Source organism: Lotus japonicus, chromosome 2 (genome assembly GCF_012489685.1).
Source record: "Lotus japonicus ecotype B-129 chromosome 2, LjGifu_v1.2".
Lineage (NCBI taxonomy): Eukaryota > Viridiplantae > Streptophyta > Magnoliopsida > Fabales > Fabaceae > Lotus > Lotus japonicus.
In genome coordinates, this window is record NC_080042.1 from 71,784,692 (window position 1) to 71,928,317 (window position 143,626).

At 35.9% G+C, this 143,626-nt stretch overlaps 13 protein-coding genes across 19 annotated transcripts; 6 read left to right on the top strand and 7 right to left on the bottom strand.

Annotated features, from left to right (window-relative positions):
• The first annotated feature begins 1,483 nt into the window (after positions 1-1,483).
• Positions 1,484-6,406, top strand: LOC130739292 (uncharacterized). Its single transcript, XM_057591545.1, has 15 exons — positions 1,484-1,733; positions 1,830-1,927; positions 2,091-2,191; positions 2,299-2,377; positions 2,481-2,541; positions 2,620-2,666; positions 2,812-2,904; positions 3,004-3,094; positions 4,095-4,143; positions 4,465-4,581; positions 4,678-4,825; positions 5,312-5,404; positions 5,474-5,542; positions 5,839-5,881; positions 6,006-6,406. Exons 1-15 carry the CDS (start codon positions 1,679-1,681, stop codon positions 6,104-6,106), a joined length of 1,245 nt encoding a protein of 414 aa, XP_057447528.1. The 5' UTR covers positions 1,484-1,678; the 3' UTR covers positions 6,107-6,406.
• Positions 6,407-7,636: 1,230 nt separating this feature from the next.
• LOC130739293 (alpha-mannosidase 2) lies at positions 7,637-13,765 on the bottom strand. The gene is made up of 4 exons (XM_057591547.1): positions 13,013-13,765; positions 12,110-12,265; positions 11,736-11,768; positions 7,637-10,867 (listed from the first exon to the last, which is right to left on the bottom strand). The coding sequence occupies exons 1-4, from the start codon at positions 13,550-13,552 to the stop codon at positions 8,132-8,134; spliced, it is 3,465 nt and encodes a 1,154-aa protein (XP_057447530.1). The 5' UTR covers positions 13,553-13,765; the 3' UTR covers positions 7,637-8,131.
• A 2,153-nt stretch (positions 13,766-15,918) lies between these two features.
• On the top strand, positions 15,919-17,855 carry LOC130739294 (uncharacterized). Its single transcript, XM_057591548.1, has 3 exons — positions 15,919-16,266; positions 16,339-17,207; positions 17,302-17,855. Exons 1-3 carry the CDS (start codon positions 15,990-15,992, stop codon positions 17,494-17,496), a joined length of 1,341 nt encoding a protein of 446 aa, XP_057447531.1. The 5' UTR covers positions 15,919-15,989; the 3' UTR covers positions 17,497-17,855.
• A 1,101-nt stretch (positions 17,856-18,956) lies between these two features.
• Positions 18,957-20,865, bottom strand: LOC130736980 (protein MAINTENANCE OF MERISTEMS-like). Its single transcript, XM_057588753.1, has 3 exons — positions 20,173-20,865; positions 19,327-20,087; positions 18,957-19,238 (listed from the first exon to the last, which is right to left on the bottom strand). The coding sequence occupies exons 1-3, from the start codon at positions 20,834-20,836 to the stop codon at positions 18,957-18,959; spliced, it is 1,707 nt and encodes a 568-aa protein (XP_057444736.1). The 5' UTR covers positions 20,837-20,865.
• A 4,583-nt stretch (positions 20,866-25,448) lies between these two features.
• LOC130735757 (uncharacterized) lies at positions 25,449-26,711 on the top strand. Its single transcript, XM_057587655.1, has 3 exons — positions 25,449-25,536; positions 25,929-26,226; positions 26,326-26,711. The coding sequence occupies exons 2-3, from the start codon at positions 25,945-25,947 to the stop codon at positions 26,497-26,499; spliced, it is 456 nt and encodes a 151-aa protein (XP_057443638.1). The 5' UTR covers positions 25,449-25,536; positions 25,929-25,944; the 3' UTR covers positions 26,500-26,711.
• A 5,645-nt stretch (positions 26,712-32,356) lies between these two features.
• Positions 32,357-35,403, top strand: LOC130739296 (uncharacterized). Its single transcript, XM_057591550.1, has 5 exons — positions 32,357-32,950; positions 33,035-33,311; positions 34,531-34,629; positions 34,810-35,024; positions 35,146-35,403. Exons 1-5 carry the CDS (start codon positions 32,535-32,537, stop codon positions 35,219-35,221), a joined length of 1,083 nt encoding a protein of 360 aa, XP_057447533.1. The 5' UTR covers positions 32,357-32,534; the 3' UTR covers positions 35,222-35,403.
• A 1,656-nt stretch (positions 35,404-37,059) lies between these two features.
• On the bottom strand, positions 37,060-38,448 carry LOC130739295 (probable galacturonosyltransferase-like 10). The gene has a single exon (XM_057591549.1). The coding sequence runs from the start codon at positions 38,268-38,270 to the stop codon at positions 37,161-37,163; it is 1,110 nt and encodes a 369-aa protein (XP_057447532.1). The 5' UTR covers positions 38,271-38,448; the 3' UTR covers positions 37,060-37,160.
• Positions 38,449-39,525: 1,077 nt separating this feature from the next.
• LOC130739297 (uncharacterized) lies at positions 39,526-42,657 on the bottom strand. Of its 5 annotated transcripts, none has more exons than XM_057591554.1 (4): positions 42,459-42,657; positions 41,982-42,048; positions 40,239-41,128; positions 39,526-39,578 (listed from the first exon to the last, which is right to left on the bottom strand). In XM_057591554.1, exons 1-3 carry the CDS (start codon positions 42,504-42,506, stop codon positions 40,275-40,277), a joined length of 969 nt encoding a protein of 322 aa, XP_057447537.1. In that variant the 5' UTR covers positions 42,507-42,657; the 3' UTR covers positions 39,526-39,578; positions 40,239-40,274. The 5 variants fall into 5 exon arrangements, with proteins under 5 accessions (XP_057447537.1, XP_057447536.1, XP_057447534.1 ...); XM_057591553.1 differs by having other exon boundaries at positions 39,526-39,780; XM_057591551.1 differs by having other exon boundaries at positions 39,526-39,867.
• A 2,308-nt stretch (positions 42,658-44,965) lies between these two features.
• Positions 44,966-61,002, bottom strand: LOC130739299 (paired amphipathic helix protein Sin3-like 2). Of its 2 annotated transcripts, XM_057591556.1 has the most exons (23): positions 60,640-60,997; positions 60,379-60,460; positions 59,673-59,885; positions 59,389-59,569; positions 59,209-59,307; positions 58,896-59,069; positions 58,531-58,813; positions 57,663-57,799; positions 57,250-57,325; positions 57,124-57,153; positions 56,749-56,942; positions 56,485-56,639; positions 56,132-56,259; positions 55,788-56,042; positions 54,225-54,887; positions 53,998-54,080; positions 53,193-53,807; positions 53,012-53,109; positions 47,379-47,517; positions 47,139-47,291; positions 46,844-47,007; positions 46,432-46,543; positions 44,966-45,422 (listed from the first exon to the last, which is right to left on the bottom strand). In XM_057591556.1, exons 2-23 carry the CDS (start codon positions 60,456-60,458, stop codon positions 45,285-45,287), a joined length of 4,170 nt encoding a protein of 1,389 aa, XP_057447539.1. In that variant the 5' UTR covers positions 60,459-60,460; positions 60,640-60,997; the 3' UTR covers positions 44,966-45,284. The 2 variants fall into 2 exon arrangements, 1 of the variants encoding a protein (XP_057447539.1); XR_009019827.1 differs by lacking the exons at positions 44,966-45,422; positions 46,432-46,543; positions 47,379-47,517 and having other exon boundaries at positions 60,640-61,002.
• A 10,609-nt stretch (positions 61,003-71,611) lies between these two features.
• Positions 71,612-80,386, bottom strand: LOC130739300 (ABC transporter B family member 15-like). 2 transcript variants are annotated; one of them, XM_057591557.1, is made up of 9 exons: positions 79,984-80,386; positions 79,376-79,696; positions 78,864-78,918; positions 78,589-78,767; positions 77,694-78,151; positions 77,378-77,597; positions 76,661-76,981; positions 74,205-75,110; positions 71,612-73,458 (listed from the first exon to the last, which is right to left on the bottom strand). In XM_057591557.1, exons 2-9 carry the CDS (start codon positions 79,619-79,621, stop codon positions 72,046-72,048), a joined length of 3,798 nt encoding a protein of 1,265 aa, XP_057447540.1. In that variant the 5' UTR covers positions 79,622-79,696; positions 79,984-80,386; the 3' UTR covers positions 71,612-72,045. The 2 variants fall into 2 exon arrangements, with proteins under 2 accessions (XP_057447540.1, XP_057447541.1); XM_057591558.1 differs by lacking the exons at positions 77,378-77,597; positions 77,694-78,151 and having other exon boundaries at positions 79,984-80,383.
• A 5,179-nt stretch (positions 80,387-85,565) lies between these two features.
• LOC130736981 (uncharacterized) lies at positions 85,566-86,525 on the top strand. The gene has a single exon (XM_057588754.1). It carries the CDS (start codon positions 85,566-85,568, stop codon positions 86,523-86,525), a length of 960 nt encoding a protein of 319 aa, XP_057444737.1.
• Positions 86,526-98,532: 12,007 nt separating this feature from the next.
• Positions 98,533-100,839, top strand: LOC130735638 (uncharacterized). Its single transcript, XM_057587564.1, has 2 exons — positions 98,533-99,197; positions 99,960-100,839. Exon 2 carries the CDS (start codon positions 99,960-99,962, stop codon positions 100,518-100,520), a length of 561 nt encoding a protein of 186 aa, XP_057443547.1. The 5' UTR covers positions 98,533-99,197; the 3' UTR covers positions 100,521-100,839.
• A 15,539-nt stretch (positions 100,840-116,378) lies between these two features.
• LOC130739301 (ABC transporter B family member 15-like) lies at positions 116,379-125,712 on the bottom strand. The gene is made up of 8 exons (XM_057591559.1): positions 125,301-125,712; positions 124,788-124,842; positions 124,511-124,689; positions 123,624-124,081; positions 123,308-123,527; positions 122,617-122,937; positions 118,965-119,870; positions 116,379-118,114 (listed from the first exon to the last, which is right to left on the bottom strand). The coding sequence occupies exons 1-8, from the start codon at positions 125,544-125,546 to the stop codon at positions 116,699-116,701; spliced, it is 3,801 nt and encodes a 1,266-aa protein (XP_057447542.1). The 5' UTR covers positions 125,547-125,712; the 3' UTR covers positions 116,379-116,698.
• Between the last annotated feature and the right edge of the window lie 17,914 nt (positions 125,713-143,626).

The window sequence follows — 143,626 nt, forward strand, 5'->3', positions numbered from 1 at the left end:
AGCTAATATTTCAATAGTTTCATATCACATTAAACATTACATAATTTATTATTTTAATTCAATTTTATGAAGTGCCAGACAACCACTGAATGTTTGTCTTGTAATTACAGTAAAAGTGTATATACATTAAATCTATATAAAAATTATATATCTTAGGATATAAGTGGCTTTTTAAAACTCTACATTAACTTATAATCTTGTTGGCATATTAATATATTAATTTGTTTTAGTGTCTTTAGCTCACTAGTATATAAGTTCATGAACTTATTTACACATATATTTGATGATTTGCTCAAATGTTTTAGTATAGAACATCTCTTTAAATTATATTATCTGGTCAAATTAGACTTTCCAAAAGGTAAGACCAGACTCAAAAATAAAATAAAAAATCTATTATTATAGGTAACAAACCAGACTTAGATCTCTTACATTTTCTTTTATTTTGAACATCTAACCGAAAGCATGTGATGTTTGGGGTCTGTTTGGTAGTCAAAATAAGCACAATGTAATCATATCTTGTTGTAATTTATTGTATGTTATACCGGCGGGATAGGCAAACACAATCATATCATTTAGTTTATCATGTGTAAAAGTTAGGCTAAAAAACATTTTTGGCCCCTGATGTTTTAAGTTTGTGCAAATTCTGCCCCTATCTATTTTGTCGATGTTTCTACCCCTCATGTTTTTAAACAGTGCACCATCTACTCCTCACGGAGGAGGGGTAGACGGTGCACTGTTTGAAAACATGAGGGGTAGACGATGCACTGTTTGAAAACATGAGGGGTAGAAACATCGACAAAAATAGAGTAGGGGCAGAATTTGCACAAACTTGAAACATCAGGGGCCAAAAGTGCTTTTTAGCCTAAAAGTTATCATGAGGCAAGAGTTGAGTTAAAACCTATCGTGATACAATATGATTACAATTTTCTATTGTTTTTCAATATCCTAACCCAAGTTAAATTATTTATGCATTTATATTTTTTATAAACTATAATAATATTAATTAATAAATATAATATTTTAATATTAGTAATATACTAATTTTATCACTTGTTATTGCTAAGCTAAAATTATATAATCACTTATAAATTTAAATATTATATGTTTTTATTCAAATAGAAATGTGATTCACTTTTTATTATTTATATCATATTTATCATTATCCAGTCAAACCTCAAACACATGATAAGAGTATATCCTGCTCTTATCATATTTTATTATCATTTAACTTTTATCTTATTTTACTCTTATCTTATCCTGACCAATAAACAGATCTTGAACCTGAATAATAATTAATTGATAAATTCATGGGTTCAATTTTCATATTAACAGGCTAATACTGATAAGTTCATGGGTTTGGGCTGAGCCTAAATAAATCCATATCATAATGGGCCAAATTTAACAATATATCTTGCTCAAGTGAATAAAAAAAAAACTAAAACAGGGGAATTTAGCATAGCATATACTATAGGTATCTATCTGATCTGAATGTTTAAGTCCAAACGTGGGAAACTGTAAAAGTAACAGCCACGAAGGCACAAAACAACGTTTGTTTGTCTTCAAAGTTGAAACCAGTAGTCTCTCTCTCTCTCTCAATTGAGTTGAAGCTCAAATCCCACAATTCAATCAAGCATTGTAGCAAGTCTGCTTTCTGAGCTTGAAGATCTGTGATTTCGTCATGGAGATTTCGGAGAAGGTGGTTGCTGTCATTATGGTGGGTGGACCCACTAAAGGTATATGCAATCTTTGCTTGTTCTCTCATCAAAGTTGGAGTCTTTTTTGTGATTGGGATTTTGGGTTTCCTTATGTTTCTTCAATTGTTTCTGCAGGGACCAGATTTCGTCCTCTTTCCTTCAACACTCCCAAACCCCTTTTCCCTTTGGCTGGCCAACCAATGGTTCATCATCCTATTTATGCTTGTAAAAGGGTATGCTTGTTTCAATTTCAATGTTGACTTGGATACTTCTTACTTGGTATATATAACAAATGTGACTGATCGTGGTCCCCATTAGTCTAACATTCAAATTGAACCTCACCTTAGAAACTTGAAAGATTTGGAGTGTTTTACTTGCTTGCTTTGTCTTTCATAGATACCCAATTTGGCTCAAATATATCTCATTGGATTCCATGAGGAGCGGGAATTCGCTTTATATGTCTCTTCAATTTCGAATGAGCTGAAATTGCCAGTAAGGTAACTACTGCATTAATATGTATCTCTAATAATTACACAAAATTTATGTGATTAAGCCCTGTTAAATGCTCGACCTGATCAGAATGTGTTTCATAATATCAATCTAGATATTTGAAGGAGGATAAACCACATGGTTCAGCCGGTGGCCTTTACTACTTTAAAGATATTATCATGGAAGACAGTCCGGTTAGAAACACTGCTCTAATGACTGCTTTTACATGATATTGTAATGAATTTTAGGATGTTTAAATGTCTATGTTCTAACAGGTAGGCTACATTTTGATTGCAGTCACATATCTTTCTGCTAAACTGTGATGTTTGCTGCAGTTTTCCTCTACCATCCATGCTTGGTAAGTGTCTTAATATTAAGTTGTTGTAGTTCTTTAGGAGTATGATGATACTGAAATATTTCTTGTTTCCTTTTGCAGATGCCCATATAAAATATGGTGGGATGGGGACAATGTTGGTAATCAAGGTTGGTGCCTAAAAAAGTTGTGTATATTCCTCTGCATTTAGAAAATACATACAGATGGTATATGTCTCTGTACTGATGCATCCTTGTTTTTCAATGCAAAATCATCTTTTTATTCTCCTTCTGGGGTTGTGGATGTCTTGTGTAGGTTTCAGCCGAATCCGCTAACCAATTTGGTGAGTTGGTTGCTGATCCAACCACTCATGAATTGCTGCATTATACTGAGAAACCTGAGACGTTTGTGAGTAAAGCAATCTAATGCTGGAGTTTGATTGATTTAAGCTATACTTCTTTTGTTTATGACTATGACTGGAAAAGATTAACCATTTAATGTATGCAGGTTAGCGATTTGATAAATTGTGGTGTCTACATTTTCACTCCCGATATTTTTACTGCCATCGAAGATGTATCTAGGATCCGAGAAGGGAGAGGTTTGTCTCCTTCAATCACAATTTAAAGAGGGTCAATTATAAAAGTGTTATGTTTCATAAATTGGTTGGGTCAATTATAAAAGTGTTATGTTTCATAAATTGGTTCTATGATATATAAGACTTAACTTGGCTTCAACCTTTAGTATTTTATTTTTAAACAAATAAGTATTGCATGGTAAACATATGGTTTCTTCCGCTTTACTTCAGTTTCACATCTTCCAGGGCACAAACTCACAAATAAGCACACACTTGTCCACAAGATAATGCATGCTTTTCTCTGCTTATGCTCCTTATTCTGTTCTTTCTTTTACAAGATATCATTATTAAAACATAGGTCTTACAATATATACATTTATTCTGCTCTTCGTTATCTCTCTTCTAATTTTTTAATCTGTTCTGAAATAAATTTGGTGTCTCTTGTATTTTCTAAGTGGCCATGAACAATTTACCTTTGAAATTCCAATCATCCAAATCAATTATGTTTCTTGGCTCATTCAGGGACTATTAGACTATTAGATTGCAAAGTAGGGAATGGCCTTGTCTCTTTTGTTTGTGTGAAAAAAAAAAATTATTGTCCTGCCAACTAGTGCTTTTGCCTAGTAAACATGATGAGAACTGTCTTATCAACATAGCAATACTGGTTATGATTGAGGCTGAAACAAATTTTGCTTGGACAAATTGTGGACCTAGCCCTTCTCTGATTTCATAGTGATTTCTCAATTGTTAATCAGGGAAGAATATGCAAGATGTCTAGTATGTTAATATGACAATAAGCTTCTCCACATAGTAAAGTAGTCAATTTTTTTAAACACTGCTTCATTATATTTGATGTATCTAGAACATGATGTTTTTTCCATCAACCCATGACTTGCATGTCTCAGAGAAAATCTATGCGCTTGCTTTCAGGATTTTCACTATACCAGCTTACTTTATTTTGTTTGCTTTTCACCATAAACTTGCACCATTGGAAATTAACTTGATTTTATTAACTGCGCTGCAGGTAATCTACGACGTCTTTCCAGCTTTGAAGCTCTCCAATCTGCCACAAGGTTGATTAAATACCTCTGAATTTTTTTTAGCAAATTCAAAACAGTTTTTAATGGGATGTATGGGCCTTACATTTTGGTTCAAATGTGAAAGAGTCTCCACACTTGACTCCTTAAGTTTTCAGCCATAGGGATTAAAAGTAATGTTGTTCAGTATAAAATAAATATCTATTCCTATTGCTTCTCATTCCTCTAATTTCTGATGTCTCAATGATAGTCCAGATATGTCACGTTGATTCCAAAGTAGTCATCCTTTCCATTGCAATTTTTTCTCCTTTGAAAAACGGAATATCTTCAAGGCTCATAAAGATATCTTTCCTTCAGGACTCTTCCTGCTGATTTTGTGAGACTGGATCAAGATATACTATCACCTCTTGCTGGAAAGAAGCAACTGTATACGTATGAGACAAAGGATTTTTGGGAGCAAATCAAAACTCCAGGGTAGGGTTGCATGGCTTCTTAGGTCTTATATTGCCTTAATCTTTAATACTGGACCGTTATTGGGTTTTACTTACATTAGACAATTGACATGAACAGAATGTCTTTGAAATGCTCGGAGTTGTATCTTGCACAATTCAGGCATACTTCACCCCATCTTTTGGCCAGTGGAGATGGTAAAACGAATGCTAAAATTGTCGGTGATGTATATATTCATCCATCAGCAAAAGTTCATCCATCTGCAAAGGTAGTTCCATTTTTTCCGCCAACACAATATCATAAATCCTTTCCTCTTTTTGACAAATTAAAATAGTGGTAATTCATCGATACATTTTCTGCTGTTAACTACCAACTACTGAACAGAAATAACCTGCCAGAGCGCTGAAGCCTGAGGGCTAAGATTACACAGATTTGTGCTCAAAAGGAAAGGCCTTAACTAAAAACTAAAACTGTACCAAATAATCATTTTATGCATGCATTAATGCCATTTTACAAGTCCAGGAATCTACTTGTTAGAATGGACTGTTTCATGGACATGATGGATAAATGGTGACGCCATGCTTTTCATTAAGATGTTCAGACCAAAGTTTGGATGAACAACTGTGCATATTGCATTTATAACTGTTGGCTCTAAGTAAAACCAAACAGAACTGTGGAGAAAGCCAAAATTTCTGGTTATGTGTATCTGAATACTTGGCATGAATATAAAATAATCTTTTCTTTCTTGAAACAGATTGGTCCCAACGTTTCTATCTCAGCAAATGTTCGTGTAGGTTCTGGCGTCCGGTTAATCAGTTGTATGATCTTGGATGATGTTGAAATTAAGGTAAGGAACTTGATGCCTAAGATATGTGATGTTTTCAATGTATGAACAATATGGCTTTTCTCCTGACAGGAAAATGCTGTGGTTTTAAATTCAATTGTTGGATGGAAGTCATCACTCGGAAGATGGTCGCGTGTGCAGGCAAGTTCAGGGCACTCTTAAAACTAGTGCTAAATATGATAAAACAAAATATAGAGCAAATTTTATATATAAGAAAATTTGGGCAGTACATCTTAGAGATTTCCAATTTTAATTGGCCGTGGAAAACTTGTGGCCCTTTGGTTGATCTTCATATTCGGGTTAACCTCGAAAACTAGCTCAGGGGCAGGAATTGTTCTTCGCAATATAAATACTATTTAGTGATATTTCTAGTCAATCTGACACCTTTAATAGTTGAGCTCACTGTGACTGACGATTGGTGATTTGAGTGGTTTCAGGCTGATGGTGACTACAATGCAAAGCTTGGCATAACCATCTTAGGTAAACATCCCTGCCCGCACAATTGTCTTGTTATGTTTCATATCACTGGTCTCATAGTGGTTGTTCTGTTGCTATTGTAGCACTGACTTTAGTTCCTATTTTCCCCCTTCTAATAATTATTTAGGAGAAGCTGTGACAGTTGAAGATGAGATTGTGGTGACCAACAGCATTGTTCTTCCTCATAAGACTCTTAATGTCAGTGTGCAAGATGAAATCATCTTATAATGCTAAGGAGTGTTGTACTAGTTACGCATCAAAAGAAGAGGTTTCAAGCATATTGATAATGAGTTTTCCCTTTCTTTGTCGAATTTGTTTCATATAGGGGTGACAAATTAGTTTCATGTTCAGGAAAATTGGAATATTGACATTCCAATATTTTTTTTGTTATCCTGCTAATTTTGTTTAATGTCTGCGAATGGACCAATAAAACCAATTATGTGTGTATATCAAACTTTTGACTGGTACATACCACACAGTAAGAGCAGGCAACAACATAATATCTAGAATATAATCCCTATGTTGTTACTTCTCTATTGTTACTATTAAACCGGACCAAATGATTTGACCAATTGGATTATGAATCGAATGGTCCAAACTCCAACCAAGTCTAACCATGAGCCAAATACTAAACTGGTTTTGCTGTTGAAATGACACATTTATCATATCACTTATCATTTATTCCTTTATTTTCTTTAAGATTATATCATCCTTTTTTGGGCAATTTTATCTAAAAAATGATTTCATTTTATTTTATTCCATCCAAACCAAAACAGTCCAACCAACCGACAATGAAAGTAAAAATAATTAAATTTAACCTTGTTGAATATACATGATTGTTTTCAATCAGTTTAAAAGGATGATCAAATGGTCTTGAACTAGTAGCCTGACCAATTTAATAATGTTTAGACTTTGATGGCATTGTCCAACATTTTGACAAATAGTGAAAAAGTTGATTCAGAGAAATATGCTGCTTGTCAATTATTCTGTTACCAAATGATGGACAATAGAATTGCTAAGTGAAAGTTCAATTACAAAGTGCAAGAGTTCTTCTACGCCCAAAAATTAAAACAAAAGTGCTTAATCCAAGGTTTGAGCTAGTTACTTCCTTCTTTAACTGTTGGCTGGGGACCTTAATTTCATTTAAACCAGAATATGGTTAAAACAAAAATACTTACAACAGACTTTGTGCGTGTTTGGAACTTGTTAATTTTCACATTTAGAAGCAATTCTCATAGAAGTGTTACTGGAAGTAGTTTTTGTGTGAGAAGAAGGGATTCTGATCAGATTATAAGTGAATTCAAAGATACTACTCACTTGCAGCTGAGAAGCTCCACAAGTAGTTCATAAAGCCAGACTGATAAAATCCAGTTCAATTTGACTAGTTTGCCAAATTGCCTACATGAATTAACAAGTAAAGTGAATGATAATATCTAAGTGTCCTTTTACCAAAAGAAATCATTTCAGCAACTTCCCCTAGAAAGCCACAAGGCTAATCCAGATTGTAGGCCACTAATAAACTGTGGTAGCAAAAGACTCGAGTCCCCTCTAGCAACATAACCACAGAAGAAAGATCCCAAACCATTCACACCAAAAATTATTTTACTTAAGATGGCTGAGATCCTTCTCCAGTAGTAGTTATGTCATGTCACTGGAGAAGATTTAATCCTGTGATAGCTAAGTTCAAGCCACAACAAATACACAATCTAATGAACATTTAAACTTCAATGTCAATTTTGCAAATTTAAGCTTTCATAATTGTGAAGAATGGTAAACCTTATTTTTGCAAATTGTTGAGCTCAAATCCAAAGAAGAATACACTCCGTTACACAAATAGACGTATTAAATCTGTACATGGAATCTCTAGTCTCTAAGAGACATGTTTACACAACATAACATGTAAGTCAATCAAGCAAAACTTTTTTAACTATAGTCCAGGAAAACTGAAACAAATGCTACAGCATCATACTAAACAAACATGGAGCCGCAGATGCTACAATCTCATCCATGTTTCTTTTTAACAGCAATCTACAAAAGTCCCGTGTCACATTTCCTCAACCAAGGTAACACCTCTTTCGCATGGACATTTCCTCACATTCTCTTCTCTTACCTGCATCACCTTAAATTCAAGTGTTCATATGAGAAAGCAGTCCAAGAATAATCCATCCCTACCATTAATGGGGCAGTGAACAAAACTTGTTTCCCTGTAGTTCAGCTTAAATCAGCAGTGATGATTCGATGATGAGTACTTTATTATTGCGGCCGCAACTCCAACTTGTAGGCCTGTATTTCCATTGGAGATATGGCAACAGGCCCCTCTTGTGCAGCATCTCCAAACTGCTCTGTGAACCCCATTGCTTCTGGGTCTTCATGCAAAAGATTCAACGATGTTGCTTTAGCCTTCAAGACTGTAAGATCCTTGAACATGCCAAACAGATTCACCGGATTGTCCGCCAGATTACTGCACTGTGATCTTCCCTTCCGACAGTATGAAGAATCCCAATGTTTCCTGTGTAAAATCAGTCCAAATCTTGGGCCTTCGGGTGGTTGCAGCAAAAATTTCGAAGGCTTGGGAACCTTAAAGTTCACTATGTGCAAATCACAGGGTAAGGGAGCAGCAAGGGGAGAAAAGGATCTAGGTGGTGGCTTCACAGACAAATCCTGCAGCTTCTTGGAAAGGAATGCGTGTAATGGATAGTTCAAGTGAGAACCAACACGGTGAGATAAAAGAGAAGGGCTATGAGGGGAAGAGCTCGAAACCAAATTTGATGTCGCGGAAATATTGGATTCCACTGTTAAGTGGAAGACAACATTCATCACACGGTTATCCATCACTCCCTGGCCCAGACCCCGACCGTCATCTCTCACCAAACGCCGGTCAAGCATGATCTCCAGCCATCCATTTTTAAGGCTCGCCACACCCAATGATTGCCGGGAGTGGACAGAAAAGCGCCGGCCATCGGATCCTTGTAAGAATGCAAGTGAGGGCATTGGGTAGTAATTGCCTTGCAGAGGAATCTTATCATAAGTTTCCCTACGGCTCATCTGAAATCCATTTAAATCAGAATAAAAAACCTTTCTGTTATCAATATCAGTTTGATATCTAACTATCAACTCCTTATCATTGAAATCATGGTCAAGAAGCTCCACATGATATTCCTTTTCAACGACAAACCCTTGAACTGTGGTTTCACCGTTATATATACGGGTGCTATGAGAAATCGGGGATTTCTCCCAAGCTGTTCTTGGATAAGAATATACTTCCTGCATCAAAGGACCCTCCAAGATCAGCATCTGCCCACCTCCTTCAACTACAGGCTGGGCATCACCACTGGGCTTAAACAAGTATGCCCCACTACCTGAACTAGAATACATACCAATTTCCTCATTTAGAATAGTTGGAGAACTATCTTTTAAGGTTATCTTCTGCAGCAAACCATAACTTACATCGAAAGCTAGCTTCTGATGCTGATTCTCGATTTCAGCCACATCAGCTTCTATTTTTGCACAAGAATACGGTGTAGGACAGCCAACTGAACTAGATTTAGAGAAAATTTTCAACTTCGCAGGCTTGGCCTTTTCACAACCAACAAAACCATTGGTGATATAATATGGTTCCAACCCCATTGCAGGAATGGAAACTTTCCAGTAAAGCCGGTGCTTCCCAGTAAAGATCTTGCTACTATGATACTGCAACTCAGGAAAAATTTGGCTTTGAACACAACTCCAGTTAGAGTCAACAACAGTAATGTCAGGACTGTCGACAACAACCATCACAACTTCTTCTCTAGTTTGCTCCAAAGGATTAAAAAAGACCACTGATTGGTAAGTACCGTCACGAACACTGATCACTTTATGCAATGGCTGAGCATCATATTTAGATCTCACTATTGCTGGCTCGTACTGGGAAGGACTTTGATCTAACTTGTCATAGCGGATCCCAAGGAGTGCCTCAATAGCCTTTGACATAAAAATCTGCAAGTCCTGTAATGAAGTATGCATTCGGGTTCCATAGTCCATAACCACATGATCTTTTGCAGTACCAGTTACCCCATCGTGATGCTGAAAAAGCGCCAAGTTCCTTCGGGCAGCAGTCAACTTAAAGGAAAACGACATTGAAAGCTTCTCACAATGTGATCTCCGACAGCACCCAAGTATTAGAGCTACCATCATTTCTGTAGCACGAAGTGTCTGCTCAAGTACCCTGTCAACAGCCTTGAAGAAGGGCCGTGAAACATAATAACCACTCCAGTAATCTTGTTGCCGATCAGCATAAGTAAAAAAGTCACCAGAAAGGGAAGGAAAACCTTCAACTAGACCAGATCCTATTTGACCAGGAGACGTGTAATTAATTCTTTCTGCTTCCTCACGCAGGGTTTGAAAGTAGTCTTCCAAAGTACCAAACTTGGCCTCTGTATTCAAACTGGGGTTTGAATTGATATAATCAAACAATGTTTGGTAATTTCTAAACTGGGCTTCGGCTTCTTCAACATTAATGTAGCGAAAATCATCTCCAAGGGGAACAAGAAGAGTATTTGTTCGGTACAGAGTAGATTTTTTCCTGTATTGATCCAATAATTTAAGTGCCCTTTCCTGAACATTTTCCTGAGTAGTCTCCTCAGGATATTGTCCCCATGGGCATTGTTCATAAACAAAACCCTGCATGCGCGCAAAGTCAAACTGACAACAAATAGCAGGTTCTGGGCCACATGTATGAGGTATATCATACGAATAAAAGGGCATCATATGGACAAATATATCAGTAGTTTCCTCTGCATCCCAGCTTTGACGCCATATGTATTCTAAATTCTTATGCCACGCAAGTTCCTTCTTCAGCTCATAATGGGTCCTCTGGATTAGCATGTTGTCAAAACCCATGCGACGCAAAAGATATGCCATGGTAGATGAGTAACCAAATGGATCTATGGCCCAAGAATTTCTAGGAACGAACCCAATGGTGTCATTCAACCACATGTTTCCTTCCGCCATCTGAAACATAATTGACCTTAGATTAAGCACCATCAAAAAATAATATACAAATCTCTAGTACAACAAAATATTGTATCTTACATGAACTTGAAATCACATGACATGATAGGTTTAAACATGGAAACATGATTAGCTATTCTATTAAATTATCAATGAGTGAATTACAGCATACACACTTACATAGAGAATGTGTTCCGCTGAAACTAAGTTCAGTTATCTTGAAAAGAGTTATGCTCTCTAGAATTTTGCTTGTCCAATATACTGAGTACCTTCTTTATGTGGGGTTGAAACTTATTTGGTATTACTACTTGCAACAGAACAATTTTAGATGATAAATTGATACTAAAAAAAAAGAACAACATGTAGAAGCATCCAGGAAAACTTTTTATTCGGTTGAAAAGACATTACATCTCAAACTTTTATTTTGTGTGTCAATCTACTTATCAAAATATGAAACCTTCTTAAGTTATCTTTAAAAAAATATAAGAAAGAAAAAAATAACGAAAGAATAACATAATGATTTTAAATTTGAATTATCACCAATATTATCAGATACATCATAACATGCATCCAACTGACTAACTAAAAGTCACAACTTCAAAGTAATATAGTTACAAAACTCTCATATTATCTATAACTAACACTTCCTAGTATTTACCAACATATTAATACAATAACCGATCACCTTTAAGACAGAATAGATTACATTTTTAATATTATATAACAAGCCATCCCCTAGGTTACTTTACGGAAAAGCTAAGAAAAGCATGGAAGTAACGATAGAATAATGATCAGCTTATAGGAAAACAGACAAAAATAAATAAAAAAACGTATGTAATTGCAAGGATGGATGAAGCTTTCAATATACCTGTTCAATTATAGCATAATAATGGGAATTGGCCTGCATTAAAGACAAAACAATTTAAAAGTCAAATTTCCGTAAAATAAACTGTCTCTCAGCTTCATTATCAAGAAAACTTTGATGGGGTTCTAATTTAATTAGACATCATTACTCCAAAGACATATGTTTCAAGAGCATGCATTTCGTTAACAGGAGAGATAATCGAAAGCTCCTTAAATTTAAAACTTCAGTTGCAAAATTATTATTATAAAAAGTATCCCAGAAACTCCTGTTATAATTACTTCAACAAGAATGAAGCTACATATGGAGTTGTAGAATAAAAAGGCAGAAGCTAATGGTGTAAAAAAAAGATAAGAGCCATAAGATCAACATCACATTACCTCATCATTCATCACCCAGCCGCCTCCAACAATTTCTAACTGCCCATTTTTTACCAAATTGATAAACGATTCCTTCATGACATCTGTGGTACTGATATCCCTCCACCATCTCTCTAAGTATGACATCTCTTCCCATATGAACTTTCGGCGAGGGTCCTAATTATCCCAGACAGATAGTTAAAATCATATTTTGAGCTGATCTCAATCTTATAACTGAAAAATAAATTTTATCAAAAGGAGCTAACTAGGCCTACAATCAACATGTTCTCCATTTCAGAGAGGCTTCTTTCTCTCCTGTAATCTAACATTTAAATACTGTTAAATAAAGAAAACAGAATCTGCTCTTAAGGTGTAGTGGTACCACTTTAGTTATCACATGCAGTGCCACAGTATATAATTTACTGCTTTGAAGCGGCAAGTTAACTAGTTCAATCATGAAACATTGTACCATTAATTTTATCATTTTTCAATCACAAGTCAACCCAGCAACTTATATTTACTCAATGAATCCAAATTGTTTACTAAAACAGAGTAATGCTCGATATTCACACACTTCACATTACTTGACACAAACCAAGTATGAAACTTATTTAACCAACAGATTTACCTCCAATTATATGGTTTGTGGCAAGAATTTTTATCAAGTAACAATAGTCATTTAGTTAATGGTAGTTACATGACAAGTTAAATAAGCATAACATTTGGTCAATTAAAGTGATGTGAAGTGATATATATATATATATGTATATATATATATATATATATATATATATATATATATGTAGACATATAAACAAAATCATGTCATGAATCAAGTGAAGGAATAAGCAAGTAAGCAACAACCATAAAACAAAAAGGGAAACAAAAACTCCAAACCCCAGAAGAAGAAAGCTCATATTTCACCTTGTTTAGTGTTTCAACAATGGTATCAAGTATATGGCGAGATTGCCTATCATAGTATTCATCAACAGTGAGCTTCCAACCAGGATCATTATGTGAGTGTGGCACAACAAACACCTTCAACTTCTCAGTATCCCACTCATTCCCTCTATAAGTAACACTCCAACCCTGCTTCCAAGCACCACCATCCACATCCAAAAATTCAATCTTATCATACAACCCCTTAGTGGTGATATCAACAGTGGCACCCAAAAGGGTGCTGTTGCCACTATCACCAGAAACAAAGGGTTTCCTGGAAAGGGGTTTTCTGTATCGAGAAGAACGGGTCCTGAAGTGCGTGATTGGTTTCGGAACCCCGAATCGGAAGAGAATAAGGAGGAACAACAAGAGCGAGAGCAATAGGCCAATGGCGAAGAAATTGGCAGAGATGAAATCTTTGAGCACGGTTCGTCTCCTTGGCTTTCTGGGTGTCTTGGATTTGGGATTTGATGATGGGAGGATCGATTGGTTCCAGTTTGCTCCACGCCTCGATGAGAAGGCCATGAAGCTCTGTTAACTCAGAAAAATTGAGATCGATTGGGGATCTATGGTGAGGGAAGAAGAAGGGGAAGAAAACTGGAACCCATTTCAGGAAATGGTGAGGGGAGAGAGGTGAAGTCTTCAAAATCAAGTCTTGATGATGAAATGGATCATGGGGTGGTGGAAGGAGATTCAAAGACTTCAGTGTGTTTGTGTTGTGTTGTGTTGTGTTGTGTTGTGTTTGTGTAGCATCAACGGGAGTTGGGTTTGGGCCTCCCCTATAGGGCTGCGCGCCCCACCCTTTTTTTTTAAACCCAAAAGTGCCCTACGGAAAGGTACTTTCCGTATTCAATTTAACTGAATACGGAAAGGTACTTTCCGTATTATATTTTGATGACTACGGAAAGGTATTTTCCGTATTTAACTCTGACAGGATTCCCCCTTTTTCCACCATTACTCCTCCCTCACCAACCTTCACCAACCCCTCACCAGCCCCCCTGAACCTCCTCAATGCCTCCAGACCACCCTCTCTCTCACCCTCTCCTACCTCACTTTCATTCCCAAGCTCTCCACCACCATCCACTCCTTCATTTCCCAAGCTCTCCACCACTACAACAAGTGTTGTAGTAGAGGTAAGTCTATGTGTTTATTTGTTGTTATTTTGTAGGATTAAGTAGTGGAAGTAGTTAGATTAAGTAGTTTAAGTAGTTAGATTAAGTAGTTTAAGTAGTTAGAAGGATGGGTTTTTGAATTCTGAGTCGTGATATAATACGGATTGTTATCTTCCGTATTGAATATGGAAAGGTACTTTCCGTATTCAATATGGAAAGTAACAATCCGTATTCGGTATGGAAAGTAGATTTCCGTATTGAGTATGGAATGTAACTTTCCGTATTCTCTTCCAGGGATGACAGATTCATTTTTCTTTGGTGAGTCACAATTGATTGAAGCTGGATTTCACAATGGTCAACCTGAAGAGGCCACTACAGAGGTGCCACCACCAGCATTTGTGCCCCCGTGTATAAGTATAGATGTCTCGCATTTATTTGCAACTGATCAGGTATTCTTTGAACATATTTTTGCATTGTTTTGAGAGTGTAATATATCAATTCTTATTATGTCTTGATCACCCTTGTAATCAATTCTTATTATTATAACAGATTTTCCCTACCCGTGATGATCTTATCAATTGGGTTCATGGAATTGCGATTGAAAATGGATATGTTACGTTGATCACAAAGTCAGATTATGGTGGGAATGGAAGCAGAAAAGCTTATGTCATGTTGGGGTGCGAGAAGCATGGTAAATATGTTCCTTATAGAGACCCTGACCTTGTTGAAGGGACGAGATCACAAAAGACAGGTTGTCCTTTTAGACTAAAAGGACGACCTAGGAAAAATGGCATAGATAGAGATTGGCGGCTAAAGGTGATGGAAGGTATACACAACCATGAACCAGCTAGGTCACTACTTGGGCACAATTTTGTTGGTCGTCTAAAACCCGGAGAGAAGGAGCAAGTGGGAAAAATGACAAGGAGTTGGGTTCCACCGAGAAAGATGTTGTTGACTTTGAAGGAAAACAATCCTTCAAACTTGACTACCATATCTCAGATTTATGGTGTTTGCAAGAGGTTAAGAAAATCCCTCCGCGGGGGATTGACAGAAATGCAACACTTGTTGAAGAAGTTGGACGGTGACAAGTATGTCCACTTTGAAAGACATGAGCCTGGATCGGAAGTCATTAGGGATGTATTTTGGGCTCATCCAAATGCTATCAAACTGTTCAACACATTTCCATATGTAGTGATTATGGATTGCACATACAAGACAAACAAATATGCAATTCCCTTGCTTGAGATTGTTGGACTGACTTCCACAGATAAGACATACTCCATAGCCTTTTGCTACATTGTTAATGAGGGCACAGATGACTACGTTTGGGCACTGGAGTGTATGAAGTCTCTATTAGCTGATCAAGCCATGTTGCCTAAGGTGATTGTTACTGACAGGGATCTTGCCTTATTGAGTGCTGCTAAGCAAAGCCTTCCTAACACTACACATTTATTATGCTTGTGGCACATCAACAAGTGTGTTTTGGCAAAGTGCAAACTCTATGTTGGCACAGATGATTTTGCTGAATTGGTTATGATGAAGTGGGCAGAGGTGGTGGATGCTGCAACAGTTGAAGAATTTGAAGTGAAATGGATGCAATTGTTTAATATGTGCAAGGCAAAATACAGCAACTTTACCTCCTATTGTTCTACTACATGGTTGGTTCACAAGGAGAAATTCGCCAAGGCATGGACAAATCATGTGATGCACTTTGGAACAACAACAAGTAACAGGTAAAAAAATTACATGAGCTTAATTTATGCGTTGTTTGTTCATTTGATAGATTGTTGTTAATAAGATATCTATTTGTTGTTTGCAGGGCTGAGGGTGCACATGCCAGTTTGAAGAATATGTTACGGGATTGCAAGGGTGACCTGGCCACTTCATGGGATGCGTCGCATAGTTTGACATGTAATCGACATACTGAAATATTAGCATCGTTTGAGCGCAGTATTCACAGAATTGATCACATTTTCATGTTCCCATTTTACACAAATATTAGAGGATTTGTGTCAAACAAATTCCTGCAGCTCATCGACGATGAACATATAAGAATGAAGTCCTACGGCGGATGCGATTGCTTGTTGAGAGAGACTCATGGACTACCTTGCGGTTGTGAACTTGCAGGTCACCGGTCAACCACTCTCTTGTCAATTAATTCTATTTGTTATTGAAAGTGACACTTTTGTGAACTAGCAGGTTATGAAAGAATTCCATATGAGTCAATTCATCCATTCTGGAAGAGACTGAGTTGGGAGCATGTACCTGAACCTGTTGCAGATACTACCAGCAACCATATTTGCGGCATGAACCATGGAGATATGCAACCAGAAGTTGAGGCATTGACACATTATTTCAGTTCTTTGGATACTGGAGGGCAGAGTATGGTAAGGAGGAAGCTTCAAGCGATCTATTGTCTTGAAAGCAGTTCACTTTGTACTCCTGCGGTTAAGATAAGGTCCAAGCGCACTCTTAAGGCGAATGAGAAAATACCACCTAAGAATAAAGCAATAGGATCCTTGACTCGTGATCTTTCAGGTTTTGAACATGTTGATAGGGAGATCAGAGAGGCAAAGAAGGTTTCACAACCACCAAAGAAGAAGAAGCGTGTGAAGAAGTCTGATACAAGCTATTTCATGGGTCATTTTCCAGCCTTTTTCCACCCATATATACAAACAGTTCAGAATGTTGAGGATGATGGTAACTGTGGCTATAGAGCCGTTGCTACATTACTCGGACTACCATCAGGTGAGGAAAGTTGGTCATGGGTTAGGGCAGCGTTGATAGAAGAACTTGAACGACACAGAGGGTTGTATGATGAAATGTGGTCCAGACATGTGGTTAATGCCTTACATTCCCGACTCACTCTTCCTCCTGGTGATCCGGCTACCGAGGATAAATGGATGCAACTGCCAGAGATGGGATACCTTGTAGCAACCAGGTTCCAAGTGGTTTTCATATCCATCTCCTCTACGGGTTGTTGGTCATACCTTCCACTAAGAGGAGAAGGTCCACCGGATGTACATCATGTTATAGCTGTTGGTCATGTGATTAATCACTTTGTACAGGTATTTTTTGATTGAGTACACTAATATCCAATTGGTGAATTGATTTGTTGTATTTGCAAGTTATCTAATTTTATTGTTATTCTCTATAATGTAGCTCCATCTAACTCCTGGACATTCTATGCCGCCAATTGCTCTCCAGTGGGAACGGTATGTTGATCCTACATCAGTAAGCTGGTGCGCCCCATATGGTACACGTTTAGGAAGATTCACATCAGAATTCGAAGCTTGGCTTGTTACTTTTGGTGTTCCTCTTAGTCACCAAAGCTATGTAGACATCACCTCAGATTGACACCACACTTTTGTGTGATATTCATTTGTAAACGCTCTGTAATATTAATCTGATGGGCCTTGCCTTTATGATGTTCATTTGTTGCTTTTAATAATATTAATTTGATGGTCATTGTTATATTGATGGGCCTTATTATTTTGAATCAGCATCAGGGATAATTAACATAGACAACCACTCTGTCATCAGAGTCCTGTCATTTTCATCCACCCCATCATCAGAGTCCTGTCATTTCCAACCACCCCATCATCAGAGTCCTGTCATTTCCAACCACCCCATCATCAGAGTCTTGTCATTTTCATCCACTAAATGACGAACTTGAAACCTGACATTACTATCTACCACCAACCAACCCCAACCACACTTGTATTATCCACCAAACACCATAAATCTTTTGACCATTCTGCTATAAATCTCTCTAGGTTCTTTATTCTTCTTCATCCTTTTCTTCATGTCTTGCTTTCGAAGATAAAAAAAAACAATGGAACAAGACTGGGATGCATTCGTCCGCCGTTGCAAACGTCAAGGCAGCACTTCTAGCAGCTCTCGTCCTCTCATTCCTGGGCCAGCTGGCGCCGTCCAGGCTGCCATGTATGGGCGTAGATCCAACCCTAACACACTACTCATTCCGACCCAAGAATTTGTGAGGCGTGCGCTCGAAGACAGATCAACCGAAACCGATCCTGATTTCAATTCAAATGCTTGGCTTACAACCCTGCAATTGGTGGAATCTGCCACTCCGCTGGGCACAATCACAACGAATGTTGAGAGAGTAGAGAGTGTTGTTGCTGTTATTAAATCATGCACTCCCAATGGTTTCGGAGATGCCAAAGTTACCCTCAAGGTATTTGCTCGCTTTTGTCCAGCTTCTTTAACCGTCAATTTGTTGTCTCATTTTCTCTCACGATTGCATTGATTTAGGACCCTACGGGCACCGTTGACGCTAGCGTCCATCGCAAGGCCTTCACTGACAGGGAATTTAGGAATGTCATAACTGTTGGATCTGTTCTTGTTCTCCAAAAGGTCTATTACCTTAAACATTAATCTTGCTTCATTTGAACAAGTACGCATTAATCTTTTAAATTTGCAATTTACTTGCAGGTTGCTGTGTTTGCACCGAGTAAATCTGTTCGTTATCTGAATATAACGTTGCCCAACATAGTCAAAGTATTTCCACAGGATAGCGGACCCCACGACTTCATCGATATCACTGAGGATTAATTTTGTTTTCGTGTTGCTTCTGAATAATTTCGTGTACCCTTTAAACTGTTTGCCATGAATTATTTATGTTACTTATCCTGCCTTTGATTATTTACGGTGTAGTTATACAGGTTTTTTTCAATACAAGAGTCGGCATATAATGAGTGAAAATAGAAAGCATGATTAATATAAAGAGAGTCCTAATACAAAGAGTCACATGTCATAATATAAAAATACAAAAAAATATACAAATATACAGTCAATCACTCGCCCCGGCCCCTACCGGCCCCTCTACGACCTCTAGGTCCACGGGCTCTGCCTCCACGGCCTCTGCCTCCACGCGCTCTGTCTCCACGACCTCTGCCTCCTGCAGCTCTAGCTCCTCGGACAGCAGCAAAGGCTACCCCCTGGGTACCAATGAAGGCATTGGATCTAATAAGATCCAGCGCCCTCTCAGTGAGGGATCGGGAATGCGTGCCCTCTGCAGGAGCATCTGGCACCTCGAGTGACTGCTCCAACAAGTCCACGGCCCGACGCATAACAGTCTGCAAAAATAATGTAGATACATTAGATACAAATAAAATATCATGAACAAAAAATCACAATTGAATGGAAAATAAAATTCAAACTTACCACCGCACTGAACTCCTCCCTCCTATCATCAGGGATGATGAACCGATGGGACACAGCGCTGTACCACCTCATGTAATCCTCCACAGTCTCTCCCGGATATGTAGCGGGGATCCCCTGAGGGCGGAGGTGCGGCGCAAACTCAGCAAAGGCAGCATCTGCGGTCTCAGCAAGGGACCCAGACGTCTGGATCTCAGAGGGGTGTCGAGGGACATCCTGTATGAAGCCAAACTGGCGCAGAACCCTCTCTGGTAGATGCCATCGAACAACACGGCCAAATGGCGACCGGATGTAGCCAGAATACATGGCCCTCGGATCCCGTGGTCGATGAGCCCGATGGTCCTCAAATGGGGTCCATATAACGTCATCCACCGTCAGCTCATCGAGCATGACTCGCCTCTCATCAAGGCCTGCATGCCCGACCCGGGACATAGCCCACCGCCGCGCCCTAGGCTGGTCCTGCGAGTACTCCGGATCCGCCCTACGGATAATGACGCGGTCAGAAAGGTACTCGTAGACCCATCCTAGCAGGAGCGAGCTAAAACCTCCCATCTGGGCCGTCCCCCTCCTGGACGCTCGACTAAGCTGGTCGTATAGCGTAGCGAGCGCAATCGCGCCCCACGCGTACTCGCACACTCGACCAAGATCCTCCAACATCCCTATCCAGTAGACGGTCGTATGGTAGCCTCCGCTCTTGCTAGCAAAGAGCGTGGCGCCTAGCTGGTTCACCAGCCAAATCCGTGCAGCGTCCTCATATCGGTGCTCTACAATGAAGTGAATTAAGTTAATAGTTTATAACAATACAATAATAATAGATACAAAGACAATACAATAATAATTAAGACATACCCGCCAACGCAGCCTCATACCGGGTCTGCAAGACCCCAAAGCGAATAGTCTGGGACCTATTCGTATCAAAATCAGCCTCATAAATACCAACAGATCCTCCCATCAACTGAGCACAGAGCGCTGCACACTCGTCCCTCTCCCCCCTCCCAGGCATATAGAACCTCGACCCCATGGGGAGATGGAGAAGAGCCGACACGTCGTCCAAGGTGATAGTCATCTCCCCGAACGGCATGTGGAAGCTACTAGTCTCCTCATGCCATCGCTCCACAAGGACCAAAATAAGGCCTGCATCTGTCACCGGGTAGCTGCAATAGGGTAGCTGATGAAGACCCGTCTGCTCAATCAACTCTCGAACCCGCCTGTGACTGTCTGAATCACCATCACAAGCAAGGTTCCAAACCTTCCCCCCAGCTGTGGCCACCTTCAACTGTCGACGGTCCACATACCGCTCGTCTGTGCGTAGGAGTGCATGCCACGCCCAGGGAGCCTTGTGATCAGCATAATGGGTGAGGAGCGATAGCTCAACAGGCCCCCCCGGAAACGGCGGCAACCTCTGGATCAGGTCCTCCTCGCCACCCTGTGCCCCCTGCTCCCCCTGCTCTGGCGGCAGGACATCAGCATCAACAGTAGGCGGAGGAATACTATACTCGTCAGATCCTCCCATGCCGGATGAGGCCTCGCCTGATGACTCCTCGCCGGAAGACTCCTCGCCTGAGGACTCCTCGCCTGAGGACTCCTCGCCTGATGACTAAACCATGGGAGAGGGCGGAGAAACAACTGTAGGTATCTCAACCGTGGGAGACGGCGGATAATCAACCAGAGGAACCTCAATCATGGGAGACGGCGGAGAAACAACTGGAGTTGAAGCCTCCACCGCCTGAGAGGTTGCAGCATGATCGCCGCGCCGGCTAGAAGCATGTAACCGCCGGTGTCTATCCTCAGTAGCCCCGACATCCTCACTAGAAGCATGAGACCTCTTTCTGTTCTTCATTCTCACTATATATTCAGAGCAAACATTCACTATATATACCATTTCAGCCATAGACAGAAACATGATGCAAGCAAATGGAAAATTCCTAGAATTTTATAAGTACATAGATGATAATCGGATCTTCTGTGGATTATGCATGCTTGGATCAACTTTTATTTTCCTAATAATCAATTATGGCATCTAGAAACTACTCACAAATGCTTTGGAAACCTTCTATAATTGATTCTGAACCCAGAATCAATTATAAGTGTTGGGTTTGGTTCTGAGATGAATACGGAAAACGTTTTTCCGTATTCAATACGGAAAACCATGTTCCATACTGAATACGGAATACCATTTTCCATATTCAATACGGAAACCTGTGATCCGTATTTACCCAGAAACGCCATTAACGACAATGAGCTATCGGCCCTAAACCCAAACCACATTCAAGACATTTCAGCCAACAATACCTCTACACAAGCAACAATCGACTACCCTAGGGTTCAATGATTAACATAATTTCAAGTTAAATGGGGAAAATCCAAAAATCCTTACCTCTAGGTTTCAATTCTGAGAATGGGGTTGTGAAGAGCTTTGATGGAGATGATGGAACCTTTCAAGTACACGGTTCAAGCAAGGGGAGCGACAGAGATCGAAGGTTGAAGAGGGGAGAAGAGCTTGGCAAAATACGGAATGAAGTTTGAAATGGGTTTGAATAAACCCTTGCCGGTTTACATACTAATATAATACGGATATAAGACTTCCGTATTGAATACGGAAATGTTGCTTCCGTATTCTATTAAAGGGGGGCGTTCCAGTAATTTCCCCACTTTAAGTGGGGCGGGGAGCCCCATAGGGGGGGCCCCAAACCCAACTCCCAGCATCAACTGATGGAATTGGTGGGATATTTTTTGGGGCACTTTGGAATTGTCAATGCCTTAGGTCTTTGGATTGATCTATGTAATTTTCTTCTGGTTGCCTAAATTTTCCACAGTCGACAGTTATGAGACTAATTGTGAGATTTTAAAATCGCCTTAATAGTTATGAGACTAATTGTGAGATTTTAAAATCGCCTTAAGTATGTGTTTTATTAAGCTTTGGAAGTAAGTTAAAAGTGATTAGCGCACTAAACAATACACGTTTTTTCAACAAAAATGATTTTTACTTTTAATATAATCATAATACAAACACACACTAACACTGTGTTTGCTTGCGGGTGCTTTGGGTGGAGAGAGATAGGTGAGAGAGAAGTTGGGGAGAGATGGAGATTCAACCCTCGTTTGGTTGCATTTGACAGGAGGAAAGAGAGAAACAAATTGTGGGTCCAAGACACTTTTCAAGGTCTTCGCAAATTGAGCAGAAATTGACACAAGCATAGAAAATTTTCCACTTTATCCATTATACCCTCAACACTCACGAATTTTTCACAAACTAGCACACAGACACAATTATTTTCTCTTTTCTTTATTCCATTGTATACAAAAGTGTCTTTTACTACAAAACTTTATTTTTTCTCTCTCTTCCACCTCATTATTTCTCATCTCTCTCTTCTTTATCTCAACCATACCAAACAACCCAATAAATCTACTATATTTTTCACTTATTTCTCTCTACTTAACTTCTCTCTTCTCTACTCTCTCTTCTCTATTTCTCTCTTCTCTACCAAACGGAGCCTAAATGTGTGTCTTTATTTCCGTTGAGCTCAACGTGGATCCATGTTAAAGTCAACATGTCAAAATCTTATTTCTTCAATCCACGTTAAACTTCACTTGGCGAATTCGAACTATATTCTATTGATGCATTGAAATACGTCAAATCATGTTAACTCTAACGTCAAACCATACATGGACTAAGTGGATAGACTCTGTGTAATTTTATAGGGAACATCTTTTTCCAAGTGGAAAATTTTTCCAAGTAGGAAAATTTTCTCTCCTTTTTAGTTGTTGCTCCACCTTAATTGCTTAGTGTATAAGCTCTTGAAGGTTAAAGTAATTGTGGAGCTGAACAACATCACAAATGTCATGATTTAACCCTTTTAGAAACCTCATAGTGCATACTTTTTCGAATGGAGGTTGAGTCTAATTAAATACATTTCCATTTTTCATAGATATTCATATAATGTTTTGGTTGACACTTTAAGAGTCATATGACCCGACGGCACCGCGACCGGCTTCATGAGTAATGTTCTTAAGCAGACATCGTGTGACTGTCCGGAACGATCTAGTCTAGGAATCGTCCATCCCAGCATGACTGGCAAAGTGTCCAACCGGCCTGGTAAAGGGCTGAGACAAATACCTAAACACAACGGCATCAAGCCAATCGTGAGGTCGAAAGCCTCACTTAAAGGGCTCCCAATACACTTGTAGAGACACTAAACACGCACATCTAGCCTTTAAATATAGGTTTTATCGCTCATTTACATAGCATGTAATTCATAATTAAGCGTTGATGATTTTGGGGATCTAATATGATTTTTATAAACAAAAATGAAAGTTTGAGTTTCAATCTAGATCTAGGTAATTTTCACCGATTATAATAAAGAAGAATGATAGATATTGAAGTAAACACAAAGATTAAGTAAGAAAACTCATAAAAGAGTTCAAATTTTAGATATATATCCTCTTTGAGTGTTGCCTCCAAAATGAAGATGATTAAGAACATGACCAACTTCATTTCTTGATACTAAATGATGTGATGAGATCGAGATTGTGATGGCTCCCTTGATGTACCTCACATAATTATGGCAGCCAAAGTTCTAGTTATGCTTGAGCAACAAGTAATCCAAGAACACATGAAATCTAAAAATACAAAGGAAGAAAGTATGCAAAAGGAAAGAGTGAGGCAGTGATGCGCCACAAGTTCTTCATGAAGATTTTGATAAGTAAGATGGTGAAAAGGCACTAGTGCAGGATGCTAGATACTCTTCATGTTCTTAATTATAAGATATTTTAAAAGAAATTTAGTTTTATTTTTTTTCATATTTACCCATTACATTTATTAAAGAGAAGTGAGATACGATTAATGTAATAATGAAAGTATTTTAGCTCTAGCCGGATGGTTCTATTTTTGCCGGATTTTGGGTTTCTTGGGAGGATCTTGGCGAGCTGTGAAGGATGGGCTTTTTGTAAGCTTTTTTGGGCTTTGTTGTTTGCTTTGGTTTTTCTGTAGGTGGACTTCTATATGTTTTGTGAGTTGTTTGTTGAGTCTCTTTGGACTAGTTTGCATTTTCCTAATTGCGTCTGCTTCTTTCGGTTGTTTATGAATTTTTTAGGAAAGTGTAACTATTTCCTTATCTTTATATCAATACAGATTTTGCTTTAAAAAATTAAATATTTATATTTTAAACAAGGGTAGATATGTAATATTGTATATGCTTTCTTAAAACCAATACATTAATTAGTCTCATTATATGTTTTTTTAAATAGTGTAATTTTCTGAATTGTGTCTTATAATTGGGACTTGAGAGTAATTCGCAAAGAAAGTTATCTAATAGATTTGAAATTCTCAAAATGAATAAAAGTTTTTGAAAATGTACAAGAGCTCCTAAATGTCTTAGCGTCATCTAAGATACTCTCCTAAAATGAAAAATGAGTCAACATTCAACCCAGAAAGGTTACAACCTAAAAGGCTAAATGGGCCAAAATACAAGTCAAAAAAGAAATACAACCACTCAAAAGAAAATACAAAGAAAATGAAATTTTTAAATAAACTAAAATCATCATTTGTTAAACAAGGAAGATAATAATATCTCAAGAGTTTCCTTTAAATACTTTTAACATAGGTCCCCTCACGCTATATAGATCTTTCAAGTCATCATTGGCCAAGCACATATCATATAAGGTATGTTTTACTTGTAACATGTAATAAATATTAATAATCAACCTTATTGTAATTATAGATGTAAGATGCATATTTTATTTGATATACTATATAAAGAAATCAATTTTTTTTTTTCAATTTTTTTACCAATACAAGAAAATCTATGTTTAGGACAATTTTATAGGGTTAATATTATGATTATTTTATCAAATTACAACTTTTAAAAATTAATGAAATTTTTTTTTCTGAAAATCCCTAAACTTCTCTTATGCGCGAAAACACTTTTCGTTTCCCTCTTTTTTTTTTTTTTTCAAATTTCCCATTAATACCCTTCCTTTTTAATCCTTAAATCTCTTATATATACACGAATTCCTTAAATCTCTTATTCTATACCTATTTTGTAAATCACCAAACTCCTTCAACCCAACTGGGCCGGGGGCCCATACGGGTTATAACAACTAAGCAGTAGAGAATTGGTTTACTTGCTGGTGGCGAACAGTTCTGCTAGCTCATCAGTAACAGTGGTCGTCTTATCGGAAGCGAAGGAGTCATCTTCCACCAGCAACCGCAAGGTTTGTCTTTCACCCAAAATTTCTTGATTATTCGTCGTGTGTATTCAAGCATTTGGTTTGGTATGAAGCTAATCTTGTAATACTTTTTAATGTTTGTTATGGGTTGAAGGATCTCAGCGAATCGAACTCAAAAACTTTTAGTGTAGACGATTTTGGGGATCTGATATGATCTTCACTTATATTCGATTTCTATATGTAAGGGGATATAAATCTATTCAGCTTGTGTCTAGTAACTTTTTGGCACCCTTATTCCTCCCCTTTGAGTGACATATAATGAAATGCTGAACTAAATAACTTCAAATTATTGGTTGATTAAATTCATCCTTGTCTTCAATCTTGTGATCAATATTATAGGCTGATTTTAAATTTAATTTCTTTTGTGTATAATCTAGATCGGTTCATCCAACCATGAATTCCAACATTACTGGATTCAAACGACAAAGGAACTCTGAGGATGAGAGTTTGCCACTCGGAAAACGCCAATTAGATGGCATTCCTTGCATGAAGGTATTGCTAGTGGATGGAGAGACTGCATCCAGGGTCTGGATGCAAGGAATGCTAGCATCACTAGGCATTGAGACAGTCCCTGTGTATAGTGCTCAACATGCAATAATAGAATTGGAGACTCATGATCATCGTGGACACTTTGACTTCATGTTCATTGATTGGTCTATTAAGAATGCACTTGAGGTGATCTCAGAAAATTTCTTTCTTCTTTAAATGTATCTTTACTTTGTCACATTAATTAATATCTGTCAGCAATTGAATCATGCTTGCATTCTTATGTAGCTGGTGAAGTGGATGCATTCCAGGGCGGTACCGAGCAAGATCGTGGGTATGTACACTAATGATGACACAGAGAGAAAGCGCCAGTTTTATAATGCTGGAGCTACTCTTTGTGTTAAGAAATCTATGGACCCAGCATCTGTAAGCCACACCATTGCACATCTTCGCAACATGTGAAGATAATTAAAGCCCTTTTGATATTGTTTCTTATTATGAATAGTGATGCAGGTTGTTGTTTGGTTTAGTTTTGTGACTGTCAGTTAAGTTTTTCAGGAGAGGTCTAGACTCTTTTATTTTAGTTCAAGTAGTGACAAATAAAGTGCTATATGCATCGTGACTCTCTTATTTTAGTTCAAGTGACAAATAAACTTGCGACTTGCAATGAGAAATATATGTTTATGTTTTTTTACAAGGCTTAATTTTATCTTATGACGTTATTGCAGTGGTTAAAGATGGTTCTTTAAACACTTAAATTAAATCACACTTTAACAAATCTGGTTGTTAGGATCAGGATCCAGATCGTAAGACCCTACGATCTAATAAAGTTGTTTTGATTCGGAATGTGGCTAGAATCGCACGTCATAGAGGATCGTGGTGGGATCGAGAGATCCAACGGCTCGGATCATGAGATCCTGATCCAATCAAGCACTAGTTTGTGGGTAGAATTTTAAGGTGGGTTTCCACTTTGGGTTTGGCACAGTTTTTTTACCCATGACCCATAGCAAAACCTAGAACCCTAAATCTAAATGCAATTACTCACAAATCATCCCCAATTTGAAGGTTTTGAATGTTTTATAAACTTATTATGATATGTCTTTACTCATATGTTAAGGACAAGTGTTCTTAATTAATGTCAAAAAAGAACTTGTGTTCCTATGGTGAATCATGGGTAATATGTCTTATGTTATTAATTAACATATGGACATGTAATTATATCTTTACTTTTATGTTAAGAACTTGTGTATTTTTATAGTAAATCATAAATAACTTTTGTTATATATGTGATTTTTTGTGTATGTGTACTTCATTAAACACATATTTGCATTTTTTTTAGGATTTTATGATCCGATCTCGATCATTCGATCTATGATTTTTTATTCCCCTTTTGATTCTATGTAGGATTTCAATTTTGACCACCTTACTTACAAAGACTTTTAACATTCACTGCCCGTGGGCTGGAGTTGCCCCATAACAATTTACTCATTATTTAACACGCAAAAAACAATAAGTTGTCATTTTGTTCTCATAATTTAGACTATGAGTGGTTTAATAAATGAGTGCTCATACATGTCTAGAAAATCAATGACGAATTATATAAAATACCAACATCATACTCGCTAAAAGATGCATTCTAGTTTAAACTCAATAAAAAATAATTTAAGGTGAAAGGACAGTCTTCGAACCCTGAAGAAAAATAATTTATACTAATTTTTAACAACTAACGTGTACCTATCAATAAAAAAAACCTCACAAATACTCATCTTCTAACAAGAAATTTCACTGTTTGAATTAACTTAACCATTGTAGATATTCTGATGCTCTTGCCAGTAAAGTTCATTAATAAAAGTTTCAGAAAAAAGTTCATTAATAAAAATATTATATATTTTTAAAAATAAAATATTACAATATCCCATCTTTAAGCCCTAATCTCGTATCCAACAAATTTTAAGAAAATGAGAAATAATACTAGTACTGATAGGATTATGAGGAGGAACGTGTTGAGAAAATAAGAGTTCAAATTAAATCAGGTTATTTGTGGCGTTAAGCCTACCCTAAGCTACCATGAATATAGTCCACTTTCTAGTTTTATGGTGTTTCGTATTGCAACAGGGACCTATACCTTGGATGCATGCATATTTCTTGTTTCCTTTCATTGTCGACATTTTCGTTTCTTGTACTTGATCTTATGGCTCAGTCATTGCAGTCCTTGAAAATTTGAGATCCCCGGCCGTGGGCTGTCCTTGTCGGAAACATGCAATTTCATGTTCTTATATGTTTAGGTTGTGAGTTAGGAATATTAATGGTTTATGTTTCATGAGTTTTAAAAAAAATCTGGCTCTAAAAACAGTACTCAAGTTGGTAGAGATATTTTTACCAACCTTTTAAAAACATTTTTTTATACATCAAAAAGATAAATTGCACCAACAAGGAATCGATCAATAGACCTCTCATACCCAACTCAAATATCCCACAACTCCTACAACTTGAGCTATCATATAGGGACACCTTTTAAAAACATTGTTTTTTTTTTTATAGATGAATAATATGATATTTAATGTGACATGAGAAAATGAGATGGAAAGAAAGTGATGTAACGTATTGTTAACCCAATTTTATCAAAAGCAGGTTTATCGACATCAACCTTATCAAAATACGTTTTCGAAGATTGTCGAAATCTGGTTAAAAGTCCACAGGAAAACGATGCAAAATGCTAAATTAAAATGGCAAAACGATATCCGTATATTTCGACAAGATCAGTGCATGAAGCAGTTACAAAGTAGTGGGCATTTACCAACACGTGCTTTGGCCCACGACGCAAGGAGCGGTTGAAAAAGGGAGCGCCTTTGCCCACGATGTCATATCCCCACGTGGTAAGCAAGCGGTTATGGAACGTGTGCAAGAAGCTTCCAGAACAAGCAAGAGATCGTGGGTGTGGCGCCAAACATTCAAAACCCACTGACCCACTCATCAGAGGAAAAATTGCAGAGGACGTGTGCAACAATGGAGTGCTATAAATAGGAGGAGATTAGTCAGAAAAAAGAGTTCCCAACTCAACTCCAGAAACACTCACTAGAAAGCTCACATGTCCGCATCAAAGAGACTTCAAGAGTCTAACGTGATCATAAATGAGTATGTTGAAGAACCAACCATTTACAATTCCTGCATTTAATGCTCTCGAACTTGTTGTTTTCTTCGTTTGAATTCCTGTCGATTTTCTTCATTTGATGTAATTTTCAGTTTTTCGAATTCCTTTATGTACTTTGCCCTTTGTTTAATGAAATTCAGTTTCCAGTACTCTTGAATACTTGTTTTAAGTCACAAACTCAACCCTTGACACTTTGTCGAAAATCACGTTTCACACACAACACTTTGGCAAGACGTTTTCCCAAAAGAACCCCTTAATCTTAAACTTTTTCCAGTCGAATTTGGAGAATGTTTGTTTACCAAAGATCACCGTAAACACGTATCAAAACTCCTAAATAAAAGCAAGGAAATTAAAGAAACATCTATGTATTCCCTTTCTCAAAACTCAAAGCGAGCAGCACACAAGGAGAATCATTAATTAATTCATAGAAACGTTAGGGCCACATAACATATATGTTTTTTTATAAATGTTCTTACATGGACCAGAGATACTAGGATTTGTGCCGTGATTGTTAACTGAAGAGAGAACCAGATTTGTCATGAATGAAGTCTTGCCTTTTATAGAGGGGCAAAGACCCTAATCCCAAGTCTATTACAAAATGGGTCGTACAACAACTTAATAAGCCTTTAGTCAAGACTAGCCTAACTCGCTAGGATTCTGACTAAGTCATAAGAAGTGGACCCGCATGCGACACTGGTCTCAGGTCGAGCCGCCCAGGTTAGGGCAATACCAGTCCACATGCCTGCAAGACGTTGAGTCTGAAGCATGATGACGAAGTGCGTCTTAGTCTTGACTCATCAAACCCATCATGCCGCGACATCTTCAATAAAACGCAAGTCAACTAGAGAACCTAGCTACTCAATGGCCTGAAGATCCTCCAAGCAAAGAGCGCGACACCAGCTCTAAGACGTAACGTCCTAACCATACCAATAACTAATAAGTAAAATATTACTGAAGAGGATTTGCATAATATAATCTTTATTCCTTGCTTGGTCGACACCAAACAACTCGACCAATCAAAAAGCATTCACCAATACTGCTACACAAACAAAATATATACATGACGTGATGGATTGAAAGTTTGCCTAGACTTCTAAAAACCGTGAGTTTGATTCTATTTTCTCGTATTTTCTCACACAGTTTTTGTAGGTGAGTTATTTAAATCTTTTCTATATAAAATCCTGATTGTGATAGGACAAAATAACCCATTAAGTTATCGCTCCTACAAAAATGCATCCGATTTTTATTTTGAATATGAATTACTATCTCATAAGTATTTTTTTTTACGTTCGTTAAGTATTCTTAAATCTTAATACATATATCTTGTTCATGGATATATTTCGTCTGGAAAAATCATATTATGATAAACTTCCAGTAAAAAAGTTTATACACACACACAAAAAAAAGAATTTACACACAAAATATGAACTTGAGATATTACTTAAAAATAAATAAAACATGGATCAGAGAAGAAATCAATCAATATATATTATAAATAAACAAGGATTAGAAGAGAAAATTGGTGAGATTTGCCCTAATTATCAACAGTCCATAGACCTTCTTCTAAAAAGATTTGCCCTAATTATCTAAGATTTACCTAGATTACTCATTACTAAAATAAATCTTACTGCATATATTTACAAGAATCATTTTTTATTTTTTCTCATGATCTATAATATAAAAATAAAATATGTCATGCTGAGATTATAAAACATTAAAATTTTAAAAGATTTTCCCTAATTATCTAAGGTACTGCATCAGACATCTCTAAATTTATTTTCAAAATAACTCTTACTGCATTTTTGCAGGAATCCTTTGATTTCTCCTTTTATCCTTTCTCATGATCTACAATATAAAAATAAAATATGTCATGCTGAGATTATAAAACATTAAAATTTTAAAAGATTTTTCCTAATTATCTAAGATATTGCATCAATCATCTCCTCCACTATATATACCTGTCAAACTCTCATCCTAAATCATCTCTTCTCCTTTTGTCAAATTACACTTTTAGTTTTTTTGTTGTTCTATAACCTGAAACTTGCGATGGCCAATTCCCTTGCACTAAATTTCAAAACTGAAGATATATCTACAATCAACCCTTCCAAAGATACATGGGCAATTATTGCTATGCCCATCCGGTGTGGGTAGTCCCCCTAGCTTCTCTGGATTAAAATTGCCCTACTCCATGGAATTAGTGCCGATGGATGCCAAGGTGAAAATAAACCTGATTTCTGTTTATTATATTTTACCTTCATTGTACATTTAAATCCTAATATTTTGTTAAATAATAATAGGGTTGTAAGATCCATACTTTTGTAAGGAAGTCTCTAATTTATAAGTTCCAGCCTTTACTTAACAAGGGACACGTTTATCAGATTTCCTTCTTTGGAGCATGGGAAAGCGGAGGAGATTTCAGAACAACCTCCCATGCATACAAAATCAATTTTCAGTATATACATCTTTGCGGTTGGTTACATATGTGCCAATCAACATGTGCCACGTCTTTTTACTCGTTAATGACATCAAAGAGTAAGGGCTCATGTTGATTGGCACGTATGTAACCAACCGCACAGATGTATTATACTGAAAATTGATTTTTTTGTATGCATGAGAGGTTGTTCTGAAATCTCCTCCGCTTTCCCCCACTCCAAAGAAGGAAATCTGATAAACGCGTCTCTCGAAGTAAAGGCTGAAACTTGTAAATCAGAGACTTCCTTACAGAAGCGTGATCTTACAACCCTGTTATTAATTTAACAAAATATTAGGATTTGAATGCACAATATAATAAACAGAAATCAGGTTATTATTTTCACCTTGGCATCCATCAGCACTAATTCCATGGAGTAGGGCAATTTCAATCCAGAGAAGTTGGGGACTACCCACAACCGGATGAGCGTAGCAACAACTGCCCATATATCTTTGGAAGGGTTGATTGCTGATATAAAGGAATTTCAACTCCCCAACTACAATTATAGCCAAATCAACTAATACTTGCTCGCAATTCCGCAACACAACAACAACCAATCGCAACGACGGCCACAACCCCAATTTAAAACTACTCATATTCTCATTTCATATTTTTAGTACAAAAAGATACTAATAATGAGGTCAATGACTCAATGTAGTGTTTGGTTCATTGTTATGTTAAACCGGTTGAACCATTGGTCAATGTCGACTCTAGCAAGTGCAAGACAAGATTACTTACAACTTCTCCACAAACCACAACATTGTTGGTATTGGCAGCAACAATTAGCAAAGGCTAAGGTTGAGGTTACACACACGTTGTTGGAACAGGTGGCACTGTGTCGTTGCTCTTGTTCCTTCCTTCCTTCCTTCCAATTCCATGGCAGCACTCTCATGGCGACCCTTCATCCTCTCACGCCTCACCGACCTCTCACCCAATCCTCTCCACCCACCCAAGCCACCACCTCTCTTCCTCCGCCGCCGCCGCTGCTTCCTCACCTCCTGCTACGCCGATGGGTTCTCGTCGTCCTCTTCTTCCTCATCCTCTGACGATGTCGTCTCCACCCGGAAATCCACCTTCGACCGCGGCTTCACCGTCATCGCCAACATGCTCCGCCGCATCGAGCCCCTCGATAACTCCGTCATCTCAAAGGGTGTCTCCGACGCCGCCAGAGACTCCATGAAGCAGACCATCTCCACCATGCTCGGTTTGCTCCCCTCCGATCACTTCTCTGTCACTGTCACTGTTTCCAAGCACCCCCTCCATCGTCTTCTCGTCTCTTCCATCATCACCGGGTGGGTATTTCATCATTTTCACTGCTTGATTTTCAATTTTTGTGTATTTGGGATTTTTCTTCTGATGGGTTGTTTTTTTGATAGGTACACTCTGTGGAATGCGGAGTACAGGATGTCCCTGACGAGGAATCTGGATATAGCATCGCCCTGTGGTGCAAGAGATTCGGATTGTGAGAAACGTTCAGAGATCTTGGAGGTTAAGGGTGGAGGAGAGGATGGTGGGGAAATTGAGGTTGCTTCTGATTTGGGGCTCAAGGATTTGGAAAATTGCAGTAGTAGCCCGAGAGTGTTTGGAGATTTGCCTCCTCAGGCTCTCAATTACATTCAGCAGTTGCAGTCTGAGTTGACAAATGTGAAGGAGGTAACCTTTTTTTTTAAGTTTTCTTTTCTGGCTCCAATGGTTGTGGAATAGTTGCAGTTTTGAGAGAATCTGCAATGCTTGATTATGATGAAGAGGTGTCTTACTTGAATTGAGTTTGTCTATTGGGGATTGGGAAAAATAAGACCTCACCTTAATGGATGAATAATTCTTAGTGCTTGTGAAATGTTTACTTCTTATGTATGTGCCAAGTAAGTTGAAATTTGAATCAATGTATTGGAAGGGATTGTATAATCTTACTTTAGATTATTTGTATGGGCTTGTGTGGTGAAGACCTATATAAGCTCCATTAAGGAGAGTAGTTTAGATGAAGAGGAGTATGGTATTAGTGGAAGAGAGAAGACCAACAGTAATTCTTAGTGCTTTTAAAGTGTTTACTTCTTATGTATGAACCGAGTAAGTTAAATTTCTAGTTAGTGTATTGGAACTTGGACCAAGATATCACCTTATTAGGATTGTGGAAAAGATGGTCGAAGCTTAATGTAGGTTATATGGGCATGTGGTGGTGAAGACCTATATAAGCTCCAGTAAGGAGAGTAGCTTAGATGAGTAGTAGTGTAATAGTTAGATGTGGAGAGAAGACAAACAAAAACTCTATATGTCAAACTATTCTGAAGGATTTAGATTGAAATTATGTGTCATTAGACATGATTTACAATTGGACGTTATAGCATTGTTTGGTCTATTTAGCGCACCTTATCTGGTGGGAAAATACTTTCATGGTTGATTATTGGGATTTTACACGATAAATTGAAAATCTCATTGTAATTCTCTCACATTTAAAAATTTCTCATATGAGGGGAATATTTACTCATAGTGAAGGAAAAAAAAAGTTACCTCTGCATTCCCTTCCTCTTCAAATTCCTCCATCCAAACATATCCTTAACTAAAATATAAATAATGAAATTCTTGAAACTGATAAAGGGAAACAACACATAGGAGATTTCTTTCTGCAAGGGAGAAGGAATGCCTCCTTTGGCTTCTCAAGGCTTAATGTTGCTTTATTGAATATTGACATGCCTTGCGATAGCCCAATGGTAAGGAGGCACCACTCCTGTTTTGTAGTACAAACATTGACGTTATTTTCAACTCCTGTAGTGTGTACTCCAAATGAAGTGCTATTGTTATTGCTCATAGGAGATCATTTAAAAGGCAAGCTTAAAGAGTCAAATGTAATGTGAGAGTTTTGCTTTTCTTTCAGGAGCTGAATGCCCGAAAGCAAGAAATGATGCAATTAGAATATGACAGGGGAATCAGGAACAATTTGTTGGAATATCTCCGGTCTTTGGATCCTGAAATGGTAACTCCTCACTATATCTCTTTAATTAATATTTCTTGTAATTGAAAGTTTTGCTTTTCAAGTTAAATTGCAAAGAAGTTCTGCCTTCCTCTCCCTCTCCCTCTCGTCTATTTTCATTCATGCAGGTCCTGAGGCTTGTTTTACGTTGTTAATCTTTCCGTATGTAACTTGTCTTGACAGGTGACTGAACTGTCTCGACCTTCATCGGTAGAAGTGGAGGATATAATTCACCAACTTGTTCAGAACATATTAAGCAGATTCTTTGTGGATGATGCTAGTGGTAGCTTTATGGAACAATCAGTAGAAGGAAACATAGACAATCATCCGGACAACGGTGATGAGTTTAGTGATACAGTAGGCACTTCTCGTGATTACCTTGCAAAGTTGCTTTTCTGGTTAGTTACTGTCATTACCCTTCAAAAACTTGTGCTTCATATCTTCAAATTAATCATATACATGACCCTGTTAGCCAATTTTATCCTTAATTGGTGTGCTATCGTATTTTATGTTTCGCAGGTGTATGTTGTTAGGTCATCACTTAAGAGGATTAGAAAACAGATTGCAACTTAGCTGCGTCGTTGGACTGTTGTAGATAAGATGGTGGAAGGCTTGTATATTCTTTTCTTCCTCTTTTTCTTTTCATTCCTCCCCCCTCCCCGTAAATTCTTTTCTGTAAAAGTAGTAAAACTGAAAGTATGGAATAATCTGGCGAATGCCATGCTTATAGCGTTTTTTTGTCTTATTGATTACTCCAAGCCTTGAAAAAGCATACAACGTGAAAGTCAGGTACTGTGTCATCTGTCATGTTTATGAATGCATGAATAATGTGGTAAGTGGTAACGCAAATAGAGCACCCTCAATCTTCTCAGGATGTTAGGCAAGGTACTTTGAATCATTAAGAACTTTGTGTGTTTATGTAAGGACTGTGCGGTAGGAGGAATTAATCTTGATAGTTAATATTAGATTCAAGTAAAATCGATTATATCTATCCATGTAAAATGGAATGGTCAAGATGAGGTCTTACCCCGTGCTCTCACATGATTACGGTACCTGCAAACGCACAAGCAATATATTTGGATGTCCCGTTGGCAGTAGTGCAAGCTGATTTTGGCACACATTTCAAGATAAAAAGTGAACGAATCTCTTCCTATGAATTGAGATGAAAGTCCGTTCTTATTGCACTCAACTTGTTTTGAACACACTAGGAAATCTTCGTTCATACCGAGAGTCCGTGCTCTATTGCAATCCCACTCCCCTCGTTGTTTTGGTTTTGGTGAGTGGTTGTATGAATAATAGCAGGGGCTGCCATGGTAACAGTTTTGTTGGAGGCTTGGAGTTATTAGTGATGCAATGCTACAACTTGCTGAATAATCCATGAGAAATCACTTTGATTTGTCAGGTGACCACGTTAAAGGGGGAAGTGCTCTCACATTAACTTCTTCCACTTGGAACACAACCACAAACCTGATAATTTTTCAGCTTGTAAACAGTGACTCCAGTTCTAAACAATGGAAATAAACCGATAAGAGTGGGGGATGGTAAGTCTGTTACTACCTAATGCTATTTTAGGAAACAAGGGACAGAGTTTCTACATTTGGGTTTGGTTTAATTTATTTTATGTTTTAAAATTATTTTAATCAGTGTATGAAGAAAAGAAAAATCTTGACAAAAAATGGTTGCAAAAATCAATTATATTTGTTGTTCCCTCCAAATTCAGGCGTCTTAGCCAAGTGCTTGGGAGTGCTCAGCTCAAAGTTCAAGAATCCGTAATGAGTGAAGATGTCTTTTCTGCTAGGCCAAAGCTCCCTTATAATATATCACTTTGGCATTTGAGTTGCTGGAGTTTCACACTGTTTTGTGATGTATTAATGGTGTTCATAATTTTGGTAAATGAACATATCTGGAGGTTACATGTGCCCCCTTGTTAGGTTTTCCTTTATTGCTGGGTTAGGTTTGGGTTGGACTTCCCTCTTCTAAGCTGGATTTGGACCTAAAAAAACAAAGTGGAATTATTTGAAGCATCTTCAGAATATGGCTTTTCTGGTATGCAAGCTTAAACGTAGAGTGCTATTTACTCTGATGTAGAAAAAGTGCTATATTGTTAAAACTAACACATGAGCTTAAGCATGTCTCATGGCAAGGGTCTAGAATCTTCATCTCATATTCTTTACTCTTTTATTGGTTTGCGTGGAGCTCAACCAAGCTATCACATGGATCATTTGTGAAGCCATCACTCTGATCACTTGTGTAATATAAACTGAGTGAATCCTTTTATATTGAAATTCAATCTTATTGTATTAAAACTTTATGTCTATTTAACTCTATCAAACCAGACCCCATCTTCTTACAGATGATTCTGTGTTGTGCATCAGCTTATTTTTCCTCATGATGTCCTTTCTCACTACACTACTGAAGATGTATCAACAAACATTATAAAAAAATCCTTTGATTGTTCTGTCTATACACTCATTAAAAAAATCATGTTCATTACAAATGAATAAGAATTAACCAATAAAAAAATCTGCAGTTTCCTAAAATAATGAATCTGTATGATCATTTGATATGTGGAGATCATAAGGCTGCCACAGAAAATCAACTGAGCAAGGCTTTCTAGCATCAAGCCTTGTCCATGGCTTCCCTTTACCACTCCAATGAAGCAAACTCACTGGACCAGGATGCAAAGTCCTGCAACTATTCACAACATTGTCCCCTCCAAGTCCATGCTGGTTCCATCTATGTTCTATAGGCTCAACATCTCCACCAAAAACCATCAAAAACGGTGGAAGCGAACCGAGCTCGTAAATCCTCCTCTCCTTCTGAATCTCCATCCATTTCTCAATCTTCCTAGTGTAATCACCTTCCCTCCACCTCACCAAATCCATCACCATCACCCCAGTGTTGAAATAGCAGGGTCTTTTCCTTCCTCCAAAAACCTCAGAAAACTCAGAACTTGACCAGAACTCATAGGAAAAATATCTGGTGAAATTTGCATGACAATACTCAGGAGCACCAATCACTCTTGACCCCGACAACGAAACCTTCCATAGCGTTTGAACATCATCAACAACAATAACATCGGAATCCAAATATATAACTCGCTCAACGCACGGGTCTAACAAATCAGCAAGGTAGCTTCTCGCGTAGTTCAAGGGGCTCTCGAGCGCTTGCCGGATCGAAGGAGAAATGAGATTCTCAACTAGGCTTTCCCTGAAGACATGAACTTTGAATCTCAAAGAAGGAAATGAAGTCTCAACAATCCTGGTAAAATCCTCCTTGTTCTCCAATCTTGCATCTGATGCAATGAAATGGAAAAACAGATTCTGGGGGCAGGAAGAGTGTTTGAGAACAGAATGAACAGCAGCTACAGACCCTCTTAAATATTCCCAATCAATGTTCATTGCAATATGAACAAGTGATGGATCACACACCAAATTCTCATTGTTTGTATCAATTACAGTGCATCTCTGCTGGTTTCTGTATTCTGGGGCCTCTCTAAATAGCAAAAAGGAATCAACTTCAGCTTCAGTTTCAATATCTGAAATCCTGTTGGCAAGAGATCGAATAGCATTGGATGGAGATGAAAAGAGAAGGATAAAAACTGTGAAGACCATCACAAAAAGCATTGATCTAGAAAGAAACATCACTACCACCTTTCTGTTCCAATCAAAACAGGTTGTTAATTGATTGACAGAACAAAGAGAATGCAGAAAACAGAAGAAGATGAGAGAAAATGGATTCAACAAGACAAAGAGAAATGTCTATGTCTATGTCTAAGTTGTATATAAATGGAACAAAGAAACGTTAACGCGTTTGTTATGATGTCATGTCTAGAAGAAGCTTCAGCGGTGAGAATTGGACTCAAGCAAAGGAAAGGAAACTTCTTATGAGGTTCTACCTTGCCTCCTTTTATTGAAAAGGTGAAGAAAATAGGTTCATTTTAACCTTGGATGCTGAAAAGATGCGACTTTGGTTTCAGGTAACAGTACATTGAAGACACACGCACCGTTGTGACCACGTGCTTTGAATTTTGAATGTATAGTAATCAGCACAATTTGTAATTAACTAGTCTTTGGCTGGCTACACGCTTCAAACTCGTCTAAGTTAATGTTTTTCTTATATTACCGTTACTAAATTAATGGTTTTGAGTTTTGACCGAAACCACGTCGTGTCTTCGACGATGTTTCCATCTGTTCGGAAAATTGTAGCTATCTCTCTTCCAAAAAAGAAAGTCTTGCTTGAGATTTATGAACCTACGAGACTTGCTTGCTTATCATTATACCAACACCTTTGGTGACCGAACCACATCTAATTAAACAGTCTTTTAACTTTGCTTCTTGTTGCTTAATAAAAACAAATTTAGGTTCACGTTTAAATGAAAACACACAGGGTGAAAAGTGATAATTTATACCTTACAAACAGTCTGAGCTGTCTAAATATTGATACTATTTGAAATAAATTGACAGCAATGAAGTACTTGTTAATTCCTAGCACATGGAATGTTTTGTTTTATACAAATATCTTACTAGTATATGGTTAGATACATTAGGTTTGTCTGCATTTTTTTAATTACACTTGTTTGATGCATAAATGTAATATTCTATTCTATATTTCTATATCCTCCCTTGTCTCTCTCTCTTTCTCCGCGTCTTTTTCATTACAGTGAAACATTTATTCTATGAGAAAAATCTAGAACCCTTACCCAAGCATACTTGTATTCTTTGGCACAAAAAAGCGTCTCAAGTTAGTGTATTACAGTCAACTATGTACAAACCATCTTGATATTTTATATAAACACACATAGAATAGAATACAAATATTAGCATGAGAAACTTTATTTAAATGCAAGAGTAAAAATAAAAATAAAGAAATCTATGTTTCAAAACTCAGCACAAGTTATTGCAGAAATAATAAAAGAGTATATCATTTATCCAAGTCACATGATATTCAACCTGCATTGGCACAAAAACTCAATTACAAAAATGTAAGATACACACTGGACTAATCATAATGAGTATCAGTCATGGATACAAGCTGGACAGCTGGTACAACAGCTAATGTAAAGTGTGCTAGCTTCCATGATTGGAGGTTCAAAATCAGCCACAAATAACCAATAGCATGTTTGGATCGGCTTCTCTTTCCTCAATATCAATTCTGAAACCCAGAAGTTACTCATTGAAGCTTCTCCCCAAAATTGATTATAGCTTTAGAATCAATTGTAGAAGATTTTCTAAACACGCACTAGTACATTCAAAATCAACATATCAATAAATGCAGTTGGGCTCCATCTTACCCAATACATACTCAGAAATCTCATTATTAAATCAAGGAATAAGGTCTAGAAAGCATACGATATTTCATGAGTCAAAGATCATATAGCTTAAGGGAGTAGAGCATCCTCTACAACTAAATAAGATATTTTATTTTCAAATTTCAATCTTCAAATTATTTGATGTACTCCTCACAAAAACATTGTTCAGTTTCCTGCATTAACATTTGACAAAAAGCATGGTAATGCAAATCAAACTTATCAAAGATTGTTTTTGAATTTAAAAAGAGGAAAATGGAAGGGGACTATAGATTAAGTGATGAGAGAAAGAGAAAACATTTACATGATGTTTCCCAAAACACATTCAGCCGTCTAGGAGCTACCACCCCGTACCCGTTCGGCATGATTGCGTGATACGGAAAGCTTTGGCTCCTATATTGAGTCCAACGTTCCCATCTACATGATCATATAGTTTTCTGCAGCTCGGACATCGCGCATCTGCCTCGAGGATCTTTTTGTGACAAAAAAGGCACAAATGAAATCCACATGAGCAAGGAAGAAAGCTGGAGTCCGTCACGTCTAAATCCTCATAACAGATAGGACATTGAGAAGGTTGGGATATGATTGTTTGCCATGCCCAAGGTACAGTTTTGCGGCTACCGCGCCAGTTTGAGTTTAATGGAGAATTACGTTGCTTTGAGAGGTTGGGCAAACACCTAGGACGAAGAGTATCATCAGGCTTCCATGCTCGACGATTCGGTTTTGACTCAGGAACTTCTGACTTGAAATCTGCTTTTGAGAAATCCACTCTAGGATTCTTATCATCCTCCAGAACAGTATAGCGGCACTCCGCCTCGTGTTCTGCAGGAGACTCTGAAACCACAGAATGCGACTTATCATTTGCGTATAAAGCATCAGCGACCGCCTCCCAGTCATCAAGGCATCCATCATCATCTTCCTCCTCACTGTCATTCCCAGAGCAAGAAGTACTAATGCTGTTGCTGCTGCTCCCAGAGAAATCCTTCCCTGACGACTCATCATGACTGTAAGTACTTCGATCAGGGCTGTTTATCGTGGATCTCGAATCGCTGTCCTGGATGCAAGTACCTTCAATATCCTCTCCTTTCCTCGTCATTTCCTTGCACGATGATCGATTCTCCTCACTGGCAGTGTGCTTAGATGATGGACAATTATCCATCCTTCCATTTGAGTCAACATTGCATCCTTTTTTGACTGAAACACAAGTGGAATCAACCATGAACAAATAAGTAAAAAAATAATATTAACCAACTTTAAAAGGATTTTGGAAAAATTCAAAATAATGTCCATAATATGCTCGAGTTAAAAAAAGAAGAAAAGATGAATATTTATCACATTCCCATGATAAAAGGTAACTGGCCTTATCTTACCATTTAAAACGAAATATAGCTTTACTTCACTTTGAATGTTATTTAGTATTTATCTATAGTGAAACACACAAAATTGGAATCAGTGATAACACAATGATCAAATGATGCTTCAAAACATGATAAGATGAGAAGCCCTTCCCTACCAACACTAATTATGCCCATCATTGAAGATCATCTTAGTGCATATTTGGATACACGGTTGACAATCATGGTGAAGCCAAAATTACAGTGGACAGTCCCAAAAGCTAAGGGAAGTTGCTTCTTTCCACCGCGATTTTGGCTTAATGTGGTTTTCCACTGTATATCCAAATATGCACTTGGTTGAAGGTTGCATCATTACAATTTGTAAGTTCACAAAGGGAAGATGTAATGTGTATTGATTTCTATTTAAGGCATCATAATTTTGCAGGTGGACAGTGCAAGGAATCAAATCAAGTAATAGTCCAAAAAATAATGACAGCAATCACACCAAAGGAACAATGGATGACCATTAGAGAATTAACAAATAAAAGGAAACTCCAAATTAAATACTTAAATGGTATTAAGACACTCAACATTAATGATTTGGTCAAAAAAAAAGAAAAGAAAAACTTTATCATTGATTATTAAACAAAGAACAGAAAAACTCCATCAATGTGTGAGATAATTCCAGGTGAAGATGAAGATTATAAAACTACCTCGAGAGAGCCATTGTTCACGCCTAACATCAAGCTTGATTTGCTTCAGTTTCGCCGAGCCATTTGTCTGAAACATTCACAATGCCATCAGCCATAATCAAATAAAAACGAAAAAAATCACATAACCATAACAAAAAATGAAAATTTCAAAACAGTAAAAATTGAAGGAAAATTTGCTACCCTTTGATACAATTTATCTGAATATGCATGGCACCATAATTCAACAAAATTGGAAAATGAAAATCACAAAACCATGAAAAAAAAAATGAAAATTCCTAAAACTAGAGAAAAAGAAAAATCCAAAGAAGGAAACTGGTACCCTTTGATACCCAACAAATGAAAATGCAATGCAATTGCATATGGATTGAATAAAGATCGCATCTTTAGCTCAATGGGTATCAGAAAACAAAATGGTTTGAAAAGAAAAACGAAAACATGATTGAAGAAGCAAAAGAGAATAGAGAGATAGATGGTTACCCTCTTCTTCTTGGAGAGTGGAGGATCAGAGATGAAACCAGAAGCCATTGAAACGATTGAGAATGAATGTGAAAGAGGAAACAGAGAGAGGATAGGGAGGGAGTGGATGTTACAAAATGCAGGTTTGGTTTGATTTCTCTTGCTATTCTATTGTCTCTGTTTTCATCAAAACACACCCTCCTCACCCACCCTACGTGGCTCTGTTGTTACCATAATGTTGTACTCATTCCATAATCGATATATGATGTCCATTTTTTTATTTAATTAATGGTGAGATGAAGTAAGGAAAAATATCAAAGGCTATCTATATCTTTATTTCATTTGATCATTCATTTTAATTTTGTAAGATACATATGATATGATGGACTTTTTTTTAGAAAAAGATAATCATAATTTAGAGCGAGTGGATTGGTCATTGTTGGCGGCGGTGGATATCCTGGACTTATCCAATAATAATAATAATTTAATTACTTATCCAACGGGTATCGGTCGCAGTGGTAAAAAGTCACTATTTAAACCCCTACATTAAGAGTTTGAATCGTAAAGGTTGTATTCTTGGTAAAAAGATGAATATTTACCACTGTTAACATGATATACCATAGGATAATCTTGTGCAAAAAAACCAGTTCATTGGGCCAAACTTAAAACTGGACTAAACCACTATTCGAAAAGCCCAATTCATTTGAAGTTTCAAACCGGTCCATTAGAAAGATTGTTTGTATTTATTTGTGTACTCGAGTTCACATAGTGGTACCAAAAGTCTTCCTAAATTGACCTACTCACAAGCTGCGTCCACTACGCATGTCTCTCATAATCTCGCCCAATCACGTTTGCCCTCTCTTTGACAGATTGACCTCACTCCCTTTCCATGAGAATCAAAACCCTAATCCCCAAATCATGAAACTTCAAAAAGCATCCAATAGTCATAGTCTCGATCGCGGATCTCATCTCCTTTAATCTCAAATTTGAACCTTTGAGACTCGATCTCTCAAATTTGAACTTTAACGAGACTTGTTCATGTCCTTTGCCAATTACTGTCTTCATTTTGATTAAAAGATTATGTGTAAGAAAACGTTGTCTTCATAACATTTTGAATCGCGATTCTGAGTGCGCAACGATGTGACTTGTAACCCTTACTTTTGTGTTCATGCAGGTGTAGTACATTTTTCTGTTGGATCATCTTGATCAGTTTCTCATGTTGATCCATATTTGCAGGTTTGATTTGTTTAATTTTTAGATCTTATATTTTGATTTGTGTATTTCATTTTGCAAAATAGGAAAATATTCTCTTTTGTGGGCTATATTGTTGTTTCACATGCACCGTAAATCACTTGGTCCACTTATATCTATGACTTTAGCGTAATGGATATGTAGGCGCTATTCATTTGTCTTCACTAATTCGTTCTACAAATCTATTTATTTATTGAACTTGGTTTTATTTTTTAAGGCTGTTGAAATGCTTTTATAAATGTTTAATTATTTGTAGTGATTTTCATTAAGGTTCATAATTAGCCGATGTTTATGAGAAATTTATTTGTTTCACATGCACTGTAAATCACTTGGTCCACTATAGTTATGACTTTAGTGTGATGGATATGTAGGCACTACTGATTTGTCTTCACTAATTTCGTAATTCGTTCTACAAATCTATTTATTGAGGTTGGTTTTATATTTTAATGCTGTTGAAATGCTTTTATAAATGTTCAATTATTCAATGTGAATCAACATGAGCAATTGATCAGGCTGCTCCAATATAGCAATGTACTCTACCTGCATGATTACAGGTTGCAGCTTCGTGCACCCTGTATTGTGATTCACAATGCGATGAAGACAATAGTTCCTTATGCAGAGTCTTCTGACCAAGATGAAGAAGATGAACAAAATTTGAGTACTTGGCAAAGGAGAAGAACGAGTTGGTTAAGGTTTGTATTAAGAGAACAAGTTCAATTAGATTCATATTTGAGACATTCACTTCCCTTAAATAATGTACTTCATGTACCCAACCTCTCAAATAATTCTTCGCCTACCCACAAACTTAACAAATATTTAAACTTTGTTGTAACATTTTTTCATACTGATTGCGTATTCCAGGACCGTACCACGGAGAAGACGATTGGAGTTGTTTAGGAACAAGGAGAGCTATATTACCGGCAACATGAAGATAATAAGGGTATTACCAAGAAGAAGTTGTTTACTTTCAGTTGTCAACCTAGTTCAAGTTATTGGGAAACATCTCAGGTATGACTTCAACACAAGCGTCTTGTGCATCTTCCTTTTAATCTTTTTAAGTCTTTATTTCCTCATTTGTTTATAAAAGTATCTGTTGAGTCATTTCTCTGTGATATGTGTCAGTTTTGCAAACATCATCGAGCAACTTATACGTATTAATAAAAGTCTTGAACCTTTTGTTCTGCATTTTGGTGTCTATGAACTTTCTTCAACTTCTAATATTTCTGGGTAAAGTAGTATGCATGCTTGGAAGGTAGGAACTAGGAAGCGAAAGCAACTCATGAAAAACAAGATCAATTAATCAGGTAAACAACATTCTACAAATATATGTAGTGAAACAAAATATTTACAAAGGAGAGGCACCAACACATGTGAGATCATAAACATATTACAGACTCCCATCTACACTTTCCTCCTCCACTTTGATGTGAAAAATTCGAGTACATTATGAAAACAAAAAACAAAAAATAAAATTGTGAACCAAAGGGTTCCTAAGTTGCTACATCAAGACTCTTTATAAACATATGAGTATATGTATTGTGAGTCTTCACCTGTTTCAATGGATGTCAGAAAATTGTTGTTCATGAAGGTACAGTTTTATGATGAGGAAACCAACAATCTGCGGTATCTTTCTTCTCTGTCCTTGCGAGACCGGGAAGTTGTGGTTGCTGATGGAGTTCGTCTTTTCGTCCTCGGACGGAAGAAAAAATCTTGTGTGTCAAGAACATAAGAAATCTGCAATATGAAACCGGTTATAACTATAAAAGCTCGTATACCAGTATGGACTTAAAACACACGGCAAAGAAACTAGAACAATATAAATAGCTTGCTCTGCAAGGGGAGAGAAGTTAGAAAAATTAAACTAAATTTTCATAATTTACAAAGAATTAATGTCATTGAATAAGAAAACTATCAAATACTTATATTAAGTACATTAGACAAAACACCCATTTCTTACAACCCAGGACAGATAACAAATTACTCCCCTAAATAGATGAAGATGACGATTTCTTTAAAGTGCCAGTGCAAGAATCTTAGGCGATGGCAAACGTTATATTCACCTACTCCTCATTATTACTTCTGAATATACAAAAGCTTAGGATTAATAAGAATATCATACAAGTCTTATCCCACTAAGTGAAGTCGGCTGTATAAATCACACTACACTGTTGATCTCAATCAAAAATCAAAAAGTTGAGGGATACTAATACTATTGATAAGGGAAGTGCTTGAAACAGAGTGTTTCCCTTCTCTCCTACACGATACTATTGATCTCTCCCCATTGATATCAAGGTTAAATTAGTATTAGTTAAGTTTAAATTAGTACCACTCTAAATTAGTATCACACTACACCATTGATCTCGATCAAAAATCAAAAGTTGAGGGATACTATTATAAGAGAAGTCGGCAATATGAATCACACTGTTTCTGTATCGTGTAAGTAATGCTTCCCCTTCTCCATGTTTTGTTAAAGCATTTCTATCAGAGATAATTTTTCAATGTGGGGGGTAAAGGGTTTCATAGGTTTCCACAACTGCAATGCAGCTGCAATTGTGGCCATTTAACCTGAAATTCTTTGCAATTTATATTAATAGCAACAAGACTGCAACTGCCACCCCACTGTAATATCTATATCACTAGAGAAAGATGAACATAACGAAGGAAAGATTCTACATACGTCTAATAAATAAAGCAGTAAACTGCAAATATGGAAAACCTACGAGCATGAAACAGCAGACTATACCTTGGATGAGTTGCAAGCAATTTTACATTCCAATCCATTAATTACTTTAACACCTTCCATGGCAGCGCATATCGCAGAAAGATCATCTAATTTTCCATATTTGCCCTTGTTTCTGAGTAAATCCAATAAAAACCAGAAACTTATGTTTTATCTAATGAAATTTGAAAATGATTGGTAATCTAGTCAAGTAGCTAAAAGTATGCATTAAAATCCACAACCAAAATGTCAGGCTCAATTAGCAAAAAAATAATATTCAATTGTGGTAAAAGATATTTTTTTCTTTCAAAGAACACTATAGTGATATTTGAACCTAACATGCTTTCATCAATTGGTAACTGCCATCCCCATTGTCATCAACAGAAAGAGAAAAGTACCAAACTGAAACGATAAATCTTGCAGCATGTGTGTGTACCTTTGCAGTAAAATGCCGTGGGGTTCCTTTTTGCCAGGAAGGACAGACAGAAAATCATTGTGCAGATAAAATGAAAAATTCGGATCAATAGAAACGGCAGACAACTCAGGCTTTTCATTCATATAGTCCATGAGCTGGATGGATAGTCGTGGGGGGGTAGATGACTGCAATAAGATGACAATGGAAAACAACATTAACCACAGATAACAATAACAATTTGGAAATCAAGAACACATGCTCCTGTTTGCACATCTGATTTTTTCAAGACTTGGTGGGAGAATCACGAAGGACCTACACATTGAAAACGATATATATTCTCCTCATGAAGGATGACATGCGCATTTGCATGGTATACTGAATCATTTAATTTCCCAGGTTTCCGAGACTTTTCATACTCATATAATTGGAGAAGCTTACTGTCTTCGTCATCGGTTGCAACAGTTTGAAGCTGCAGAGGAGGTAAACAATTAGAACCATTATAGGAAAATGTATCATGAGCAAGTAGAACATTAGTCAGCTAAACAAATGAACATACCTGTCTGATTAATTTATATATCAATTTATCCAATGTGAATAAGACATAAGACTGGTTTCCAGTAATTGCTCGGCACTCATCTTCAAACTTTGAATTCTCAACAGATCCATCAAGCAAGTTGTACAATGCATTCATAAATCTAAAAAAAGAACATTGATCATCAATCCAGAAGTTCAATGTTGCAAACCCAAGAACCAGGCCCAGGTTTGGCAACGTCTACAATAGGAGGCCCAAGATGATGCCAGCAGAATCACCTAATGATCACTCTTCTAGAATGTAGTATTCCTAAATAACCTCCTGGTGAGGTGGCAGCAATCAAGAGGGGAAGGGGGGGACCATTGTACCAGCTGAGAGAATATAAGTTAGTTATGGAGAGAGTATTGTTTTAGGCTGGAATTGGCTAGGACTAGGAGAGAAGGAGCACTCTCGAATTTGCTCATCTTTGTCTTTTCATTTCCTCTGTTATTTGCAAATTCCCTAAACACTGCTTCTGGAATTTCTCCAGAGGATTCAGTGCTATCTAATACATTTGCATTCTCAGTTCAGTGTTATTTTCTGGTACCTAACATTGGTATCAGAGCTCCCGATCCAGAGGGAGCTTTGTATGGTGCTTACCCGCAGCGCCATGGAATCTCGAGTTGACAGTCTTGAACGCACCATCACTGAGATGAAGGAGGTGGCTCACGAGCAGTTTGAGGAACTCCGGCGACTCTTCATGAGCCGCGACCAGAGGAGAACCAGAGGACGCTCCAACACCCCTCGTCATAGGAGGACTTCGCGAGATATGGGTTCCGTTTCTGCCGTAAGAACACACGGTGGGTCACGAACCGGGTCGCGAACCGGGTCGCGTTCTACAACACGGAGTCGCGAGCGTTTCGAACCCCACCATCATCGTAGTCATTTGAGAGCGGTGACTGGAAGGAGGGTAGACATTCCGATGTTCAATGGTGAAGACGCTTACGGGTGGCTCACCAAGGTTGAGAGATTTTTCCGCCTCAGCAGAATCGAGGAGGGAGAAAAAATCGAACTCGTGATGATTGCTATGGAGGAGCGAGCTCTGAGTTGGTTCCAATGGTGGGAGGAACAAGCTCCTGTGCGCGCTTGGGAACCCTTCAAGGAAGCTCTGATTCGTCGTTTCCAACCTGCTTTGGTTCAAAATCCCTTTGGACCTTTGCTTAGTGTAAAACAGAAGGAAAGCGTGATGGAATACAGGGAGAGCTTTGAGCTATTGGCAGCACCGATGAGGAATGCTGATAGAGAGGTGTTGAAAGGCGTTTTCCTGAACGGGTTGCAAGAAGAGATTAAGGCAGAGATGAAGTTGTATCCTGCAGAGGATTTGGCAGAGCTAATGGACAGAGCTCTTCTGTTGGAAGAGAAAAATCTGGCAGTAAAAGGGGGTAAAAGTAGAGAGGATGACAAAAGGGGATGGAAGGAAAAAGGGGGTGGGGGAGGGAGAAATCTCTCTAGTTATGGGGAAAACAGGGGAAGATTTCCTAGTACTGCAGTGGGCTACCAGGGTAAAGAAGGAGCTGGAAATCAGGATAATGAAGGGAAAAATCCTATGAACAAGGGGAATACTGGGAATCAGGTGCAGGAGGGAAAACCACCAGAGAGAAGATGGAATGGGGGGCAGAGACTTTCCCAATCTGAGTTGCAGGAGAGAAGCAGGAGGGGGTTGTGCTTTAAATGTGGGGAAAAATGGGGAAAAGAGCACATCTGTGCAAAGAAAAATTACCAGTTGATTTTGGTGGAAGTAGAAGATGAAGAAGAAGAAGAAGAGGTGTTTGAGGAAGCTGAAGATGGAGAATTTGTGCTGGAAGGCAAGGTCCTACAGCTGTCACTGAACAGTAAGGAAGGACTGACTTCAAACAGATCCTTCAAGGTGAAAGGAAGGATTAAAGACAGGGAAATTCTGATCCTTATTGACTGTGGAGCCACAAGTAATTTTATTTCCCAGGAACTAGTAGCAGAGCTAGAAATTCCAGTCATAGCAACTTCTGAGTATGTGGTGGAAGTGGGAAATGGTGCCAAGGAGAGAAACTCTGGGGTGTGCAAGAACTTGAAACTGGAAGTTCAGGGCATACAAATCACCCAACATTTCTTCATTCTCGGATTGGGGGGAACTGAGTTAGTTTTGGGAATGGACTGGCTAGCAAGCTTGGGGAACATCAGGGCAAACTTCCAGGAACTCATAATTCAGTGGGAGTCAAATGGACAGAAGTTGGCACTACAAGGAGAACCATCCTGGTGTGGGGTTGCAGCTGACTGGAAATCAATTAAAATGACAGAACAGAGAGAGGCTGAGGGGTATTTTTACTCTTATGGCTGTTTGAGTGAAGAACCAAGAGCAGAAGTTGAGACATCAGGTGCGTTAAAGAGAGTGTTAGCTGAGTTCCCTGTTGTGTTCCAAGAACCACAAGGATTGCCCCCAAAGAGAGACACTGACCATGCCATTTTACTACAAGAAGGAGCCACTATTCCAAACAGCAGACCTTACAGGTATCCTTTCTACCAAAAGAATGAAATTGAGAAGTTAGTTAAAGACATGCTGAAATCAGGGATTATTAGACCTAGCACTAGCCCTTTTAGCAGTCCTGCAATTTTAGTAAAGAAAAAGGATGGTGGATGGCGATTCTGTGTAGACTATAGAGCCCTAAACAAGTTAACAATTCCTGATAAATTCCCAATACCTATTATTGATGAATTGTTAGATGAGATAGGGTCAGCCATGGTCTTTTCTAAATTAGATTTAAAATCAGGGTATCATCAAATAAGGATGAGGGAAGAAGACATACCAAAAACAGCTTTTAGAACCCATGAAGGGCATTATGAGTATTTGGTTCTTCCATTTGGGCTGTCTAATGCACCATCTACTTTCCAAGCCCTCATGAATCAAGTTTTGAAACCTTATTTGAGGAAATTTGTTCTGGTATTCTTCGATGACATATTAATCTATAGCAAGACTGAAGAGTTGCATACAGAACATCTGAGGGTAGTATTGCAAGTACTGAAAGACAATCACCTAGTGGCAAACAGGAAGAAGTGTTCTTTTGGGCAGTGTGAGATTGCTTACTTGGGACATATTATCTCTAAAGAAGGAGTTGCAGCTGATCCAAGTAAGATCAAAGATATGCTAAATTGGCCAATCCCTAAAGAGGTAAAAGGGTTGAGGGGATTTCTGGGATTGACTGGATACTATAGGAAGTTTGTGAAGAACTATAGTAAATTGGCTCATCCCCTAAACCAGTTACTAAAGAAAAATAGTTTCAGCTGGAGTATGGAAGCAACCAAAGCTTTTGAGAAGCTTAAGGAGGTCATGACAACAGTACCAGTGCTTGCTGTTCCCAATTTTGATAAAACATTCATCTTGGAAACTGATGCCTCTGGGAAAGGATTAGGAGCTGTCCTCATGCAAGAGGGAAAGCCTGTAGCCTACATGAGCAAAACCTTATCAGACAGCCCAAGCCAAATCAGTCTATGAGAGAGAGCTGATGGCTGTAGTATTTGCTGTTCAAAAATGGAGGCACTATCTGCTGGGCAGCAAGTTCATCATACACACTGACCAAAAGAGCCTGAGGTTTTTAGCAGAGCAAAGGCTAATGGGGGAGGAACAACAGAAATGGGTATCCAAATTGATGGGGTTTGATTTTGAGATAAAATACAAACCAGGAATTGAAAATAAGGCAGCTGATGCTTTATCAAGAAAGATGCAATTCTCAGCAATTTCATCAGTACAGTGTGCAGAATGGGAAGATTTGGAAGCTGAAATCTTAGGAGATGACAAGTACAGAATGATCATGCAAGAGTTGGCCACCCAAGGTCACACTACAGCTGGTTATAAATTGCACAGAGGAAGGCTGTTATACAAAGACAGAATAGTCATCCCTAAAGGATCTGGGAAAATTCTCACAATTCTCCAGGAATTTCATGATTCTGCTATTGGAGGCCATGCAGGTATATTCAGAACATACAAGAGGATTTCAGCCCTTTTCTTCTGGGAAGGAATGAAGTTGGATATTCAAAACTATGTCCAAAAGTGTGAAGTGTGCCAGAGGAACAAATATGAGGCTCTAAAACCAGCTGGTTACCTTCAGCCATTACCTATTCCTTCTCAAGGGTGGTCAGATATCTCTATGGACTTTATTGGAGGGTTACCTAAGGCTATGGGAAAGGATACTATCTTAGTTGTGGTAGACAGATTCACAAAATATGCACACTTCTTTGCACTTGCTCACCCTTACAATGCAAAGGAAGTAGCTGAGTTATTTGTAAGAGAAGTGGTGAAATTACATGGATTCCCCACTTCTATTGTCTCTGATAGAGACAGAGTTTTCCTTAGCACCTTCTGGTCAGAAATGTTCAAACTAGCAGGAACAAAGCTGAAATTTAGCTCAGCTTACCATCCCCAAACAGATGGGCAAACTGAAGTGGTCAATCGTTGTGTGGAGACCTATCTGAGATGTGTGACAGGGCTAAAACCCAAGCAGTGGCCCAAGTGGTTATGCTGGGCAGAATTCTGGTATAATACAAACTATCATTCAGCAATCAAAACCACTCCTTTCAAGGCTTTATATGGGAGGGAGCCTCCTGTAATCATCAGGGGAAATGATTCCTTGACTTCAGTGGATGAAGTAGAGAAAATGACTGCTGAAAGGAATTTGATAATTGATGAATTGAAGGAAAACTTACAGAAGGCACAGAATAGGATGAAACAGCAGGCCAACAAACATAGGAGGGATGTGCAGTATGAGGTTGGGGATTTGGTGTATCTTAAAATACAACCTTACAAACTCAAGAGTTTAGCCAGGAGGAAGAACCAGAAACTGAGCCCTAGATATTATGGACCCTTTCCAATCATAGAAAAAATTAATCCTGCAGCTTACAAGTTGAAGCTACCAGAGGACAGTCAAGCGCATCCAGTTTTCCACATTTCCCTGCTCAAGAAGGCTTTGAATGCAGGAGCCACCAGCCAACCACTACCTGTCTCTCTCACTGAAGACTGGGAGCTCAAGGTTGAACCAGAATCAATTCAAGACTCTAGAGCAAAAACTGATGGAGACCTAGAGGTATTAGTGAGGTGGAAGGACTTGCCAGAATTTGAGGATTCCTGGGAAGATTTCAACAAACTACTGGAACAATTCCCAGATCATCAGCTTGAGGACAAGCTGATTCTTCAAGGAGGGAGAGATGTTGCAAACCCAAGAACCAGGCCCAGGTTTGGCAACGTCTACAATAGGAGGCCCAAGATGATGCCAGCAGAATCACCTAATGATCACTCTTCTAGAATGTAGTATTCCTAAATAACCTCCTGGTGAGGTGGCAGCAATCAAGAGGGGAAGGGGGGGACCATTGTACCAGCTGAGAGAATATAAGTTAGTTATGGAGAGAGTATTGTTTTAGGCTGGAATTGGCTAGGACTAGGAGAGAAGGAGCACTCTCGAATTTGCTCATCTTTGTCTTTTCATTTCCTCTGTTATTTGCAAATTCCCTAAACACTGCTTCTGGAATTTCTCCAGAGGATTCAGTGCTATCTAATACATTTGCATTCTCAGTTCAGTGTTATTTTCTGGTACCTAACATTCAATAAGCACTCAAGAAGAATTGGTACAAGTTGCGAAAAACTACAAATGTACCTTGAGTAAGGATCAGGGGAACTAGCATCTTTTGCCTTCCATTTCATTTCAGCACTCATTGAATTTATTTTCGCTGATAAGATCCTCTCGTAAAGAATCTGGCAAAGTACAAAAAAGTGACTGACAACCACGCCAAGGAAGAAATCTTAATATAAACAAGAAGTAACAACACTATCCTTACTTGATGAAGCCTAAAAAGCGCATAGAAATCGTCATTCCCATAAAACACCCTTGAATCCTTCATTTCTTCAGCAAATGAAACTGCCGATACATGCTTTGTGAGAGGCTTCACAGACGAAAGGAACCTCTCTGACAAAGGCAAAGATGAGCTATCCCCTCCACCTTGGGCATCACACATCCCCTCAGCTTCACCTTCACTCTCAGCCTTACCATCAACATCATCATGTTCTATATCATCCTCCTCATGGTCTTCCTGGAAGCATTCATCGCCAGCGGACTCACTGCCTGAGACATCTTCCCCAGCTTCAGAAACATTTTCACTGTCCTCATCATCAGCATCTGCATCATTATCACCTCCAGTCTCTGGACCACATTCTTCCTCTCTATCTCTGGACTCATATTTCCTTCTTTCAATATTGTGCTTTGACTTAGCCATTGACTGTGCATTCGAATCTCTATAGGCAACAAAATCTTCCTCGGAGTCACCATTTGGTGATAATTCACCCTCTTCTTTTTCGACTTTGCAAGGCCCAGAAGATTCTTCATGGCTTTTGACTTTACTGTTCTCAACTAATACCCCATTGGCCACTGGTACTGGAGCTGCAATGTCACCTCCCTGAAACACAGATTAGCAGAGACACAAACTGATATCAGTTGGAAACAAAGTCGAAAAATAAAATACCATGATTTCAGAACTGCTAAAAGAAAGAAAAAATGAGAAAAGAAAGTATGTCTAAACTGATAAAGTACTTTTACTACAATAAAATAGGTGAATGTTCAAATTTGCCACAATAAAAAACTCATACCTCCACCAATGGTAAATTAACAGTCTGAGACTTGGCTACAGAGTCATCAGCATCCGTAGGTCGAGATGGAGCAGATACACAGCCTTGAAATAGAATCAAAACTTAGTATTCTGACAGAGTGTACAATTAATTCAAAATGAAGCAAAAAAGAATTGAATTGAGTAATAACATAGACAGATAAAACCAAAATCAGAGAGAACAATTCCGCAGCTATGTTGTCTACAGACCTGGAGACACATCTAAGTTGGTTCTGTTCAAGCTGTTTTCTCCTCGAATTGCAATAGATGGATTGTTTTTAACTCCTTGCTCATCAGAGGCAAATTGTTTACTAAACCCGGCTTTATCACTGCATTCTACTTTTTTCAGCCCTTTATCCATTAATTGATCATCTCTACAAACAAGTTCACCACCAACAGACCCATTTTCTTTATCATTGGCGGCTACACTAGTCCGGTGAATATTCTTCACTTCAGTGACTCTACCATCAACTTCATTCTTGTCAGATTTTGGTAACCTTGAATTTGTTGAAATAGAGTCTCTGTGTGGGCTTCCATCACCTCCTACATTTGATGCAGCAAAGTTGCGACTACTATGCCCTGCTTTCCTGTCCTCAACCCTTTCTGTCCCATGAGATTGGGAAGTAACACCAAGCATCGGCTCCAAGAAGGTACTCCAAAGCCTCATAATCTTATTTAATAATTCTTTGCTTGAGAATACCTCCTCACATGAATACTGAACAAGTTTATACAGGTCTTCATGAATCCCACCATCCGAATATTCAAATTCCAGATGTGGAATTAGAGGCTGTCTATTTTCAGCAGCAATAGACTGAATAATGTGATCCTCTTTCTGCAGCTTCTCTTTGATTTCTTTAATCTCAGCCACTAAAGCTGTATGTTATCAAACATGGAATATTAGAACAAATGTAAAGAATGATACAACTGAAATCTGTAACAAAGTACAATACTGACAACACAATCTTAAGCTTTTATAAGATTGTCACTAATAAATTTTAGTAGAAGGTGATTGTCACTAAGATTGCAATCTCCAACTTTCTGACGAACACTTAGTTAATGAGAAATGAGGAGTCGAAGAATAGATGCACATTATTGGTTAATGTGATACTTACTGCATGTTCATCCTAATAATTACGATATGTTAGGGATGATGTAACAAAGAAAAAACCAGAGGGGATCCTGTTTGAGAACCTCACTAACATGAATTTATCACTTTGTACATAAGCACCTTGTCATGCTCACGACATGACTAGTTTCAAAATATTTATTAATTAAACCCAGCATCCATCATCACAATATTGTCTATTGTATCAATTGAAGCATTCATCGAAGATAGCAGCTTCAATGCTTCAGGAATGATAACTTATCTCTTATAAAATAAGCCCTTCATGAACAAGTCAAAGCACTCAAATCCGCAAGAAATATACATAAAATGAAGGTAATTGGGAATTGGGAATTATGAACACTTCTGTCATGCTTATACCATACCTAGCTCCAAACTATCTATTTATATTCATTATGACAATATTGGCCATTGTAGAAATAGAAGCAATCAGTTATATAGCTTCAATGCTTTTTGGCAACTATAATGGAAAATGTGTCCTATTGAGCCTGTAACTTTCAGTGTGATACTTCATGAGTTCTACCGTGCCTTATTGATGCATGTATATGGAGTTCATGGCAAGTCCAAGCAATCAAATCTACATGAAGTATGAATATGAATAATAGCTAATAAACTTACAACCCAATCATAATTATTTAAGCTCAACTTACATTTTGTGCTCAAGTTCTTTGAGTCTTGTTGCTTGAAATAGAAGCTACGGTGATCAAGTGATTTGTAGTGATTTTTAGCATAAATTTCAGCCCAAACTTTATTAAAATCGGAACGACACCTATTCCACTCCTCCTGTTTCTGCTTCAATCGAGTCAATATTACAGGCAGAGCATGAGTTGGGTTTTTACGCAGTATGTCTATAACGTCAAGACCATGGTCACCATATAGACGCTCAATGCACCTTAAGTTCAAAACTGCAGCATGTAGCCAGAGATGAATCAATTCACAATGGAAACAATAGTACAGAGATTAACATTTTAGATCGATATTTTTTAAAACATACCAGTGAAATGATCTTCAATACGGCTCAGAGCCTCCACACTGATTTTATTTTCATTAATGTTGTTATACAATTCCTCGGCACGTTTAGAAGCTGAACTTACAGACTCCAATAACAAGTCCAGCTCAAATCTACATCAAAAGATAACAATATCATCACTTCTTGATACATATTAAACATTTTATCTTTGACAAAATTATGACTCCAAAATGAACATTGTGTCCAGGAGGCAGGACAGACAATGGAACCAAAGAAAAACTGTATGATCCCAGAAAAGAAGGGTAACAAAACATGAAAACCAAATAATGAAGTAACCAAAACAAAAGGGAAGGAAAATAAAACAGCTCAAGTTTTACCTGTCATCTTCACATCTAAACAGGCTTTCTTCATATTGATTCTTGCGCATATGTTTGAAAGAGTAATCTTCACTTCCTGAAGTCACAGACACCCAGTGATCATTCAATACTTGAGCACCAAGCTCAGATCGCTGACTAGCCGTAGGAATTGGATACTGCAATAAATAAATAAATAAATGAATGAATAAAGCACCTAGGAGTTCCACAAGAACAACATATTTTGACAATACCAACAAGAACAGAAAACAAATAGGAGTTATGTACATCTGAAGGGAGAAGCCGGTAGCTGGGAGTACACCGTTTACAGTCACTAAGGTCAAGTTCTTGGATGGATTTTCCCATGTATTTCTCCTTGTATCTATCCTTCTCTTTAGCTCCATCCATCTCTCGCTTCTGATCTTTGTCTTTGTCCTCCAACTTTGATGATCTTGATAAATGAGCATCAGTGGACAGTGACTCTAAAATCAAGATGTTTGCAAAAAGATGCCATCATTAATCTAAATAAGCATAAGCATAATCTAAGAGTAGACTGCAATGCATTCCACATATCTGACCGCCCTCCACCCCAAAATAGGAAAAGAAAAGAAAAGAAAATCATAAGCATAAGAAGGTCGATCGATAGGTCTTATGTTAACATACTTTTACTCATGACACCAGCAAGGAAGCCTTCTGCAAAAACAAATATGCAAGAAAAAACCTCAATGCATGAGGAACAACATCAACAACAACAAAATAGAGATATTAACAAGTCACTGAAACAATTACCGATATTTTCACAGCGCTCTAAGAAATCTTTAAACTCATCCATAAGATCAGAGTGCTTTCCAAGTAAATCAGTTACCTGAAATGTAAATATTGAAAAGATATAAATTAAGCTAGTGGCAACAGAGACTCACTAGTTAATACTTCCCAAGAAGGTGGAACCTAATCAAATTGAGCTTGAGCTCAATCAAATCACTTATTTTGATGAATTGCTAAAAAGACCTTGAGCTGAATTGATTGATGAACCTAATCAACTGCTTTACATACAATTGATGAAACTTAATACAATAATACAATTCCAAAAGAACTAAAGGGATCAACATTACTGAATTGATTCAATGTCAGCAAGAATATCCATAAATGAAGTATAGGACAGACAGACTACAGGTATGTGACTCATAGAAGCAAGAACATACCAAATTTTGCAAATCATTCTTTTTTATTATTCCGTTGTTGAAAATATTAAGGCACTTCAAGAATGTTTGGTAGTCATCGGAACTGCTCAACTTCTCCTTGACTTTCTCGCAGAAACTGAATGCTTCACCGTACATGCCTGGCATGAATACAAAGCAAGTAAAAAATCAGTATAAAACCTAAAGGTCAAATGATCCTCCCGTCCTATTCCTTCCCATTATTTATTCAAAATTTCAAATAGAAAGCAGAAAAACAAATGATCAAGAAAGATACTAACAGGACAAAGAAATGCCCATAAAGGAGCTGTAAGACTAAGAACCCAAAACAACTGGAAATGATTGCATATAATCATACACATTTTTTAACTCATTACAGAATTCAATACATTGGTTCTGGAAGTAAGATCTACATATCTCAGTGTCAAAAATAAAAAAGATATACATATTTCTCAAAGCTTAAAAATAAAAGGGCAAAAAGGTGAAAGTTAGACATATCACAAGCCACATTTTATAGTTCTGTAACAACAGATTTATGTACAAACTCTTGTTCTCCCACATATTACTCCTGTTAAACCAATTTCAACAACTGCAGTGTTTTACTCTATCTACAAGTTTGAGTGTTTGAGACAAATGAAGCACTAGTAGTTTCCTTTTCTCTTAATTTTCTTAGGAGGTGGTTTGCTTCATCAGTGCTAAATTCCCAATTATTACACTAATCTACAACATAGAAACAGATAAAAATATGCAGGCAATAAAGCGCATATTGAATGATAGCCTACTGGTGAACTGAAAGAACTATGAATCTGAAACACAACAAACATGAATTATATTCAAGCAATGTGTATATAAAAAGTAGAGCACGATGGCTTACCCCTTAAGGAATCTTTGTCATCATATGAGGTAAAGTCAGTGGCCAACCCATAACCTTCAGCCTTCTTGACAGTTTTCTTTTTGTCAAGAAACCGTTGCGAGGTCAAATCCCTGCTGTTATCAAGATCGGGATCTCTCTCATCCTGATCACGAATTCTTCTATCACGTTTCCTTTGCTCCTTGTGCAAGTTTATCATTGTTTTGTCATCATCCATTTCAGGGTGTTCAACACTAAGATCACGGTCACGATCATGAGAAGGAAGTCTGTCTCGTCGGTAACGTTGCTGTAAAAATTAAGTTTGTAAGCCAATCATTAAGAAATAGTTTACAAAATTCATGTAAAGGGGGAGAGGAACACTTTATTGCCTTGTCTACTTGCATTTGCCGCATCATGGGTGTCATAGAATTCCTCTCATTGAAGCGCTGCAATGAATTTCTACCAAATGGAGCATGCTGTGTAGAAGGCGCTGCAGAAGTATCTGGTAAGAATCTAGTGAACTCCTCAAGCAAATCTCGATGGTCCTTAAAAAGGGTAGCAACCTAGAGAATATGTATTTAGAGAGGAAGTTAGATTTTTAGCAACCTAGAGAATAATTATTTAGAAAGAAAAAGTGATAATTTCAAATAAAAATTTTTGCTTTTTTAGAAGACAACAAATAGTTAACAGGGAGTGCCATACCTCACTGTAAACCTCACCAATATCCTTGTGCTCTTTGCGGTACATATTCAAAATGTCCAAGAATGATTTGTAGACATGTTCATCACTTTGGAATCGTTTCTGTGGAGGAAAAACGTACAAATTACAGCTAGGAATCAATAATATCAGTAAAGTAACACGCTGACTGAAATGCACATTCACCTTTATCTTGTTGACAAAACTAATAGCTTCTTCAAATTCAACAGTTTTCTTCGCAGGAGCCTCATCCTCATCAAGTGTTATCTCATATCCCTTTGGCAGGAAAGTGTTAAACCCAAAAATCAAATGGTTGTGCCCTTTGAATAGCTCCTTCACCCTTGCTATGACACCAGCAGTGTCAGTCCTGGAGAGCTCCAAAAAATATATTGACATCCAATGACTATTTAGGCACAACATTCCACTTGTCAAAATCAACAAATATTGTGTAGAGGGGGTTAAAAGTCTACCTTTGGGCCTTGAAATCTTTCATGACCTCAAGGAACAAGTCATATTTTTCCCTTTGATCCTGAAACATGTCTTTCACTTGCTTCAAATAGGATAACGCATCATTGGTAGTCAGCTTCTGGGAAGTAGTTGCTTCCCCGCCACCTCCACCTCCACTGCCACCTCCAGCTCCTCCTCCTCCTCCTCCTCCTCCAGGGACTTGGGATTGGCCATAGCTTCACAAGCATAACATAACCATCATTTCAAATCTCCATAATATGTAACACTTATATCATGCTAATATCTACAATATATACAATGTTCAACTCGTTCAATAGGATAATTTACAACATCATACATATTCACTCGCCCGGTAAGATCCATACATACTACTCAAGCAAATCAACACATTTTCCCCATATCCAAACACATCCATTCATTTTAACCAATGATCCCACCAGGGAACACATTCCACAGTCAGTTTAAGCTAAATTAACAACAACCCTAGGGAAAATTTAACACCACGAGTGAAACACACACACACATAAAAGAAAAACTTGATTTAATTTGTCGATTTTGGGAATCAAAAGGCAACGAGACATAACTCCATTCACAGTACAAAAAATAGGGCACAGAAGCAAAAAATCCAGAGTGAGAGAAACACAAAATTGGCAAATGAATAACAAATAGGGCAGAAACAAAAATTGAAATATATAATTAGAAACATACGAATCACCGCGCGAGGAAGCGAAAGGGCGTTTGAATTGAGAAGCAGAGGCAGAGTAGATATCATCCCTTGCCCTCTTCATCCCTGCAAAATCAAAATCAAAACCAAAACCAACCAATCCATTCAATTAGATACAATAGCAGCATCAATGATCACAAAAACAAAAGCAACAACAACATGAAGCAAGATGAGAAGAGAGAAAACGTCGAATTGAAGCATGCGAAGAAGAAGACCGAGAAAGTGAAAAGGGAATGGTACTTTACCGGTTCTCCAGATTTTGACAATTTGGTTGAAAACAAGGGGTGTAGATCTTCGAGGAACAACAACAAGAACAACAAATTGAAAGAAGAAAAAAAGTGAAGGGTTTGATCGGAAGAGAAGAAGAAGAAGAACAAGTAAGGTTGGTTGTTTCTCTCTCTTACGTTAGAAGCAGTGGTGGTGGTGGTGGTGGTGGAAAGCGAGATTTGAACAGAGAAGAGAAGCGGTGGTGGTGGTGGTGGTGGTGGTGGTGATGGTACGTGAAGTGTCGAAACTCAAAATTTGGAGTGAGAATGAAGAGAAGGTTATTTATGTGAAGAATCGAAGAATGAATGAAAGATGAAAATTGGTTAACTTATGTCTTGTGTTAGATGAGAGGGTTACTTCGAGTTACATGTAATGTAATGTAATGTGTTTGTTATTCTGGTCTTGTTTCTTTCATGTTGTGGGTTGGGTTGGGTTGGGTTGGGTTGGGTTGGAATGGGTCGGGTTTTAGATCAAACACACACACATGAATGAAGATCCATACTTCCTATTTTTAATTGGATTTTTTTATCCTCTAATTACCACTAGTTTGTTATAGTTTTGGATCATTATCCATAAAGTATCTTAATTTTTAGTTAGTTTAGATTAAAATATCCATTACTTTAGATTAAGTGTGATGTGATTTCAGTCACTCTACTTTTAAAATTATTAAGTGATTGAGTTTTGATCTTTTCTTAATTTTGTATGCATGAGATCATTAAATATCTATATCTTTTTTTCGAATGTTTTATGATTTATGATGAATTTGATATTTGTGATATGTTTTTTAAAATTTTGAAGGGTATGAGATTAGGGTTTAAAAAAATAGAAACTGTGAATTTTTAGTTTTTAATGGAAATTTAATATTTTTATTAGTGGAATTTGATGAGAATAACATTTACAAAAATTAAATTGATTCAATATGTAAAAACTTTTGTTTGAAAAAATGATTATTTGAAAGTTTTAAGTAAAATAATACAACAGTGCTAAATAACACGACCATATGTGGCATTACTAAGCACGACCGTTATATGAAAAGCCTAATCGAATCTTTTTTATTTAAAAATAATTAAGTGAAAATATAGCTGATTTCAAATGCAATTGAGTCGTCAAAGTCGTGTGTTACAATGTCGTTGTAAATATCAATTCTCAAAATAATAATGATTTGTGACAATTAACAGGTTGAAGGAGTAAATATGTTAAAAAATTATTTAAGGATTAAAATTAGTAAATTACTCATTGTTTTGACTATGAGTAATTAGGTCAAATACATCAGTTTGTCTTAATTTAAAGAGCAACTAGCATGACAGCTAGTAATAATATTTTTGAAATAACGATCAACCAATTAAATTTGTCAACATTAAAAAAACATAAATGAAGAGAGAATAAATAAGGCGTGCATCTATTCAAAAAAAAAAAAAGGCGTGCACATTCATTCTGCTAGGATATCGATCTTTTAAATCATTAGTATTATTTATCCTAATGTGAATGAGTTTTTTTTTTTTTTTGAGGGAGTGAATGAAATTTGGATTTGAAGAGATTTTTGTTTTGGATAAAATTTAAAATTTTTATTGCTAAATTTTAAATGAAATTTTTCAAAGAGTCAATTGAGTTAGTTAATATGCTTCAAAAAAAATTGCGTTAGTTAATAAAAATATACCAAAAAAGAATCAATTGGTAAAAGATTCAGAAAATGAATTTTTAGCTATTTTCGAAATTTTGGTGTTAGAATTTGTCATAACAGTTAAAATATCAAATATTAAATTCATGTGAAAAAACCATGAAACATTCAAAAGTATTATTATTATTTTTTTTTTAAATACATTCAAAAGTATTATTAGCCACATGATAATAGTGCTACCACCAAATCTGCCAAGCTCGTGGTTTCTTTTACTTTTCTATTTTTTGTTTTGGATTTACGCTTTTAACTTGTGTTTTGCGTTTTGTGGTTTTGTTAGTATTTGTTTCTCTCTTCATATCCTTTTGAAATTTACTTTTATTCTATGTTTGAGGCCGTGATTTTCAAATCCACTACTCTCCGTAGTTTTCTCTTTTGGATTCCATATTGTTTTATCACCACCATATGCAAAACACAAGAATATTGCAAGTAAAGTGGGCAGTGGGCACAAATCGTTTGATATGACAAAAAAAACACATCTAACTCCCATAGGGACATTTAAAAAAAAAAAAAACTTCCATTGGGCACTCCTCTAACCAAACACTATCTAGGTTACTAAGGACTAATTTGAACAAAAAATCTGCAGTTATATCACTACTACGCTTAACATGATTCAAACGGCTAATCTCAAAGAAAATATAAAAAGTTTTACAATCATCAATAATCATACGAAGGTACGATTCATGAGGCAAACTTGAAGTTTATGTGTCTTATAATGGCGAGCAGTTAGTTTCAAATATCATTTTGTGGAAACCCAACTGTGAACACCAAAACCTATATGGAACATAAAGCTTATACCACAACTAGGGTTAGGAGTGATACCATGGATGAGACAAGTAGAAAACATTAAAAGTCTTGGCGAATCTCTAACCATCATGCTCATATCAGCCTTATTATCCTTTGTGAAAACAACATCAAAATTGGCTTTAAACCAACTAGTGTCTATTGTCTAGTGAAGATAATTAATGCCGTAACAACTCTGTGATGCAACTCTATGGACGAATCAGAAACATTTAGCAAGCAGATACTAGTGATAGAAAATGTCTTAGTACCTCAAAGATGAAGTTCATCTTTATTCAAGCCAACAAAGTCAAGATTTACCCTTATGTATGAGGTGCAAAAACCTAACCAATCTCTTCCCCATAACTTTATTCCTAACCAATTGTTAATTGCGAGAGAAATAATGAAATACTTGCGTGCACTTAAGTGTTAATTAAAATGGAGAAGAAATCCATAGATTAAATTAAACAAAAGAGAATCTAAAGAACTAAATTCGGCAACCCCAAATACCGTAAGGAGACTAGACAAACATGGCTAACATGATTACAAATTAAACATCAAATAATTGTTTCCAAAATCTCCAAAGCAAGCCCTAGGAATGCTCCACTTGGTCTCCTTTGATCTCCAGGGAAAATGGTTTTCAAACAGCTTCTGAATGCAAAAGATACGTCAAAAATAGCAAAATGGCAAAATAGCTTCCTGACTTCCTGACGCGTCTGCGCCAGATCTCCATCAAATTATGCGTTTTTCAATAAAATGACTTGTATGAACTGGTTAACTATTGAATCGGGCTGAAATTTTAATATGTTATTCAAAACACATAGATGATAGATCTTCAACCTGACTAGTTAATTTGATTGATTTTCAGAAAATGTGACTTGTTTTTTTATTTTACTCTTTAAACTTTATTCATTATCTCTCATCATTTATTCTTTTACAATATTCTCTTCTCTAGTTTTTTTTTTTTGAAATTCTCTTCTCTAGTTTAATAAAAGAGCAGAATAAATGTTTGACTCTTCCCATATCTGAAAAGAGTAGGAGAAATCATTTAAATTCAAAAATCTTAATCATCAAAGCAATTTTTTTAATTACTTTGATTTGTGTTTTATGTCGTAGCACAATTTGAGCTTCCCACTAAAAGTACTAGTATAACTGTATAAGAAGAGTTACATGTCTTTCTCGCTTTAACCATTTAGGATTTTGCTTTTAATTTTATGGGAACAAACCATAGATAGTGAAAATATCAGAATTTAATTTAGTGCAATTGATAATACTAACATTAACATGAGGATAATATTGGGAAAAAATTATTCAATGTTTTCTTGCAATTATAAATAAACAAATATATAAAAAAAATTCTCAAAATTGACAGATATATAGGAATAGAGAGTATAATAAATTTTGTCCAGTGACATTGCTTAATTGGTTAAAAACAAGACATTGCATTTAAATTCACATGCCACCTCTAGGTTTAATCTCTTGAAAATTGAATTTTCAATCCCAGTGGTTCAATTATTGGGACCAATAGAATTTAATTAATATAGTGTAAATATTTTTTACAAACACTCAATCATATCTCACATGGCTAAATTGGCTCAAAGATTTCATTTAGGAACACATGTAATGAGATATTCTCGGAGGATTGTTGTGAACTATTACAACAGGAGTCTTGAGTATGTATCTACTTGTAGATTTATTGTCTGGTTGGGGCTTAGCCACTCATTTGAATAAAAAAGTAATCGTATTGGATAATCTTTGATATTTTTAATGAAATTATAGTATTTTTTAATTAAGTTGTATTCAAAATTTCGATCTAGATGTTGTGATTTATGAAGATCAAAGATTTTCCCAAAAAGTGTTTGTGGTTGAATTTTTAATCTAAGAGCTTAAATACAATAGCGACCAACACCCATCGAGTTGTAATGTTTTATAAAACTATAGTACAATAGGAAGACAAAAAATTATTATGTTTCTTCTATGAATATTTATTTGCAAAATAAATTTTATATTTCTATTTCTTTCATTATGCTTAAGTAGTATTTAAATAATGTTTGGTTGACACTCTAAACACACTTACATCTAGTGAGATAAATAAGAAAAAAGAGAAAAATAGATATGATAGAAAATGTAATAGGAACAGAAAAATGAGAAAGAAAAAGAAAAGAATGGAAAATGAAAGAGTGTGTAAGTGTGTTTAGAGTGTCAACCAAACATTATTAAATAATGTTTGGTTGACACTCTAAACACACTTACATCTAGTGAGATAAATAAGAAAAAAGAGAGAAATAGATATGATAGAAAATGTAATAGGAACAGAAAAATGAGAAAGAAAAAGAAAAGAGTGGAAATGAGATAGAAGAAAAAGTGAAGTATGGAAGAATTAATACTGATTTCTTTTTGCTGTCTATGGAATTATCACATACCTAAGTGTTTTAGTATTTTTGGAATATGAAGAATTCCATTTAAGCCAATATAGAGAGTGAGAGAGCATTGAATTAATTAGGTTCTACTAAAAGATTGACAAAACAATAACTCTAGTCTAGCTATATCAAGATTCAAATCCTGGAATCACACAAGTTTTACCTAAATTGCACTACCATTGAAAGAACCACAAAAAGGTTGTGTGGTTTTAGTTTATCCACATTTCCTAAGCACATATCAACCTTTGCTATACACATTGGTGGGAACTAGTTGGAACCACTGGAATTGGGGATCACTTAAACATATTAAATCATCCTATATGAAGCACAACAGGGGTAGTAGCCAAATGGAACTTGGAAATTGATACAGATTTCCAAGAACTCTTCTTGTTTTGGCAGTCATCAGAAACCTTGGCTGAAGTCCTTCACCATTAGCTGTTAAGCACTTTTTTGTGCCAGTCAAGAATTTGAGCCCCATCTCCAGCATGCATCCATCTATCTGTGTTCTTACAGCTACCCACTTCAAGTTCATTCTTCCCATTAACTTGGACACATTGACAACTCAAAAGGGTAGTGCATTCATTGAGGCCTTTGCAAGTAGGATCTGCATCAATGGCATAAAATGTGGTAAAAACTAGTGTGTATTGTAAATTAACTTTTGCATACATGAAATTGAATTTGTTTGAGTTAGTAACTCTTAGAATTCAGGTGAGGCCGTGATAGGTACTCACATATTAGATAGTTAGTTAGAAGGTAGTAATAAGGCATGTTGCCTATAAATAAGGGTGGTTAGTGAACATTAGGGGTATCTTTGTATTCAGTTAGGAATTGAGGTTTAGAGAGAGAAGTGGTTCTCTTTCTAGGGTTAGACAGGGTGTTTGGCATGTCTCTCATGTATCTTTCCCCTAATCACCATGGATGAATTGGTGATCACCACCAATTGGAATAGCACGCAATAGAAATTTCCAAAAGAAAACCCCTCCAAACTAATATTTTCCAAATCACCATGATACTCAATGCCTGCTACAGCCTCTTGATGAATTGGTGAAAGCAAAAGTCCCCCCCGGATCAATTAATAACCCAAAAATACTGTCATGCATCTTTCCTGTACCATGTTGTAAATGGCCTAAACTAGCAAGAAAAGCTTCAACATTTCATTTGTTCGTACTACAATGGTCTTGTTCCAGTCTACCAAAAAATTTATATGCATACCTGTGTTTCATCTCACAATCAAAGCTGAAATATAATTTAGACACAGCAATCCCATTTTCTTCAATGCCCACACTTGTAGTCAACAACATAGTTGTCTGTAACTCTTTGAAATGAGTTCTGGTTCCCTGCTTCAAGTACATGGGCAAATTGGGTTTTGACCCAAAAGTTGTTAAGTTGGCCCAAATCTTTCCCTTTGTGAGGTGAAAAGTGCTTTGGGCTGTGCTCCTTTGGTCAAACAGTTGACCCAAAAATGTCAGTTCAGTTGTGTCCTCTGCCCCCCATGCTTCACAGACGTGGTTTCTCATCACCTCCCAACTCAACACATCCAGCGATGTGAAGATTCCGCTAACAAATAAGACTTACCTTTATTCATTCTTTGCAGAAGTTGAAATTTCTCAGTGAAGTTTGGGTATCTCAGTTACTTCTAAGAGGCATCCATTACCCCAAATGAGCTCTGTCTTCTCTAACAGGATAGGTTTGAAGGCTAGTCAGGTAATAGCCACCATGAAATGCCCACAAGCCCCAATCCAAGTCCTCCCTAACAGGATAGGTTTGAAGGCTAGTCAAGAACTTGTTGTCTGCCTCTGAAGAACCTTTCTGATCAAACCCAAATTCATAAAACATTAAAGGAGCTGCATCTTTACCAGTGGTAAGGAACCCTGTTTGGAAGTCCAACCCTTCAATGCTTTTAGCAGAGATCCTGTTTAATGGTTGCAAAGTCCATACATCTTTCAATTTTAGTTTTCCTACTCCAGACCAAGCTAACTCATTGCCACCACCTATTGTACCAATCACCCTCATTTCAGCGTTGACCATGCAACTCATTCCTCAAACTCAATACCACCACCTATTTTGAGCAAATTCATTCACACGACCAATCAAACAGTTATAATGCATGTTTGGAAATCTTTCCAAAGTTGAGGCAAAATCAATTCTTGGGAGAAACATCGGAGTACCAAAATTGATTTTGAGCTGATACAAACATGTTAATCTGTTCCATGAAAAATTGAAGATGCATGAAACTTGGCTTTATGTATTATGTAAATGTAAATTACACACTACATACTATAGAATTTGTGGCAAAGTGCTGGGCTGGTAGGATAAAAAACCTGTCATGAAAGAAACCATTCTCATCATCATATCTTTACAACACCATTTTGGCTTGCTGACATGGTTATCAAGCAACACCTTAACATTGTGATCCCCAAGTTCATTAGCCACAGCTTCAAAGGCTTGAATGTGGGCCATTTTCAACAAAGAAAGGGTTGGATTTGGCTACCTCTTCCACCCGCTCTAGAATATCCAGACTCTTCAAGGTATTTATTGAACTTTATACATTTGGTTCGAAAGTATTTCCACATTTAGCACTCATGAGAATAATCCTCTGAAACCTTTAACTGAGTAAGCCTCTCCATCAAAAAAAAATTCATACATACCGGTCATTAATTATACAGTTGTATGCAAGAGCTTCTTGGTAAAGAAAAATATAATAACCACCATATATAGGGTGGAAGTAGGCTAGACTTTGCTTAAACAGACCGAACCTAGCTACTTAAAATATTCAAGGCCTGAACCTGGCCAATAGCTTGTCAAAAGCTTTTTTTTAGGCCTTAGCCTTATCTATTTGGAAGCTTGGTCTGACCTATTAGCCTATTTAAGAGCTTGATTCTTTGTAATACATTCAAGTAGACCGAAAATTTTACTGGTAAACATGTCTACAAACTTGTAAACTAATGAGTTAAAATACAATAATATGATTATATGGTCCAATATTATTTTCTAAAGAGGTTTATATATTTGAATCATTATATAGTCTCACATATTTAAACATATAAATAGTTCACAAGTATATTTTTTTTGGTATATAATTTTAAGATATTATCATAAAAACATAATGAAAATAATAAAATAAATATATATTTATTTAAATAGGCTGGCCTCTTGGGTTTGTAAGACTTTTTTTTTGTGGCTCAAGCCTGACCTTTTTAATTAAATAAGCTTTTAAAAAAGCCTTGACCTTATCTATTTAGTAATTTGAGCTAGCTTGGGTCATAGATCCCTGTAGGCGGCTGACCTACTTTCTTCCCTACCCATATATGTTGCTTGGCCAACAATTAATCGAATGAAAGGTTTAGGCCAAATTTATTTTCTTGACGTGAAAGATTGAGCCAAATTATTATCCCCACGTACATACGTTCTTAACAATATTAGTTTACGTACGTAATTCCGTTCCATTCTTCCTCTCCTCTCTCAACCCTACCTGCTGCAACAGCCATCTGATGAAGATGACGAGACCTCGCGACTCCAATGAGAATGAGTTGGATAATTTTTCTCCAGCGGTAAAGAAGTTGAAACCTGAAGAAGAAGACAACACTGATTCCATTCCAATGTCAGAAGAGGAAGCTTTCGAAATCTGGTGCGATATATATGGAAAAGTATACCCTGACAAAGAGACCAAAGATTTCAAGTTCAATATGTTCAAGCAATCTCTTGATAGGACCACCATCCCCTCAACAGAAAAGAAGCAATCTCGTGGTAGGATCACCCTCCGCTCAACTCGTCCTCTGAATTTTCGTCGTCTTGCTGATCGAACCGAAGATGAATTTGATGCATTCAGAAAATTAATTCGCTGGTCGAATTGTTATTCGTCTATATCCCGCAAAGAACTCAAAGCATGCAAAGAACTCAAAGCTCCAATGCCAGAAAATACCGCTCCAATCTCTCTTGTACTTGTTGAAGCTGCTGCCATGGATTTAACCCCAGAAGAAGCTTTCAAAATCTAGCGCAATGTGTATCGAAAAGAATACCCTAGCCAAAAGGAGGAAGAAATCAGGTTCAATTTGTTCAAGCAAAATCTTGTTGATACCCTCCCCTCAAATGGTCGCAGTTATGCGTTTTTTGCTGATCTAACCGAACAAGAATTTGAAGAAATTATTGAGCGGCCGAGTTGTTATAATCGTGTATGCCTCCTAGATCTTAAACTCTGTGCTGGGATGGCAAAGTCTAAGTCTGAGGATAAATCTCAAATTTAACTTGTAGTTTCACTTTCACCTTTTTTAATTAAGGTTGAATAAGTCCGATAGGATATTTGAATTCGGTTTTTTAATTAAAGTCGCTTTTTCGATCTGGCAAGCAGTGATTTGGAATTCAACTTTGGAGCAGCCGCCGACCCCCTCCGCCACTGCAACTGTCCTGCTACCCTGGATGGCTAGGGTTTGGAGTCCCTGATGGCTGGAATTGAACTTTGATGCTTAAGTGTTAATGAACTATCTTTGTAAGTTAGTTTGGGCTTATGACCCAATTTTCTTCATTCAATATGTATGATGATCTGTTGTAAGTGCCGTTGTGCAACCTCTTCGGGTATTGAATGAATTATGAGGTTATTTAGTTTCAAATTTAGATTTCTTGGAGCTTTTTGGACGACTTTAAAAGTTTTTTACTTCATGTATTTAGATGGATGTACGTATTAGATCGAGTGAACATGTTTTATTCTGAATTCACTTATCTCATTAACACCCAATGTAAGTCACTTTTGGTTTGTGTGTTTTTATCTGAACACCAAAAAAAGAGTGAGGTTTGAGGAAAAGCCAGGTGGCAACTCCAAATAGGATGTATACTTCTTCATTGAGTTCAGATCAACCATGCATTAATGCATCATTAACATCTAACTGTTTCAAAAACCAACTATGAGAAGATGCTCTGTCTGGCCATTAACAATCTGACTAATAAATTTGGCTACTAGGCAAAATGTATCAAAGCAATCAATGCTCTCACTTTTGGTATTTCTCTTTACAAGCAATTTAGCTTTTTACCTTTCTATTAAGTCATCTGGTTTGCGTTTGATTTTTTAGACCAATTTTCACCCAATGGAGACTTTTCCCAAAGGTAAATCAGTTAGGATCTTGGTGTTCTGCTCCATAGCATTAACCTCAGACAGCATGGCTTCCCTACATCTTCACACAACAACTGAACCACACACCTTGCACTTAGACAGTTCACTTCAACTACTCCATTCATGATAGTTCATGAATCATTGAAACCATTTGAGGGACACAATGTCCAATAATTCAATACCAAAGTATGAATAACAGATATTTAGTTTTGGAGCTAGCCATGGCCTAAGCATGACAAAACTTGCTTCTGTAGGAAGTGGTTGTTGCAATAAGAATGTCATTGACTGATAATACCTAATTGTCTATCTACTATTGAACTCTTTCTTAGTTTTACCTGAGTTGAGTGCTTCATTATAAAGATAGAGAGACTAGAATGTCCTCAGTGCCTTCTGATTACTTTTCCAATCACAATGTTATTTTCTTTGAAAAAGTAGAAAAACTATAGACAAAACAAGTGTCTGGAAAAGTTAGAGATAGAAGGATATATGGAGTCTATTCACAAACGAAATGGAAGTGCACTTTGCCTTAATTAACCCATATCTGTAATTATACTCTAGGTAACTAAGAGTACATAACTTTACAGTGGTCATTCAATCAAATGAATCGATCATTCAATAACCCCTCAATCAACCTCCTAGCAATGAATTTGTTGGGCTTATGAGGATGAGGTTTCAACTATCCTCAATGCTTTGATGTTTTGTGCTTCTAATTCTCTAGTGGTTGGTTGGGTGAAGGAACAGTTGAACACTACAACAGAACATAAAAATTTCATAGTTTATAGAATTCATAGGCCTTATGTATATTACAGATAAACTCAAATAAGTTTTTTGAAACGAGACCTAATTCAGTAGACTTAGCAGTTGATGTATTGATTGTCGAATATAGAAGATCTCTTATAATCATCTTCAAATGGAAAATTACCAATTTGGAAATCATATCACCTTAGAGCAGAAAGAAAATTTACACCAAGTTGTTAAGAAGCATTCTACTTCATGTTGGTATACATCCACCAATACGTGATTATTATAATGTACATTGAAGCATTAATGGTGTTAGCCATTAACTCAAATTTAAAAAAGAAAGAAAGAAATAGAACATAACCTGAAAGTGTCATCACCCCAGCTTCCCTTAGTTTCAAGGGCAGAGCCAAGATTTTAACTTTTAAAAAAAATGATGACTTAGTCAAGGAAGATTCAATTATTATACAGTATAAGCATATAATATGGGAATTAATTATGCTATTTTGGGGACACCCCCAACTTAGATAATTATGCTATGGAAAATTCTGCTTTTTCACATATCATCACAGCATCCCCATCATTCTTCTTTGTTGCTATCTCCTCAAATTTCAAAAAGAGGCCTTATAGTAATCTCAAACAGATATGGCAACTTGGTTTTGTTTGGTTAGTTGATTTCACCTGCAGAGTCAGCAGCAACAGTGTAATTGCTTGGTCTTCTCTGCAGACTCACCAAAGAGTAATAAGCACCACTTGGTCCCTTTGCCAACAAGTTTGAATGGGACCCTTTCTCCACCACCCTCCCCTTATCCAACACAGCAATCAGATCACAGTTCTGAATGGTGCTCAACCTGTGAGCCACCACCACACTAGTCCTCCCCACCATGACTCTCTCCAAAGCATCCTGCACCAGTTTCTCTGACTGGCTATCAAGAGCACTAGTTGCTTCATCCAAAAGCAACACCTCAGGGTTCTTCAATATAGCTCTAGCTATTGCAACCCTCTGCTTCTGACCCCCAGAAAGTTGAACTCCTCTATCCCCACACAATGTGTCATAACCCTCTTTCAAACTTGCTATGAAATCATGAGCATTGGCTTCTTTAGCTGCCTCTATGATCTCACTCTCACCAACCTTATCAGATGCTGATGATCCATATGCAATGTTCTCTCTAATAGTCCCACCAAACAGTGTTGGCTCTTGGCTCACAAGTGCAATGTGCATCCTTAATGCCCTTAAATTGTATGATTTAATGTCTTTATCATCTATGGTCACTCTCCCTTTGAAAGGATCATAGAATCTCTCTATCAACCCTATGATTGTTGATTTCCCAGACCCACTTTGCCCTACCAATGCAGTTGACTTCCCTGGACTAATTTTGATTGAGAAGCCTTGGAAGATCATCACATCAGGTCTTGCTGGGTATGCAAAATGTACATCATGAAGTTCAATCTTCCCTGTTATTTTCTCAGGCTCGTACCCATCTTTCTCATCAGGCTCAATCTTGGTGCACCTGTCAAGGATTGCAAAAACAGAACCCACAGCATCTGAACCTTTGGCAAGGTCATTGGTCATGCTACCAGCATCAGCAATCATCCTTCCTGTGCTCAACAAGATCATAAAAGTCTCAAAAAGTGCTTTTGCTTTTATATACCCTTGGGAAATGAGCTTGCTACCATACCAAAAATCCAAAGCCCAAGTGAAAAAGGTCAGGCTTTCGGAGAATGCAAGCCCAAAGCCTGCAAACCATGACTGCCTGATGCTCTCGCGCCTCGGGCCTTCTTGGGCTTTTTCGAGCATTTTGAGGATCCTGTCTTGGGAGGAGAAAGCAGTGATGGTTCGGAGGTTGGAAACGGCTTCCGCGGCAATCTTGCTACTTTCTCCTTCGGCCTTGATGGCCTTGCTGGACATGCTTTTGAGAAGGACGCGTCTTGTGTAGAAGCAGGCTATGATGATGGGCTGAACCACGATCATGACGATGGCGAGCCTCCATGCAATTACCAGGCCCATGGTGAATGCTATTATCACTGCTGAGATTGTTTGTACCACTAGAGCCATTCTGTCTCCCACCAAAGACCTTACCTGCATTAATATGAAAAAAAAGTATAAGAGATGTTAAAAGATCAACCCGACTAGACCCACAGCTAGTTAGCGGGATCACTAGCAAGTCTTTAGAAAAATAAAGTAAAAAATCTAAAAAATAGAATTTTTTTTATTGAAGCGGTTGTAATAACGAGTTTTGATTTGTGTATATCACCTTACACCTGCAGTTTGTGGCAGTTAAAAATCACCACAAAATGCAGAGTTTAAATAATGGTGTACACGAGTCCTTTTTGCATAACAAATTTAAATAATGTATCGAGAAAATTCAACACTTCAAGATCATAATATGATTGAAACATTCTATCAAAAATTTAAAAATAAGAAGAGTTTGGCTCGCAAGTCAGCCATGCTCAACCCGATGGAAACTCATTTGACCCGTGGGATGGATGAGCAGAGTTAGTCTAACCCGAAATCTGCATGAATTAAATTTTGACTAATCCAACTCATCGACGAGTCGAGTTAACTCGAGGGTTGCAAGCTGAATTGACAAATGGAAAATTGTAACACTAAACTCAAAAGTGACAAAAAAAATCATTGTAATGATAAGAAATTAATAAAGTAGTGATATATAGACATAAATCTCCCACATCATACAAACACATTTTAACGACAGTTTTTAACCCCTGTAAATACTTGCGGCAGTTAACAACAACAATTGTTGTATGTCTGTTGGATGTTTGAGATTTTTGTATATTCGACAATAAAGGTTGAAATGAAAAACATACCACATTAGCTTCTTTGGCAAGTCTAGAGCAAATAGCACCGGTTGAATTCTCATCCTCATCAAACCACCCAACCTCAAAGGTCAGAATCTTGGAGAGCATTCTTTCTCTGATCCTCTTAGTCAAGTACTCTCCCATGTAAGCAAAGCTATAATGCTGGAGCACATTCACAATCAAGGAGAACACAGCCAGCCCCAAAAAGCAAAACGCATAAATCCTAATCTTCCTCTTCATCTCATCATGGTCCTCCAGAAAATAAACTGATATCACCGACCCCAACGCAAACGCATACACAGGCTGCACCGCGCCGAACAACACCGCATTTAAACACCCCAAACACGCTTGCTTCCACTCCGGCACGTTCATCGCAAGCAGCCTTCGAAACGAAGGAATAGGCAGCGCTTTCTTGTCCACAACATTAACAACCTCGTCGTCAACAACAACATGATCATCTTCAGCACATGGCATTGATGAAGTGAAAGAGCTAGAACGACTCACGAGGGAGAGTCGACGACTGCTCGTGTTGTGAATGATGTTGTCTCGACTTAGGAGGAAGTCATTTTGGTTTGTTGTGGTATTTTCTGTTTGTTGGAGGCGGATGAGGGAGGTGTAGAGGCCGGTGTCGTTTTGGATGAGGGTGTCGTGGGAGCCGGTTTCCATGACTTTTCCGTTTTGGACGACGACAATGAGGTCGGCGTTTCGGATGGTGGAGAGGCGGTGGGCGATGATGATGGTGGTGCGGCCGACTACAGCCTTGTCAAGAGCTTCTTGCACAGCTCGTTCAGACTCGAAGTCCAGTGCGCTTGTTGCTTCATCAAGCAAGAGGATTCTTGGTCTCTTTATTATTGCACGTGCGATGGCTATTCTTTGCTTTTGTCCACCAGACATTTGGACTCCTCTCTCCCCAACCTAGTCAAACAAAATTAAAAAAGAGAGTTAAGAGTTTATTCGACAATAATACTAATCAATAAGAGTTTTCTTAACATAATTTGAAATCAGTTAAATCAGTAGTATAATCATGGAACTATCTATAGATGATGGTTAGATAAGCTATTTAATTGAAATTTTTGTTCTTGTATCTTGATATGCCCCAAGAATATCTTCTGGTCAAAATTCAAAATCAAGCCATTGTAAGATGTACCTACCCCCAAGGTGGTTTTAGACTTTTAGCTCAACAAAAGTCTTTTTCATCCATAGAACCAACACTACTTCTTTTTTTTTGAAGCTTAACCAACACTACTTCAACCTTTATCAATATGCTAAATAGTTAATCATATGTTAATTTTACAGATTGAAATTTGATGTTCCCAAACTTTGTTCAAAATTCTATTTATGGGATAGGAAATTAAAATATGACGTTGTTTTGGTAACCTTAAAAATATATTCGGATTTGTTGCCTTTCAGTGTATTGTTTAAATGGATGACACAATTTAGTCGTGTCAATTAGCTTTAGATATATAAGACTAAATTGTAAGTTAAAAGAATTTACTTACGACACATCAAATTAAAGGGATACAACATTCATTTTCAATGGATATCGGGAATCACCGTTGAAATATCACTTAAACACAAGATTTTGATCCAAAATTTGCTGGTTTTTGTTGGTTATTCTTGTATAAACTTTAGTATTTTTTTTTTTGAACGTAACTTTAGTATGTTTAATTTAACGGAAATGGTGGAGGTTACGAATCAAATTTTCATCTCTACTTTTGATTGGTTACCTCTCCACTTTTTTCCAACACAAATAAATATGTCCCACAATAAACCACATGTACATTTTTTATCTAGCATTGCTATTAATTTAAGTACGGTAAGCAACAAATTATTAACACATCATTAATTTTTAACTAAATATTATATTCACTAATACGTAATGATTATTTCTAAGCTCGATGCACTTAAGTTAGCGATTAAAAATTTTTAATTTATACGACCATTGAATATGAAAGCATGTTCTATATATAGGATAAATTCATGGCTATATATGATTTAGTTAGGGTCCGGGAGCGAGTCAAAAGGGTGGAATTCTTAGGTGTTATAATAATTTACGGCAAGTCAATGTTTGAGAATAATGTTGTGTTAACATTTTTTTTCCACTTCAACTTTAGATAAATAGAAAGGAAAGAGAGAAAAATGAGTGATACTCAACTTTGTTTATGTTGTTTTGGAAAAGGTTGAATTTTCACTGATACTCAACTTTTCTGTTATCATCAATAACATGCAATCATGCATATTGATATTGATGTAGCCGAATCACTAAGCATGATTTTGTCATATTGGGTAAAAAATGTTAAAAATGTTCCATTCACCCTGAATGGTAGGAAAAAAAGAGAATTTTGTTTTTCTCTAATCATTTTCAACCATCGAAGTGAGATCATGTAGGAATAAGTGTAATAAAAAAGTGGATTGAACAGATATTAGTGGCAATTGACAGTAGCAGCACTGAAATGAGTACTGACCTGAGTATCATATCCAAGTGGCAACTGTGAAATGAAATTATGAGCATTGGAGGCTTTGGCAGCTTCAACAACCTCTTCCTCTGTTGCATCCTCTCTCCCAAACAGTATATTTTCCTTAATGCTAGTTGCAAACAGAGCAGGCTCTTGGCTCACAAGACCCATCTGAGACCTTAACCACTTCAACTGCAACTTGTGAATTGCCACCCCATCAAGCCTTATCTCTCCCCCAACAGGATCATAAAACCTCTGCAAAAGTGATATCACTGTTGATTTCCCTGAACCACTCCCTCCCACCAAGGCCACTGTCTTCCCTGCTGGAACCTGTTGAATAAATTGTTTCCCCATAAGCATTTTAAATTGTATGGGAAAAGATAAAGCATATAATACATATATTATAATTAAATTAACAATTCACATAATTGATATTAATAATTACAACATAATTTATTATAATTAATTGATTAATGCCAATCTACACGACCAAAATAGAGTATTAAGTAACCGAGCTTCTTGGCTTAGTGGTATAATAAGGCTGCTACTAACACAATTTAGGGTTGAACTGGATCTCCTAGGATCGATTCCCGGCGTTGTCAAAATAATGTTTGGCCAGCGTCAGCCACTCACCACAAGCGAGATTAGTCAAGGTGCGTGAAAGCTGATTGAAATCCTCGTGGTGAGGGAAAAAATTAGAGAATTAAATAAAAAATACAAGCGAACCTTCAAACACATGCCATTGAGAATCACACTCTCTGGCCTTGAAGGGTACACAAACTCAACATGATCAAATTCCACTTCCCCTGAAACATTTTCCAGAATCTCCCCAGCCATGTTGTCAGAGTCAATCTTGGGAACCCTGTTTATTACTTCCATTATGCGCTCTGCAGCGGTTTTCGCTTCTGAGAAGTACTTCACATTGGATAAACCAGAACCTAAAGACCTGTCACACAATACCGAAAAGAACCACAAAGTTTGAATCTTTTGAGGTTCAATTGCATGAATTTAAAATTATGAGATAAAGGGTATGTGTAATTACAATCCACCACGTGCTATGGAGGCTCCAACTACATACACAGTCCCTCCATTAGCGCCATGGTACATGACCATTCTGCTACCATAATAGGACATGAAGGACCAAATAGCAAAGACAAGGCCATTGCTTCCTATGGCTAAGCCTTTAGCTAGGCCTTGTTTCAGCCCCAATTTCACAGAGCCTTGTAGAGCTTCAGAGAAAGCATTAATGGTCTTGCTTTCCCCTGCAAAGGAATAAACGGTTCTGATGGAAGATATTGCTTGTTCTGCTATTGTACCGGCATGGTTATACTCTATACTAATCTTTCTAGACAAACTCATCAAGGTCCTCCCATACATCAAACCAGGGATCACAAGAAGAACAGTAAAAGGGAACCCCACAATTGCCAATCTCCATAGTAATGCAAAAGCTGCTATGTAGCTCCCAATAAACATAGACGCATTCATCAAAAAATTTGGGACCTGTGTAGTTTTCAAATTGGAAGAAATTCACTCTGTTAGTGGCTTAGTGCCACAACATAATGATTAAAATTCAAAATTGATTCACTGCAATCAATCCCCAGTTATTGGAGTCAAGTTTTGCACTTCTAAAAGTTTAATTTAGAGAAGTTACTTTCACTTTCGAAAGTTGAACTTTTCTGGAAGTGAATATAACTTCCGAAAATTCAGAAATACAAAATTTGACTACATGAACGGCGAGGCGACCACAGTAAATCTAATTTCGAAAAAGAATAATGATTCATTCACACTTTATTTTCTCTCATCTCATTTTCTTTCTTTTTTTTTTCTTATATTTCTCTGGATTTTCTATCACATCATATATCATCTCATTTATTTCTCTTATTTCTTTTCTTATTTATCTAGACATGGAAAAGAAATATTCTTAAAAAAAAGTTCACCTTTTCACTAAGAGCATCTTGAATTACAAGGCTGTCATTAGAGACGCTGGTGATGACCTCTGATGTGCTTGTGACATGCAAATCAAAGTATGCTACTTCTTGTCTGAGAATTGCTTTCAAATATCTGGCTCTCATTCTTGCAGCTTGTCTTTCACCTGTTCTTGTCCAACAATAACCCTCTGAAGTGATCAACCAAAGTAAAGGTGTTAATTTATATATACTCATGGATCATACAGATGAAAGAGAAGCATAATCATAGCAAAACTGAAACTCACCAAGGAAGCAAGCAACAAAAGAACCACAAGCCAAATAACACAAATTCACTGCATTCTGCATCACAAGCAAACCAAATAAGCTAGCTAATACATGTTTGGGCATCTGGATTCATTGCAGTCGTTGGATCCTTCACTCCTAGCTTCCTCTAGTCACCGCGGTCAAGTTTTGCACTTTAAGACCCGAAGTTATATTCATTTCCGGAAGTTAAATTTCGAGAAGTATAATAAATACATTTCCGGAACTTGAACTTCCAAAATGAAAAAAAAAATCACTTCCAGAGGTGAATATAGCTTCCGGAATTTGAACTTCAGAAGTGCAAAACTTGAGCGTAGTGAACGCAGAACCAACAATTCCACGTTTGGATATCATTCAATAAATGATTCTGAAGTCAAAATCAATTCTGGTGAGAAGCTTTAGTAACTAGCTTCTGCATGTCAAAATTAACTTAAAAAAAAGAGAAACTGATACAAACATAAATTTAGTGATTGTTGATGAAGTGAGAAGACAGAACCTCATTGATGTTATGGACGAAAGTGTTGTTTGTGCTGGTGGAAGAATCGCCAATACTATTCATGATTTTGCTACTGATAAACAACACAAGAGGGGTGCCTATACCATCTCCAATGGCCCCAAACAAACCCAAAAGCATGAGAAACCAGTCTAGGCCATCGGCATGCATGAAAATGCACATGACAGAGCCACTCTTCGCCTTCTTCTTCTTTCTAACCATGGAAACAGCATTCTGATCCCCACCCATTATTTGCAACAGAAACCCTTTTGATTTTTGTGAAGCCTGAGCAAACTTTAGAACCGCAAATCCACCACACGTGAACTACGCAAGAAAATACCTTTTAGCGGATTCACTGAGTCTAATCTCTAAACACAGAAGAGTGATCAAAGCTTAATAATGCCTATGCTGCTAATACTAGAAAAAGGATGACTCACATGAATTCATCAAATTCAGAATAGATTCAATAATCAATAGAAACATGTAGCCCTAATTTGATCAATCCCAAAATCAATTATCAATTACCAGAGATATTATATTCACAATCACAGAGATATTCACAAAAATACAGTTCCAGCACAATCAGATTCACAGAGATTAACAAGTTTTACCTGCTTCTGCTTGGTGGTTTGGTGGAGGGAGCAATGGGTGAACAGAACAGAGGTGAAGCCGTGCGTCTGTGCGTGAAGACTAGGGTTTCAGAATTTTGTTTTTATGAACTAGTCCCTGAATTTTTCCCTTATCTTTACATTTGCACTCTTCTCCTTCTTCTTCTTTCTAACCATGGAAACAGCGTTCTGATCCCCACCCATTATTTGCAACACAAACCCTTTTGATTTTCCGGCTTCTTCTGCTTCCTTTAATTTGCTTCCAAAACCAGCTTTGTGGTCTTGTTTTTGAATGTTGCAAATGATGGATTTATATAGGAGTGAGAGAGTGATTCCTGAGAGCATGCAGAGGATAGAGACTGGAGAGGACTTAAAGTATCTTCTAGCTAATTGTTTATCATGAAGGATAGTGACTACGTACTATGAAAAATGAAATGTCATGAGTTTAATTGTTTTTCAAGGAGGTGAATGGGATCTTCATTTCAATTGTTGTATTTAATACAATGGTTCAAGTAGACATTGTTTAAGGGGAATAAACCATCCACAAATATATTTTAGCTCCATATGTTTTATTAAGATATTTATTTACATAAATTAATTTTTATTATTATATAAATAAAATTGTTCACATGTAAATTATGCGTACTTTTATTAATGTAACTTTTTGGTTGATAAACACCAGTGTAATTTTTTTTTATTAGACTGTCTTGTTTCACTCTTTTTTTGAGAACTAAAGGTTATGTCTTGGACCCTTTTGTCATGTATTGTTCTACCTTATACAATAATTATGAAAATTAGTTGTTAGTTGAATAACTTATTGATTTGAAAATTTTGTTAATCGATTTTTAGTTTAATGTATATAATGCAAGGATTTTTTTATTTTTTGATGTATTTATAACAAAATTTTAATTGAGTTATACATTTTAGTATGTAGTTTAATAGAAAATGACTTAGGCAATTTTATTCAATTTCAATATTTTAATTTAATAATACAAAGGAAAATGTTAATACAAAAGGTTTAAAGTGACTTTTACATTTTAGTAGGTAGTTGAATAGATTATGACTTAGAAAATTTTAATTTTTTTAATTTATTATTTAAGGTATTAATATAAATTAAATGAATTTTTTATCATTTAATGTAAAGGAGTGCAACTAAACTCAAACCTCCTTTACATATGTATATAGATTTGTGGCAGTTTTTTACGATATAAAATAATTTTGGTGTTCAAGAACCAACACAATTTTTTTTGCTGGTTCTTGAACACCAAAATATTGAGTGATCCGTATATTAGTATTACTTAATAAAATAGAGCTAAATAATAAAATATAAAGTGTGAGGTAAATTATGTGATGCATTTAAGAATTTGGGACTTGTTAGTTGGAGTAATATATTATTTTGAGTTGTTTTTTTGGTACATATTATTTTGAGTTGTTTAAAGTATAAAAACTAGTTTCAAAAAAATATATAAAAACTGACATGTCACTATATATGGAAAATTGAAGAATACTAGTACACACAAAACAAACAAATGGAGATTTGGTACATCGAAAAGATAAATTGCACCCGTCAGGAATCAATCCCTGAACCTCCTCTACCCAACTCAAATGTCCCCGAGCTCCTACCACTTGAGCTATCGTACGAGGATATACTATTGTTTTATGAACTAACATAATTATTTAATTTTGGTGAATTTTATTTAAAATGAGCAATTTTAGTCTCTCATCCACAGGAGAGGATGGGCATGAGTGTTGATTGTGTGGTTTGTAATGGTGGTGTGGAGTATGTGCTTCACTGCCTGCATGATTGCACGCATGCGAGAGGAATCTGGCAAGCCATGGGCTTCGATATTCGTGGTCCCTTGTTCGCGGCTGGTGATACTAAGGGCTGGCTCTGAGGTCTGTTGAAGGAGGTGAATCCGTGGGTGATGGCGACATTGTGGTGGGTGTGGAGGGCTCGGAATGTTTGGTGCTTTGAGGGGAAGGTGATTCTGTTGCAGTTGTTGGTTGCAAATGTTTCACCCATGGCTCACGATATTGATCGCACCTTCGCGGTTCCTGTTGATGTGCATCAGTCAGCTCCAAGGATGGTTAAATGGACAGTGGACTTGTCGAATTGTGTTGTGTTGAACGTCGATGGGAGTGTTCGGGAGAATCCGCAACGTGGTGGCTTTGGGGGTGCTTTTGGAGTGATGACGGGAATGGCTAGGAGGCTTCTACGGGTACTTCAATGACATTTGTATTCTGCAGCTGAAATTACTTGGTCTCTACCATGGTCTTTCTCTAGCTTGGGAGCGAGGTTATCGCAGGGTGGAGTGCCAATCGGACTCGCTGGATGTTGTGTCCCTTGTTACTTATGTGACTTCTTCGTGTCATCTCTTTGCATCTTTAGTGTGGGACATTAAAGATCTTTTGTCTAGAGACTGGGTTGGGAAGCTTCGTCATACTTTACGTGAGGGAAATGCTTGTGCGGATTTGTTGGTAAAGCACGGGGTGGAGCAAGATGAGACTCTTGTGATTTCAAAGATCCCATTGGTGGGTTTGAGTGCGCTGTTGCAAGCGGATGCGTTGGGTGTCTCCTTTGTGAGACCGTAGTTTTTGTTTCTTTTAGGCATTGTACCAAAAAAAATGATCGTCCAAAACCGTATTTCCTAATCGTAATACTTTTCTTTTCTATTTTTTTTCGTATCACGTTAGTATATTTTATATTATATTCATTATTTCTCTTTTTTTTTTCTTACTTTGAATGTCCACTCAAAATTTTCCTATATGAATTCGTCCCCTTGTTAGTAATTAAAGACTCATGTCATCCTCGAATAATAGCTCAAGTGGTAAGAGTTAGGGGACGTGTAGATCTGGTGTGGAAGGTATAGGGATCAATCCTTGACGGGTGCAATTTTTCTTTCCGGTGTATAAAAACATATTGAGTCATTTCTACCTGCTTATTGCTTAATAATAATTAAATGGTGCGATAATTGAAGTGGTTTTATTGGCGACCTTTAGTAGCGGCGGGCGACATGGTGGTCGTGCATGACTTTGGGTGGGGGACACATATTTTGGTGGCAGCTTGCAGCAGGGGAAATCACAATTCACAGTGGTCAGTGGTGAGTGGAGTTAATGGAATTTTTAATTTGGTGGTAGATTTACATTTACTTCCTTCATTAAGTGCTTAAAATAATTTGTTGTATATTTCATACTAGTTTTTAACCCGTGCAAGGCACGGAAAATTTAATTTTGGATTTATTTTTTTTCATTTTTCTTAATCAATTAATATCTTTTTTTTATTTATTCTATATAGGTATTTGGTTTAATTTTTGTTTTTTACACATTTGTGGTGTAAGTTATTTTTTTTTTGCAAAATAATGTGCTTAAGGGTCGAAAGCACATTGAAATTGACGTATGCACGGAGATTTGCTAACATAAAACGAATTATTGAATATTTTAGTAACATGGTCAATATACGAAAAACAAATGTCAAAATGTTTGAAAGTTACCACCGAGGTCAATTTACGAAGAAAAAAAAACACATTGTCAACTTGGTTAAAGACATAAAAGTGAAAGTTTAGCACATAGGCTCTTTATTTGTAAACAATCTTGAGGAAATGCTACTAATTCTTTGAAAACTTGATCTTTTTGAACATTTTTGCATCGTTACTTTCAACAACTTCTGTTATGGATCCATCGTCTGAACGACGTTTAATAAGTGTGTTGGAGTCTTCAATTATAGGTGGATGTGTCTTTCGTTTAACACTTTTAGTGATTGTCTGCAAAACAAACATATTTTGAAATAGTGATGACCAATGTCTAAAACAAACCTATTTGACAATAGTGGTGACCAATACCTCAATCAGAGATTTTACATTTGAATCGGAAATATCAAAATTCATTATATAGATATAAATAATCATTATTTAGCAATAAGAGTTTAAAATTTTACCTTTGTTTTGAATTTTGAAATTATTTGTGGGTCCTTGCAAATTTTCAAGGTGTCAAATGCCGATTTAAACCACCTTCTGCATCTATCCTTCCCTTCAACCTTGAAAAGAATTTCCTTGTGCACTAAAATCTTCCATGTTCCCGGTCTACATTGAATTTAAATTAAAATGAAAAAATTAATATATTATGAATTAAGTGAGCAATGAAAATTTACCTTTTTTTGATATGATTATGTTTACCTTTTCCATTTTATCCAATATCTCGTTGCCTTTTTTTTCATCAGATAACAACCTTCGCGATAAAAAACAGTAAACGTTGCAGATCCAATATCATCAGCAACATTAAGCAACAATTTGTACCTGATGTAAACATTAATAATTAAATAAACTGAATATTTTACAAATTAATTTATTTATCGAATTTGTAGATTATCGTGTGGTAGGAGTGACATGCTTGTTACATTTTTCACAATAATATTGTGCTCCGTCAGAGTATACTGCTGAGTGACATTCACAGCTATGGCAATACCAATTATTTGTGCTCTAAATTTTCTTAATCGTGGCATATATAATGCATATTGTACGCTGTTAAAATGAATAAAATGTAAAAAAAAATTCGTAGTTACAACTGATTGTTAGATTAACAATGATGATAACATATGTAAATGTAATACGTTTAAATCTAAATACTCAGTAACATGTTTTTTTAAATGGGAATGATTGTACTTGATTTTGTTGTTATTTTTTTAGATAGTAATTTATTTATAGAAAAAGTAATTAAATTTGTATAGTGTAAACTTTATTTTTCTAAAAGGAGGGATTATAGTGTCTACTGTTTTTATAACTCAATATAAAACACACTATTTAAGATCCATTAAATACATTTATATAGTAACAAATAAAAAATATGTTTATATAAGAGTTTTTATATTTATTAAATGATAATTATTTTATGAGGGACGCCGGAGGAAGCTCTGCTAGGGCTCCCGGTGAGCGGCGAGATCGAGGAGAGGAGAGGCGGTGGGAGGTTGGGCGCAAGGGAGTGAAAGTTTCACCTGTCTCTTTCTCAGTTTTTGTTGATGGGCTGAGCGATGGCATCTCAAGAGCAAAGGTGGCTTCCATATTTTCAAAGGTTGGTGTCTCAGGTTCACCACAAATGCAGAGGCAGAGTGTGCCATTCGAAAAACCGAACACCCAAACAGGTTGGAAAATAATTTAGGTGAGGCACATGACAGAAACAACGTTGACTGTTTATTTCAAGGTAACGACATCAGCGTTGATATTAAGGAGGATTTTGAGAGAAAGCTGAATTTCAAGAAAGGGAGAAAGAGGAGTGGAGGGGTAGGATTAAAAAAACCTGTACAGAGAGAGGGAAGGGGCGCAGCTCGCCGTGGAAGTAAAAACAAGCCCAAGGTACCGCTGGTGTTTGATTCGCCCTGTTCTGGTGACGAGATTGGAAACGAAGATGTCTCTTCCTGGGCTAGGAGTGCGTGGCGGGTAGGCAAACAAATGGGAATTGCTTTTAAAGGTGATGAGGAACAACTGATTCAAAGGCTGCAGAACCAGGTGCGTGTAAATCATCCTGATTTACAGTAGCTTCTTTCCTTTGTAGATTCTGTACCTTGCTATTTGTTGGGACAAATTGTTAGAAAAATGGGGCACTATTGGGTTACATGGAATGTCCGCGGAATGAACAGGGCGTCGAAAAGAAGGGTTATTAAAAAACAACTGTCAGTGGCTAAACCAGGGTTAGTTCTGATTCAAGAGTCTAAACTGGGAGCAGGGACAGAAAAATTAATTGACTCATGGGCACAATCTCTGGGCATGAAACATTCTATGGTATTAGCAAGTGGTACGGCAGGAGGATTAATTTCTTTATGGCGAGATGGGGAAGTGGAGGTGATTCAGGAGATATCGGATCAGAGGTTCATTACTCTTTTGGTCAAGCTGCAGAATACTGAAGGGTTGACATTAGTTGTGAACGTCTATGGCCCCCATTCCGACGCAGAGAGATATGCTTTTTTCGTGCAATTGTCAGTTATGGTGGCGGAGCATCGTGGTGGGGTGATCATGGGAGGCGATTTCAATGCAGTCATCCAAGAAAATGAAAGAAAAGGGGGTGGTGCGCTGCACTTGGGAGACATTGCATTCCATCAGTTTGTGGCTGATTCGTGTTTGATGGACCTACCGCTGCAGAGAGGCTTATTTACTTGGTTTTCATCAAGAAATGACGGCTTAGGGAGCCGGCTTGATCGCTGGTTATTATCTGAGGACATGTTTCTGTGCTTTAATAATTTTAATCAGGTTGCATTGGAGTGGGGCATATCAGACCACAGGCCAGTCGCAATTGATTTTGGATTGGATGACTTTGGTCCAAAGCCCTTCACTTTTTTCAATCACTGGATCCAGGAAGTTGGTTTTAATGAACTGGTGGAACTCGATTGTGGTGGAAGGGTGGGGAGGATTTGTGTTAATGAAAAAGTTACAGCAGCTGAAGGGGAAAATAAGAGGGTGGAAAAAGGAAAGGGGTGTATGGGGTGTAAAACGGATCCGAGAGCTGTAAGAGAAGGTGCATGTTTTGATGTCTCGGATGGAAATGGAAGGTGTAAATGATGACCTCAGAATGGAGCGTATTTCAATTATGGGGGAGTTGTGGAAGGAGTATAGGGCAGAGGAAGCGGCATGGATTCAAAAATCAAGACTGAAGTGGGCAAAAGAAGGGGATAGAAACACTCGATTCTATCATAGAGTGTGCAAGGTAAGGGCAGCAAAAAAGAATATCAATCAATTGCGCTATGAGGGCAGATTATTGGAGGAGCCTGATCAAATCAAAGCTGCTGTAAGGAGTCATTTAAAAGTTTTCTTCACTCATGTATCGTCTGAGCGCCCTATCATTCAGTGCCATAATTTGCCGAAAGTCCGTGCAGACCAAAATCGGATTTTGGAGGCTGCTTTTACAGTGGAGGAAGTGTTTGAAGCGGTTCAGAATTGTGACGCCCATAAGGCACCAGGTCCTGATGGTTACACAATGGCTTTTTTTAAACAGTTTTGGCGACTTATTAAGGATGATGTGATGCGGTTCTTTGGAGATTTTCACGGTAATGGCAAGCTAGTAAAAGGCCTGAATTCCGCTTTCATTGCCTTGATCCCCAAGGGAAATTTTCAAGAGACTATGTTTGATTACAGGCCGATAAGCTTGATAGGGGGGCCTATAAAATTCTGGCAAACAGGTTGAGGGAGGTGATGCCCACAATCTTAACACACAACCAGTTTGCATTCACCAAAGGAAGACAGATAGCGGATTGTGTTTTTATCGCAAATGAGGTAGTAGACTCCATGAAAAAGAGAGAAGGGGGGGGGGGGGGGCTTCTTGATGAAGCTTGATTTTGCAAAGGCCTATGACAACGTCGAATGGGAATTCTTGCTCGATATGATGAAAGAGATGGGCTTTGGTGAGAAATGGCGGACTTGGATGCATAGCTGCATTTCAACAGCAACACTGGCAGTGTTAGTGAATGGTTCACCTACTGATTTCTTTCAGATTCAGAAAGGTTTGAGACAAGGGGACCCCCTATCCCCGCTTCTTTTTAATTTATGCGCGAATGGAATGTCTTGCTTGCTGAACCAGGCAGTCGACAGAAATTTTCCAGCAGGGGTAGATATGGGAGGTGGCCTGAGATTAAACCATTTGCAATTCACTGATGACGCTTTGCTGTTTTGTGAGGGTGATTTGAGACAGGTCAAGAGGCTTGCTTTGTTGCTGGAGGCATTCTTGTTCGTTTCTGGTCTAAAGGTAAATTTCAGAAAATCCTCCATAATTGGTGTGAATGTGGAACAAGACTTGGAGGTACAGGCTGCTGGTCTACTTGGTTTTAGCAGGGAACAACTGCCTATAGTTTATTTGGGGTTGCCACTAGGCGGAAGGCCTACGAGAGTGGTATTTTGGCGACCGGTTCTGGAAAAAATGGCGTTAAAATTGGGGAGCTGGAGCTCAAAGTTCCTGTCTTTAAGCGGGAGGGTTGTGATGATTAAATCTGTTATTAGTGCTATCCCTTTGCACTACATGGCAGTTTATAGAGCACCGAAGGGGGTTATCCAGGAGATGGAGGCTATGATGAGGCGATTTCTTTGGGGGGGATCTTTGGGTAACAGGAAAATTCATTGGGTGGCATGGGAAGATATGTGTAAAGGGGTCCGTTTTGGAGGTTTGGGGTTGGGTTTTCTGGAATGGAAAAACAAAGCCATGTTACTAAAATGGATTTGGAGATTTGGAAGAGAGAAAATGGCCTTGTGGAGAAGAGTGGTGTGTGTCAAATTTGGGCTGCAAGAGAACTATGTAATGCCAAAACTGGTCGGTATAAGGGGTGCTTCAGGATCGTGTGTTTCCATGGGTCATTTGGTGCTATGGAGGGAACAAACGGATGTGGTAAGCGAGTTTTTTAATGGACTGGCTTGCAAGTTGGGGAATGGGGAGAGCATTCGATTTTGGGATGATCTGTGGATAGGGGACATGACGTTACGTGTAATGTATCCACGAATATATTCGATGAGCTTAAAGAAGAATGGGGCTGTGTCAGAAGTGGGGCATAGGATTGGAGGGAAATGGGAATGGAACTTGGAATTTAGGAGGGGTTTTTTTGATTGGGAGTTGGATCAGTATCAGGAATTTCAGTGTCATATCCAATCTGTGTTGTCAAAAGAAGAGCCTGATACCATATTCTGGAAAGGGGACACAATGGGCATGTTTTCTGTAAAAGGACTATGTTGTGCTTTGGAAGACAAATGGTATCATGAGACGGGGTGGGTGGTATCCAAGGCAATTAGAAAGATGGTGCCGGCAAAAATCACTACATTTATGTGGCAGTTGCAACAAAATAGGGTGGCAACGAAGGCGAATTTGCTGGCAAGACATATCATTCTACCCGAAGATGGGATTTGTGGGCTGTGTGTGGATGGGATAGAGACGGCAGATCATCTATTTCTTCACTACAAAGAAGTATGGGTGACATGGTGCTCCGTTGTGCAGAGAGAAGGGTTATGTTGGGTCATCCCTCAAACTGTAAGTAATTTGCTGCTTGAATGGGGAGAATTGAGAACCATATCTGATCGGGTTATGTGGGACATGATTCCTTACGCGCTTGTTTGGACGATATGGCTAGAACGGAATGGGGTGGCTTTTAATAACAAAGCTTTTTGCGGGCAAGACTTGTGGGATATGCATATTGCAAGAGTAGGTTGGTGGGTGAGAGCATGGTGGAGAAGCTGCCCTTATACTACAGCTCAGTTTGTTGTAGGTCCTCAACATATCGCCCTGCCTAAAACAGCGAAAGTTCGAAAAATAGTTCAATGGATTCCACCAGCGGAGGCAATTTTAAAGTTCAATGTGGATGGATCCTCGTTGGGGACACCGGGAAGGAGTGGTGTGGGAGGGGTTTTGAGAAATCATGAAGGTGTAGTGGTGGGTGTTTTTGCCCTTGAAATGGGGGATATGTGGGCTTTTGAAGCAGAGGTTCATGCAATATATCAGGCGCTTCTATTCTGTCAGCAGTTTAACTGCAGAACAATTGTTGTGGAGAGTGATTCGACGCTGGCGGTTGGATGGGCTAATAATGGAAATAGAAGACCATGGAAGTTGAATCAAATTCTGGGAATGATTGATCATCTTGTGCCTCTGGTTAATTGTCTGGGCATTTACCATGTTTTGAGGGAAGCAAATGAGGTTGCAGATGTTTTAGCGAAAAGTGGTAGAGATGGCCGACTCATGCTTTGGCAAATGTGTGATGATGGTCTCCCTAGTTTTGTTTAACAGTTCTGGTTTACATGCACGGATTACTCTCTTAATGCTATTGGGATTGCTTAGCAGGTTTATTAATTTGGTATATTGGTGCAGTACAGGTTTATTAATTTGGTTTACAGGCATGTTTTCTGATTTTGCTACCATAGGCATTTACAGGGAGACTTAATGGGTTACTGGTTTTACTGGTTTTTTAAAAGATGAAGAGAAACTATGATGTGGGATTTTATTAGTTTAGAACTGGTGGTTTCCATTGGTGCCTTGTAGTGGGATTTATCTGACAGTGAATGGGAATCTCTTTACTTTTTTATGATGTTATGCAGGTTTTGATTATGGCATGAGATACCGTGAGATGGAATTGAAGATATATGGGGGCAAGGCTCGTTTGTGGGTGATTGAAGCATGACTATTGATCCTGGTTGCTGTGTCACGCATGTGTAATGGAATTGCAGCTTAAGTTTTAAAAGAAGGTGTTGTATGTGACGTTAGTGGATGAATTTTTCCAGTTTGTATTTAATGGCTAGTTTTTGGCCATTTTGAGACTAGGGTACTCTTTTTCCTTACTAGGTTTTTTCCCACTGGGTTTTCCTAGTAAGGTTTTAACGAGGCCCTGCTTAAAGGTCTTGGTCAATTTAGGAGAGGGTTATGTCTACATTTGAAAATGACAGACATATGTATTGTGGGATTTGACCGGTTTTTTGGTCCTCTTAATAATATGAATTTCAGTTGTCAGAAAAAAATTAAATGATAATTAAAATACTCGTTAAAAGACCTTTAAGTAGCTTTTTTTTAATTTTAAATACGGTATTTACTTTTAAAGAATTTTTTTTAAATTAATTAAAATTTAATTTTTTTTAAAAAAATTAAATAAGTGTTCCATCATTTTTTTTACAAAAAAATTAAAATGTTTTTTTTTAGGAATTGAATATAGTAGCTGTTGTTTTAACTGTTGACTATGAATTAATCTTTTTTAAAAATGTTCAAAACGTGTATCAAAATCTTTTTTTCCTATTATAACGTTATGAATTTAAAGCAATTAAATTCAATGAAAGAGTATAAGATTTTATGGTCTAATTAATTGATATTTTATCTCATTATTCATGTGTTGTTAATTTCCCATAATACGTGATTATTAAATTAGTTTAATAAGTATTTAAGTTTGTAGTTAGTGTTTAAAAAACTCTAACCCCATGAATTTTGTATTTAAAATGCATTTTTGTTTAGTGTACTAACATTAAATGTTTATTTACTAATTTAATAATTTATTCATTAATAATAAGTTAATAATATCATAAGTAATTGTTTTATTTAATTAAAACATTGAATGAAAATCATTGTCTGTTTTTTTTAATAAAAAAAATGTCTAATAAATTAAATTAAAAGTAATGAGAACATACCGATCTCCAAGTAACCAAATTTTTAATACTTGTGTTTGGGAAAAGCGTCAGGAAGTCATCTTTTTCAGTAACGTTTAATCTTTCAATCACAACGTTCATTACTTGAGTATGAACTGCGTCACACTCAAATAATCTGCGAAGAAACAAAAATTATGTTGTTATTTGTCATCTAAATTTGTTCAAAGTAATATGAAATCCATAGTACATACATACCTTTCTCTGTATGACACTGCTTGTGGAATGTCAGGATTGAACATTACTTTAGTGCAGTTTAACCCAGTAGTTAGTTTATATTCCCCTGAAAAAAAATTAGCGATCGATTGTAAGTTTAAGTTTGAACATGTTGATTTATTATATAGAAGTTTATGTTTGTTTGTTGCTCAAAATAATTAAATGTACCTTGATGAATTGTTACAACTTCCAACAATATGATAATAACAATATGTTTGTGGTCTTTTGAACTTAGAAGTGCATCCAATTCGTCGACAAATTGGCCGTATAAAAAACATTTACTTTTTTTTCTGGAAAAAAATTAAATAAAAGTTGTTAACTTTCTTCCGTAAGAATTTATAGAAATTAATAATACTAATTTGTTATTGATAAAAGCAAATTTACCCTTGAGATTCAATTTCAATGTCTTTGCTCTGCGTATGGACTCCGTTCCGCTCAAATTCGTTGTAATATCCGACGTGCGTTACTTCTCCCCTAACATCTGTTTAATGGTAATGTCAATACATGAAAGTGTTGATGTATTTGAAGTTACTTAAATGAAGGTATTTACATACCAACTAAGAACCACTCATCAAAGTCAGGATTTAGAATTTCATGCACGTTGTCAAATATTAGATCACGCATATGAAACACATCTTTATTATATCGAACCATCCTTGTCCTACTTTGCAAGTGTATTTTGTAGATATGCCTATATGCACTAAGACCTCGGAAATTATGCCATACCCAGAAATATTCAAAACGCTATACCAAACCTTCTGTGATTCCGTTGGCAAAACGTTTATGAAGGTTACGCCTACACTCTGCATGGATTGTTTGTGTAAGACCCGGGGATTTATTTATGTTTTGTATTATTGAAGAATAATATAAAGTACGATGTTTTATTTTCAGTATGGAGAAAATACTGATTAATTGTTACTATAACGCTTGTATAGTAATTTATTACGTAATTAATTATTACGTAAAGCGCGAGTAGTCGATATGCATGCATGCACATGCATAATTTTGGGTAGTGCATAAAATATGCAAAAAGGGAATTTTCGAGACTCATATCTATTATATTGGAGGAGGAGTTTTATTTATTTATTAAATAAATATAAAGTGTTATGGGAATTTATTTAAATCAGATTTTTATTTTGAATTAATTTATTTTGAGAAGATAGGATTTGAAAATTGGAGATATACCTTTTTTTTATGTTGGCCGAAAATTTGGTTTAAAAGGGCAAAGATATTGGAGATATTTTATAATGAAATAAATGCTTTGGGTCATCTTTATTTAAAAAAAAAAAAATAAATTCAGATTTTATTTAAACTAATATGGAAGGTTTTTAATTTTTGAAAATTGGTTAAGGAGAGAGAGTGGCCGAAAACTCTAGTTGCTAGGGTTTAGGGCTTTATTTTGAAATTTAAACCAATTTTCCTTGATTTGAGGGTTTAATTGAAGAGAAAATCAGAAAAATATCCTAACTACCTAGATGAGGGGGGCGGCCAAGGCATCTTGGAGGGGATCTTGGGATATTTTGATTTTTCTTGGTGATTAAGTAATTAATTTGAATTAAAGTTTATTAAAATTATATTTTAACCCTGGGCTTGGGCTGAAAATAAGGGTTTTATTGTATTTTCACCTCCACACCCTCCACTATAAATAGGAGTCTCTAGTGAAGGGAAAATCACAACTCAGAGCTCTCCAAATTTTTGTGAGTCTCTATCTCTCCCTCTCCAGAGTTCTTCTTGACCTCTATAGGAAATAATTCCTATAGTAACTAAGCTCTGCTTCCTTCGGGAAGTAGTGAACTCAAGTATTTTTTCTTCTTGTTTACAAGAAGAAGATGAAATATTGTTTGGTTTTAGGGGATGGGGTTCGAATATTTGAAGGGGGGAAATGATGCTCCTTTTTCCTTCAAATTCTAACCCTAGTTTGTTGGTCCGTGCAGGTTCGCGCACGGAAAGGTTAGATCGAACGTACTCGATCTCGCGTGGAAAGCGTAGCCAAGGTGAGGGCACTTCCGTCTAGAGAAGTCTTACTGCTTTCCTGCATGTGAAGTTGTATGCGAGTGTGGTTGATAACATGCTTAGTATTAGTATTCAATATTATGCTAAGTGATGATATGATGTATGATTTATTACTAAGTTAATATGATAAATTCTTAGTATGCTATAGAACTAGTTAGTTGATGTATGCTAGTTCAAGTATGCCTTATTTGCTAAGTGAAATTATGCATGATGTTATTTAATTTCAATAACATGAGATAAAATGCCTGTCTATTTACTTGAAGTAGTAACATGAGACTAGGATTTTATGATGTTTACTCGCATGCAAGTAAATTATGATTAGTGGAACATAGGTCTGGTTAGGACTATGAACCATGAGAACAGTGGTTCCGTTAGAGACAAAACGGATAACTTGCACGCGAGGGTGAATGCGGTTTGAACCGTGATGTTATGACTTGTGGGTGTCTGACCCATGGTGTGCTGTGGTCGTTCCAAGGAACGCCATGATGTTGTGAGCTTTGCTCATGGTGTTGTTCGTCTGCTGGACGAATGGTGTTGGATCCAAGGTGAAAGGTGGTTGTGTGAAAAGTGAGGACGCATAGACTAACTGAAACTTAGGCTATGTGATTAACCTTTTAGTTATGTTCTGTTGATTAATGATGATATTATATTGTCTATAACATGCTAGAGACTAGAGATATTTGAGAGTCAGAAGTTGACCCTCTCTATTTGCTATTTGTTGTTTGGGCGCTTAACGCCAACAGATGGTGATCCGGAAGGAGCTAGTGGATCAGGACTAGGAGATTTATCTCCATAGTTTTGATGAGGACACGGCCTGGGGTGTCGACTACCGCCAGGAGAAGAACGTGTACGTCGGCGGCGCGACCATCTTCAAAAGAGACCAAGCTGGGCAGATTGTTGAGACTCAGCCTATCAGAGGGAAGATTCGGTTTCCTCACGCACCCTTCCGTTTTGGACTCCCCTTAGGGATGAATTTTCTCAGCGGTTCGGAGTCGGACCCTAGTGAGGGGCCAGGCTACGAGTCAGGCGAGGGGAGCGAGCCTTCAGTGACTTCCGAGTACCGGAATCCGACAGAGGGACTTTTGGTGCCGAAGGAGGAGCCGGTGAGCCCCATTGCACCACCCGAGCAAGAGCTGAATCAGGGACTCATGGATCCCGTACCATTAGGGTTTGGGTGGAGCTTGGAGGCATTGAGGCAGTGGAACCTGGACATGAAAGTTGAGCTTCCGAAGCCAGGAGAGGAGACGCCGGAGCCTTCCAACATGTGGGCCAGAGAAGATGCAGACTGCAACGAGTGGCCTTGATTGGGTTGAGAGCGCTGTTTTATTTTTGGAGCTTTTATTTTACTTTGAAGTACTTGTAGTTGATTTTCAAATGTAAACAATTTTGTCAGATTACTAGGGCGGTTTTGTTTACACACATGGGTGTGGCCACCGTACATTATTTCAGTTATTGGATTTATATCAATCGTTCGTTTTCCTTACTCGCACGTTTGTTTATTTGATTTATATTTAACGCTGAGAACTTTCGTAATAATTGGATCTTTGTCATTTAATGAAGATTAATAAATGGACGGCGAAAATTCTTTGTGAAAATCATGATTTTTGGTTTTTCGTGACGTCCGAGAAATCGGGCGTTACATTGTGGTATCAGAGCTCCGGTTGAGAAACCAGAGCACTAAGGGTTTTGGGTTTACGAGTTTCCGAACTCGTTGGTGTTTTTGTTTTTGATAAAGATGTTTTCAAAGCTTCACGGTGAGATTGGGTAGACTTGTTTGCTAAGATGTTTGCTTGGCTGTGAGATTGTCTGTAGTTAGTATCATTGCCGTGATACTTGAGACTAAGTGTTTGATTATATTAAGATGTTTGAACTCTGAGATCGATTGATGGAATGTCAATCGAAGGAAGAGTGGGCTTTGGAATCCCTTTTGCGCCCCAAGGTGTACGCCTGTGTGCGTTTGTGTGCACCAGTGCTGTTGGTGAAGCAGAAGGATGGAAGGTCCAGACTATGTGTGGACTACCGACAACAAAACAAAGTGATCGTGAAGAATCGTTATCCGATGCCTCGGATAGACGACTTAATGGATCAACTTAGAGGAGCGGTGATCTTCTCGAAGATAGATCTTAAGTCAGGATACCATCAGATCCGAGTCAAGGAATCTGACATCCAGAAGACCGCATTCAGGACTCGATACGGGCATTATGAATATCTTGTGATGCCGTTTGGGGTTACTAATGCACACGCAGTGTTTATGGACTACATGAACAGAGTGTTCAGACCATTCATGGACAAGTTCGTGGTGGTATTCATCGATGACATCCTAATCTACTCGAAGAGTAGAGAGGAACATGAGGAGCATCTACGCCAGGTGTTGGGCGTGTTGCGAGAGAAACAGCTATATACTAACGGCTCAAAGTGTGAGTTCTGGATGGAGGAGGTGAAATTTTTCGGGCATGTCATATCAAGTCAAGGTGTGGCAGTGGACCCTAGCAAGATCGAGACGATTCTGTCATGGGAGCAACCTAAGACGGCAAGCGACATCAGAAGCTTTGTTGGGCTTGCTGGCTACTATAGACGATTCGTCAAAGATTATGCAAAGTTGACTTCGCCGTTGACCCAGTTGACAAAGAAGAATCAACCGTTTGCGTGGACGGAGAAGTGTGAGGCTAGTTTCCAGGAGTTGAAGAAGCGGCTGACCACCGCACCCATACTAGCTTTACCTAAGGAAGGAGAACCTTATGACGTATATTGTGATGCGTCGCACAATGGTTTGGGGTGTGTAATGATGCAAGATAAGAAAGCAATTGCCTATGCTTCAAGGCAGTTGAAGACTCATGAGAAGAACTACCCCACACATGACTTGGAGTTGGCTGCCATAGTTTATGCTCTCAAGATTTGGAGACACTACCTCTATGGCAGTACGTTCACGATCTATTGCGATCATAAGAGCTTAAAGTACTTATTTGATCAGAAGGATCTGAACATGAGGCAGCGGAGGTGGATGGAATTCCTTCAGGACTATGAGTTCACTCTACAGTACCATCCGGGGAAAAGCAATGTCGTAGCCGACGCTCTCAGCCGGAAGGCTATACATGTGTCCTCAATGATGGTCAAGGAGTTGGAACTGTTGGAGGCTTTCCGAGATCTGAGCTTGGACGTTAAGCTCGCCCAGGAAAACTGAGTTTCGGAATGGTGACGGTGTCAAGTGGACTCTTGGAAGAGATCAAGCCTAGACAAGAGACTGATGAAGGGATAGCTGAGTGGCGAAACCGTGTGACTCAGGGAAAGGCACCAGAGTTCTCTATTGGAAATGACAATATTTTGCGATGCAAGGGACGGATATGTGTGCCTAAAGATGCAGAAATGAGAAGATTGATCCTGGATGAAGGGCACAAGAGTAGGTTGAGTATCCATCCCGGAATGAAAAAGATGTATCAGGACTTGAAACTTCACTTCTGGTGGCCTGGGATGAAGAAGCAGGTTGCAGAGTATGTTTCTACTTGCTTGACATGTCAGAAGGCGAAGGTAGAGCATCAGAAGCCCGCAGGGAAGCTGCAACCACTAGATGTTCCAGAGTGGAAGTGGGACAGTATTTCTATGGACTTCGTGACGGCTTTACCTTTAACTCGGCGGAAGTTCGATGCAATTTGGGTTGTTGTTGATCGTTTGACAAAGACCGCTCATTTTATCCCGATCAACCTGAAGTACAAGGTGGAGAAATTAGCGGAGATTTATGTGGCTGAGGTTGTGCGTCTACATGGTGTACCGACCAGCATCGTGTCAGACAGAGATCCGAGGTTTACCTCTCACTTTTGGGGAGCCTTGCAGCAGGCCCTCGGAACTAAGTTGAGATTGAGCTCTGCCTATCATCCGCAAACCGATGGACAGACAGAGAGGACAATCCAGTCGCTGGAAGATTTGCTACGGGCCTGTGTGTTGGATCACAAGGGCAGTTGGGATGAGATGCTGCCATTGATCGAATTCACTTACAACAATAGTTTCCATGCGAGCATCGGCATGGCACCTTACGAAGCTTTGTACGGTCGGAGGTGTCGTACGCCCTTATGCTGGCATCAAGATGGGGAAAATTTGGTGATTGGCCCGGAATTGGTGCAACAGACCACCGAGGAAGTCAGGAGAATTCAGGAAAAGATGAGAACCGCGCAGAGTCGCCAAAAGAGTTACGCCGACAACCGACGAAAGGAGTTGGAATTTCAGGCCGGAGACCATGTCTTCTTGCGGGTTACCCCGATGACAGGTGTCGGAAGGGCAATCAAGTCCAAGAAGCTTACTCCGAAGTTTATTGGGCCGTACCAGATCACGGAGCGAGTTGGACCGGTGGCGTACAGGATCGCCCTACCACCGTTTCTATCCAACATCCATGACGTTCTTCATGTGTCGCAGTTGCGGAAGTACATGGCAGATGATTCGCATGTGATTACGCCTGACGACATACAGCTGAGAGATGATCTGACAATGGAGGTGCCACCCATCAAGATCGTCGACCGAAGCATAAAGCGCTTAAGAAACAAGGAGGTGCCTTTAGTGAAGGTTCTATGGAATCAAGCTACGGGCGATGCGACTTGGGAATTAGAGGATAAAATGCGGAAATCACATCCCGAGTTGTTTGTAGACCCTTAAGTTTCGAGGTCGAAACTATTTTAAGGGGGGGAGTATTGTAAGACCCGGGGATTTATTTATGTTTTGTATTGTTGAAGAATAATATAAAGTACGATGTTTTATTTTCAGTAAGGAGAAAATACTGATTAATTGTTACTATAACGCTTGTATAGTAATTTATTACGTAATTAATTATTACGTAAAGCGCGAGTAGTCGATATGCATGCATGCACATGCATAATTTTGGGTAGTGCATAAAATATGCAAAAAGGGAATTTTCGAGACTCATATCTATTATATTGGAGGAGGAGTTTTATTTATTTATTAAATAAATATAAAGTGTTATGGGAATTTATTTAAATCAGATTTTTATTTTGAATTAATTTATTTTGAGAAGATAGGATTTGAAAATTGGAGATATACCTTTTTTTTATGTTGGCCGAAAATTTGGTTTAAAAGGGCAAAGATATTGGAGATATTTTATAATGAAATAAATGCTTTGGGTCATCTTTATTTAAAAAAAAAAAAATTCAGATTTTATTTAAACTAATATGGAAGGTTTTTAATTTTTGAAAATTGGTTAAGGAGAGAGAGAGTGGCCGAAAACTCTAGTTGCTAGGGTTTAGGGCTTTATTTTGAAATTTAAACCAATTTTCCTTGATTTGAGGGTTTAATTGAAGAGAAAATCAGAAAAATATCCTAACTACCTAGATGAGGGGGGCGGCCAAGGCATCTTGGAGGGGATCTTGGGATATTTTGATTTTTCTTGGTGATTAAGTAATTAATTTGAATTAAAGTTTATTAAAATTATATTTTAACCCTGGGCTTGGGCTGAAAATAAGGGTTTTATTGTATTTTCACCTCCACACCCTCCACTATAAATAGGAGTCTCTAGTGAAGGGAAAATCACAACTCAGAGCTCTCCAAATTTTTGTGAGTCTCTATCTCTCCCTCTCCAGAGTTCTTCTTGACCTCTATAGGAAATAATTCCTATAGTAACTAAGCTCTGCTTCCTTCGGGAAGTAGTGAACTCAAGTATTTTTTCTTCTTGTTTACAAGAAGAAGATGAAATATTGTTTGGTTTTAGGGGATGGGGTTCGAATATTTGAAGGGGGGAAATGATGCTCCTTTTTCCTTCAAATTCTAACCCTAGTTTGTTGGTCCGTGCAGGTTCGCGCACGGAAAGGTTAGATCGAACGTACTCGATCTCGCGTGGAAAGCGTAGCCAAGGTGAGGGCACTTCCGTCTAGAGAAGTCTTACTGCTTTCCTGCATGTGAAGTTGTATGCGAGTGTGGTTGATAACATGCTTAGTATTAGTATTCAATATTATGCTAAGTGATGATATGATGTATGATTTATTACTAAGTTAATATGATAAATTCTTAGTATGCTATAGAACTAGTTAGTTGATGTATGCTAGTTCAAGTATGCCTTATTTGCTAAGTGAAATTATGCATGATGTTATTTAATTTCAATAACATGAGATAAAATGCCTGTCTATTTACTTGAAGTAGTAACATGAGACTAGGATTTTATGATGTTTACTCGCATGCAAGTAAATTATGATTAGTGGAACATAGGTCTGGTTAGGACTATGAACCATGAGAACAGTGGTTCCGTTAGAGACAAAACGGATAACTTGCACGTGAGGGTGAATGCGGTTTGAACCGTGATGTTATGACTTGTGGGTGTCTGACCCATGGTGTGCTGTGGTCGTTCCAAGGAACGCCATGATGTTGTGAGCTTTGCTCATGGTGTTGTTCATCTGCTGGACGAATGGTGTTGGATCCAAGGTGAAAGGTGGTTGTGTGAAAAGTGAGGACGCATAGACTAACTGAAACTTAGGCTATGTGATTAACCTTTTAGTTATGTTCTGTTGATTAATGATGATATTTTATTGTCTATAACATGCTAGAGACTAGAGATATTTGAGAGTCAGAAGTTGACCCTCTCTATTTGCTATTTGTTGTTTGGGCGCTTAACGCCAACAGATGGTGATCCGGAAGGAGCTAGTGGATCAGGACTGGGAGATTTATCTCCATAGTTTTGATGAGGACACGGCCTGGGGTGTCGACTACCGCCAGGAGAAGAACGTGTACGTCGGCGGCGCGACCATCTTCAAAAGAGACCAAGCTGGGCAGATTGTTGAGACTCAGCCTATCAGAGGGAAGATTCGGTTTCCTCACGCACCCTTCCGTTTTGGACTCCCCTTAGGGATGGATTTTCTCAGCGGTTCGGAGTCGGACCCTAGTGAGGGGCCAGGCTACGAGTCAGGCGAGGGGAGCGAGCCTTCAGTGACTTCCGAGTACCGGAATCCGACAGAGGGACTTTTGGTGCCGAAGGAGGAGCCGGTGAGCCCCATTGCACCACCCGAGCAAGAGCTGAATCAGGGACTCATGGATCCCGTACCATTAGGGTTTGGGTGGAGCTTGGAGGCATTGAGGCAGTGGAACCTGGACATGAAAGTTGAGCTTCCGAAGCCAGGAGAGGAGACGCCGGAGCCTTCCAACATGTGGGCCAGAGAAGATGCAGACTGCAACGAGTGGCCTTGATTGGGTTGAGAGCGCTGTTTTATTTTTGGAGCTTTTATTTTACTTTGAAGTACTTGTAGTTGATTTTCAAATGTAAACAATTTTGTCAGATTACTAGGGCGGTTTTGTTTACACACATGGGTGTGGCCACCGTACATTATTTCAGTTATTGGATTTATATCAATCGTTCGTTTTCCTTACTCGCACGTTTGTTTATTTGATTTATATTTAACGCTGAGAACTTTCGTAATAATTGGATCTTTGTCATTTAATGAAGATTAATAAATGGACGGCGAAAATTCTTTGTGAAAATCATGATTTTTGGTTTTTCGTGACGTCCGAGAAATCGGAGCGTTACAGTTTGACCCTAGAAATGAAGGAGTTACATATGAATTTATGTCCGTGAATTAAATTAAAATGCAATTACATATTTAATAATAGCGAAATAGTTTCTGGTTTACATACCTTTCTATCCATCAACAACAGAATATAGAACGAACCGTCGTACCCTTTCTCATCTTCTTCCTCCTCTTCTTCAGCAAACCACGCCCTTATTACTCAAACGACAATAGTCCAATCATGTGCTAAAGGAGTTAGTTGGTCAAGTAGGCTATAGTTCGGATTCATGATGCATGGAAGTTTTGGAGATGAAAGCTAACGTCTGTTGATTTTGGCCTGAACTTGTGTATCAAAGGAGATGTATACTAAAGTATATATATAAGCTTATTGCTCTTCTGTGATTTCTAATTGATTTTGTTTTGATTTTTTTTTTGTTGAAGCTTGAATTTTTATTAGTATAAGTTGAAAATTTTAAAAAATTTAATTCGGTATTCAATTTTTTACTTGATTCTGAATTTTTCATTTATGTATGTAGGTTTTATTCACTTAATTAACGCACATAATTTTGTATAATTAATGTATATAATCAAGTAATTGTAATTAAGGAATTATTACTAATTTGTTGCTTGATTTTTTAAATATAAATCGATGTAATTAATGTACTTAATTGTGATGGATGGATTTAAAAATTAAATAATGTTATTAATTTTTTTAATTCTAATTTAAAAGTATTTTTATTCGATTTTCCTAAATAGCAGTCAACGGTTTTAAGGAAAGATATTTTTAAGTAATATTTGTTAAAAATAATTGATGTACTTTATCGCGTTATTAAGGCAATAAATTTGGTATATTTTTAATAAATATGGTTTTTTTACGCATTAAAGGTTGAAAAATAAATTTATTTAAATTTTAATTTTTTAAATGCTAAATGTTATAAATGCGCTTGATTATATATTGACTAAAAGTTAATGCAGAAAAAAAACACTAAATTTGTGACTAATAATTTTTTTATAAACGTAACTTAAATTATATAATTAAATCATTGTAATTAAGGAAATAAAATAAATTTTGTCATGAATTTTTAAAGATAAGTCAACCGAATTAATGAAAAACTTTTACGGATTCATTCTAAAAATAATTGAACGTAATTAATGCAGTTAAACTATTTTGTTATTTTTAATTTATTTTACATTATGTCGTAATTAATGCAATAAATTTGGAATAAATGATGGTTATTACTATTTTTATCCATTAAAACTTAATTAAATTATAATTTCTTTGTAGTTAAGTAGTTTTTTTAGTAACAGGGGAGTAACTGCAATTAAATAAATTTTATTTTATTTTATAAATTTTAATTATAAATTATGAAAAAAAGTCAAGCATTAAATCAATTTTTTTTGTACCAATAAAGGTTGAAAAATACCTTTTTTAAAATTTTAATTTTTGAATGTTAAAAATCATATATGTGCGTGATTATTAATTGACTAAAAGTTAATGCGGTAAAAAATCATTAAATGCATGACTAATTTCACGTTTAAGCATTAATTAAAGTATATAATTAAATCATTGTGTTTTCAAAAGAGAAAAAATCTAATGAAATCATTGTAATTAAGGAAATAAAATTAATTTTGTCATGAATTTTTAAAGATTAGTCAACTGAATTAATGATAAACTTTAACAGATTCATTATAAAAATAATTGAACGTAATTAATGCTGTTAAACAATTTTGTTCTTTTGTATTTATTTTAGAATATATAGTTATTAATGCAATAAATTTGGAATATTTATAATAAGTGATGATTATTCATTTTTTTACGAATTTAAACATTAATTAAATTATAATTTCATTATAGTTATGTAATTTCTTTTTTTTTTGAACAGGATTACGCACTTGAATGAAATTATAAGTAATTAAAATTTTATTTTCTAAAGTTTAGTAATCAAATTGTTAAAAAAAAGTAAAGCATTAAATAATTTTTTTTCTACAAATTAAAGTTCAAAAATAAGTTTATTTAAATTTTAATTTTTAAATACAAAAACACATAAATGCGCGTGATTATTTAAGGAATAAAAGTAAATCTAGGAAAAAGTCATCGAAATGCGTTTATTACTTTGTAATGTGAGAAGTTATGATTTTTAATCACTCCTTTAATTTATTTATTTATTATTAAATTCGCACTGTAATATGTTTCAATAGGATTGTTCAACAGTATTTTGGGACAATTAGTAAAGAAGCAAAACGTATAAAGAAAACCAATAATAACAACAACATAAAATAGAATTGCTAAGCAAATTAAATAATGTCGTCAAAACTAAAATCTGGCAATCACATTTGACTAATTTATGTAAATTTGTGATGCCTTATAAATTTTACTGCATACAAATTTCTTAAAATTCAGAATTGTTTATGTTGTGAATTGGATAACTTCGGAAAAATCAACATCCGAGAAACATGTAAATTCTTTTAGAGACTTCCCATTAGACTGAAGATGCTTGTCAATGTAATTAATTCAATGTAACTACTTAATAATGCAGTAAATTTGTAATATTTGTAACAAATGATCGGAATTAATTTTGTTACGCATTAAAACGAACGTCAATTGTTTTTTACAGTTAACGACCTTCTTGAATGTAAGTGAACGTAATTTTTTTTGGTTACACATTTTTTTTTGAAACTGGTTAAAAAATTAATTGTAATGTAATTACAATAATGTTGTTTCCCTTTTTAATAAACAATAGTAAAAAACATTCAAGAATTAAAATAATTTTTTTTCTATAAATTAAAGTTTGATAAAGACCTTGATTTAACATTTTGAATTTTAAAAATAGGAAATGCATGTTATTATTAATTAACTAAAATTTAATATACAAAAAAAATCATTAATTGCGTGACTGTGTATTGTTTTTATAAAAAATGATTGAGCTATACTAATCATTGTTTTTATCAATGTCTAAAAATAAAATAAAAATCAAAAATAGTTCAAGTTCGTGTGATGCTGCCCTTAAGAAACATAACAAATCGTCATAATAGTACTGACAAAGGAATTATGTTTATCATAGTGAAGAACAAACACAAAGTTCATCAAAATTTCACTACAACTCAAATGCTAAATTTGCTGGAATTTATGAAGACAATTGTGTCTTCATTCTGTTAAGGTGAAGACAACGATCTGGGAGTGTTACTTCACCATTTTCTTCAAATAGCTGCTCCATAAAAAATTCTTGTTGGACCAAATATTGCAGCTATATATCTGTCAGTAGTGCCTACATCGGTGAACAACATATATTTTATAAATTAAGAAATAATTAAATAGTAAACTTGAAAACACTGATTTGGCAATGAAAAATTGTACACGCAACATACCTGGGTGCGTCTTTACTTTCCCAAGCGGAATCAAAACCACTGCTTTGTGTGCACGACCAGTGGAGACGAAATCAATGTATTCGTCTACAAAGTTCCTTATCAAAGCACATTTTATTTTGGCTCTACAAAATCAAATAATGAAATACATTAGACTTTTCGGTCTAAAAAAAATGATTGAAATTATTTTCACATCAAGGGCAATACGGTTACTCTGCTGCAGAAAGCTCAAATTGAACGATCTTCTCGACATTTCCATGAACATTGTATTCTTGAAATCTTCCAACTTTAGTTAAAACTCCAACTACATCTATAATTTTTAAAATCAGAAAAATATAGAATAAATGTAAGCATAAAAGAAAAAAAGAATTAACAAAGTCTCACCGATTAAACAGTTGTAGCCCACATCCAGGATGAACGACTTATGGGAAAGTCATTAATTTGATGGAACCAAGTATCATCCCAGAAGTTGAGTTAAATTTCATAAAGCATTTAATGTCTTTTATGATTTTATATAAGGAAATTAATATAATTAAGTAATTTATATAAGAAAATTGAAAGAAATAAATAATTAATTTTGAAAATTAATTTTCCTACATAAGACTTAGCTACCGAATTTAATTTTTTTTAAATATTTTAACTTTTTTATAATTTAAAATTTGAAATTATTTTACAACCAAGGAAAAGAGGATTCATGTCATTAATTTTTTTATATAAGGAAATCGATTATTTAATACGTAATTAATTATTTAAATGTTTTTTTTTCAGTTTGAAAATGGAAATTATTTTAAAAGAAATAAAACGTGTTTCACTTAATTAAATGTTTTATATAAGGAAATAGAAGAAATTAATCAATTAATTTTGAATAATGTTTTTCTCAAATAAATAGTCAATACATTAAAATTTATTTAATTATTTTAAATTTCCTTATTTAAAAAAAATGAAAATAGCATTTATTCCATAAAGCATTTAATGTCTTTTATGATTTTAAATAAAGAAATTAATATAATTAAGTGTTTTATATAAGGAAATAGAAGGAAATAAATAATTAATTTCGAAAATATTTTCATAAATATATAGTCAATGCATTAAAATTTATTTAATTATTTTAAATTTCCTTATTTATAAAAAAAATGAAAATAGCATTTATTTCATAAAGCATTTAATATCTTTTATGATTTTAAATAAGGAAATTAATAAAATTAAAGGTTTATATAAGGAAATTAAAGGAAATAAATAATTAATTTCGAAAATATTTTCCATGAATAAATAGTCAATGCATTAAAATTTATTTAATTATTTTCAATGTCCTTATTTAAAAAAAACGAAAATAACATTTATATCATAAAGCATTTAATGTCTTTTATAATTTTAAATAAGGAAATTAATATAATTGAGTGGTTTATATAAGGAAATTGAAGGAAATAAATAATTAATTTTGAAAATAATTTCCTAAAATAAATAGTCAAGGAATTAAAATTTATTTAATTATTTTAAATTTACTTATTTAAAAAAAACGAAAATAGCATTTATTTCATAAAGCATTTAATATCTTTTATGATGTTAAATTAGGAAATTAATATAATTAAGTTGTTTATATAAGGAAATTGAAGAAAATAATTAATTAATTTCGAAAATATTTCCTTAAATTAATAGTCAATGCATTAAAATTTATTTAATTATTCTAAATTACCTTATTTAAAAAAAAACGAAAATAACATTTATTTCATAAAGCATTTAATTTTTTTTATGATTTTAAATAAGGAAATTAATATAATTAAGTGGTTTATATAAGGAAATTGAAGAAAATAAATAATTAATTTCAAAAATATTTTCTTAAATAAATAGTCAATGCATTAAAATTTATTTAATTATTTTAAATTTCCTTGTTTTAAAAATACGAAAATAGCATTTATTCCATAAGACATTTAATTTCTTTTATGATTTTAAATAAGGAAATTAATATAATTAAGTGGTTTATATAAGGAAATTGAAGGAAATAAATAATTAATTTCGAAAATATTTTTCCTTATATAAAACTTGGCTACCGATTTTAAAAAGTAATTAATTTTTTTTTACCTTTTCTTATCATTTTAAAATTTGAAATTATTTTAAAAGCAAGGAAAATGGGATTCCTGTAATTAATTATTTAAACGTTTTTTTTTTCATCTTAAAAATGGAACTTATTTCAAAACGGATTTTTTTTTAAAAAATTTTATAAAACAATAATTTGACATGAATGATATTGATATTAGACTAACTTAAATTGGCTATTAAAAATAATTTTTATTTTTAAAAATGTATGGTAAAAAAGTGTTTTTGGTATTTGACTAAAGTTCCTTTTTATATATAATCTTGTTTGGATCTTGACCGTAAAAGGATGACAAAGAAAAGAAGCATCATTGGGCATATATGGGTATCTTATTATTATAAATCGCCAGTGAATGCAAAATTGTCAAATATATCAAGCGTCATTCAGCCCACAAGACAAAGTGATGAAGTCAAGGAAAAAATTGTACGTGTAAAACAAAGGAAAAACAAAGTAAATCATGAGAACAATTCCAGAATGAAAAAAATAACAATTAATCTTGAATTTTATTTGATAAATAAAGTAAATCATAAGAACAATCCTCTCATGTAGATTGAGAAAAACAAAACCACGAAAAGATACCCAAGACAAAACAACAACTGATTAAATTTTGGAATGAATAACAACTAACTAAATATTTCCATACACCACCTTAACTTCAATAATTCTATTTGCTATTATTTCAAACCTAAAACAAACTATGTCACCAACTCTAATTTCTATTAATTTGCAGAACACTCACGGGATCAATAATAATATACCCTTGATCCATATCCATGAAATTGTTATTTTCAGCGTCAATAAGTCTAATGACACCATAATCCTGTAAAAAAATTGTTGAAAGAGAATGAGGAGAATAGCATATTAGGGTTAGTAAAACATGAATTTTGAAGGAATGAGATTAAATTAGAATAACACACATCAAAGACATGAAAAATTGATTTCAGATGAGAAAAAGTACATACCTTGTATAATCATGAAGAACCACAAAATGAGATCTTGAAGCCATGTAGAAAGGCTCAAAAAATACAAAACGCAGGAAGTGTAGGTTAAGGAGAAATCCAAATAATGAAGAGATGAATGAAGAATAAAAGTCTTATATAGACTTTTAAATAGAGAGAAGTGTATGTTAAGGAGAAGGGTGTACATTAAGAGGCAAGGAGGAATAATTGCCATGTAGGATTTTTAATAAAATTAGTCAATCATGAGATGTCACGTATGCGATGATTAGACCTAAAAAAATCCCTGAATGTATATATTATGGATTGAACCTCTAATTTAAAGGATCTTTTCCAAATCGTACATCAAACAGTTCTGATATAGATCTATCTTAAAAGCAATGATCTTTTCAGCTGGTGCACCATGAAGATAGAAATAATACTCATTTTAGGAATGGAGTTAATTTTAATGCGATCCATTTTTATTTTCTCGTTATTTAATTTTTCCTTATTTATATGTGTGGAAAAAAATTACGCATTGCACTTATAACTTATAAGTGTCTTATAAGTGCGGTACATATATGCTATGTTTGGCATGTCATTTCAGCTAGCTTATAGCTTATTTGACTAGCTTAAGGCTATGTTTGGCATGTCATTTCAGCTAGCTTATAGCTTATTTGACTAGCTTAAAGCTTATTTGACTAGCTTTAAAGCTCTTCAAAAATATTTGGTGAATGAGCTTATTTCAGTAGCTTAAAGCTTTAAGCTATAAGCTATCTCAGGTAGCTTATAGTTTAAAGCTTATAGCTTATTAAATTTATTTTCAATTTTATCCTTATTATTTTATTAAAATTCCACCATTACCCTTATATATTTATAAAAACACTAAACATATTTTCCCCTCACACTTACGTATGTAGTTCCCGTCACACCTGCGCACCATAAGTATTAAAAATATTATATTTTTAAGATTGTAAATAACTTGAGTTAATAAAAATATTTAAAGTGATAATAATTTTAATATTAATATCATATAGCTATTAATGTGAAAATAAAGTAATGTTAAATATAAAAATAATTATACAAGTATGTCCTTTTATGTCCTTTTACAATTTCAGCTTGTTTAACAGCTAGTTTTACCAAACACTTTTGTTTCAATCACGTAGCTTTTCAGCTTTCAGCTATCAGCTTTCAGCTAGCTTATCAGCTTTCAGCTATCAGCTGGCTTATAAGCTTTCAGCTAGCTTATCAGCTAAACATGCCAAACATAGCCATATTATGATTATGTTTAACATGTCATTTCAGCTAACTTATAGCTTATTTGAGTAGTTTAAAACTTATTTGACTAGCTTAAAAGCTTTATAAAAGTGTTTGGTAAATGAGCTTATTTCAGTAGCTTAAAGCTTTAAGTTATAAGCTATCTCAGGTAGCTTAAAACTTAAAGCTAATAGCTTATTAAATATATTCTCATTTTTACCCTTATTACTTTATTAAAATTCTACCTTTAGCCTTATTTGTTTTTTACTAAACCTATTTACTTATCAGTTATCACAATTGTCTCATAAGCGCACCGTCCCGCACAAAAATAATTACTACTTTAGAATAAAACAAATAATTTTATATTATAAATTACTAATTATTTGTTTTATTCTATTTAATTTAATAAAAATATAGAAAATTAAATAAGTAAAAATTAATATTATATTTTTAAGATGATAAATAACTTGAGTGAAATTAAAATATTTATAATAATTTTAATATTAATATCATATAGGTATTTATGTGAAAATAAAGTAATATTAAATATAAAAAGAATTATACAAGTATGTCCTTTTATACAATTTCAGCTTGTTCAACAGCTAGTTTTACCAAACACTTTTGTTTCAATTACGTAGTTTTTCAGCTTTCAGCTAGCTTATTAACTTTCAGCTTTCAGCTAGCTTTTCAGCTATCAGCTAGCTTTTCAGCTTTCAGCTAACTTATCAGTTAGACGTGCCAAACATAGCCTATATATTCTGCACATTAAAAGTGTAGAATGATCAGATGGTGTGAGGATGACATGAATTTTATAATGGTAATATTAAAATGAATTATCATCACTTTTATAATTTTTTAATTAGTTAAAATTCATGTGAGTCTCACTAAGTTAAAAATAAAATCCAATTTTTAATATACCCGCATGAATTTCAACATGCTTTAAGTGATGAAAAAGATGTTGCTGACATTTTTCTAGATAAGATTCATAATGGACCAGTTGGTTCCTAAAAAACGAAAGTGTATATTGTTCTTATAATAAGGGATAGAATATATATATATATATATATATATATATATATATATATTTTTTTTTTGAAAAGTTCCTGCAAATATATTAAATTGGCGGTATAGACGCAAATATATCAGCAGTTACAAACGGTTCCACCTCTGGGGGCACCTCCTCTAGCCAGACATGCCTAGCATATGAGGAGACGTTCTTATCCAAGAAGTCAGCAACAGTATTGCCATAACGGCGAACAAAAACAACATAAAATAAATCAAAGAAGCGACAATAATTAAAACAGTCATAAAAATGGTAGACAAATAATTTATCTCATCCGGAGGTTTCTTCCACATCTGGAAAAGCTGAAGACAATATAAGTCTCAAAAAAAACACACCTGAATCCAAGCTCCAAAGCCAAACCAAGAGACCAACGGAAAGCCAAAGCATCCGCCACCAAAGCCGATGAGGCACGCTCAACCACCGCAGCAGCAACTGCAAGAATCACTCCTTCGTGATTGCGTGCTACCATGACCATCCCTATATCAGCATGTTGCGTCTAAGAACCATCAGAATTGAGTTTACAAACTCCCTGTACCGGGCTGAGAGGGAACGTCGTGGAGCTTGCCACCACATCCAACATCGCTGCACGCCGCAAGACATCAGCACACTCGAAGCTCCTACCATTGGAATAAGACCCTATTACGGGCTTCCCAAAGGGAGTATGCCACACTACTATCCTGTGCATGATCATGATCTTTAAGGGATAGAATATTTTCGAACCATTTTAAAATGTATTTTCTATATTTGATGTAGAGCAATATTCGTTATTAATTTTACAATCCTGAAAAACAATTTAATCAATTCTGACGAATTTGCATGCGATATAGTATTGATATATAGCGGTAATGATGATATTGAAGTCATGCATGATGCTTTGGAACTTGGAAATTGATACAGATTTCCAAGAACTCTTCTTGTTTTGGCAGTCATCAGAAACCGTGGCTGAAGTCCTTCACCATTAGCTGTTTATAAGCACTTTTTTGTGCCAGTCAAAAGAATTTGAGCCCCATCTCCAGCAGCATCCATCTATCTTTGTTCTTACAGCTACCCACTTCAAATTCATAAAGGGTAGTGCAAGATAAATTCATTGAGGCCTTTGCAAGTAGGATCTGCATCAATGGCATAAAATGTAGTAAAAACTAATGTGTATTGTAAATTAACTTTTGTATACATGAAATTGAATTTGTCTGAGTTAGTAACTCTTAGAATTCGGGTCAGGCCACAGCTGGAAATTTGGATCGTGAAATTTGCATGATTTTAGGCATAACTCTAACTCAAAAACTAATTTAGAGAGGTAAGAGCTGCTCTGCCAATTATAAGAACTTATCTAGTCAATGTGAGGCCTTGAGAGTAACAAATAAGACTTCCCTATATTCATTCTTTGGAGAAGTTGAAATTTCTCAGTGAAGTTTAATTTGGGTATCTCAGTTACTTCCAAGAGGCATCCATTACCCCAAATGAGCTCTGTCTTCTCTCAGGTAATAGCCACCATGAAATGCCCACAAGCCCCAATCCAAGTCCTCCCTAACAAGATAGGTTTGAAGGTTAGTCAAGAACTTGTTGTCTGCCTTTGATGAACCTTTCTGATCAAACCCAAATTCATAAAACATTAAAGGAGCTGCATCTTTACCAGTGGTAAGGAACCCTGTTTGCAAGTCCAACCCTTTAATGCTTTTAGCACAGATCCTGTTTAATGGTTGCAAAGTCCATACATCTTTCAATTTTAGTTTTCCTACTCCAGACCAAGCTAACTCATTGCCACCACCTATTGTACCAATCACCCTCATTTCATCGTGGACCATGCAACTCATTCCTCAAACTCAATACCACCACCTATTTTGAGGTAAAATCAATTCTTGGGAGAAACTTGGGAGTACCAAAATTGTTTTTAAGCTGATACAAACATGTTAATCTTTTAGTCCATGAAAAATTGAAGATGAAACTTGGATTTATGTATTAGGTAAATGTAAATTACACACTACATACTATGGAATTTGTGGCAAAGTGCTTGGCTGCTAGGATAAAAAACCTATCATGAAAGAAACCATTCTCATCATCATATCTTTACAACACCATTTTGGCTTGCTGACATGGTTATCAAGCAACAACATTGTGATCCCCAAGTTCATTAACCACAGCTTCAAAGGGTTGGTTTTGGCTACCTCTTCCACCGGCTCTAGAATGTCCAGACTCTTCAAGGTATTTATTGAACTTTATACATTTATTTAGTTCAAAAGTATTTTCACATTTGGCGGGCATGAGAATAATCCTCTGAAACCTTTGGAATCACATTAACTGAGTAAGCCTCACCCTCCAAAAAAATTTCATACACACCGTTTATTAATTGTACAGTTGTATGCAAGAGCTTCTTGGTAAAGAAAAATATAATAACCCCGATATATAGGGGTAGAAATAGGCTAGGCTTTGCTTAAATATGTCGAGCCTGCTTAAAATATTTAAAGCCTGAACCTGACCTATAGTCTATGAAAGACTTTTTTTTTATGTTTGAGCCTTATTTATTTGGAAGTCTGGGCTAACCTGTTAGCCTATTTAAAAACCTGATTAATTGTAATACATTCAAGTAGATCGAAAATTTTACTTGTAAACATGTCAACAAACTTATTAACTAATTAGTTAAAATACAATAATACAATTGTATGGTCCGACCAGTATCATATTTCTAAAGAGGTTTATATAATTAAATCATATATGGTCTCACATATTTAAACATATAAATAGTTCACAAGTATATTTTTTTGGTATATAGTTTTAAGATTATGATAAAAATATAATGAAAATAATAAAATAAATATACATTTATTTAAATAGGCCGACATGTTGGGCTTATAAGGCTTTTTGTGTGGCCCAAGCCTTGTCTCTTTAACTAAACAGACTTTTAAGAAAGCTTTAACCTTATCTATTTAGTAATTTGGGATAGCCTAACCTGAGCCTGATATAGGCTAGGTCATAGGTCCCTGTAGGCGGCATGACGTACTATCTTCCCTACCCATATATGTTGCTTGGCCAACAATTTATCGAATGAAAGCTTTAGGCCAAATTATTATCCCCACATACGTTCATATAATTCTGTTCCATTCTTCGTCTCCTCTCTCAACCCTACCTGCTGCAACAGCCATCTGATGAAGATGACGAGACCTCACGACTCCAATGAGAATGAGTTGGATAATTTTGCTCCAGCAGTAAAGAAGTTGAAACCTGAAGAAGAAGACAACAATGATTCCATTCCAATGTCAGAAGAGGAAGCTTTCGAAATCTGGTTCGATATATATGGAAAAGTATACCCTGACAAAGAGACCCAAGATTCAGGTTTAATATGTTCAAGCAATCTCTTGATAGGACCACCATCCCCTCAACAGAAAAGACCCAAGCTATCAATTTTCAGCGTCTTGCTGATCGAACCGAAGAAGAATTTGATGCATTTAGAAAACTCATTCGGCGGCGGGATTGTTATTCTTCTATATCCCGCAAAGAACTCAAACTCAAAGCTCCAATCCCAGAAGATATCCTTCCAATCCATCCTGAAGTTGTTGCAGCTGCTGCCATGGATTTAACCCCAAGTGTATCGAAAAGAATACCCTAACCAACAGGAGGAAGAATTCAGGTTCTATTTGTTCAAGCAAAATCTTGTTCATCCCATCCCCTTAAATGGTGGCAATCTTGCAGTTTTTGCTGATCTAACCGAACAAGAATTTAGAGAAATTGATGAGCGGCCGAATTGTACTAATCATGTATCCCTCCTAGATCTCAAACTCTGTGCTGGGATGTCAAACTGACAAAATGTGTTCCATTTTCAAATTTAACTCGGTAGTTTCACTTTCACCTTTTTTATTAAGGTTGAATAAGTCCGATATGATATTTGAATTCTTGTTAGATCTTGTTAGTTTGAGGTTTTTTAATCAAGTCACATTTTCGATCAGTGATTTGGAATTGAACTTTGGAGCCGTCGCCGACCCCCTCCGCCACTGCAACTGTCCTGCTACCCTGGACAGCTAGGGTTTGGAGTCCTTGAAGGCTGGAATTGAACTTTGATGCTTAAGGGCCCGTTTGGTGGTCAGGATAGAATATGATAGGATATGATATGTGAACATGATATCAACAGGATAGGATAAGAGCAGGATAGACTCTTATCATATCCTGTGTTTGAGGTGCACATGATAATGACAGGATATGATAAGGAAAAATGTATCAGATTTATATTTGAATAAAAAATACATTTAAAATTGATCATTCTATTAAATTTAATTTCTTTACATTTTCATGAATGAGTCTATATTTTAAAATAAATAAAATTAATTTAAATTTTATTAATTAGCCTATTTTATTGTTTTGAAGATACCCTATATTTTAAATAAAATTATGCAGTTAACCGATTGGTTTTCACTTAGCTGTGACACGTGATAATTAACAATAAAAGTTAACTAAATTAAGAATATTATTATTTGAAAAGTAATTTATATTTGAATTATAAATTATTATATAAGTAGATAAGTAGTTTTAAATAATAGGAGATGAAAATAAAAAATTAATCTATTACTATTAAAAAATCAATATTTGTAATCAATGTTTTTCACTTAGTTGTGACACGTGATAAACAATAAAAATTAATTAAATTAAAAATATTATTATTTCAAAAATACTTTATATTTAAATTATTATATAAGTAGATAAATAATTTTTAAATAATAGGAGATGAAAATATTAAATTAGTCTATTATTATTAATAAATCAATATTTGTAAGTGAGTAGTCTATTTTTACTATTTATGAATAATAATTTTATTTATTTTTTATTTTAGTTAAATTAATATTTTTATATTTATTAATTAATATTATTATAAATTATAAATTATATAATATTAAAATAAATTAATTTGGAGTTAGGATACTGAAAGAAAATATATAACTGGTATCCTATCCTGCTCTATCCTAGCTCCCCCCTCAGGATAACTTTTACACATGATTGACATGATAGGATAGAAGACAGGATAGTGTTATCATATCCTGCTGGTGCAACAAACAACAGATAACAACAGGATATGATAATTATCCTGTCCTATCCTATCCTATCCTGGTCACCAAACGGGCCCTAAGTGTTAATGAACTGTCTTTGTAAGTTAGTTTGGGCTTATAACCCAATTTTCTTCATTCAATATGTATGATGATCTGTTGTAAGTGCCGCTGGGCACTGGGCAACCTCTTTGGGTATTGAATGAATTATGAGGTTATTTGGTTTCAAATTTAGATTTCTTGGAGCTTTTTGTATGACTTTTAAAAGTTTTTTACTTCATGTATTTAGATGGACGAATTAGATCGAGTGAACATGTTTTATTCTGAATTCACTTATCTCATTCGCACACAATGTAAGTCACTTTTGGTTTGTGTGTTTATCAGAACACCAAAAAGAGAGTGAGGTTTGAGGAAAAGCCAGGTGGCAACTCCAGATAGGATGTATACTCCTTCATTGAGTTCAGATCAACCATGCATTAATGCATCATTAACATCTGACTGTTTCAAAAACCAACTATGAGAAGATGCTCTGGCCATTAACAATCTGACTAATAAATTTGGCTACTAGGCAAAATGTATCAAAGCAATCAATGCCCTCACTTTTGGTATTTCTCTTTACAAACAATTTAGCTTTTTACCTTTCTATTAAGTTATCTGGTTTGTGTTTGATTTTTTAGACCAATTTTCACCCAATGGAGACTTTTCCCAAAGGTAAATCAGTTAGGATCTTGGTGTTCTGCTCCATGGCATTAACCTCAGACAACATGGCTTCCCTACATCTTCACACAACAACTGAATCACACTACCTTGCACTTAGACAGTTCACTTCAACTACTCCATTCATGATAGTTCATGAATCATTAAAACCAATTCTGTGGGACACAAATGTCCAATAATTCAATACCAAAGTATGAATAACAGATATTTAGTTTTGGAGCTAGCCATGGCCTAACATGACAAAACTTGCTTCTGTAGGAAGTGGTTGTTGCAATAAGAATGTCATTGACTGATAATGCCTAATTGTCTATCTACTATTGAACTCTTTCTTAGTTTTACCTGAGTTGAGTGCTTCATTATAAAGATAGAGAGAGACTAGAATGTCCTCAGTGCCTTCTGACTACTTTTCCAATCACAATGTTATTTTCTTTGAAACTGTAGAAAAACTATAGACAAAACAAGTGTCTGGAAAAGTTAGAGATAGAAGGATATATGGAGTCTATTCGCAAACGAAATGGCAGTGCACTTTGCCTTAATTAACCCATATCTGTAATTATACTCAAGGTAACTAAGAGTACATAATTTTACAGTGGTCATTCAATCAAATGAATCAATCATTCAATAGCCCCTCAATCAACCTCCTAATAATAGCAATGAATTTGTTGGGCTTATGAGGATGAGGTTTCAACTATCCTCAATGCTTTGATATTTTGTGCTTCTAATTCTCTAGTGGTTGGTTGGGTGAAGGAACAGTTGAACACTACAACAGAACATAAAAATTTCACCATATAGTTAATAGAATTCATAGGTGTTTTGTATATAACTGATAAACTCAAATAAGTTTTTTCAAACGAGACCTAATTAAATAGACTTAACAGTTGATGTATTAATTGTTGAATATAGAAGATCTCTTATAATCATCTTCAAATGGAAAATTACCAATTTGGAAATCATATCACCTTAGAGCAGAAAGAAAATTTACACCAAGTTGTTAAGAAGCATTCTACTTCATGTTGGTATACATCCACCAATACGTGATTATTATTATGCACATTGAAGCATTAATGACGTTAGCCATTAGCTCAAATTGAAAAGGAAAAAAGAACATAACCTTAAAGTGTAATCACCCAGCTTCCCTTAGTTTGAAGGGCAGAGCCAAGACTTTAACTTCAGGAAAAAGAGATGACTAAGTAAGATTCAATTATTATACAATATAGGCATATAATATGGGAATTGATTATGCTATTTTGGGGACCCCCCAACTTAGATAAGTATGCTATGGAAAAATTTGCTTTTTCACATATCACCACAACATCCCCATCATTTTTCTTTGTTGCTATCTCCTCAAATTTCAAAAAGAGGCCATATAGTAATCTCAAACAGATATTGCAACTTGGTTTTGTTTGGTTAGTTGATTTCACCTGCAGAGTCAGTAGCAACAGTGTAATTGCTTGGTCTTCTCTGCAGACTCACCAAAGAGTAATAAGCTCCACTTGGTCCCTTAGCCAACAAGTTTGAATGGGACCCTTTCTCCACCACCCTCCCCTTATCCAACACAGCAATCAGATCACAGTTTTGAATGGTGCTCAACCTGTGAGCCACCACCACACTAGTCCTCCCCACCATAACCCTCTCCAAAGCATCCTGCACCAGTTTCTCAGACTGGCTATCAAGAGCACTAGTTGCTTCATCCAAAAGCAACACCTCAGGGTTCTTCAATATAGCTCTAGCTATTGCAACCCTCTGCTTCTGACCCCCGGAAAGTTGCACTCCTCTATCCCCACACAAAGTGTCATAACCCTCTTTCAAACTTGCTATGAAATCATGAGCATTGGCTGCTTTTGCTGCCTCTATGATCTCACTCTCATCAATCTTATCAGATGCTGAATGTGATCCATATGCAATGTTCTCTCTAATAGTCCCACCAAACAGTGTTGGCTCTTGGCTCACAAGTGCAATGTGCATCCTTAATGCCCTTAAATTGTAAGATTTAATGTCTTTACCATCAATGGTCACTCTCCCTCTGAAAGGATCATAGAATCTCTCTATCAACCCTATGATTGTTGATTTCCCAGACCCACTTTGCCCTACCAATGCAGTTGACTTCCCTGGACTAATTTTGATTGAGAAGCCTTGGAAGATCATCACATCAGGTCTTGCTGGGTATGCAAAATGTACATCATGAAGTTCAATCTTCCCTGTTATTTTCTCAGGCTTGCACCTATCTTTCTCATCAGGCTCAATCTTGGTGCACCTGTCAAGGATTGCAAAAACAGAACCCACAGCATCTGAACCTTTGGCAAGGTCATTGGTCATGCTACCAGCATCAGCAATCACCCTTCCTGTGCTCACCAAGATCATAAAAGTCTCAAAAAGTGCTTTTGCTTTTATATACCCTTGGGAAATGAGCTTGCCACCATACCAAAAATCCAAAGCCCAAGTGCAAAAAGTCAGGCTTTGGGAGAATGCAAGCCCAAAGCCTGCAAACCATGACTGCCTGATGCTCTCGCGCCTCGGGCCTTCTTGGGCTTTTTCAAGCATTTTGAGGATCCTATCTTGGGAGGAGAAAGCGGTGATGGTTCGGAGGTTGGAGACGGCTTCTGCGGCAATCTTGCTACTTTCTCCTTGGGCCTTGATGGCCTTGCTGGACATGCTTTTGAGAAGGACGCGTCTTGTGTAGAAGCAGGCTATGATGATGGGCTGAACCGCGATCATGACGATGGCGAGCCTCCATGCAATTACCAGGCCCATGGTGAATGCTATTATCACTGCTGAGATTGTTTGTACCACTAGAGCCATTCTATCTCCCACCAAAGACCTTACCTGCATTCATATGAAAAAAATTATAAGAGATGTTAAAACGGACCAACTCGACTCATCAGGTTGGCTCATCACTAATTGCCAGGAAAGTAGGTTGAGCTAGTTCAGCCCACTTTATGGCAAAGCAGAAAAGATCAACCCGACTAGACCGACAACTGGTTAGCGGGTTGATCACTAGCAAGTCTTTAGAAAAATAAAATAAAAAATCTAAAATATAAGAATTAATAGAATTTTTTTTATTGAAATGGTTGTAATAAATAACCCATAATAATAAAGAGTTTTGATTCATGTATATCATTTATATGACAAACACCTGACACCTGCAGTTTGTTGCCGTCCACAAAATGCAGAGTTTAAATAATGGTGTACATGAATCATTTTTAAATAACAAATTTAAATAATGTATCGAGCGAATTCTATTCTTCAAGATCATAACATGATTGAAACATTCTATCAAAAATAAAAAAAAAATAAAAAAAGTTTGGCTTGCAAGTCATCTCAGCTAAACCCCGTGCGAATTCATTTGACCCGAAATCTGCAAGAATTGAATTTTGACCAATCCAACTCATTGACGAGTCGAATTAGCTTGAGGGTTGCAAGCCGAATTGACAAATGGAAAATTAGAACACTAAACTCAAAAGTGACAAAATTAAAACTTTGTAATGATAAGAAATAAAAAAAATGATATAGAGACATAAACCTCGCGACATCAAATAATCATATGTTAATAGCGATTTTTAACCCCCGCAAACATTTGCGATGGTTAAAAACCACCACTAATACATATACCTGTCGGATATCCAAGGTTTTTGTATGTCTAATAAACAATCATCATTGAAATGAAAAAACATACCACGTTAGCTTCTTTGGCAAGTCTAGAGCAAATAGCACCGGTGGAATTCTCATCCTCATCAAACCACCCAACCTCAAAAGTGAGTATCTTGGAAAGCATTCTTTCCCTGATCCTCTTAGTCAAGTACTCTCCCATGTACGCAAAGCTATAATGCTGAAGCACATTCACAATCAAGGAGAAAACAGCCAGCCCCAAAAAGCAAAACGCATAGATCCTAATCTTCCTCTTCATCTCATCATGGTCCTCCAGAAAATAAACCGATACCACCGACCCCAATGCAAACGCATACACAGGCTGCACCGCACCAAACAACACCGCATTCAAACACCCCAAACATGCTTGCTTCCACTCTGGCACGTTCATCGCAAGCAACCTTCGAAACGAAGGGACAGGCAATGCTTTCTTGTCCACAACATTAACAACCTCGTCGTTAGCAACAACATCATCATCTTCAGCACGTGCCATTGATGAACTGAAAGAGCTCGAACGGCTCACGAGGGAGAGTCTACGACTGCTCGTGCTGTGAATGATGTTGTCCCGGCTTAGGAGGAAGTCATTTTGGTTTGTTGTGGCATTTTCTGTTTGTTGGAGGCGGATGAGGGAGGTGTAGAGGCCGGTGTCGTTTTGAATGAGGGTGTCGTGGGAGCCGGTTTCCATGACGTTGCCGTTTTGGACAACTGCAATGAGGTTGGCATTTCGGATGGTGGAGAGGCGGTGGGCGATGATGATGGTGGTGCGGCCGACTGCAGCCTTGTTGAGAGCTTCTTGCACGACTCGTTCAGACTCGGAGTCCAGTGCGCTTGTTGCTTCATCAAGCAAGAGGATTCTTGGTCTCTTTATTATCGCACGTGCGATGGCGATTCTTTGTTTTTGTCCACCGGACATTTGAACTCCTCTCTCCCCAACCTATTCAAACAAAATTAAAAAAGATAATTAAGATTTTATTCGACAATAATTCTAATCAATATGAGATTTCTTAACATAATTTCAAATAAGCTAAATCAATAGTATAATCATGGAACTATCTATAGATGATGGTTAGCTAAGCTATTTAATTGAAATTTTTGTTCTTGTATTTTGATATGCCCCTAGAATATCTTCTAGTCAAAATTCAAAATCAAGCCATTGTAAGATACACCTACCACCAAGGTGGTTTTAGCTCAATTAGAGTATTTTTCATCCATACAACCAGTCAACCAACACTACTTTTTTTATTTTGAAGGTTAACAAACACTACTTCAACCTTTATCAATATGCTTAAATAGTTAATCATATATTAATTTTACGGGTTGTCTAAATGACCCATGATAAAGTTTGGGTTAAATTACTCATCATCCAATCACATTTGAGATAAATGAATTGGAAATAAATTAATAAATAAAATATAGAAATTTCAACTCACTTGTCTTCAATGTGATTAGATGATGAATTATTTAACCCAAACTTTATCATGTGTCATTTAGACAACCCCTAATTTTACAGATTGAAATTTGATGTTCCCAAAACTTTGTTAAAAATTCTATTTATGGTATAGGAAATTAAAATATGACGTTGTTTTGGTAACCTTAGAAAAAATATATTAGGATTTGTTGCCTTTCAGTGTATAGTTTAAATGGATGACACAATTTTGTCGTGTCAATTAGCTTTAGATATATAAGACTAAATTATAAGTTAAAAGAATTTATTTTAAAAGATAATATTACGACACATCAAATTAAAGGGATACAGCATTCATTTTCAATGGATATCGGGAATCACCTTTGAAATATCACTTAAACACAAAAGATGTTGATCTAAAATTTGCTGGTTTTTGTTGGTTATTCTTGTATAAACTTTAGTATGTTTAATTTAACGGAAATGGTGGAGGTTACGAATCAAATTTTCATCTCTCCTTTTGATTGGTTACCTCTCCACTTTTTTCCGACACAAATAAATATGTCCCACAATATCAACCTATTATTAAAAGCCACATGTACATTTTTAATCTAGCATTGCTATTAATTTAAGTATGGTAAGCAACAAATTATTAACACATCATTAATTTTTAACTAAATATTATATTCGCTAATACGTAATGATTCTTTCTAAGTTCAATGCACTTAAGTTAGCTATTAAATAATTTTAATTTATACGACCATTGAATATGAAAGCATGTTCTATGTATAGGATAAATTCATGGCGTTAGGGTTAGGGAGCGAGTCAAAAGGGTGGAATTCTTAGGTGTTATATTAATTTACGGCAAGTCAATGTTTGAGAAATGAGAATAATGTTGTGTTAACACTTTTTTTCCACTTCAATTTTAGGTAAATAGAAAGGAAAGAGAGGAAAATGAGTAATACAACAGTGACGTGATACAAAATACAGAGAGGAATATGAAGAAAATGTGTGAAAAATGAAATATAAGAGAAAGTAAGGTGTGATTGTCTGAGTGAACCCTTATTAAATAATTGATGTCACAATACATTTTGTTTTGTTTGAGGCAGTTTGCATCTTCCCATCAGCCCCTTGCATGTAGATTATACTATTTTAAAATTAAAACAATTATAATGGGGCCATGGGGGAGTATGAATGGTGCTAACTTGAGTGTGACTGTGCGAGGAACACAAAATCTCACACTTTTTTATAAGTATTTTGCCCAATATTTATAAGCTGGTAGACACTACTCAGATAACTATGTATAAGTATGTATCTTTTCAAAATTATGTTTCCAACATCTTTTTTATTGTAAAATTGGATAGGAGTAATGAGTTGAACTAATTAAGATATTGTTTTGAAAGATATGGTATGTGGTCATAATTTGTTCGAAAATTAGGGTCAAGAAGCCGGCCATATTATATGGAATTTGCTTCTTAAAAGCCATTTGCAGACATGCAAAGTTCTATGTGTACGTGGAACCCAATTATTGGTTTATTTAATTTTTAAGTAAAGAATTATTTGATGCAACACCTCACAATTCACATGGATGGAGGATATCATTAAAGCAACGAACCAGTCATGTCATTACTGTATGATGTCGTTATGGAATTTTATTAGGAATATTTTCAGTTAAAATACTGAAAACTTGAAAATTCAAATGAAAAATTGTTTGATTGACATAAAGGGGTGTAGGGATGAAGATTTCCACTTTCCTTTTATCTCCCACCAACCAAATTATCTCATACATGATATAATTTAATTAGTGGAATAAAGATTGAGACATCAAACAAGGATCAAAGATGATTTTAATCTATGGTGTAGATATTTGGAATGAGAAAAGAATAAAGTAGAAAAAAGTGATAATGTGATAAGAATAGTCTCATATATAGAGAAAAATGGAGTGTATTGTGTTTACACTATTTGAGAGTCTCATTTATGTCTCATTTGTTTATGTTGTTTTGGAAAAGGCTGAGTTTTACTGATACTAAACTTTCCTGTTATCATCAATAACATGCATATTGAGATTGATGGCTACCTGAACCACTAAGCATGATTTTGTCATATTGGGTAAAAAATGTTCCATTCACCCTGAATGATAGGAAAAAAGAGAATTTTGTTTTTCTCTGATCATTTTCAACCATTGAAGTGAGATCATGTAGGAATAAGTTTAATAAAAAAGTGGATTGAACAGATATTAGTGGCAGTTGACAGTAGCAGCACTGAAATGAGTACTGACCTGAGTATCATATCCAAGTGGCAACTGTGAAATGAAATTATGAGCATTGGAGGCTTTGGCAGCTTCAACAACCTCTTCCTCTGTTGCATCCTCTCTCCCAAACAGTATATTTTCCTTAATGCTAGTTGCAAACAGAGCAGGCTCTTGGCTCACAAGACCCATCTGAGACCTTAACCACTTCAACTGCAACTTGTGAATTGCCACCCCATCAAGCCTTATCTCTCCCCCAACAGGATCATAAAACCTCTGCAAAAGTGATATCACTGTTGATTTCCCTGACCCACTCCCTCCCACCAAAGCCACTGTCTTCCCTGCTGGAACCTGTTGAATCAACTGTTCCCTATTAGACACTTTAATTTGTATGGGAAAGGATAAAGCATATAATACATAAATTATAATTATTTTAGCAATTGACATAATTGATATTAATGATTAAAACATAATGTATTATAATTAATTGAGTATTAACTATTAAGTAACCAAGCTTCTTGGCTTAGTGGTATAAGGCTGCCACTAATATAATTTAGGGTCGAACTGGATCTCCCAAAGATCGATTTCTGGCATTGTCAAAATATTGATTGGCTAATGGCAGCCACTCACCACGAGCGGTATTAGTCAAGGTGCGTGAAAACTGACTGAACTCCTCGTGGTGAGGAAAAAAAATTAGAGAATTAAATAAATAAAAGCGAACCTTCAAACACATGTCATTGAGAATCACACTCTCTGGCCTTGAAGGGTACACAAACTCAACATGATCAAATTCCACTTCCCCTGAAACATTTTCCAGAATCTCCCCAGCCATGTTGTCAGAATCAATCTTGGGAACCCTGTTTATGACTTCCATTATGCGTTCTGCAGCGGTTTTCGCCTCTGAGAAGTACTTCACATTGGATAAACCAGAACCTAAAGACCTGTCACACAATACAAAAAATAACCACAAAGTTTGAATCTTTTGAGGTTCAATTGCATGAATTTGAAATTATGAGATAAAGGGTATGTGTAATTACAATCCACCAAGGGCTATGGAGGCTCCAACTACAAACACAGTCCCTCCTTTAGCACCATGGTACATGACCATTCTGCTACCATAATAGGACAAGAAGGACCAAATAGCAAAGACAAGACCATTGCTTCCTACGGCTAAGCCTTTAGCTAGGCCTTGTTTCAGCCCCAATTTCACAGAGCCTTGTAGAGCATCAGAGAAAGCATTAATGGTCTTGCTTTCCCCTGCAAAGGAATAAACGGTTCTGATGGAAGATATTGCTTGTTCTGCTATTGTACCGGCATGGTTATACTCTATACTGATCTTTCTAGCCAAACTCATCAAGGTCCTCCCATACATCAAACCAGGGATCACAAGAAGAACAATAAAAGGGAACCCCACAATTGCCAATCTCCATAGTAATGCAAAAGCTGCTATGTAGCTCCCAATAAACATAGACGCATTCATCAAAAAATTTGGGACCTGTGTAGTTTCCAAATTGGAAGAAATTCACTCTGTTAGTGGCACAATATAATGATTAAAATTCAAAATTGAAAATGCTCTGACATGAAAAATAAAAACTGGATTCACTGCAATCGATCCCCGGTTATTGGAGTCAAGTTTTGCACTTCCTGAAAGTTCAATTTAGAGAAGTTATTTTCACTTTTGGAAGTTGAACTTTTCTGGAAAACTGGACTGCATGAACAAGGACCACAGTAAATCCAATTTCGAAAAGAGTAATGATTCATTCACACAACATTTTTTCTCTCATCTCATTTCCTTACTTTTTTCCTTATATTTTTTTGCATTTTTTGTCACATCACATATCATCTCATTTATTTCTCTTATTTCTTTTCCCATTTATCTTATTAGGTAGACATGGAAAAGAAATATTCTTAAAAAAAAGTTCACCTTTTCACTAAGAGCATCTTGAATCACAAGGCTGTCATTAGAGACGCTGGTGATGACCTCTGATGTGCTTGTGACATGCAAATCAAAATATGCTACTTCTTGTCTGAGAATTGCTTTCAAATATCTGGCTCTCATTCTTGCAGCTTGTCTTTCACCTGTTCTTGTCCAACAATAACCCTCTGAAGTGATCAACCAAAGTAAAGGTGTTAGTTTATATTCATGGATCATACAAATGAAAGAGAAGCATAATCATAGGCATAGCAAAACTGAAACTCACCAAGGAAGCAAGCAACAAAAGAGCCACAAGCCAAATAACACATATTCACTGCATTCTGCATCACAAGCAAACCAAATAAACTAGCTAATACATGTTTGGGGATCTGGATTCATTGCAGTTGTTGGATCCTTCATTCCTAGCTTCCTCTAGTCACCACGGTCAAGTTTTACACTTCTAGACCCGAAGTTATATTCATTTCCAGAAGTTGAATTTTCGAGAAGTATAATAAAAACATTTCCGAAACTTGAACTTCCACAATGAAAAAAAAAATCACTTCCAGAGGTGAATATAGCTTCCAGAATTTGAACTTCAGAAGTGCAAAACTTGAGCGTAGTGAACGCAGAACCAACAATTCCATGTTTGGATATCATTCAATAAATGATTCTGAAGTCAAAATCAATTCTGGTGAGAAGCTTTAGTAACTAGCTTCTGCATGTCAAAATTAATTTTAAAAAAAGAGAAACTAATACAAACAAAAATTCAGTGATTATTGAGCAAGTGAGAAGAGAGAACCTCATTGATGTTATGGACGAAAGTGTTGTTTGTGCTGGTGGAAGAACCGCCAATACTATTCATGATTTTGCTAGTGATAAACAACACAAGAGGGGTGCCTATACCATCTCCAATGGCTCCAAACAAACCCAAAAGCATGAGAAACCAGTCTAGGCCATCGGCATGCATGAAAATGCACATGACAGAGCCACTCTTCGCCTTCTTCTTCTTTCTAACCATGGAAACAGCATTCTGATCCCCACCCATTATTTGCAACAGAAACCCTTTTGATTTTCTCAGAAACAACCAATAGCAAGATTCTCTGACCACTAGACTGGCTTCTTCTGCTTCCTTTAATTTGTTTCTTGTGCTTGCTTCCAAAACCAGCTTTGTGGTCTTGTTTTTGAATGTTGCAAATGATGGATTTATATAGGAGTGAGAGAGTGATTCCTGATAGCATGTGGAGAGGCTTATTATAAGGACACTGGAGTGGGATGGGGAACCACATGTTTTTTTTTACTTCACAATTAATATGAAAATGATCGATTTGTATATATGTGCATAGTACCGACATCCAACAGATACTTCAGTGAAAAAAAAGAGAAGAAAGATGAGTAATTAATGTGATACATGTAACAAGAGAAATAGAGACAAAAAAAAGTGTATGTGTTGGATGTCTAAACTATTTGTAAGCTTAAGTAAAATTATTGTGATTAATAATGTATCTTCAATGAAAGCGTCATTAATGACGATTTGGTAGTTGTACAGATTAATCCAAAGAGAAGGATGGAGACTGGAGAGGACTTTCTTTAAAGGGTATTTTTTTTTAATCAAAGACTGGAGTGATTAACATAATATTTTTTTAATTACATGTTTGAGTCAACTCAAATAGCTTTGTTCAATTATAAGTGATAAATTATAATTTTCATCACAAAGTTTATCTCAGCTGAGTACATTTTGTTTGAAGTTTGAAGTTTGAACGGAGCCATTAACAAGGTGGAAAAGAAAAGACATGAACAAAATTCAACATAACAATGATACTCCCTCCGGTCCTATTTATAAGCATGAAAGAGAAGAAAAATCTTGGTCCTTTTTATAAGAACCAAATGAAAGTTTGAGCTATATTAATTAATTTTTTCCAATGATGCCCTTATTAATTCTAACTTGTAAAATGTGTCTCATTAATTATTCTCCCTCTTTTCCACTTTCCAACACTAATAATAAAGGGTAATTTTGGAAGTTCATTTTAATTTAAGACAAATTTAATGCATTTTATCTAGTTTAACTACATTTCTTAAACTATGTGAATTTTTTTTTTGTTGCTTATAAATAGGACCGGAGGGAGTACTATGTCATGAAAGGATTCATTCTCTACAAATTTAAACCGCTTGCACAAATTAAGTATAGACAAAGAAAGGAGTTTATGATTTCTTCTCTCTATATTATGGTTTGTTTTCAAATTTCATGATGCTTTTTGCATGGTACTGATGTAAACTTATCATTCAGATTAAGCAAGTTTAGAGCAACAATAGACCAAGAATCTTAAAAGGTGTGATTGATTATATTGTATATCTTTGAAAAGTAATATCCTTATGTTCTCATTATGAGGGGGTGATTATGATGGGGCAACGAGAGTCCATGGTTGCAGTGTAGCTTTGATCCATGTGTAGGGAAACATTTGGCACCCCATATGTGATTTCTCCCAATCCATCAACGCCCTCTCTGATTTCACTTTATTTACAAGGAAACAAGCCCATTGAATTGAGCATTTCAACTCAAGCAGGCACAATAAATTTCTTACTTTTTTTTTTGAAATGCTCTTAATTTTGTTTCAAAAGTAAGATTTCTGTTTGATTATATTATTTCCCTGTATAGGATAAGTGATGGTCTATTCTCTCACAATTTGACTCCTCTAAAGTGAGACAATTCTATTTTAGAAGAAGTAAACATCATAACTACTACTAATAATTATTTACTTTTAAAAGTTAATAAAATAACTCAATTAATAGTTGCTAATTGACAAAAACTTTGAAGTGAGTTTTTCTTACCATTGCAACACGAGAGTTTCTCCACGTTGGAAGATGAGAGTTGCTGAATAAAGCAACCAAAAAAATAAGCTACTCTGGAGAATGTGATTAAAAAAAATATGTATTGCTATAATATGTCATAACATAACACATTGATATTGGGAAATAATACATAATATAATATAATATAAAATAAAAGTAGGTTAGATGATTTGTTCGATAAATTTTTTAAAAGTTGTTGAATTAAAGTAAAAAAGTTAGTAGAATTTAGTTAAAATGGTATAGATGATGTGTTATTTTAAAAAATTGTAAAAAATGATATAAAATTTAAATTGGAAACTCGAATGAATTGCTTAGATGATTTTGCTCTTAAAGTATCTCCTAATTGTTTATCACAAAGCAACTCTAATAGAATATCCAAATGTTGCCGTGTCTGGACTAGGTGAGCCCTTTTTGTTAGGATGACCTCGCCCAGGAAGGCCTCAGAGAGGCAGAGACCCTCGCCAAGGGGCGAGGAGCGTGAGTTAGGGAGTTAGGCCTCGGTTGATGAGTCCCAACAGACCCATTAGTGGGGAACTTAGGAAAGGCCATAGAACCTCTATAAATAGGGGTTGGGGTGCTGTAGTAAAGGATTTTTGGCTCATTTTAATCAATACATAAATATTCAGTTATACCTTCACGTGCAATTTCTCTGCACCTCTAGGGATTATCCTTTCTTAGAGTGTTCAAATCAAGAATAATGTCATACTTAATTAGTTGCTTTGGTGGGAGGCTAGGAGCCATTTTTACTTTTTGTGATAATTAGATCATTATGGCTAAATATCTTCGAACCAAAAAACATTGTTAACCATAATTATACATTTATATTATTGCGGTTTTTTGTCATAAAATATTTTGGTTTTCAACCAACACAAATTTAATGTTTAATAATGATATGCTTCATATTCTTTTTTACATTGAAAAGAAAAATTGTTCATACCAGGAATTGATCATTGGACCTCCCACTATCTAACTCATATGTTTCTCCCTCTACAATTAACTCATATGTTTCTCAGCTCCTACCACTTACATTGAATGATCTGTATTTTAGCATTACTTAATAAAATATAAAGTGTGAGGTAAATCATGTGATGTATTTAAGAATTTGGGACTTTTTGGTTGGAGTAAAATATTATTTTGAGTTGTTTAAAGTATAAAAACTGACATGTCACTGTATATGGGTTATATGGGTTGTTTAAACTCATGATAAAGTTTCGATTAAATAACTCATATTCAATCACATTGAAGAAAAGTGAGTTGAAATTTCTATATTTTATTTATTAATTTATTTCCAACTCACTTATCTGCAATGTAATTCGATGATTGATTATTTAACCCAAACTTTTTCATAGGTCATTAAAAAACCCACTATATATGGAAAATTGAAGAATGCTACGCAAAACAGACAAATGGAACATTTTAACCAATCAAATTGTTTGATGGAAATGTGTGTGGGCCCATAGCGTATAACTAACATAATCAATCACATAAATTCACAAGCTGTAGCATCACTTTTTTCAGGCAACTAGCACTTTTCATTAGGCTATTATACTATTGTTTTCTTTTTTTATACTTTTTTTATGATACATCATAAAATTGACTAAAAAATAAACTAAAAGTAAAAAAACGAGTCGCTCAAGACAAAAGGTTCAACTTCCACCGGAGGCCTCTCAAAGATATGAACTCTTAAAGAATTAGCAATTGCGCCAAGATGAGCCAAACAATCTGCTGCGGTATTCCCTTCTTGAAGTGTCCATTGGACCGTCATTTGCCATGCCCTTCGGAGGAGAGTTTTAAACTAACATAATTACTTAATTTTGGTGAATTTTATTTAAAATTATCAATTTTAAATAAAGCTCTCATCTTAAGTGACCGTCCAAAACCGTATTTTCCTAATCTAATACTTTTTTTTTCTTTTTTTCCTTATTATATTATATATTATATTCATTATTTATCTTCTTTTTTTCTTCATTTCTTATTTTAAATGTTGACCCAAAATTTTCCTATATAATGGATTCGTCTCCTTGTTAGTAATTAAAGACTCTTGTCGTCCCCAAATGATTGCTCAAATTGTAAGAGCTAGAGACATGTAGATTGGGTGAGGGAGGTATAAGGATCAATCCTTAACGGGTGCAATTTATGTTTTCGGTATAAAAAAAAATAGTATTAAGCCATTTCTACATGCTTATTGCTTAATAATAATGAAATGGTGCGATAATTGAAGTGGTTTTATTGGCGACTTTAGTAGCGGCGGGCAACATGGTGGTCGTGCATGACTTTGGGTGGGGGACACATATTTTGGTGGCAGCTTGCAGCAGGGGAAATCACAATTCACAGTGGTGAGTGGAGTTAATGGAATTTTTAATTTGGTGGTAGATTTACATTTACTTCCTTCATTAAGTGCTTAATATAATTTGCTGTATATATCATATCTGAACCTCTAATTTAAAGGATCTTTTCCTTTTTTTTTTTGTTGCTAATAAGGATCTTTTCCAAATCGTACATCCAACAGTTCTGATATAGAACTAACTTAAAAGCTTAACTGATCTTTTCAGCATGTGCACCATGAAGACAGAAAAAGTCGAGGTGTGTTGATAATGCTCACTTTAGAAATGAAGTTAATTTTAATGTGATCCATTTTTATTTTCTCGTTATTTAATTTTTTCGTATTTATATGTGTGAAAAACAATTACACATTGCACTTATAAGTGCGGTACATATATTATGCATTCTGCACATTAAACATGTAGAATGGTCAGATGGTGTGAGGATGACATGAATATCTATAAGGATAATATTAAAATCAATTCTCATAACTTTTACAATTTTTTAATTAGTTAAAATTCATGTGAGTCTTACTAAATTAAAAATAAAACCTAATTTTTAATATACCCGCATGAATTTCAACATGTTTCAAGTGATGAAAAAAAATGTTGCTGGCATTTTTCTGGATAAGATTCATAATGGATCAGTTGGTTCCTACAAAAACGAAAGTATATAATGTTCTTATAATAAGGGATAAACTGGTGGCATAGACGCCAAACTATCAGCAGTTACAAACGGTTCCACCTCTAGGGGCACCTCCTCTAGGCAGACATGCCCAGCATATGAGGAGATGTTCTTAGCCAAGAAATCAGCAACAATATTGTCATCACGACGAACAAAAACAACAAAAAATAAATCAAATAAGCGACAATAATTAAAACAGTCATCAAGAATGATAGACAAATAACTCATCTCATCCGGAGGTTTCTTCCACATCTGGAACAGCTGGAGGTAATTAGTCTCAAAACAAACACGCCTGAACCTATGTTTCAAAGCCAAACCAAGAGACCAACGAAAAGCCAAAGCCTCTGCCACCAAAGCCGACGAGGCACGCTCAACCACCGTTGCAGCAGCTGCAAGAATTAATCCTTCGTGATTGCGTGCTAGCTACGTACCATGCCCATCCTTGTATCAGCATGCTGTGTCCAAGAACCATTAAAATTGAGTTTACAAACTCCCTGTACCGGTTTGGACCATCTCACGTCTTTCAACATCAACTCGGGCTGAGAGGGGAACGTCGTGGAGCTTTCCACCACATCCAACATCGTTGCGCACCACAAGACATCAGCTAGGGGTGCACATGGGTTGGGTTGGATTGATTTTGGTCAAAATAAAATCCGAACCGATCAAAATTGTCTGGGTTGGGTTGGGTTGGGTTGGATTTCACGAATTTCTTCTTCGGACCCGATCCGAACCAACCCGAAGAAGTTTGGATTGGGTTGGATGGATTGATTGGGTCACTATATTAAAATAATAACATATGAAATATTAAAAAATCTTGGAAAAATTATTATAAATTCAGAAAAAGTTATAAAAAATACTAAATATGTTCTAATACCAAATAACATAAAAAAGACACAAAAAGTTATAGAAATAATACCACATAAATGATATATAGCCAAATATCATGAAAACATAAAACTTCATTACCAAATGACATGAAACAATCTAATATAAATAGTATCTAAAAAGTGAAAAACAACACTAAATGTCATACCATGACACTTAGAACTTAGATGTCTCTAACATGCCAAATAACTATATATAAACATGTAACAAATAACTACGAACAAATACTCTAAGTTCAAATATGACAAATAACTACAAATACTTAAGTCTCAAAGTTTCAAAAAGTCATCACTCTGACACTAGCACTCCAAATATGAGTAAAATTATAAAAATTATTATTATATGTATGGATTATGGGTTGGGTTGGATAGATTTGAACTGAATCCGAAATCCGATCCGAACTTGGTTGGGTTGTAGTAAAATCCATCCGACTAACCCAATTGCCCGATCCAACCCGCATTTTTTCTATTGGATCAGATTGGGTTGGGCGGGTTCATTGAATTTACCCGGCCCATGTTCACCCCTAACATCAGCACACTCGAAGCTCCTACCATGGAATAGGACCCTGTTACGGGCTTCCCAAAGGGAGTATGCCACACTACTATCCTGTGCATGATCATGATCTTTAAGGGATATATTTTCAAACCATTTTAAAATGTATTTTCTACATTTGATGTAGAGCAATATCTGTCGTTATTAATTTTACAATACTGAAAAACAATTTAATCGATTATGACGTATTTGCATGCGATATAGTATTGATATATAGTGGTAATGATGATATTGAAGTCATGCATGATGCTTTGGAAATGATGCTAATTAAAACTGACAATTAATTGATTATCAACCGTGATTCACATTTTAAAATATTTTCTAATCCATTTTTATATAAAAAAATTTTATGTCTATCATCATTTCTTATCATCATATCAAATATCAATTTCGGTTTGGTGAGGCGATGACCATTGTGGAGATATCATGGTTTAGAAGATGATGTGTATCCCGGTTTTTGACCAATCTGAATTTGTCTTAAGCATGAGAATAACATCCTTTCAAAAAAAAAATAACATTTTAATATTTTAAGTAATTTTAAATTTGTTTAAGATCTTTTAATTTCATTTAGGATTATTTTTAATTTTATTTAGGATTTGTTTATTTTTTATTAGGATATTTTTCTTTTCCTATTTAAGCACTTATCCCTACTTAGTGCAATTTATCTTTTCGATGTACCAAAAAATCTAAAGGATGGTCGGTACCAGATGTTTATAAAAAAAAACACTTGTAAGGCATAGCCTATTCAGTTTATTATTGATAATAGTAAAATTTGAGAATTTTCTCCCTTTTTCTGTGGATTCCAGACTTTCTAGTGGATTCATGAGTTATCATTTTAGGGTTTGCGCTTCGTACCCTTGTGTGCTTCCAACGACATTAAGTGGTTTCAGAGCAAGCTTTCTACTGTCTCTTTTCGTAGCTTGATCAATCATGGGAAATCAATTAACAATCAAAGCAACAGATGGTGATGTTAACGACGATAATAATGGCGTGGAGCTACAACGTGAACCAACACATAAACAGGGGAGGAGAACAACATAGGCATGGAGGCAAAAAACAATCCTGTCATTGTTATGGGAAGTTCCCGTTCATCTCAAGACCCTCCTTGCTTCTTTGCTTTGAAGGTCTGGAATGCCCAGAAGGTCTGCTGTTCTTGTTGCCAATAATGTCAAGGGACCCTTAATAACTATAGACAGTCCTCAAGAGGCTGTCCCACATCCTGATGGTCGTTCAAATGCTGCTATAAAATCACTGGTTCTAAAAGTTATTTATTCTGGGTTTGAGGAAACTACGGTTTGTTTAAATAGTGGTATGGAGACAAATGAGTGCTTGATGAACAATGGTGGTTATTGGCAAAATAAAGTGGCTAATATTACTACATACAAGGATACGAGTGTAACAACTGAGCCCCATGAATTCATTTTGGCTAAATATGACAGTTCTTTTGCTAGAATTCATGTATTTGACCATGACATTCAGATTTAGGCAGATGAGATCTTTATCAAGATAAGAACTCGGGGTCGAGTTCTTTAGAGGTAGAGGAGACTAATGTAGCATGATTTTTGACTCATCTGAATTCGTCTCAAGCTTAAAAATAGCATTTGAATATTTTAAGTAAGTTTAACCTCATTTAGGATCTTTTAATTTCATTTAGAATTAATTTTTAATTTTGTTTAGGATTTGTTTATTTTATGTTAGGATATTTTTTTTTCCTATTTAAGCACTTGTAAGGCATAGCCTATTCACTTTATTATTGATAATAAAATTTGAGAATTTTCTCTCTATTCGGGTGGATTTCAGATTTTTTGGTGAATTTCAGAGTTATTCTTTTAGGGTTCAGCGCTTGCAAACCCTTGTGTGCTTCCGAATGCATCACAAATTCACAATGACTTTGCTGTATAAGGTGGTTATCGTGACTGTGCTTGAGATATGGTTGGGGAGGTTGATCAATTAGGCTCTCAGAAAACATGGTGAGGCTAGATTTAGCCCAGGTACGATTGATGGGAAAGATAAATTTGGAGGATTGTGGTTTTTGAGATTGAGGATTAAGTCACTTTGTAATTTTTATAATTAATAATTGTAATTTAATCATTAATTAAACATGTGGAAATTAACTTTTAATTAGTTAAAAATTATACTAGTTTATGTCGCATTAGGCTAATTAATTTATACACATGGACGCACGACATGATAAAATGAGTACGTAGCTTTGGCTCAAGCGAGGACTAAAATCATAGTACCATTTTTCTAGTCGTGGGATTGAAATGTAACTTTACTCCATTGAGAAACTAAAATCAAGCACCCTCATTTTACTGGACCTAAAGCTTATTTAATCCTTGAACAATTAGCATAATGAATAGTTCTTATATTTGATTAAGACAATCAAATATCAAATCTTGATATCATATATATATATATATATATATATATATATATATATATATATATGACTATGAAATAAAGGTATAATCACTTTGGTTTACTTTATTCACATTAGAAACATAAAGATGATAGATGAATGAAATCAGTTCATTAAGTTGTCATACTGCTAAACACATTACCTTTGCTATGCTAATTGAGAATTGATTCATCAATGTGATTGTGACTAGACAACCACAATTAAATGTACGAAAACAAATGGACACTTCTCCACAGTGTTCTTAATAAGATTTGAAATCACTACCATGAGAGTCTCCTTTATGGATAGGAGTTGTATGTTAGAGCACAATCATGGTTCGGTGAAAGGAAATTAAACTGTTCTATATTGGAGGAGATTGCTATGATTCCATTCTATTCAGGTACAAGAACTGATAAAAATACTCACCTTAACACATTTTTGTATGGTTAAGATAGTATTGCTATATAGCATTTCTCTACCTTTAGTTTACTAAATATAACTTGCAAGTTATAAATTTTTATTGAATTTATATAAGATATACTATACAAGAAATCAAAGAAAGTTCGGAAAGTGATATGTGAAGTGGATTGTCTTGAGATTGAAAGGCTTTAATTGAGAATAGGTACCGGTTTCATGAGCTGGCCTCAAAGCTCCTTGATCTTAAACTCTTGTTGGATCGCGATTGGTGCATAGAGCTTACCCATATCTTTAGGGATGCAAATGCAGCAGCGGATTATCTTGCTGGCCTGGGGGGAAGGCTCCAATGTCTTGTAGAGTATCTTGAGGCTCCGTCTTGAGGCTCCGCCTCAGTAGTTAGCTCCCATCTTGGCTAGGGTCTTATTAGCCTTGTAGTTTCTTTTTATTGTTTTTAATCTTCTGATGTACTAAAAAAAAGCGAAAGCGACAGTCCATGGTGTTGCAACGGTCATTGCTATTTGAAGATCGAATTCTGATTTCTTTACAGATTATTCTTCTTTAATATTATATTTTTGTTCTAAAATTATTAATATAGCATTATAGTTTTTTTCTTCTTCTAATAAGCATGATGAAAGACATTTGTTTTGGAGATTAATTTATATGCACCGACGGTGTAACAATTTTTACACCATCATTCAATCACAACCTTCCATTTTCTATTTTAGATATTATTTAATTCAAAATTAATTGTGAGCTAACAAAATGGAGGGATGTGATTGAATGATGGTGTAAAACTTATTTACACCGTCGGTGCATAGAAATTAATCTCTTTGTTTTGTCGGAAGAAATATATGACCGTTTTTTATATAACTATTTTTTAAATGGATTGACGTCCATCAAAAATAAAAAAGAATGCATTAGAATAAAAGTGCACCAACACAAATTATATGGTGATTAATTAGTCCTTTTTTTTGAAAGTTGATTAATTAGTCCTTAAAATAAATTAAATTGCATGGTTATCCCAGATGTGGAGATAATTGGATTAAAAAACACTAAATTTTGCATTATAACTAAATAATAAGGGGTTGTCTAAATGACCCATGATAATATTTGGGTTAAATAACCCATAATCTAGGTGGACCAATCACATTCAAGATAATTAATTGAAATTTTTATATTTTATTAATCAATTAATTTAGGGTTAAATATGTTTTTGGTCCTTAACTTATACACATAAATATAAAATGGTACCCGACAAAAAATATATAGATTTTAGTCTTTGGAAATTTTATTTTTTATCTAAAATGGTTCCATGTGAATTTTTTTACTTCTAGTTTAGTCCCTAAAAAATTTATTCCAACAAACTAAGTCCTTCTGCCCTCATAATTATTTCAAAACCTAGAAATTCATATCTTCATCTCTAAAACTCCTCCAACTTCTTCATCTTCAAAACCCGGAAATTTCATTCATCTTCCTTTTCCTCTCCCACCAAAACCATCATCACCCCCCAAACCCCCCACCCATAACCATCACAACCGAAATCAGTGAAATAACAACTGACAGGAACAAAAAGTTACATAAATCCATCAAGGTTCCGTATTGAAAATGAAAAGAAGAGTGGAAGCTCCTGATGGGTTTCCCATAACCAGCAAAAGTTGTGAAAAAAGTAAACACCAAGCTAGCATTAAAATCAGCAGAAAAAATATAAATAAATAGAAAGGGTTTCCTTCCTTTCTCAATTGGAGATTTCGGTTGTGATGGTTCTGGGTGGGAGTTTGGGTGGTGATGATGGTTTTGGTGGAAGAGGAAGGAGGAGGAGGAAGATGAATGAAGTTTATGGGTTTTGAAGATGAAGATGATGGAGGAGTTTTAGAGATGAAGATATGAATTTCTAGGTTTTGAAATAATTATGAGGGGAGGAAGACTTAATTTGTTGGAATAAATTTTTGAGGGACTGAACTAGAAGTAAAAAAATTCACATGGAACGATTTTAGATCAATAATAAAATTTCCAAAGACTAAAATCTTTATATTTTTCAGGTACCATTTTATATTTATGTGTATAATTTAAGGACCAAAAACATATTTAACCCTAAATTAATTGATTAATAAAATATAAAAATTTCAATTAATTATCTTGAATGTGATTGGTCCACCTTGATCATGGGTTATTTAACCCAAATATTACCATGGATCATTTAGACAACCCCAAACAGTAATTATGTTCTTTCTTTCACTTTTTCTACTTTTATATCATTATTAATATTACATATACATACAATCAGATGCGTAGATCAAATGATACAAGATTGTTTTAGATCATATGATAATTGATATGTAGAATTTTACCTTCTATAATAATAATTCTTTTGGTACATCAGAAAGATAAATTGCACATGCCAAAAATCAATCCCTGAATCTCCCTCTACTCAACCCATATGTCTCCAGCTTCTACCACTTGAGCTATCCTACGGGGACTCTATAATAATGATTCTATTCGCCTGAAGTAGTTTGCACCAGAGGATGTATAGGAGGATGTATGTAGTTTTTTAAAATATCATTTCCGAAATGATTAAGCCCAGCTATTATTTCACATACTTTAATGATTTGTGTTGAAGTGGCATATCAAAACTTTATTGTTAGTTGTTAAAGATTTTTGTGTCGCAAGAAAGTACATTTGGATAAAGAAATGAAGCCCAACCTAATAGACTCCCCACATCCTTACATGCTTGTAATTAGATAATATATAAATATTTCAATGTTAAGAATTTATATAATTTTATATTATTTCTATAAGATCGAATCTAACAACTTTATGAAAAGAAATATAAACGCGAAAAAATTATAAGAGAAATGCATTTCCATTCAACTTTAGTAAATTAAGTGTTTTTTAAAACTGCTATCATGTCTCAAATAGTGACTCTTGTTCTTGCTTAGTGAAGTTCATGATGTCCTTTTACAACTTACTTGTCTTGGAATGAAGGAAGTACTTCATCAACGAAGAGTCGACTTAATTAGCATAGAGATTTGGTGTGATCACCAATTCACCATAGTGAAATCAAGAGTATGTAAGGCAGTTGGACCAATGATAGCAAGCCCAACTAGCCCAATATTTAGCTTAGGTGTTGGGGTTTCTATGTATCCACCCTATAAAAGGAAACTCTTGTACCTTGAAAGAGGACTTTTTGGCATTTATCTTAAAAATGACTAAGTTATTATGTCACTTAGCTTCTGCTAGGATTTGGGGCCTATACCCGCTCTGAGCATTCATCCCGGAACAATTAGCTATCTTATCTGAATACACTACTTATAAGCAACCATCGTTGTTAACTTGTTATAGATTAGTTTCAGTTTTTCGTATTTGATCATATCATTCCATATTTAATTTTTTTGTCGGTAAGCCAAGTGATTGCATTAAAAGGGAGTACAGGGGTACTCCAACCCTCAATACAACAAAATAGAGACAACAAGAGGAAAAAATAACCCTTTGAAATAAAGTCTATGACCAACATAAATGTTTTTAGATGCAAAAGGATGACATGTTTTTGGTGGCAACTGCTATATAGTTTGTAAAGAAAATATATTTTTGCATACGTGGTTTAAGCCTCCGCTAAAATTTTAAGCTAGATCAGAGTAATATCAAATTAGTCGCGGTTATAACTGTTGCAAACCGTTCATTTGAAGAAAATATATTTTTGAGTAGCAGCAGTTCAACTAGATCTTTTAAAGCCACAATGAAGCCATTTTAGTGTTGGTTATAACCTCTGTGAATTGTTCATCTATCTAGCGGTAGTTATTCCGACGGTTGGAGAAAACTAATGCTAGAACGCTAAATGGTGCGAAATTCAACGGTAATTGAGGGCCGCCGCTAATAATTTAAGCGGTGGAATAACCGCTGCTAAATGCCAACCTTAACCGGGTACTCCTTCGTTTAATTTTATGTAGCATGTTGTTACATACATTGCCAATTTGCCACTACCACCAAATTTATGGATTCACAAATGTCCAAAATGACAAACTCATCACAAGGATCATAACCCACTATATGAGGTGGGACATGCATGTAAGCATGCTCTATTCCCATCTCTTCCCCCCTCTGAATAAGTTCAAATTTATGCAAGGGTTCTCAAATTTGAATGAACTGTTTTTTTGGCAACTGTGGGTGGTGGTTATAGAACGATAGTTCTGTAGTGGGGTATTTGTAGGTTGATTGATCTTGATACAGCTTTACTTTTTAAAAGGAGCTTGTCAAATATATGAGGGAACTGTTTGTCTCGATTCGGTATGCAGCTAGGTTAGTGGAACTTTATTGTAGATGAGAAATTCTCAAATGCAAATTTAATGAAAAGTAAAATGGAATCAAATGAAAGAAATTGAAATTATAAACAGTTTTATATATTTTGAGTCAATCAACCGTCTTTCATAGTCATAGATGTCTTTTTTTGAACATATACTTGTTCAGAAAATTGTAATTATTACTCTTAATAAATAATCAATTATATATATATATATATATATTTTTTACAAAAAAAAAGAGTATTTTTTTCAGCAGTAGAAGAAAGTATATTAACATGGGGAGTACTAAGGTACTCCAAGCCCAATACACCAGACCAAAAAGAGAAACACAAAAGGAAGCAAACTATACAGGAGTTGGCTGACAAAACAGAGTAAGGAACAACACTACTCTGTTTCTACTTATTACTTCAGTTTCAATTTGATGTGCATTTCAAAATGACTAGAATAAGCACTTTTCTTATAATTTCCAAACACACTCGCTCACTCGTATTTCATTATCGTATCACATCATCATCATCATCATATATAGTATTTCAATATTTGTTTAAAGTTATTTGCATTGTGAGTATATATTAATTAAATTCTTTTATTTTTTTCTATATTAATTGTAGAATAAAAGACTTGTTTGAAAGAGAAAGCTCAATTATATTATATTTGATGGAATAGAATATATTTTATCAGATTGTTCCATTTTCATTATAAATTAAATTTTAAAAAATCAAAACAAATATCTTATCAATCCAACTATATATACATATTTGAAGTTTTAATATCTATTGAGGTGACATATATATTGCTCAAATAGGAGATGTATATTACCAGAATAATAATCTTATGATAATAAATTATTACTGTTACCGTTAGATCTAATCATGAACGGTTTAAATTAAGACATGAAGTCATGTGATTTTTTTAAAAAATTATAATTTTTTTAAAAAAGTAAATAAAAATTTTAAATGATCACATGATTATTAATTTATTTTAATTTGAATTATTTATAACGATCCTAATTTATTTTCATGTTTCACATAAATCAACAATATTTTATCAAATACATTCCCTTGATCAATAATACAGAATCAACATGGTTCTCAATTCCAAGTCTAGTCCTGTCCCATTCTTAGTGACCTAAAGAAGCCCCTTTAATTTCCTTGTGTTCCCCATATATAATATCAGCACTTTTGCAACATGATCATGATGTTGAGTTGAGAGCCCATATTTAGCTGTTCTCCGTAGAGCACTGCCACATAACCCAAATAGCAAGCCTTTTATGTTTATTATCAAAGCGACCCTCATCTTCAAAGTCACATATATATGATAAACAACTTTTGTACTATTCTTCCTCTCTTGTTTCCATCATGTATAGTTAACTATATGTGCTTTTCTCATTGTTTTCGTCTTTTATAGCAAAGGCCACTGTCATACTTGTGTTGTACAAATGATAGCTGCAAAACTTTTCTCTTTTGTACGAATTGAAGGTGTGGATCTTATCTTGAATTCGGGTTAGACATAAACATTGTTTTTGTCTGAAAATTAAAGCTATTTATATATGGTGAAGATTTTCTACCCTTTGTATATAAGAATAATTATATATTTTGCTCGTATTTCTAGTCAATGCATGTGAAACGTTTCAAAACACACCCTCACGATAGACATGAGGGTGAAGTTTGTGTTTGCAGCATCAAACATATGCAAGGTGATCCATTTGTAAATAACAGGTTATAGACTTAACTATACCCTAAAAAGCTCATAATAAGTGATCATTCCTTGCCTTTGTAAAAAGCTAATCAAAATAATGAGCTGAAAATAGTATAGTTTAATTTATCAACAAGATGTTGGTTTAGTGACAAATTAAGCCCAATCCTATAAGGATTAGAGTACAAGTTTGAATCCAAAAAAAGACATTAATTAAAAGGAACATGCAACAATTTTTTAAAACATAAAAAAAAAATGTATTTCAATAAGTGTTGTTAATTGCGGATGGCGGGTCATGGCAAAAAGACAAAATCCCGCCATATATGACAAATCATGGCGGAATATAGAGGGATATATGGCGGAATATGACAGCCATATGGCGGGCTATCGGCCATGGCAGAAAGCTAAAAAACCGTCATGAGAAACTGCCATGGCGGATATTTGATAACACTAATTTCAATTCATTTTTTTCATAAATTCTGACAGTGATGTAACTGCAAGAATCATAAGAATGGTAACAATAAAGGTTAAAAAAGGGGAAATTCAAAGAAGTAGGTTGTCATGTTTTGACACTAATAAATACAAAATGGTTCATGTGCATGCAATAGTTTTACAAAATGTTTTGAATTCATTGTGTATGTTGTTTCATTTGGAAAGGAATGGCTACTTCAGGAAACCTGTGATAGCATTTTTTATTACTAACGTGGCTTGATAACATTTGTGATGAAAAGAAAGAATCGTTTGTGGTTAAGAAATCTGTTGATAATGACACATTACTTGGTATAAGCAGCTGAGGTTTGTATGTTGCATGATAATTTATTTTAATTTGAGTTTTGAATGAAATTTGAGTATTTAAGAATATCTTAAGAAACTTTGGGCATGAGAATAATGATATGATTGAAATATATATATATATATATATATAATATTTTAAATGAGATAGCTTTGAAAAATGAAATTTTTCACATTGGTGAAGCAGATTCAAGTTGAAAATGTACACATCGTTCTCAAACATAGGCCGTTGGTTCAGTTTCACGTGTATTAGCAAATGATTGACTGAGACACTGAGTTGTTACCACAAAATAATGTTTTGAATGACTTGCATGTTAAGTTAAGGTCTTAAAGTGATCTGTATCAGCAAAAGCAAAGTTCAACTCAAATTTAAGTTTTCAGATCTGGCCCATTTAATATGATTAATACCTAACTCATTTTTAACCTAACATACTTTGTCTCCTGATTACTAAGTTCTTTAATTATTTAAACAAGTATTTGTTTACTTTAAGTAATTATTTAAAGCGTTTAATACAAGAATTAGAAAACTAATTGAAATTGATGTTTTAGCTTTAGGCGTAGACTTTGATAACAAGAATTAAAAACTGAAGTTGTGGCTCCACGTGTTGGGTTTTTAGGCTCCACTCCTACGTGGAGAAAGACTCAAAATGTGAAAGCTTACTTATCTTACTTATCCTTATCCTATTTGTATTGGGTTGAAGTACCCCTTGTGCTTCGCTTCAATATAATTCATATTGCTTACCAAAAAAAAAAACTTATCCTTATCCTTGTGGAAATGGGTCAAATTATAGTAAGAGAATGTGTTTATATTGGTAAATGGCGAGAGAGACAAAAGAAAACGTGAGAAAGAAAAGGAGAGAAGTCATTTCCGCTCAAACTCAGGACCATCGGAGTAGATTCGTCACGTTCACCAATGGATTGGGATAAAAATTGAAAAGCATGTTAGTAACATCAAGTTCTTAAATCTGAACAATTGGATGGTGATAAATTGTTTGAGATGGGAGAAACGAGGCTCTAACTGCAGCAATTAATTATTTTTCTGGTTGTTTTAGTTTTCTATTTTAAGCTTGTTGTTTTGTTGTTTGTCTAGTTATTGAGCCTCGTAGTCATGTATTGATAATAGTGGAGCTTGATTTACTGACTTGTGCTCGTGATTTTTACTTATTTCATTGAGAAGGTTGTACACATTAAAATCTTGGTGTCTTTATGCGTTTGTGATGTTTAGTTGTTGTTGTCATTTGCCATTGCTCATCACAGATTCTTTCAAGTTGTGAAAATTATTATCTGTTGGAGATCCTCTTTTTTGAGTTGTTCTTGTTATTGACTTATTGTGTTGCTATATTTCCATCCCATGAGTAGCTTGAAACCCTCAGCTAGAGTTGAATTGAAGAAGAATGATGCTAAAGTCGCTTTTAAGAGCTCTTAAATATCTCTGAAGGGACAATATCTTATATCTGAATCAGTTGTAGAAGGATAAGATAGATACCAAACACAGCAAAATATCCAATAGGATGTTAGTTTAGAATCAATGCTGGAAAACCAGATTCCTTCTCATATATTGGTCTTCTTATACTTCACTCTTTCTTTATGAAAGAAAAGTGTCTGTGATGAACATGTAAACCAAAGAAATTAACAAAACAAATGTAGGATCTATCTATATATCCTTCTATACATTCAAGTGGTAAATTTGTTTTGTTTTGATAACTTCAGCCTTTCTTGTCACACATCCTGTATAAAGTGTTCAATAATTTCACTCTCTTCAGGAGCAAACTAGAAACCCCTCTGAGACAGGCACACAAGCCATGTGAATTCTCCTTTGGAACATATGACATATGTTGAAATAAGTGGCATGACTCTTCAATTACAAATCAGTTTAATTGGTTAGTAGTTAGTAGCTCCATTTCAATAACATGCAATTTCCACATCTTTATGCTGAGTAGAGTGCTTCAAAAGATAACAGTGCAAAAATTCCAGATTCTCACTAACATACTGTTAATTTCACAGGGGAAAATATTCCAATTTTGGTGAAACAGAGAATATACCTTGTTCTATAACATTAACTTTTTTTTCTTTCCGAGTTTTGGTAAGCCTGTGATATTAGTATTATTTATGGACATAAAGATTTGAATGGATTTACACCCAAGTGGAAACATGTGGACTTTTAAATGAGGAGCATCTTACAGTTCTCTTATAAGGAATTTCAAAGACGATCTGAACTTCATTCATGATGCATGGTCT

Coding starts and splice junctions, on each gene's coding strand:
- LOC130739292 (XM_057591545.1), top strand. CDS start 1,679: ATGGAGATTTCGGAGAAGGTGGTTGCTGTCATTATGGTGGGTGGACCC. Junction 2,192..2,298: donor GAGCTGAAATTGCCAGTAAG/GTAACTACTGCA, acceptor ATATCAATCTAG/ATATTTGAAGGAGGATAAAC. Junction 2,378..2,480: donor TTATCATGGAAGACAGTCCG/GTTAGAAACACT, acceptor TTTTGATTGCAG/TCACATATCTTTCTGCTAAA.
- LOC130739293 (XM_057591547.1), bottom strand. CDS start 13,552: ATGGCCTTCTCATCGAGGCGTGGAGCAAACTGGAACCAATCGATCCTC. Junction 12,266..13,012: donor TTGTTGAAACACTAAACAAG/GTGAAATATGAG, acceptor TGGGATAATTAG/GACCCTCGCCGAAAGTTCAT. Junction 11,769..12,109: donor GCTGGGTGATGAATGATGAG/GTAATGTGATGT, acceptor TCTTTAATGCAG/GCCAATTCCCATTATTATGC.
- LOC130739294 (XM_057591548.1), top strand. CDS start 15,990: ATGTTACGGGATTGCAAGGGTGACCTGGCCACTTCATGGGATGCGTCG. Junction 16,267..16,338: donor TTGCGGTTGTGAACTTGCAG/GTCACCGGTCAA, acceptor GTGAACTAGCAG/GTTATGAAAGAATTCCATAT. Junction 17,208..17,301: donor TGATTAATCACTTTGTACAG/GTATTTTTTGAT, acceptor TCTATAATGTAG/CTCCATCTAACTCCTGGACA.
- LOC130736980 (XM_057588753.1), bottom strand. CDS start 20,836: ATGGGAGGATCTGACGAGTATAGTATTCCTCCGCCTACTGTTGATGCT. Junction 20,088..20,172: donor GTATGAGGCTGCGTTGGCGG/GTATGTCTTAAT, acceptor ACTTCATTGTAG/AGCACCGATATGAGGACGCT. Junction 19,239..19,326: donor GGGAGGAGTTCAGTGCGGTG/GTAAGTTTGAAT, acceptor TTATTTTTGCAG/ACTGTTATGCGTCGGGCCGT.
- LOC130735757 (XM_057587655.1), top strand. CDS start 25,945: ATGAATTCCAACATTACTGGATTCAAACGACAAAGGAACTCTGAGGAT. Junction 26,227..26,325: donor CTATTAAGAATGCACTTGAG/GTGATCTCAGAA, acceptor ATTCTTATGTAG/CTGGTGAAGTGGATGCATTC.
- LOC130739296 (XM_057591550.1), top strand. CDS start 32,535: ATGGCAGCACTCTCATGGCGACCCTTCATCCTCTCACGCCTCACCGAC. Junction 32,951..33,034: donor GTCTCTTCCATCATCACCGG/GTGGGTATTTCA, acceptor TTTTTTTGATAG/GTACACTCTGTGGAATGCGG. Junction 35,025..35,145: donor CTTGCAAAGTTGCTTTTCTG/GTTAGTTACTGT, acceptor TATGTTTCGCAG/GTGTATGTTGTTAGGTCATC.
- LOC130739295 (XM_057591549.1), bottom strand. CDS start 38,270: ATGTTTCTTTCTAGATCAATGCTTTTTGTGATGGTCTTCACAGTTTTT.
- LOC130739297 (XM_057591554.1), bottom strand. CDS start 42,506: ATGGCTTCTGGTTTCATCTCTGATCCTCCACTCTCCAAGAAGAAGAGG. Junction 42,049..42,458: donor CACTCTCCAAGAAGAAGAGG/GTAACCATCTAT, acceptor TGAATGTTTCAG/ACAAATGGCTCGGCGAAACT. Junction 41,129..41,981: donor TGAACAATGGCTCTCTCGAG/GTAGTTTTATAA, acceptor CTTGTGTTTCAG/TCAAAAAAGGATGCAATGTT.
- LOC130739299 (XM_057591556.1), bottom strand. CDS start 60,458: ATGAAGAGGGCAAGGGATGATATCTACTCTGCCTCTGCTTCTCAATTC. Junction 59,570..59,672: donor AAAGATTTCAAGGCCCAAAG/GTAGACTTTTAA, acceptor GGAGCTCTCCAG/GACTGACACTGCTGGTGTCA. Junction 58,814..58,895: donor GGCAAATGCAAGTAGACAAG/GCAATAAAGTGT, acceptor TAATTTTTACAG/CAACGTTACCGACGAGACAG.
- LOC130739300 (XM_057591557.1), bottom strand. CDS start 79,621: ATGGGTGGGGATCAGAATGCTGTTTCCATGGTTAGAAAGAAGAAGAAG. Junction 78,152..78,588: donor AAGATGCTCTTAGTGAAAAG/GTGAACTTTTTT, acceptor AAAACTACACAG/GTCCCAAATTTTTTGATGAA. Junction 75,111..76,660: donor CACTTGGATATGATACTCAG/GTCAGTACTCAT, acceptor TTGTTTGACTAG/GTTGGGGAGAGAGGAGTCCA.
- LOC130736981 (XM_057588754.1), top strand. CDS start 85,566: ATGGGGCACTATTGGGTTACATGGAATGTCCGCGGAATGAACAGGGCG.
- LOC130735638 (XM_057587564.1), top strand. CDS start 99,960: ATGGTGATCCGGAAGGAGCTAGTGGATCAGGACTGGGAGATTTATCTC.
- LOC130739301 (XM_057591559.1), bottom strand. CDS start 125,546: ATGGGTGGGGATCAGAATGCTGTTTCCATGGTTAGAAAGAAGAAGAAG. Junction 124,843..125,300: donor TCGTCCATAACATCAATGAG/GTTCTCTCTTCT, acceptor CTTGTGATGCAG/AATGCAGTGAATATGTGTTA. Junction 122,938..123,307: donor TCAATGACATGTGTTTGAAG/GTTCGCTTTTAT, acceptor TTGATTCAACAG/GTTCCAGCAGGGAAGACAGT.